This window comes from Budorcas taxicolor, chromosome 13 (genome assembly GCF_023091745.1).
Source record: "Budorcas taxicolor isolate Tak-1 chromosome 13, Takin1.1, whole genome shotgun sequence".
NCBI classification, from domain to species: Eukaryota; Metazoa; Chordata; class Mammalia; order Artiodactyla; family Bovidae; genus Budorcas; species Budorcas taxicolor.
Window position 1 is genome coordinate 58,260,174 of NC_068922.1, and position 132,930 is coordinate 58,393,103.

At 52.3% G+C, this 132,930-nt stretch overlaps 2 protein-coding genes across 2 annotated transcripts; both read left to right on the forward strand.

Moving 5' to 3' along the window:
- The first annotated feature begins 11,851 nt into the window (after positions 1–11,851).
- PMEPA1 (prostate transmembrane protein, androgen induced 1) lies at positions 11,852–65,540 on the forward strand. Its single transcript, XM_052651014.1, has 4 exons — positions 11,852–11,966; positions 61,036–61,190; positions 64,233–64,286; positions 64,770–65,540. Exons 1-4 carry the CDS (start codon positions 11,852–11,854, stop codon positions 65,316–65,318), a joined length of 873 nt encoding a protein of 290 aa, XP_052506974.1. The 3' UTR covers positions 65,319–65,540.
- A 27,048-nt stretch (positions 65,541–92,588) lies between these two features.
- Positions 92,589–99,570, forward strand: ZBP1 (Z-DNA binding protein 1). Its single transcript, XM_052651229.1, has 7 exons — positions 92,589–92,922; positions 93,673–93,738; positions 94,139–94,312; positions 95,436–95,597; positions 96,705–96,908; positions 97,919–98,131; positions 99,419–99,570. Exons 1-7 carry the CDS (start codon positions 92,589–92,591, stop codon positions 99,568–99,570), a joined length of 1,305 nt encoding a protein of 434 aa, XP_052507189.1.
- The last annotated feature ends 33,360 nt before the right edge of the window (positions 99,571–132,930 follow it).

Consider the following 132,930-nt stretch of genomic DNA (forward strand, 5'->3'; position numbering starts at 1 on the left):
TCTGGACTGGTGGGTGGTGGTTACATGAATGTGCATGCTCAATCTCTAAGTCGAGACCAACTCTTTGCGACCCCTTGGACTGGAGCCCACCAAGCTCTTTTGTCCACGGAATTTCCCAGGCAAGAATACTAGAGTGGGTTGCCGTGCCTGGGTTGCCGTGCCCTCCTCCAGGGGATCATCTCAGATCAGGGGTTGAACTCCCGTCTCCTACAGATTCTTTACCACTGGGCCACTGGGGAAGCAGTGGTTACATAGGTGTACACAACATAAAAGGTCACTCAGCTATAGACTTTGGATCTGTGCACTTTGCTCTAGATAACATGTTCTATCATAACAGACAAAAAGTCAAGAGTGGAGAGCCAGCAGATAGATGTAGGGCAGGTAGCTGGGTAGGATCTATGAACCAGAACTCCCAAGGAAGTACAGACCATGACTGTGGGTGCCTTCCCCTGGGTGCAGCTGGAAACTCTCCTTACTCTGTCCTGCAATAGGAGGCAGACCTCCTATTGCAACATGCAGATCTGCAGGACATTTCAGGACTGGGGACCACCCATGGGAGTGGGGACCACCCATGGGAGCAAGGCCCACTCCATGGGATGTGAAGGAGTACAGTTAGAAGGAGTTTTTGAATTCTGCAGTCATCCCCTTGACACTCTTACTAAGTTTTGAACCAGGGGCCCTACATTTTTAGTTTGCACTGGGCTCCACAAATTATGTAGCACATTTTGAATGGGAAGCTATGATGTGTATCTGGGTCCTTGATTTCCGAAGGGCTGTTCCATGGAAAGAGAAGCACACATTTGGTGTTAGGAGCATGAAGTTAAGGAAGTTATAGAGCAACTGAGACTTGGCTTGATGTAAGGAAGAACTTCCTGCCGAAGCCAGTGCCTCCTAAAGAAAAGATCAGCAGCTTGTTTGATGAACACCAACTAAGTGCCAAGCATCTTCCCTGCATCATCTGACTCTTCACAATAACTCTGTGATCAGGGACTATTGTTATCCCCATTTTGCAGAAGAGGAAACAGAAGCAGGTTGTTATGGCCGACTATCACTCAGCTGGTTGGCAGTGAAGCTGAGATTCAAATCCAGGGTTAACTAAGCCAGCGGTGGCATTCACTGCCAGAGTTTTCAGAAATTCCAGCTGAGGGCTGCACAACCTCAGGAGCCAGTGGAGGGCCTTTCAGCTTTGGGAGGTGCAGAACTTCAGGGCTCAAGGTGGAAATTCCCACCTGAGTGCCAGCCCAAGGAAGCTGGTCTTCAGGTGCAGGGCCTTACCTGGGCCCTGCCTTCATGGTTAAACAAGGGACTAGAGACTCAGATGCTGAGTCTAGACATGTTAATAAAGGCAGACACGTGTGATACAATAGAGAGGGGTGGACACCGTGGCAATTTAGAAAATTTTAGAAAAATTGTAACAAACATTAAGCAGCCAAAACCTAAAGCACTTCTGCAGGCTGCCCACAGGTCACCATTTAGTGGTTGCTGGTTTAGACTACCAGCCCCATGAGGGTCTGTCATGTTCATCAATGTACCCATGGCCCAGCCCAGCACAGGGCCTGACATGCCCCAAAGGCAGCCTCTCTGTTCACCCCTCTCTGACCTCTGCTACACAGCAAAGCCGGGCTATTCTGCCCATGGCAGGATGCCAGCTCACCTGGCTATGCCACGCACACCTGATTCCTACTTCCTCCCTTTTCTCTGGATTCCCAGGAGCACAGGGATGATTTATGAGAATTTTCTTAGGAAAGAAAGACAAGTACTGGATAAATATTGGGATGGTACAGTGGTTAAGATCAGGGCCTCTTGAATCTAACCCTATCACCACCTAGCTATAGGATCTTAGAAAATACCTGGCCTCCCATTGCTTTGGTTTTCCATATCTGTAGAATGGTAATAATAATAGTACTTAACCTACTTTTTTTATGACTATTAAGTTACATAAGACATGTCATTTTGTAACCATTAAATGAAATAATACACAGCTAGTGCCCAGAACGCATTTAATAGTCATTTAATCAATGCTAAAATCAATTGTTCTTTATTCCACAAATGGCTACCATTTGTCAAACCGACTACGTGGCAAGCACTGTGCTAAAAACTGGTCTTTGAAGTAATCGTTCCACAAGTACAGATTGAACATGAACGTGGGGCGGACCCTTCACAAGGCACAGGGTCTCTCCTCTTATCACTCACTGTCCCGTGAAACTCACATCTTCTTAGAGGAGCAGAGTAAGAGCTATGGACAAGAGCAGCATGGAGGTAGCGATAAACCACTTGCTGGAAGTTACACAGAAGCGTGGATTCTTTGGGTGTCTCTCGTGGGCCCTGCCTGGCAACACGGTAGATGGTAGCAAACATCAGTCCCGTGAACGAATGCCACTGGATACTCACAAGATCCTATAAGGTACCTGCTGATACAAACAGCTGCGGTGAAGCGGAGCACCAGGCCCACGACGCCGGAGGAATGAAGAGTGGCACCCATGCACACCCTCCAGGGTACAGCGCTCTCTCTCCCCTAAGGCGCAGTCTCTGCCACCACCCTTCCCTTGTGCCACCACGTGGATTTAAAACCCACGCTGCCACCCGGCTCCTGCCCCTCTTCCGCCATTGGGCAAGGCCGCCCGCACTTGTGTCCAATCGAATAGGGGCTCCCAGAATGCAAACTTGGGATTGGCTCGTCCTCTGTGTCATTTCGGGCTGCTTCTGACGTCAGCGGTGTCTGGCACCCCCGCCTCTTCCGCGTCTTAACTGGAGTTAAAGGAGCCGCAAGGGAGAAGACGTGCATGTTGCTTCAGAGGCACTTTCAAGTAACCTTTAAATGTTTTTTTAAAAAAATAACGTTAATTGTAAAAAATACAGCAAACCATATAAGAGAAATGTTAATTTCACTTAATCCATTACATAAAACTAGCTGCTGTTAACATTGTGGCTTGTATCATTTAGTCTTCTAATAATATAACTGTATTTGAACAAAACTGGGATCAGTTCTGAAGCCCATTTTAAAATATACTTTATGAAGGACTTTTTTCTATATTGTCAAATAATCTTTGAAATCATGTTTTAAACAGTTGTGTTGTATTTGACCTTCCTGATTCAACCAATCCCTTATATTTTTTTCTTAATTTCATTGAATTTTGCTTTTCCAAATGAAAATAAATAGGATCAAGTTCTCCGATTATTTCCGTAAAATATGTTGTAGAAATGGAACCAGAGGGTGAGGACATTCATCCTTTAAGGCCTGATGCATATTGCAAAATTGTCTTGCATACATTCATTCACTAGGTATGTAGTGAGCCATTATACCTGCCAGTTCCTGCTGTGGATACAGCAAAGAACAAGACATGTGTAACCCACACCTCTTTCAAAAGTACTGTGTCAGTTTCATCACCTCTGAAGCCAGCATTGTGTTCCTAAGCCATATGTCTGAGCCCAGGGCTCCCTGTGCAGAGGGGAAGAGGTTCTGTCTCCAGCTCCAGCTCAGGGTCTGCAAACAGAAGGCTTAGAGCATTTTCTGGGTGCCACATCCTTGGGTGGTATTGGGGTATCATGATGCCCCATTCCTCTGGATTCCAACGGTTCCTGTCTGGTGTTCTGGAGGTCTTGGGGACCTCTGAGCATCCCTTCCTGGGACCAAACATGGGGGACATGCAGGGACAGTCCAGCGAGAGACACGGAACAAAGCAACTCACAAATTCACTTAAAAATTAAAATTTGGGCTAACTTCTCCAAAAGGAAGGAGGGTATTCTAGGGTTCACTGGGGTTTTGTATGGAACAGGGAGTTCCTGCAGCACAGAGCATTGAAGTAATAATAACAATTAACTTTGGGGGACTTCCCTGGCAGTCCAGGGCTTAAGACTTTGCGTTCCATTGCAAGGGGTATGAGTATGATCCCTGGTTGGGGAGCTAAGATCCCACATGCCTCATGGCCAACCCTCCCACCCCCTAAATCATAAAACAGAAGCAATATTGTAAGAAATTCTCAATAAAGACAAAAAAATGGCCCACATTAAAAAAATAATAATTATTAACTTTTTTCAAGAGCCTCTTCCCAGCCAAGCCTGGGAGTTTTCATATTTAATCCTCCCAATAGTGCTATAAGTTCCTTGATGGTTTCTGTTTTAAAGTTGAGGAAACTGAAGCCTGGATTCATTAAGTAATGTTCCCAATCAAGGCCTTGCAGTTAGCAGCAGTGGCCTATACTTAATGTGACCCCAGTTTTGGGCATGCAGAGTCCAGTCCTTGGGGAACGAATCACTGAATAATTGAGCCCCCAGAGGGTAAACTCTGCCCAGGCAGAGCCTGGCTTGCCACGGGCACCTTGTGGCATGGTCTCTGTGTGCCAGGTAGGGTGCCCATCATCAGCCCAGCCCAGCCAGGCAGGCACAGTCTTCCCGGCACCCTCTGCAACTAGCCTGGCCGATACCCTCATACCTGCTTCCTTCTTCACCAGCCCCCACCCCCCAAACCCAGCAGCAGAATGCCCCCACCCAACCTGGCACAAAGGCCTTTTATGCCACCAAGCATCACAGGTTTACATTATTAATCACTCCTGACAACAGTAAAATGTATCGCTCTTGAGAACAGAGACACAGAACATTTCTGCTCCGGTATTTCTGGTCCATGAAATCAACTTGAATGACAAACAGTTCTTTCTGGAAGTGTTTCAGACATGAGTTGAACATCTGGAATCTTCCAAACCCCTCTCAGGCACAGCCTGCCACAGAGAAGTCTATATACTAAGCTATTTAAGGTGACCAAAGGTTCTGCAGGGCTGGGAGTTGGGAGCAGGATGCTGGCTTGCTGCCTTGCTCCAGCAGCTTGCCCTTAGCCAAGTCATGTCCCTGCCTGGGCCTCAGTTTATCCACCTATCAGAAGACACAGTTTAACTCAAATGTTTCCTTCTGTCATTTCCTTCAAGCCCACACCTCATCTCCTTGCCTTGGTCCCAAAGCCCTGCCTTCTCTATGGAAACTAGTTCCCTGTGGGAAATGAGAAACTGGATGGGAGAGAAAGAAGTGACTCCTCTAGTTGCATCTGTGACCAGTTTAGCAGGGCTCCTTTGGCTTGTTGCTTGAGAGCTCAATGATGTGACATCTGTCCAGGAGCTGAACTCCTGTATCAGCAGCTAAGCACACAAACCACAACCAACAAAACATACAAGACACACATCCCCGTCCCAGCACGAGTATGCACAGGGATACACCCAACACATGTGCAACAAATACAAACACACACAACACACAGACCACACAGACACACACACATGCTCCTCACATCTTTTTTTTTTAATCTTTTTTTATTTGACTGTATTTAGTCTTAATTGTGGCATGCAGGATCTTCGTTGAGACATGGGGCTTGTCTCTAGTTGTAGTGCACAGGCTCCAGAACATGCAGACTCAGTAGTTATGACATTCAGGCTTAGTTGCCTTGTGGAATGTGGAGTCTCAGTTTCCCAACCAGGGATCGAACCCGTGCCCCCTCATTGGAAGGCAGTCCTTTAACCACTGGCCCACCAAGGAAGTCCCTTCACATCTTTATGGTTACCACATCTGGCTCTGGTACCAGGCAAGCACTCTTTCTTGGTAGGTGCAGACCAGGTTTCTGGCTTCCGGATACTAAGTTAGAGGCTTGTCTGTAGGTGGGCAAAAGGAGACTGGGAGTGGAGCGGGTGAGCAAGCTGAGGAGACAGCCTGTCAGGAAGGGGGCCTCAAGTGTGACTTATCTATTTACATATGCAGGTGCCTGCATGCGAGCTAAGTCAATTCAGTCATGTCTGACTCTTTTTCTCCCTATGGACTGTGGCCCTCCAGGCTCCTCTGTCCATGGGATTCTCCAGGCAAGAATATTGGAGTGGGTTGCCATGCCTTCCTCCAGGGGATCTTCCTGACTCAGGAATCAAACCCGAGTCTAGTCTCCTGCATTGGCAGGTGGATTCTTTACCTAGTGCCACCTGGGAAGCCCCACAGGTGCAGATACTGCTCATTTACTCTGCAGAGGTTTGCCAGCTGCCCACTACATGCCAGACCCTGACCAATGGACTCACCAGAGTCACATGGGGAACAGGCCAGAATGTCCTGCCCGTGTGGCATTGCCAGTGAACAGTGAACAGTTGCCAGACGGTGAACATGCAAACACATGTCCAATGTTGCTGGTCACTGTGCTGAGACCTTGAAACACTCCCCAGACCCCTATCCTATGAAATCCTGTTCCTGCCCTGCTTAAGGGCAGATGAAACGTGGCTTCAGTGAGGAGATGTGGGCTACAAAGTTCATCCAAGTGGGATTTCGGCAGCAGGCAAAGGAAGCCTGTATGAAGCCCAGGGAGCCGTGGTGACCCAGTCCCGTGGGAAAGGCAGGGCAGACCCAGGCAGAGGTAATGAGGATGGGGCAGGGGAGCAGAAACACTACCTGCTGAGGTCAGTTCACAGGCTCTGGGGCCAAAGTCCCTGAATTCACATTCCGCTCCACCTCCCTCCTGGGTCCACGAGCCTCAATGTCCCCACCCGCTCAATGGGAATGCCATTAGCTTATGCTTCACAGGACGGCTGTGGGGATCCAGAGGACTGAGCCCTGGCTCCCTGTAGGAATCTGATGCATATTTGTCGAGTGATTAAATGGACAAATATGAAGTGGCCAGAAGAGGTCCTGGCACACAGGCAGTTTCCAATAAATGCTCTTATTAGTGTTTAAAAGGAAAACAAGACCCAAAAAATCATAAAAATACAAAGTCCCAAAATGCTAACTTGGGAACATCAACAGGCCCCTTAAACCACCAGCAGGACTAAGGGGTAGGGAGCTGGGGGAAAAAGTGACTCAGCCTGGAAGGAGTTTCCAAAGGTGGTGAGTTGGGAGTAGAAGTGGTTAAACCACTTCAGGCCATCGGAGACTGCTTCTGAAAAGGCAGCTCTGTCCCACAGGCCTGGGGGTGGCAGGCGTGAGAGGGCAGAGCTGGACCGCAGAGGCTGGGATCTGCCTTGTCCCCTCTGTCCGCTGTCAAAGCAGGCCCCAGCAGGTACAGTCAGGACACGGCCAGCCACCCTCAGCCAAAACCCACGCTGGCTTCCTTGGTCCCCCGACTGGCTGCCAACCTGGGCCTGGCACCTAAGCAGGACGTCTGCAGGATTTGCCAGGCCCTTTGTTCAAAAATGATCAGTTATGAAGAATTTCAAGATGGTGACAATAGAACATCAAACCAAGCACGGGGCCGTTCTGAGCATGAGACACTGGCACCTGGCTGGGTTGCACACCTGTGAAGCTATGTGGACGAAGCCCTGCCCTGCAGTGGGAGCGAGGCCTCTTCACTGGCCTGGACCACATGGTTTCTATCTGAAAACCTGTTTGTGGTGGATCCAGCCCCTGCTCAGGGCAGACAGCAGCATGTGCTGTTTGGAGGCCCTGAAACACCTGTGCCCAGCGGCTGTCTGGGAACACACACCCATTTCACAATCCCACCACCTGTAACTAGGTTGGGAAATGTGTTCTAAGTCCCAGATTTCCTTTAGTTTCCCTTCCACCAAGAACTTTGGCCTGGGCACTTACTGCCCCCAGGCTGGGGCTCCTTCCCTGCTGTCCCACTCTGCTGAGGGGCCGTCTGGCCCCCTGGGATCCAGCTGCATCCAGGCTGAGTCCCTTTGTTCCTTTCTAACTCTTGTCCCTCTGAAACTATCACCTGGACTTATGTTTACAAATCTGTTGTCTGTCTCACCTGCAAGCATCTGAGCCTCAGGAGGCCCCTAGGAAGACGCTCCATAAAGATGAGTTGAATGAAACTCCACCTCCTCTGAGTGGGCTACCCTGATTACTAACCCAGCCTCTATCTCATTGTTACCGTGTCTGACGTAACTTAGTTTAGCTATGGATTTGTATGCCTGTCTATAGTCTCTCTTGCCCACCCCACCCCCACAATGTCACATGAGGGTGGGGAGTTTGCTTTTCTATTTTTTAATTTATAGCCGTGCTGGGTCTTTGTAGCTGTGTGAGCTTTTCTCTAGTTGCAGCGAGTGGGGGCTACTCTTAGTTGCAGTGTGCAGGCTTCTCATTGCGGTGGCTTCTCTTGGTATGGAGCACAGCCTTAAGGGTAAGTAGGCTCAATAGTTTTGGCTCCCAGGCTTTAGAGCACAGGCTCAATGATTGTGGTGCTCGGGCTCAGTTGCTTCATGGCATGTGGGATCTTCCCAGACCAGGGATTGAACCAGAGGCCCTTGCATTGCAAGGTGGAGTCTTTACCCCCAAGCCACCTGGGAAGCCCTGGGAGTTTGTTTGGGTAGCTGCCCTCTGTCTACTAGACCCAGCACAGTGCCTGGCACTGAAGAGGGGCACAAAGGAAGGAAATTCTTTCTCCAGTTTTCAGTCTCCTTCCCACGGACTCAGGCTGGTCCTACAAAGGTGGGCCACCTCCCGCTTCCAAGAGGGCAAGTTCTCCCACCCTGCCCACATCACCTCATTCCCTGCCTGGTCCGACAGTGGGCTCTGCCCTTCCTCATCACTGAATTCCTAGCATCACATAGGGCTGTGCCTGGCACACACAGGGTTGCCAGATTTAGCAAATAAAAACACAAGCCATCCAGTTAAATTTAAATTTCAGATAAGCAACACATGTTTAGTGTAAGTATGTCCCAAATACTGCACAAGATACACTTATACAACAAGCTGTTCATGGTTTGTCTGACATTCACATTGACCTGGCAGCCCCACGCACACATGAACTTCCATGAGTGTGGGTAGTCAGGTGCTTGCTTCTTCCAGAGCACCTCTGTCCCTGCCTGTTTCCTACTCAGCCAGGGGCCCTGTCATCGTGGGAAGACTTTCCAGTTGTCAATGCCCTCATCTGTAAAAGAGAAAATAATATCATACCAGTTCCTCCCCTCCCAAGATTCTATGAAGATTAACTAGCCTAACTGCTAATATATAGATTGCTTGTGGCTCAGACAGTAAAGAATCTGCCTGCAGTGCAGGAGACCTGGGTTCAATCCATGGATTGGGAAGATCCCCTGGAGAAGGAAATGGCTACCCACTCTAGTATTCTTGCCTGGAGAATCCTATGGACAGAGGAGCCTGACGGGCTACAGTCCATGGGGTCGCAAAGAGTCAGACACGACTGAAGTTACTGAGAATGCATGCACGCTAATATATATTCAACCCTCTTCTTACCAACTTCAAAGCCACTGCCTCCTTCACCTCTTTGGATCACCCCAGGCACAGACACTATTAGCATTCCCATTTTGAAGAGAAGGAAACTGAGGTCGGAGAGATGAAGGTACTCACCGAGGTCACATGACTGTATCCCACTCATCTTTGGAGGTGCAGTTGCCACCACCACACTGACACTCTGCATTAGGCCTCCAGGCAAAACTCACTTTGGAACCAGGATGGAGACCAATAACTCATCCCTGCTGACACCATCAAAACAGTGTGATCACAGTGTAGGTGCTCATTAAATGTTCCCGTGCTGTTGTCCCAGACAGATCAACCAGAGGTTGATATTGTGGATTTGTTTTTTTTCATCCACTGAATTAACTGGTTATTTTTGCCAGCCAGTGGTTTAACCTGGATTGTATAAAATGCTGCCCCATTTCCAAGGCAATCAACCTGTGTGATTCTTGTGGCCGGACAGGCCAGATCAGCTGTAAGACTTCAGGAGGGTAGAGACAGCCACTCCTGGCCTCAGCCAATTCCTGGCACTCAGGGCTCGCTACAGCTCAGGGAATGTCTGTTGTTTGAATGACTCAAGGAATGGCTGAAAGGAGGGGAAATGCTGGTGACCCCCTGTGGCCTGACACGTGAATGGGGCTCAAGGTCATTCCCAGGCCCTGACAACATTCTCACTACCCCCCACCCCAGCCCTGCCCCCAAGGAATGCTCAAGACTCTCCTGCTTTTCCTCCAAGCTGCTGAAGTTAAACTGCAGCAAGACCTTCCCCCTCCTTCCTTAGATGTGTTGGTGAGACCTGCCTCTTCTTTAAGGGAGGGCCTGAGACTGCCATGAGTCTGTGACATGGGTCCCCTCCATGGTAAGTCCTGAGCAGGCCCTCGCTTCCGGGGCCCTGGGCTTTGAACCCTCTAGAAAAAGCTTTCGGTTTGTGCTAAGAAAGCAAGAGGCATCACTGTGCCCAGTTGCAGAAGAGACCTCACCACTTCCTGGGCTGGCTTTCTCTGAGTTCTGGGAGATACAGCTCTGGTTCCATAACTTTTAAGCCTCCCCCCACCACTGCTGCCGGCCCCCTCCCTGCCCCCCTCCCCAATGCAAAACTTTTCTCTGCCTATTAAGAAAATTCCAGGCAGTACACGGATATGTGGAGGATATTTCAAGAACTAAAAATATTTGGGGTAGGGGGGTCTGACCTGGGTTCAGCTTAGAACTCCTCCATTGTGTGACACCCCCACCCCTCCAGTTTCCGTGTCTGTAAAATGGGAATAATAATATACCTGGCCCTCAGAGTAGGTGTCAGATTGCCTTCTTGTTTGGTAAGTTTCTAGCACAAGGTAGTAAGTACTTGTTAAATAAATAGAGACTCAGGGCAGGGTCTAGGAGAGGACACACCGAATTGTTTAGAGGATGGAGATGTGCCAGGCAGGGGGGCCTCTTACATAATATTTTAATATCTTTTTAATTCCAGGAGAATGTGTTCTTGTAGCCCTTGTGTAATTAAAACTTGAAATAAAAGTACACCCCCGCACTTCCTCCCCAGTCTTTAGAACTCCGGAGCCGCTTCTTTCCTCTCGCCCACCGCAGGCCAGTGGCCCTTTGGGCAGCAGACGTAGGGTGTGGATTCGCCCCGGGCCTCGCTGGCCGGGACAGTACAAGTCCCCGACACGTATTTACATGACAAGGGTTCCCGGGCGTTTTTCGGAGCAGTCCGGGGCGTGTCTACAGGAGTTCTAGTTTTCCCCAGTCTACCTCCTCTAGGTCGAGATAAATTGCGCGGGGGGCGCAGTGGGCTTGGGGCCTCTTGGAGCTGCAGATCTGGAATCGGGGAGTTGACAGCGAAATCAGGTAACGGACGACCTGAAGGGCTCCCCTCCTTTCCCTAATTTCCCCTGCCCCGAGTCCGAGGGACCTCGTGCTCCTTTGAAGGGGGACAAGCTTCCCCCCCAAAGCCTCGGTCAAGGACCCCGAGGCCTGGGTTGGGGGGAACGCACCCACAAAGGCTGGGACCCAATCCCGCTCTCCCGGGCCTGGCCTGCGCGGGGCAGAGCTTCCAAACTGACCGCCGTTTGTGAGGGGACGCTGCACCCTTCTTTCGCCTCGCGGGTCCCGGGTCTACGCGGACCGCCTTGCTCTGGCCCTTTAAGAGCCCGCCCCCTTCCCCGTCACCCCGCCCCGCGGCCCGGGGAGGGGGTGCGGGAGAACCTCGGCGGGGATTGGCGCAGCGCGCGCCCCCTCCCCGGCCCCCGCGCGGTGGGAACCGGCAGCCCCGTCTAGCGCTGACGTCAGACCGTCTGCCTGCCTCCGACCGCGGTCTCGGAGCGAAACCCGATCTCCTTGGACTTGAATGAGGAGGAGGCGGCGGCGGCGGAGGCGCTCGGCTGGGGGAAGCTAGCAGCAGAGGCTCAGCCCCGCCGGCAGCGCGCGCCCCGGCTGCCAGCCCATTTCCCGGACGCCACCCGCGGGCACTGCGGACGCCCCCGGGGCTGCAGAGGGGCAGCCGGGGGGTGCGCAGAGGAGCGCGGCCCCGAACACTGAGTCCCACGGCGCCCCGGTAACTTGGCAGCGCCCGGAGCCCGGCGAGCCGGGGCGCGCCTTCCCCGCCGCGCGCCTCCTGCATGCGGGGACCGAGCGCCGGGCGCCGGCCGGAGCCCCCCCCGGCCGCCCCCGAGCCCCCTGCGCCCCGCGCCGCGCCGCCGCGCCGTCCATGCACCGCTTGATGGGGGTCAACAGCACCGCCGCCGCCGCCGCCGCCGCCGGGCAGCCCAATGTCTCCTGCACGTGCAACTGCAAACGCTCTTTGTTCCAGAGCATGGAGATCAGTGAGTGACCCCGCGCCCCTCTCCCCGGAGGCCCCGTCAGGTTCGGACCCCGAATCGAGATGCAGATGCGGGCAGGGGCCCGGGCCGTGCGCGCCCCCTCGGGCTGTGAGCCCTGCGCCCCGGCTGCGCCCGCCGCGCCCCGGGCGCGCCCTCCCGGCTCGCGGCAGCTGGCGGCCGGCCCGGCTTTGTCCCGCGGCGCTGAGAGCCTGGCACGGCCCCCGCTGCCCTCGCCCCGCCCGCTGGGACTCGGACCCGGGGCCTAGCGGCGCAGAGGGCGGCAGGGCACCGTGCGCGGGAGGGCTGGGGCGGGTGGATCCGTGAAGTTTCCATTTTATTTCCCTAAGGGGCAGTCGCAATGGAGCAATTAGGCCGGCTCTTTATCAACTTTGGCTTGGGGGCAGGGGGGAGTCGGGCGTGTGAGACACTGTCTGGCCTGCGCGGTGTCTGGAGCTCCGGGTGTGTGTCTGGAGTGTGCGTGGCGGTGTGGGTCTCGGTCTATGTGAGTGGGTTTCCGTGCTGTCCGTGGAGTGTGCTGTGACTGTGTGTCTCTGTTTGGGTCTCGGCTTCCCTCTCTGTGTGGCTGGCTGCCCCAGGAGTGTGTGACCGAGTCTTCTTGGTCTCTGAGTCCCTCTGTGTCCGGGTCTGGGTGCCTCTTTTGAGTGTGTGTGTCTCTCTGAGGGTCTGGGGACCATTTGTGTCCAGGTTTCCGAGTCCAGGACTCAGCGCTGGCGAGACGTGGATCCTGAGTGTGTGTCATTGTGTGAGTGTCTGTGTCCCCGACGCACCTATAAATAGCCTCTGTCTGGACAGCTTGGCTCAGTCTGGCTGGGACGGTGGTTACAAATGAGTCAAAGTTTGGGGCTGTCTGTATTTCGGACTGCCTTGCTCCGAAAGGAGGAGGTAGACTTAGGGTGGGGAGGGGAGTGTTTGAAGCTTGGTGCTGACTGGCCCTGCCCTGGGAGGAGTTGAGAGGGGAATAAGCCTGGAGTCCCAACATCTGTAGCCCACCCAGGTGGGCTTTGGTCTAGGTGGTGAATTGACTGCCACCCCCCAGGGGACTGCCTTCTAGCCTATACTCCCTTCCCCCGCCCATCCTTTTGGGGACCTCTTGCCTCTCTGAGCTTCCCAGTCTTTGCCCCCAGTCACTCCAGGCGGGGGTGGCACACAGCCCTTCTCCGCAAGGGCCAGCCTTCCAGCTGGGACCAGGAGTCCAGAGGCAGCCGCCACCAAGGCGAGGGCAGTCACTGGGTGACTCATAAGCCAGTTTCCGCAGGCGGCTGCCACAGTTTTCGGCCCCTGAGCCTGTACAGTGAAGCGCAAGAGGTAAAAATAACCCGTGACCGGCCAGGCTGGGGCAGGCTGGCTGGCTTTGGTGGTGGGTCCTTCCATCTGCTGGTCCCCCCGCCTTCCCCGCCCTCCAGTCCTGGAATTGAAAGCCTTGCTCCCCCCAACCCCACCCCACCCCTCCCAGCTGCCCCACGCCAGGCCAGCGAGATGCCAGGAGAACCTGCCCAGAGCCAGCGTTTGCGGAATTGAGTTGCACTAAACCAGATTGCTTCCAAAGGCCCTTTGTGAACTCGGGAGGCTAATGAAATGCACGAGGATATTATTAAAATATGTTCGCACACATTTGGAGAGCCTCGTTCCTCCGTGGTGCCTTATTCCTCCCCTTCCTGTAAAGCTGCCTTAGGGAGCTCCCCCTGCCCCACCAGGGGTTGGCAGTGGCAGCCAGAACTTATCCATTATGAGGGCTGGGCATAGTCAGACATTCCACTCTTCTTCCTTTGTGTTCAGGACTTTCTAAAAAATTCATTTTTATTTCTGTGCCTTCTTGGGCTAACTAGCCCTAACGTTATCTTGGCTGACACGGAGGGGCCGTTAAGTCCGTTGCCTGTTGTGACTGCTGTGCATCGGCATCCGAGAGGGACCCTTGAGGTTAGCGTGCCTGGAACCCGGGCCTGCTCCAGCTGGCCCCGAGGTGGCCCATTAGTCACCATGTTCCGTGTATTTTTTACACATGGCCCCTGCTTCCTGGAAGAAAGCCCAGGGCAGGGAGGGAAGCGTCTGTAAAGTGCAGGTATAATATAACAGTTTGTTGCAAGTGCTAATCAGGTTTCCCGGAAATGGTCTGATGAGGAAGCCTTTAAGGCCTGGAGTTTCTTTATACAAAAAGAAAGAAGGATGAAAGGAAGGAAAGAAATGGACAGTGGCCACTGTGCATTTCCTGTGGTCTGAGTTGGGGGTTCCAGTAGGTCAGAGTTGGATTTTGAGGTGGGCTGAAGGGCAATGTCCAGGTGGCTCCTCTTCTAGAGAAGAGGAGATGGCCCTTGGCAGTCCCTTAAGTCCTCTGGGCCTCAGCTCTCTCATCTGAAAAAGGAGACTGTGATGGTTGAAAAAACAAACAAACTCTACCATCTTTCAAGATGAGCCCTCTCCCCTCCAAAGTCTGGCTTGAATAGTGCTGGGCCCTGGTATGGACTTCAGTGGCACCAGATTTCACAACTGGGGTTCATACCCTCGATTTAGAGATGCAGGGAAGTGACAATGAAAAGCTTTACCCAGGCCCCCAGTCAATGCTTAGACGTAGGTACCCGTGGAATGCACACACCATCTTGATTATGGAACGGGGTCCCCAAAGTAGGGGTCCACCTTCACCTTGCGGGCTGGGTAGCATCTCCTTTGCCCCTGGGAGACTGGGAACTGGGTGGGCTCTGAGGATCATCTTGACTTTGACAAGACACTGCCCAGACTCTCCAGGGGTCCCACCTTTTCTGAGCCTTGAGGGGTGAGGGCTGCTGTCTGATGGGAATTCACTGTTCCCAGAACACACCCCTTGAAAAAATATACCCGTTTTGTAAATGAGCCAGGGGTCTTAGAATCAGACACAGCCAGCTCAAGTGACAGCCTACTGGAGATGATCGCTAAGGAGTCGGATGCGCTGACTTTTGAGGAGAGGATTCCTCCTGGCATATGTTTGCATTTTTCTTGGCATTCTTTGACCTCTTTTTAGTTCTTCTGCGCCTGTTAGAAATCACCCCCTTTCTCCTCCAACTTCTGCTTGAGACTTTTGGGGGCAGCCAGGTGCCCACTCTGCTTTCTGGACAGGCTGACTTGTGGGGCCAGACAATAACCAGCTGTTGGTTCTGGTGGCAGTATTTCGGGAGGATCCGGGGAGGTACCCCTGCCCTAACCCTGCCCTGCACCTCTGCAGCAGTGTCTAATGTGGGAGCTTTTTTTTAAAAAAAACACTGGCATCATGAGCCTCTGATTCCTCTTCTCTGACCTCTCCTCCGATCCCGAAAAATCTTCGTGGGCACTAGAGACTCAGAAGCTCACAGGACAACCCAGTTTTCTGGCAGTTTGTGTGGCACGTGTGCTGTGCATGTGTAACACTTGAATCCCGGGGAATGTCAACCCGGGCTCCAGGATGCCTGGGCCAGACAGTTCCTTGCTGGGACGAAGGGGACAGTTGTCTTGGGTGTTGGCGTTTTACCCAGCATCCTGGCCTCTATCCTTTAGAGATCAGGAATAGGATTGTCTTCCCCTGACCAAGTTGTAACAACCAAGAATGTCTCCAGACTTTGGCAGGTGCCCTCTGAGAGGCACATTGTCCCTGGCTGACAACCACTGTTTTAATCAGTTACTGGTTTTTCCAAGGGGACTGGGTAGGGGAGGAAGGCAGAGCTGGTCGTCAGTTCCCTTCCGAAATCAGTCCCCGTGAAGCCCAAGTTGGCCACTGCCACTCATCCACGTAGCCTTTATTGAGCACCTGTTGTGTGCCACACAGGGAAGATTGGGGCTCCTTCTTGATGAAATTTCCGGTTTTCGCCTTGAATTTGCTTTTACCACCAGGAAAGACGCAGGCACCCATGAAAACAGATATTTCAGGTTTCTGGTTAAACTATTGATTCAACACCAGCTTTTACACCCGTGGGCCTTCTCAGTTGGGACTTTTAACCCACATGTTTTCTGTCTGGGTTTTTGGTTGAGGTGCCGTAAGAGGCTGAGTTTTGACTGAATCTCAGGTCAGGCCCTTGGCCATGGCTTCCCAGGAGGCCTGGGTCAAGCCAGCTACACCGCCTAGTGTGACCTGAGGTCAGGGGTGAGCTTAGTGTTTGTCAAAACACAGAACAACTAGTGGCTCTTGTGCACACATGCATACACAGGCACACACGTGCGTGTCCACACACACCCCCTTGACATACAAACACACATGCACACGTATGTGTTCACATAGTCAGCCACTACCCCTTTCTGCCTTTCCTGCCAGCTTCTCTTGGGGTTCGGAATGGTTACAGCTTCTTCTGGGCATGTGAGAAAGATAAAAAGGGAAAAAGTGCACACACACTTCCTCCCTGATGAGTTGTGCAAATATATGCACTCGCCCTTCGAAAGAGAAGGGAGATGGAGCTGCGGGTGAGGCTGCAGAGGAGAGAAGGCTCGCGGCAGGGAGTTGGGGGGCACTTCTTATGTTTGGGACTGCAAGATGCAAAAGATCCATTTGCACCCCAGTGATCCCAGAGCAACCAGCTCAGGTGTGCCTAAGTACCCACCTCCATGTACCTGCCCCACCTCATCTAGCCCAGGGCTAGGGTTTTTAAACGCTTATGGTTCTGGCAATTGTCAAATCATAAGAAAGTGTTGGAGAGGAGGGTGCTGGTGGTGGACCCCCACCAAGAAGGCCTGCGTGGCGTTGTCTTCTCCGGTGTTATCAGCCGGAGAGAAGTTGGCAGGCAGCTGGGCACCTGGGATCCGGAACAAAGAGAAGGCGCTGTGACAGGTTGAGTGTTGGAGGCTATACTCCTGCCAGCAATGGGCTCTTTGGTGCGTGTGCTGAGTAGCAGATCAAGGCTGAGGACTCATTCTGTGCTTTTTAAAAGGTGTTGTACGCACGTGTGCCTGTGTGTGTGTGTGTGAGGTACCCTTGGTTGGGGTAGGGCTGGGTGCTGTGTGTGCCGCATGCCCCTTCATCTTTGTGAGCCCATGGAGCAGAAAGGATGTACCTGCTGCTTGGGGGCTTCCTGAGGCCCGAAGAGGACAGCTAAGGGTGGCAAACTTGTTTTCCTCGGGGTCGGGGGCGGGGGGGGGGGGTGGGAAGCTGCAGAGAACCAAGGGCAGAAGTGCCACCGAAAGGCACATGGGCCCCATGAGGCCAGATCTCCCAGTTTCAGGGGACTGAGCTAGATTTTGTTGTAAAACTCCTGGATTTTAAGTACAAGCAATTTCTTGTTTTCTCACCTGCTTGCAGACCCTTTCCAGCCCGAGGACCGCAGTGGCTTCAGAGCCAGAGGGATGGAAGCTCCGCCCCCATATCATGCTGGCTATGTCCCTTGTCCTTCAGTCCATCTGTCAGGCTGGGTGACAACAGTTCCCATGTGCTGGGGTGTTGTGAGGATTCTTGAGGAGTCTGGCCTGCTGTTTGCACCCTGTGCTTCTGGGGGTCAGCAGTGACAGTGGGTGGACTTGGCCCGATGACCTACTTGTCCTGTCCCCAACAGTCACACTCTGGCCCTTCACCTGTTGAGAAGACCTTCAGAAGAAGGTTTCCCCACTCGGAGCCTGGGGTGCCAGAATTGGCTGGGAATGTTGGAATGAACAGGCCCCTGCCGGACCAAGACCTTGAGAGTGGAGGTGACTGAATATTTGTGTGTGTCATTGTCCCTGGCTGGCAAACCCCCAGCACATCCTCCCTTGGTCTAGAAGCTCCAGACATCTCTTAGGGTCCCCTGCTGGCTTCCTGGAGCCCACAGCCCACTTTGGAGGCAGAAGCTGGGCTCTGGGGCTGTGTGCAGCCCTGAAGTCAGCACCACCCTGACCTCAGATACCCACCGGATCCATTCCCTAAGATGGGAGCTCACAGCCCAGAGACTCAGAATGTGGGTGTGAGGCTCTTGTTTTGAAAATTCATTTCCATTTTTAACAAGTGACTCTACAGGGGTCCAGGGGGTGGCCATCGTAAAGATACTCCAATCTTCTTTTCCGGTGCGGGGCGGGGGTTGTCTCATGTCTCAGCCTCTGAGCTACCTGCATCTGAAGTCATGTCAACTTCTCTTTCTTTTGGGTAACGCAAGGTCTCCCCAGGGCCTCCTCCAGCACCCGTGAGGTGTCTGTCAGCAAGCTGGGAAAGGGCCCGGAATGGCTTGCCAACAGGAGCTGGGGCTTCGGCACCCCAGGAGAGGCCGAGAAAGGTTTGGGGCATCCCCAGGCTTTCCCAGAGCCACAGAGCAGCTTCTGTCTTCTGTTTCCAGGGTGACTGATGGATTTTTGTTTCCACTCCCTTTCCTAGCTGGATATGGAGAGCTTATTATGTGCCAGGCACTAGTGACGCATTTTTCTCCATCTTCAAAACAACTCTGTAAGAGAGCTGTTGCTGTCACCAATTTGCAGATGCAAATAGTGGGGATCAGAGAGGGTAAGACACTTGCCCCAGGTCACACAGCCAGGAACTGATGTTCTTCTGGGAGTCACATCTCAGTGCCCTGACCCTGCAGCCCATGCTCCTGTGATTTCTTCCCCATGACACCACACCAACTCCCATTCATTAGGGAAAAGCACCAACAAATCTCAGGGCACATAGTTGTGTCCTTTTCACTCTAACAGTGTGCTGGCTGACTGTTCATTGGAAAGGTCTACGTCAAACACGTGTCTTGCATCAGGCTGTCGCTGTCTCCAGCTCCTTCCCCCACCTCCAAAACACCACCATCTGATCTGGTGTCAGGGGCCTGGAAAGTCACCCAGGACTGTCCCTGGAGGGGCCGTATCTTTACTTTTCCAGGATTTCCAGGTCATCCGGGGTCTGGGCATGCCAGCCTTCTGGCCAGAAATGATGAGTATCTAGACTTTACAGGGAACCTGTGTGGAGCAGAGCATCCCAGACTAGTCATTCCTGTTTGGGCTCTGCGAGCCCTCTGTGGATCTTTCCTTCCAGACCTGTCCGTAGTGTTGAATGTTGTGTAATGAGTTGTGTCATCTCTCTCTCTTCTGGTTACCAAGTGCCGAGAGGCTGAAGATAGTATCAGTTTTGTTCATTATATCCTGAACCTGGTTGCTACCTTGTGTATGAGGGGGGATGGAAGGGAAGGACAGGCAGACGCCTGAAAGACTCCAGGCAGGACGGGATGTGGTCAGGATGTAACCTGCAAGATCATCCTTTTGGGGTTCCGTGCTGGGCCTCCGCTTGCCCCTCTGCAGAACAGAGGGGAGGTTAACACCCACTTCAGAAATTGTCAAGACAGTCGCCCAGCAATCAAAAGCACCTCTAGCACAAAATGCCGTTTTGAATACTAGAGACATTTCCACTGTTTGGGGCAGGAAGCCGTGCCCCCTCCCATCCTCCTCCCACCATCTCTCCTGAAGACCTCAGAGCCGCACGTGGGGGCAGGTGCAGAAGCCCAGGCAGACACGCCCCTGCCACCGCCACCTTGCCCAGGGAGGTTGGAGGTCTCTCAGTGTCACTTCAGTGCCACTAGGCTCCCCAGGTGGTGCAGTGGTAAAGAATCCGCCTGCCAGTGCAGGAGACTCAGGTTCAACCCTTGGGTCAGGAAGATCCCCTGGAGAAGGAAATGGCAACCCACTCCAGTATTCTTGCCTGGAGAATCCCATGGACAGAGGAGCCTGGTGGGCTACAGTTCATGGGGTCACAAGAGTTGGACATGACACAAGAGCTTAGAAGTGACAAAGGCACACCGCCAGGACCTGCCCCACATCCCCAGGAGGAGGATTTCTAGGGGGACTCTTCTCTGCACACTCTTGCTTCGGTTGCCCTTTCCGTGTGGCGCTGGCTCCAACGTGACTGTGAGACCCGTAGATTGGAAGGGGTGAGGCAGCTACTGTGAGATTCCAGGTAGTGATTGGATCTTCCTAATTTTCCCACAGAGTCTAATAATGCATTTGTTTTTCACCGGGGTAAGGGTGGAAGGAAGAAGGGGTAAGTCTCTGGACTTATTGTCAGAGCCTCTGCAGTGCACTTGCTCCAATGTTGAAAGCATCGGGAAATGTGGAGTCTGATTTTTCTCTTCTTTCCCTTCAGATGTATTTATGGAAGAAAGAGTGAAAGTGTTTGTCACTCAGTCTGTCTGACTCTTTTGTGACCCCATGCACTGTAGCCCACCAGGCTCCTCTGCCCATGGGATTCTCCAGGCAAGAATGCTGGAGTGGGTTACCATTCCCTTCTCCAGGAGATCTTACTGACCCCGGGATCAAATCTGGGTTTCCTGCATTGCAGGCAGATTTTTTACCATCTAAGCCACCATGGACGTGAGTCTGAGTGAACTCCGGGAGATGGTGATGACAGTGAGGCCTGGCGTGCTGCGATTCATGGGGTCGCAAAGAGTCGGACACAACTGAGCGACTGAACTGAACTGAAGCCACCAGGGAAGCCCTCAGATATATTCATAACTACAGTCATGTAGTGTTGTATCAGTGGGCTTGGGAAATGGCTCTCCTGGCAGAAAAGAGAGCTTTACTTATCGGTACAGAGTGTAAAATCCGAGTGACTCTGACCTCCACAAGCCAGCTCTTAATGTCCCACTGTCCACTGCCCTCTAGAAACACCTCCTGGTGCTCCATGCATGGCACAGGGCTCGGCTCCCCAGGGCTGGACAGATACAACTGAACCATTAAGCAGTCATGTGGGTTTGAGACACCAGCTTCTCTTTGATGTTTGGAGAAGTGGTCCCATATCATTTGTCCCTGATATGGCCTTTGGTGGTGATGGGGGCTGGCAGCAGTGCCACATTCTACTTGGGATGGATACCACTTCTGCATGATATCGGCACAGAATAGATGTTCAATAAATAGTGAAACAGTGGGTGAAAGAGTGGAGTATGGTGTTCCTTCATTTCCCCCAGGGCTGCTGGGAGCCCACAGTGAGGTTCTGTAAACTCCTGGCCCTTGGCCTGCCTGCCAGCCTTGACCATACCGATGGGGAAACACGTGCAGATCACGTCAGGCTTTAGGGACAGGAGAGTCTCTTGGTCCTTAAGGTCTACAGGAGCTGGTGTTTCCATCCCTGGCTTTGCAGGTGGGGACAAAAGTGACATTCAGCCATGAATCTGTTTGGGTGTCAGTGGTTAAGGATACAGAAATATATGCTTTAATATATAAAACCATGTTCATGCATGTGTGCTCAGTTGCTTCGGTTGTTTCTGATGCTTTCTGGCCCCGTGGACAGCAACCATCCAGGCTCCTCTGTCCATGGGATTCTCCAGGCAAGAATACTGGAGTTGGTTGCCATGCCCTCTTCCAGGGAATCTTCCTGATCCAGGGATCAAACCCACATCTCCTATGTCTCTTTCATTGTAGGCAGATTCTTTACCAATGAACCACCAGGGAAGCCCATAAAACCATGTATCATTGGATATAAGAAACATACATACATATATTTATAGTATAAAACATGCAGAAAATTTTAAGGTGGGTGCATTCCGCCCAAGACTAGGAGACATCTCTGAGGTCCCTCTACTCAAGGTCGTGGGGGGACCTCCCCACCTCTGTCTGCAGGTGTGCTAGGACTGAACCTGAGGCTTTCCTTGCCTTTGTCCTGGGCTCCCTTGGAGATGAAATCAGAACTCTCAGGCTCCGTCCTCGGAAGCAATAGAAGTGGGTGCTGAGTCCGTTTTCCTGCACATGTGCGGCAAAGAAACTGCCCTTTCTCTGAAGAGGTTTTCTCAGCGCCACTCGTCTTGGGTACCCGGTTGCCAACTGCTCATCCAGAGTGGATTTGGCAGGACAGCCCCGCTGCCCCCTTGTCCTGCATTGCCCGAGATGGTCCAGGCAGCTGCTGGTAAGATGGGCTGCCGCCCAAGAGTATCAGCCAGGGGTGAGCTCAGGTTTGTTCTCACTCATGGGACTTTGCCCACCAAAGTCAGACATTGCTGAGAGGGATGCTTTCTGCTGTGCTCAAGCTGCCCCATAATGTTCAGATGCCTGACCCACAAGTGTCAAGTCATGGGTTCGATCCCTGGGTCAAGAAGACCCCCTGGAGAAGGAAATGGCCACCCACTCCAGTATTCTTGCCTGGAGAATCCCATGGACAGAGGAGCATGGCAGGGAGCCAGCAGTCCATGGGGTCGAAAAAGAGTCAGACACGACTTAGCAACTAAAGAACAACAACAACAAAAGCTGCCCCGTAAGGTTCAGGTGCCCGGTCAACAAGCAACAACCCAAGCCCTGTGGGGTGATCGGTCCCAGAGGCCACACTTCCACTGGGGAAGCTCAGAATTTGCACGTGGCCACCACAAACTGCTTCTGAATCAACCTAAATTTTATACCAGGTAGAGTAGCTGATATTCCTCCAGTAGATGTCAGTTGAGAAGTGACAGAAGAATTTGGTGACTGTAGGTCATGTGTTTCAAAACACTGATCAGGGACAGGAGAACCTGTATGGTCTGTTGTGGCTGCTACACTTAGATAAATGAAATAAATGTTAATACCAAGACATTTGTAAGATTCAGTGCATATGTGCTTACATCCAGACATTGCTCATGTGGCTATACATTATAAGGTCTGAAATAAATGTCCAAAAGAAAGTAGAAAGTGAAGCGGGGGCAAGGAGGCTCTTTCAGCCTGGGGAGCCCTGCAGGAATTTGGTAACTGCCAGGGCCCCCATTTTGCAAATTCCCAAGTCTGAGAATTCAGGCTGGTCATAGGTCTAATTGCCTTCCTGAAAACAGTTTAGTCGGTAATAATTCTGTAAACCTATGAATCAACTTTGCGCAAACACCCTGAGTAATTTCTTTGTTCTTTTCTTTCTCCTTTGTAATTGGTGTCTGTAAAAGCCAAAGGTTTGGTCCTGGGGAAGGCATGATTCATTTATTGGTGTCTGTGCCGCCCCGTTATCGTGCAGTCATTTCAGAATGCCGTCGCGGTGAGCCCAGAGTGATTCATAAGGGGCTGAACTGAGCAGCCGACGGGGGTCACAGCCATAGGGAAATGATTTTTCCTAATCTGTTTATGATATGGTAGAGGGAGGTGGCTGTATCGTAGGGATGGGAAGGGTGTCAATTACACTGGTAAGTATAACCGATTAAATAACACCAGCCAGCTCTTTGAGCATCCCTGCATTTGCCACTGTTGATGGTCCTTGAGGGACCACAGCTAAATGCACTCCTATCTCGGGTATATCTCTCCCACATTTATGGATGCCGATCTCTGAGCAGGCTGACATGTAAGGACACCCCCATCAAGCCTCGAGCAGAGTTTTCAACCCCAAAGCCACAAAGGCAGAGAATGTTGCCTTTTTTAAAAGTCTCTGCACTGGGTCCACCATGGAACAGTTTAAATATCCAGGCTTAAGGGGCTTCCTATGTGGCTCAAGTGGTAAAGAATCTGCCTGCCAACGTAAGAGAGGCAAGCTCGATCCCTGGGTCAGGAAGAGCCCCTGGAAAAGGAAATGGTAACCCATTAGAGTATTCTTGCCTGGAGAATCCCATGGACAGAGGAGCCTGACAGGCTACAATCCATGGGGTTGCAAAGAGTCAGACACGACTTAGTGACTGCATACACACAATACACATTCAAAGGCCAAGGGCCACTCCTATCCCCTCTCCATTACTCTAACAAGGATAGTTACTAGATGTTTGTGGTTGTCAAGACTTTGCATTAACCTTAAGTATTTGGAGACTTACACGTGGAGCCACTATTTTGTCTAGTTTTATTAGTTACTTCTGGCCCTAAATAAAAATGTCACTGTCCTCCCTTCCGGAGAGTGATTAGAGTCACCTGCTACTTGGCCTAGAGGTACAATTATGATTCCAACCGCCAATAGTCCACATAAATCTAGGCCCTGCCCGCTAGTGCATAATCCAGAAGTTGGTCTGTTGAGATAAGGAGTATTTCTTCCTGCAGCTCTTTCTCCTGATGTCCTCTTGTCCGGTTTATTCTGTCTGTGTAATTTGCTCCATTGTTTTCTGTCCTCTGCATCAGCTCAGGTATCTGTGGACTCCTAGCTCCTTCATGTCTTTAACATAGTTAGAAGAGAATCTAGCTGGTACTTACTGAGCTGCTTTGTGACTTTCACAGTGTGGATCAAGAGTGAGTACATGGCATTTGAGCCAGCACTCCCCTTGTTGCCCATGACAGACATTGCTAATCAATCCCAGCACGGGGAAGCATCAAGGGCTGCGGAAATCCTGAAAGAGGAGGAATCACTCCTGCATGTAGCCACCGAGACTCGCCATCTGCTCAGCATGTTTCATGGAGGCCCTTGGGCTGCCTGACAAGTCAGGAACCGTCCCTACTGTCAGATCTAAGGCTGAGCCGCCACCTCGATGTGACCCAAATCCCAGCTTCAGCTGTCAGGCCTGGGTTCCTCACAGTTCTCTAGACTTATTCCTGATGAGATCTGGAATAAGACCCCTACCCATGTTACTCTCGCCCCCACAGACAGTACTTCAGTTGTCTTTCTTTACAGTTGGGGTCACCAACTCAAACGTCACAGAAACCTTTGTTTTCACCTTGAATGTGCGTTGTGGCGTTCTTTTACACTGTAGTGAGAATGAGCTCTGGACCTTTCCCTGGAATAGACTCAGGAGATGGGGATGGGATTCAAAAAAAAAAGAGCAGGAGAGGAGAGAAGCTGGGCAGTCAGTATCTGGGGACTGAGCCCCCAATGACTTTGTTTTATTTTCTTGGCTATCTCTTTAGTGGCTTTGTGGCTCTTCGAACCCCAGCTAGTCCTGCTGATGGTCTCAGATGCTCACCAAGCATCGTGCATGCTCTTGTGGCAGCCTCGTTGGCATGGAGGAGGCGGAGCAAGGGCACGTGCCAGGGTACAGAGATCGCCAGCCAGGAGCAGAGCAGGACTTGATCTTGGGCCGCGGGGCTCCAGAGTCTCTCCCCACAGCTTCATAACCACCTGTCACCCATGTGCTAGCGTGGCCGACTCCAGGCCTCCTGTCTTTGCCCTCTGGCTTTTGCAGCTGGCCTGGCGTCCTGTTCCTCTCTCCTCCGCGCACTCTCCTTCTTGGAATGGTCATGGGCAGTCATCCTGGGGCTCGGGGCCAGCAGGAGCAGAGCTCTGTCCTGGGTTGGATTGCCGCTGACGGGAGAAAGGGGTCATCATGACCTGTGGGGTGCTGGGCTTCCGGCGAGGTTGCCTTGGCAGAGGGGTGAGAAGGGGGTCCAGAGGCCATTCCCACTGAGGACCCCCTCCAGTCCCCTTCTCAACCCTGCCCTTCTCCATTCTGCTGACCGTGGAAGCCACAGCCTCAGTGCCTCTGCAACTCTGACCCTCAGACGTACCCCAGGGTGGGAGTGGGGCTTCTTAAAACTTCCCAGGGAATTCCAGGGTGCAGCTGGGGTTAAGCCCCGCTAGACTGGCCCCCACCCGGCAGTGCTTGCAGATAGAGAAACTGAGATCCAGTTGAGGAAGTACAGGAAACCTGGGCATGAAACCCTTCTGTGGCTTATGGGAGCACTGCTACTAATAGTGTCATCACCGTGAGGACAGCGGGCTGGCGGGACTCCGCGCGAGCCCGGCTGCAGCAACGCTTGCAAGCTGCACCGAGTCGGGCAGCCGGGCCCATGGGGCCTGGGCCTCACCTTCCAGCACCCGTCTGGTGTTCTGGGCCAGGTGCTTGAACAGCCGAGCAACACCTGAGGCCTCTGCCCGCCATGGTGCAAGGGGATGGTCTGGGGCCTGGTGGCTGGAGTGGCAGCCAGGGGCTGTATGTTACTGTCTGTTGGGTAACGGTGGGGCGCCTGGTTTTGCCAGGATGAGGATGAGCACCCGGTGTCCTGGCTTCCTCTTCTGCTCCCTGTGGCTGGCAGCCACGGCCTGAAACCTGGCCTTCGACTGGATCTGCCCCCTCCTTTTGCCTCCCGCATTCTTGGTTTACCTGTGTGGCTTTCTGCTTCACTGGGGGTGGCACCTTGCTTCTTGAAGGGGCATCACACAGGGCACTGGTGGGCTTGTAGCCAAAGGCAGAATGTTCCAGACTTAAGGTTTTCCCATCACTGAAGCCCCCGATGAGCCCTGCTCATACCTCTGTCCCCTACCATCTCTCCTCATCTCCTCCCTTCTTAATTTTGTTCTCTGTAAAACAGGCTTAATTGAAACCCGGGGTTCTTGTGAGAAGGAAGATACTGCAAAGGCCCAGTCAGATCTCACCAGCTGCCCCTTCTCTTCCCTTCAGTTGTTAAACTTCCTTTCGGAATCTGTGTTTTCCCCTGCTGTGATGTGTTTATTGAGGTATAATTTAGAAGCACAAAGTGCACAGACGTAAGTGCACACTGTGATGAGTTTTGGCAAGTGTCTGTGTCTGTGACAACCATCCAGGTCGAGAGGAAGGTCCTTCCAGCTCCCCACAAGCCCCTCTGCCCCTTGCCCCTCTACACCTGCCCCGCCCCGAGGCAGTCACTGCAGATTCCATCACCAGAGATTAAATGTTCCGAGTGGAGAGCTTTGCATAAATGGAGTCACACTGTATGTTCTTTTTGTTTGCTTTCTTTCAGTCAGCCTCCTGACTTTGAGATCCATCCGTGTTGTGTGTCTCAGTTGTGGTTCCTTTTATTTCTGAGCAGCCCTCTATTGTATGGATGAACCATGAGGCTGCTGTTCACACAGGGGAAAGCCTTGTCAAAGGGGTATATGAACCCAAAGGAATGACTGTTTAACGGTGGAATTCCAGGAGCCTCCATGGGGAAGAGGTTTTATAACCTGAATCTGAGCCCCATAAACAGGCATCGAGGACCTGGGCATCTGTCCAGCTCCAGCACGGGGGGCTCAGGATGGTGGCAGAGGCGTTGGAAACACAGCAGGCCATACCTCTGCCGCCGCCTGGCATGATTGCACCAGCCGCAGAGGCCAGTCCTCCAGCCTGCTTCACCTGGCCCGCATTCCTCTGCAAGGAATGAGGATGTGGGTGACCCCAGACAGGTGTGAATCATGTCTGGGGAGGTGGTTACTCAGAGGCAGAGAGCACTGAGGCTGAGTTCCTGCTGGCTGATGCCCACGGACAGCTCGGACCTTGGGATGGAGCTGTATGTCCTGGGGGTTGGGCATGCCTCATTGGAGAGTGTGGGGCTGGCAGAAGGGGTCCTTGACACTTGGAATCGAGTGTTGCCTGAAGAAGGAAAGGACCCTCACAGAGTGGCTTTAGAGACGGAATGCCGGTTTAGAATCACAGCTCTGTCACTCCCCAGGCCTCAGTTCTTCATCTGTAAAACGGGGATGCTAGTAAGTGTGCTGACTCTCTGGGCTGCATGTGACAACACACAGCTCACTTACAGGTATTTACTGAATGCCAGGCACCATGCTACATGCAGCTTTGCAGGAGCTGCTGTTACTAGACCTGTTTTTCAGATGGGCAGACAGACTGAGGCTCAGAGGACAGGAGTCACTTCCCAAGGGCACATGAGGATAATTGGCTGAGTTAGATCTGGGACCCTTTGACACCACTTGAGTCATAACCTCCTGACTTTGTAAGTTCAGAGAAGTTGACAGACCCAAAGCCGACTGGCAGCCCGTAAGAAAACCTTAGATAGCATGTGGACAGGCATTTTAGATTTAATAGTTATGTCCTTGGGTTAAAAGATGTTGAATGTAAATTAGGAAGGATGGGACAAGCAAAGTACATCATTGATTTCATGAGTGTTGCTTAAAACAAGGCCTCGTAGTCAAAGGGATTGAATATTTACTTTTTTTAAATATCAAGAAATTTAAATTCCTGTAACAGGGTATTTGGAAATGGCAAAGCTCAGGAAGGCCGGTTGAAGTGATGTTTAAGGTGCACTTCCCAGGGAGTCCTCTGGGGTCTTTAATAAGCAATTATAGGCTCACAGCACTTTGCTCTTTGCCCTCCTAGGGTCAGCCGGCTGTTTGAAGGTCGGGGTCAACTCAGTTCTAATGAGATCAAGGTCGCAAGGTCGTGTCAGAGGCGGGAAGCCAAGGGGATAGTTCATGGGCAGGGAGTTATGGATGGAGGGGGAAGCCCCCATCCTTCCCCTAGACACACAGCTCCAAGCAACTTCCTGCAGGTGACAGGCTCTGGCTTTATGCTCAGGAAGGTGGGGAGAAGCCAGCCCATTGCCCTGGCGTCCATAACCTGCTCCACACAGCTGTGTGTCCTCCGATCTCTGTATGTGTTGGAATCAAGATTTCTGTGTTCTTTCTCTGTAAAAGAAAAAAAAATTCTCCCTAGCTTAATTGCCCTCCAGTGCCTGGAATGATGTGATATTTTGCAGAATAGACCTGGTTTATTGTGCAGGGGCCTAATGCACCTTTTTGGCTTTGGGGAGAGGCAGGCATAAGGGAAGTACAGAGTCGCATGGGTCCCAGCTCCGTCCTGGGCCTCACAGTGGGGCATGGGCTCCTGACTGGCCATCTGCTGCACTGCCCCCACCATCCCCTGATTATGTCTGGGACACGGCCCTGCGTTGGGGGAAGTCCTGCTGCCTTTCTGACTTGGGGGTTGGCAGAGCTGTGTTTATTTCGACTATTTTCAAAACAGTCAAAGCATGTGACAGATGGTGGAGGGAGCTGTTTGAAGACCCCTTGTGAGGCTGGCATTGAGTGTCTCAGCGGTGTCACAGCTTCCTGGTGGGCCCCACTGGAGAGGCTGTTTGGATGGGGAGAACCAAGCTTCCTTCCAAAGAGCCTCAGACTCAGGGACCTTCCTGCCCCTGCACTCCCAGTCTCAGATCCCAGGCCTGGGTCCAGCCCGAAAGATCTGAGAGGAAAGGGCAAAGAGGCAGCTCTTTCAACCCACTGGCCTTACTTGTGGGAGCACACAGCCCCGGCTCCCCTGCCCTCTGCTCATCCAGGCCTGCCGCCTCCCTGACTACCTGTCTAGGAATTTTTATTGCATCCCACAGAGGCATTGCAGCTTGGCTGGAATGTGGAAGATCCTGGGCGTGTGGCAGGCGTCAGACCCATGGGTCCTGGCCCCTGGGTGGGAATGCAGGCTCAGCAGCCCCTGGCCTGCTCACCAGTGAGCTGGGCCAATGCAGTTCCACTGCCCGGGGGCCCGTCTGGCCTTTGCACCCCCTGGTCCCACCTCCTTGATTCTGGGTAGATTTTGGTCTGACTACTTCCCCCAAGACCTTAACCCATGCCAGGGGCTAAATCAGGAGCTGATTGTGATCAGGTGTGAGAGCCAGGAAACTAGTCCTAAGAGTAAGAGCTTTTAGGCAGCCGCACTGTGTCCCAGAGAACGAGGGCCAGGACTCTCGCTGTAATGTGGAGTCCTCCCGGCGCCCCCGGCAGGACTGTGATCACTAGGTCCCTTGTATAGACACGCACACGCTGAGGCTGGGAGGGCGCTGCCTGAGGGCTTATGGCTGGTGAGTGGTGGGCCGGGCCCTGAACCCTAGCAGTCTGGCTCCCACACTTATCTGTGTGGGCTACGGGCTTGGCCAGGGAATGGTTATGGTCCTTGTGGATCTGATCAGCCTTGCCATTCAGCACCAGGAGGGACTGGCCTGGCCAGTCCAGGGTGGCCTGGGGTCGCAGAGCTCTGCCCTTTCTCTCGACTCTGAAGAGTGTCCAGGTGAGGTGGCAGTGGACAGAGGGGCCCCAGATTCCAGGCTGACTGATTCCAGCTTCCATGGGTCACCCCGTTAGTGGGTTTCAAGCCAGCGGTGCCAGCCGGCGTGGGAGAGCCGTCCTGCCTCTTCTCCATCTGGCAGCCTTGGCCCTCGAGGAATTCTTCTGTGACCAGGAGTGGCTGTGTCCATCCCTTGCCGGCCTCAGCTTCCCTGAAGGAGCAGAGGAGGAGGGCTTCTGGGGGAGGGACCAGGCCCTTGCTCCTGGCTGCCCCGTGGGTATCAGCCCCACCCTGTGGGTCCAGGGGCACATCTGCTGTGCATTGAAGGGGAGCAGCCTTCAGAGTCCTTGTTGAGGCCAGGCCTGGCATGCAGGGAGTGAGCGGGCAGAGGACCCAGATCCAAGGAGAAGAAATCCAGGCTCCGACCTCTGAAGCTTAGGAGAATGTCTTTGGGGCGGCTGCCTCTGCTCTCTGAGCTTGTTTCCTCCTCTGCAAAATGGGGGTGGTAAGAGCCACCCACGTTATGGGGTCATAGTGAGGACTGCGGGAGAGAAGACCTGCTCAATTGAGCGACGGGTGCCTCGTAGATGCTCCACCAATGCGGCCTCTCCTGTGGTTAAGACATGGCCGGTATTGAGGGAGAGATGGCTTTGGGAACCCTAGGACCTGCCCCTGAGAAGGGAGGAAAGAGTGGCGTGGAAGCCCTTGGCTCTAGTGGGGAAAGTTAGACAAGGCTCTGAGGCATGAGTGGGCGTTCTACCCAGGGAAAATTTTCTCCCATGAGGTTAGAGGTACCGGCCCCTCCCAGGCACATTCAGGGTTCTCTTCACCTCGTTGTCCACAGGAAGTAGAGGCACAGTGGGGGCTGGCACCAGTACTGAGGCTGGGTACCGGCGAGGTGGTCTGAGCCACCTGCTGTGGGTGTGTCATGGACAAGACCTAGACCGGGAGCTGTGCACCTGGCCTCAGCCTGCTCTCTAGCCTCAGGCCAGTGTCTTCCCTGCTCAGGGAGGGATGAGGGTACTGGCATCTACCAGTCTGCACTCTGACCCATTTCATTTTCTACCGCAGAGGAGTGCTTTCTTTGGGGGAAAGTTCCTTCTGCCCTCCCCACAGGGGCCAGGAGAAGTGTTCTGAGGAATGGGAGCTGCTGCCTAACGGGGGGGCCCTGCAGACCCTGCCCGTGGGCTTGCTTACCTGGGCTCCCCGGGCGCCTCCTTCACCCTTGTCTCATCCTTCCCAAGAGACCCTGGTGACCCAGCCCTGCGGCACAGCAGGGGACCTTGACCCCCGTGAATCTGCCCCTACCCCTTCAGAGCCTGCCCCTGCCCACCCCCCAACTCAGAGCCCTTCTGTGGGTGCAGGAAAGGAGCCCTCAGCCCATCCTAACTAACAGGTGTGCTGAAGGCTGGGGTGGCTGTGTCATCTACTATCTTGTGCTCATGTAGGAGCCTCACTAATGGGTAGTTTGCCTTAGTATTTCATTCGTGAATTCAACACATTTACTGAGCACATTTACTTCCCACGTGGCTCAGCTGGTAAAGAAAGTGCCTGCTAATGCAGGAGACCTGGGTTCGATCCCTGGGTCAGGAAGATCCCCTGGAGAGGGGAACAGCTACCCACTCCAGTATGCCTGCCTGAAAAATCCCATGGACAGAGGAGCCTGGCGGGCTACAGTCTGTGGGGTCGCAAAGAGTCAGATGTGACTGAGCACGCACACACAAGGCACCACACTGAGCACCTACTGTGTGCTGGGCCGAATGCTCTGGAAGTTCACAGCCACGAGAAAGGCAGCCCGACTTGAGTGGGGCAGACAGGAAGTAAGGAAACAAGTGAACGTGAAACAGCTTTCCCCAAGTCCCACAGGAAGAGACCGGAGAGAGGCGGGCCTGGAGGCCGGGGCTGGCTTTCTCTGTTTCCTCTGCTTTTCCATCAGCCTTGTAAATGGGGGTGTCCTGTGGGACCAGTGCAGCCCGTTTTATCAGATGCATGCGTTCTTAACTCAGACATGGAACTGAAAAAGAGAAACTTCTGGACTTGCCCACTGGGGTGCTGATCTGGAAACTGGGGGTATGCCAGGAGTCAGCATTTTTATGTTTTCTTGTAGGAGATATAGATTCGAGACCCCACGGTCCTGAATTCTGATGAGCAGGGTCCCCAGCAATGCCGGCGTCCAGGGCCCACCCCCAGGGGTTGCAGTAGGTCAGGACTGACCTTGAAGCCCTTGTGTCCTCTCTGAGCATTTCCTAGGACAGAGGCCCAGCAGAGGAGTTACCGGCTAGCCCAGCTGTATGCTTGCTTTTTAGGCTTCTGCCTTTTCCATGAAGACCTCTTGGAATGCCCATAGCAATGTTTACCCGCCCTAAAGAGATAATGATAATTTCACAGTGAAAATAGCCTGATTCTTCTGATAGAAAAAAGTGATACACGCTCCTTATTTAAGAAAAATTCAAAGAATTTGATAAATGACAGAGACAGACGTCTAAACGCTCACAGCCTCGTCACATGGAGATTAGTTTGTTCCACAGGCCTGTCTCCAGGCACCTGCAGTGCAGGCTGATAAAGGGGGGATAGCAGTGGTTGGAGATGGGTGCAGGGCCTCCACCATGCCCCAGCAGCTTTGGGGAGGGGGAGGGAGACGTCCCCTCTGGGTGGCCTGTGCCCTGTCTCCTCCCTGAGACGTGGGGTCTGAGGATGCCGTGGGGACCTCCTGCTCATCCCGGCTGCCTGGGTAGCAGCCTGTGCCTTTACGTCCCAAACAGGCTGATGCCCATTGGAGAGGCTGGGCCAGTGCCCAGAACGAAGAGGGTGTCTGGTGGACCCCAGCTGCTAAGGGGGGTAGTTGTAAAGTCTCTTACCTCCAAGCCTCACATTGGCCAAGCAGTGCTGCTTCTGTATCCATTTGATAGATCAACGCTCCTGAGTCAGACTTCCATTAAAGCAGAGGTCTTCCTAGTAAAACATAGTCTGAGAAACCACAGATCTTACTCTAGCCTCTTTTCACAAAGGGGTCCTAGAGGCCCAGAGAGTGTGAGTAGGAAGGTGGAGTCACACAGCCAGTGTTTGCTGCCCAGATGTCCCTTCCGCTACTCGAAGCAAGGCCTTCCAGATGCAAGAAGACACTCCTCACCTCCTGGGTCCCTGCTAGGGACTCCCCAGCCTGGTCATCTCAGCCCAGAACGCACCTGAAGCTTCTCAACTGGTCATGATAAACAGCTGACTTCTATGTGCGTGGGTGTGCATGTTCAGTCACTTTGGTCATGTCTGACTCTTTGCATCCCTACAGGCTGTAGCCCACCAGGCTCCTCTGTCCATGGGATTTTCCAGGTGAGAATACTGCAGTGGGTGCCATGCCTTCCTCCAGAGGATCTTCCTGACCCAGGGATCGAACTTGTGTCTGCTTGTGTCTCCTGCACTGGCAGGCGGATTCTTTACGCACTGAACCACCTGGGAAGCCCCTGACATTTCTGTACGTGCCTGTGTTCAGGCGCTGCTCTTAGGGCTTGTGAATTAGTTCCTCGAGTGAATTAGTTTTTTAGTGACGGGCCGAGGGATTCCCTGCATTTCATTTGGAGATGGCACATCCAGCCTTGGCAGCCACCCAAGCCGGATCCTCGGGGCTGAGCTCTGGCCACATCCCTGTCCCCCAGGAGGGCAGTCAGGGGCACCCCAGAGGTGTCGGGCCCTCACACACCCCTCCCGGCCCCTGCTGTGCCCCGACCTCTCCGCTGGGGAGGCAGGCCTCTGTCCCGCTCGTACAATGCCCTCTTCTCACGTTCAGACTGGCGGTCTAGACGCTCACGCTACCTTTTGTTCTGGAGGGTCAGGGGTTGGAGAGAGGCCCCAGAGAAAGGGACTTGGGCCGAGGCAGGAAGAGATCTTCCCCCAGAGAAGAAAGGGGAGGGGAAGGGTGAAGGGACACCCATTTCAAAGGAGGCAGCCCATTGTCTGCCCTCCTCGGCCAGTGACCAGCCTCCCAGCAAAACACGCACTGATTTGTAATGCTGGAGGCCGCTCCCAGCGGAGACACGCCGTGAAACCCGATGGAGCTACGCCCACTTGAGCCTGTGTGCCCAGAGCTGCCCGGTGGACACCATCTAAATAAAACCCCGCAGCCCGTGCCAGGAGATCTGGGCCAGGCTGCCAGCCGGATCCCAAGGGTAGCGCTTGGCCCAGCCCGAGCCCAAGAAACCCCGTGGGAAGAGACGTGTCTGTACCACATCCCCCAGCCTCCAGGCTCTGTCTGCCCCGTATTCTCCCCATGTCTGGGTGCTTCATCCGGGGTGGGGTAGACCAAAATGTCCCTAAGACACCTTGTCTGTGACCGTTGGTGACAGGAAGCTCAGGGCGTCTCTGCCTGGGAGCTAGCGCTGACCAAGGAGAGAGACAGTTGGAAGCTCTAATTCTAGGCCTGGTTCTTAACTGGGAGGTCTGTAGGCACTAAGAGCCTCAGCTGCCTCATCTGTATATTGGGGCAAACATGAGCTAACCCACAATCCCTGAGTGCCATCCCTCTTGACATTGGTAATTGTGACATTGTTCCTCTTGGGATAGAGCCCCCCACCCCCCTGGTAAATTCAGAGCCAGTAGACAACCTGGGCAGAGGCCATGGCAGTCAGGAAGAGAAGCATCTTAGGGTGCAGGATGGCATTGGGAGGTGGGGGCGGCTGGGGAAGCCAGGAGCTGGGTTGGGGGTGATGTGCCCAGGATGGGAATCAGCCCAGTGGGGCTGGGCCCTGCCAAGGACTTGCTGTGTGTTGCAGCCAGTCGCTTGCTCTGAATGACCCCTCCCAGCTTTGCTGTGCTGGGGAGAAGCTCCTAGAATGGGCATGCCACATGGTACCCATCACCTGTTCAGGCCACAATACCTGTTGGTGCAGCCTTGCAGAAGGAGAAGCAAGATTTCAGCCCAGGGATGAAGAGTTCCCACAGAGGTCAGTGAACCTGTGCGTTGCCTTTGGGACCTTCAAAGCCACCAGGATGGCTGGAGCTGAGGTGTCAAGTGGGGGCTCTTAGAGCTCGGAGGATGGGATCTGATCTCACCAGGTTTCAGTTTGGAGTTGATGCTGGGGTACCGAGGAGCCCTCCAAGGGTTTAGAGCTGGAGAGGGAGGGGTAACAAGGTCCGTGGACACCCATCTCCAATTGCAGCGTGGAGAATGGGCTTGAGACAGGGCATAGGTGGTCCTGCCATGTTCCAGGGTACCAGGGACAGCAGTTGGACCTGGTGTAGGGGGAGGGAGGGCAGGGTTAAGGTTATGATGAAGGCCCTGGACCACCTCAATGTGGTCACAGCTGAGGGCAACACAGAGGGATAGAGGACCTGGGATAGTCAGGGTCAGAGGCTGTGGTGAGGGGAACTGGGCTTCTGTCCCTTGGACACTTTCCTCCACTCATGGGAAGAGCTGCTCCCACTTCTCAGGAGCCATCTGGAAGGCCCTGGGGGTCTGAGATGTGTCTGGGAAAGCGGAACAGGATGGAGAGGCAGGCACAGCAGGAGCCTGTGTGGGCGAAGGTGCGGAAAGATGTGTCTGTGGGTGTTTATGATAATCCCTGGGGTCAGTCCGTCAGTGGTCCTCCCAGCTGCCCTAGACCTTGTCCTTCAGGACTTCTCCTAGTTACTCCCCATATTTTATAATTTCCTTTCAAAGACTCCTCACATCTATGTTTGGAGAAGTGTTTGCAGAAAAATGTTTCACTTAACTTCCTGGGACTCTAGGGACAGGAATCTCCCTGAGGCCTGAGATGGGCGCGGGTGGGGCGGCAGTGGGGGGAGGGGGAAAGTGCAGTCATTGATTAGTAATGTCTGCTGTAGTTGCCTGATGAGACTGACATCAGGTGTGTGCTGGAGGAAGTCACAAGTGCAGGAAGCGTCTGAGTTCTCTCTAGTCCTGGATAGGTCACCCGGCCAAGTCGCATCGCCAGTAGCCTTGGAGTCCACCTGTTAGACAGCAGTGCTGACCAAGCGCTGGCCCTGCCCCGGGCATAAGAAGACCATGGACTCCCATTTCCCATTGCTCCGGTTGAACCCTTGACCAGAGAGTACACTGTTCTAAACCCTGGCGTTGTATCCCCCACAGCAGTGGGTGTCTTCCAGAACCTTCACATCCGTGTGTCTGGGTAAAACCAGGGGTTCTGCCCACAGACGTCGGAGCCCGTGGGTTGTTCGCTGTGGGAGGAGCAGAGATTAGAAGCAGCCTCTTAAAAGCAGTTATTAAAGATGAGTCTGGAAACCAAAAACAGAACAGGGGGAAGTGCTTGTCATGAGTCCTCTGACATGTAGCCCACAATCAACCCCCCCCTTTATTTGAGTGGATTGGGGTCCCTGTAAGGACCAGCAGGGGAGGCCACCTGAGGCTTTGTCATCCGCACACTGTCCTCCCCAGTGGATAGGGTAGACTGTGGGACCCCCGATCCTGGTGGTGTTCTGTGTATTCCCACTTCCTCCCCCTCTCTGCCTACGAGCAAGGCTGTACCCACTTCCCAGGTGAGGGCAGTGAGACCCAGACCAGGGAGTGGGCCTGCAGGATGTGGGGCCGGTGGTGGGGGCATTTAATACTCAGGACGGCCCTTTGGGTCAGGTGGCCAGGACACTCTTCCAGAGGTGGGGAGACTGAGGCTCAAAGAGACCAGAACCCCAGCACCCTGGCAGAGAAGGCAGTGAGGTTGATGTAAAGAATGATTCTTTGTTGGGCACCCAGTGGGCGCCAGGCCTTCCTCTAGAAGTTGGAAAATCTGAATGGAAGAGACCAGAGACTCCATGTCCTGGGATTCCCCCCCGCCCCGGCCCCACATCTGGCCCCCCAGTTCCTGCCCACACCCTGGGCTGGGGTTCAAGACCTCAGGTGCAGTGTCTCCTCCCTCTGACACGCCTGGCCGAGTAAAAACACGTCCCCTGGTTTCTGGAGGTATTTGGAGTACCCTGTGTGCCAGGCATGTGCCCTTGTGGCTAGCCCACCCCCATCCCCGTCCCAGCATGGGAAGGGGGGACGTTTCGTGCGGACTCTGCAGTGGGGCAAGGGCGCACCTGCACAGCGCAGTCAGAAGTACCCCAGATCCCCCTCCCCCTACTTCTTCTCAGTGCCCCCCAGAGGCGGGTGGAGACAGGTTCTCATCCCACCGCCCCCGGTCCCCCAACCCCACACAGGCATTTCCACGTTACCCTTTCTGCCACCTTTCCTGCGCACAGAATCTGCCCAGCCTGGGTGTTAGAGACACATTTTAGCAGCCGGCTCCTTCAAACAAGATCGAGAATCGTTTGCCAGTGGGCCGCGGACTGTCAAACAGTCCTCTTTTCTGCGCAACTGGAGGACGGCCCAATCAGACAGGATGCGTTTTCTATTTCTCCTAGGGCAGCCTGACCCCGCTCTCCGCCCCGTCCACCCGCAGACCCCGAACCAGACCGTTAACTTAGCATCTCCATTGAAGTCCATCTGACAAATGGTTTCGACGGAGAAAGCAACACTGCATCTTTAAATGGCGACTTTGTCAGCGCGTCTCTGGGCGCCGTAAAAAGTCCTTTGTTATCTGTGTCTAGACAGCACGCCAGCGGGATATTTGGTCTGCGTGAGGGAGAGAGATCTGACAAGGTTGAATTCATTTACCGGCTTATTTAAAGCAGAATTTCAAAACACTTGCTCATAAACTGTTTTCGGCCCAGACTCCCCCCTCCCCCCCCTCACTCGCCCTGGGCTCCCCCTCGCCCACGCTGGCTTTTCTTGTTTTTATAATTTTTCGCCTGTTTGGGCAGTGAGCGGGCTGCAGTCGGGTGCCCTGGAGAGGAGGCGGCGAGGGGTGACTGGGGCTTGCAGCTTTTTTCTTTCTTTAATTGTCCTCTTTATGACCGTCTAGACGCCCTGCAGATGTGCGCTCCCGGGCGGGGGTGGGGGGGGGGATGGCTTTTCCCTCTGGTTACGGGACGCTGAGTAGGAAGGTTGTAGACGCCACCCCTTCTCTCTCCTACCACCCCCCCTCGCCCCCCCTGCCCAGAACCTTCTTCTTCCGCCATCTTCCCTCTCTTAAATTAAGGCACTTCGCCTTCTGGCAGCGTCTTTGTGTTTATAACACATTTACTTGACTGTGCTAATTTTATACCATCACCAAAAAAAGAGAGAAAGTGACATCCAGGTTTTCTCCTCTCTGAAGAGTGAGCGGAGACCCCTCCCACCCCCTCCCTACAACTTCCCCGCTTCTTATCACTCTTTTGCATTCTTTTTTTTGGTGGCACATATAGACTAATGAAACACCAGAGGATAGCTTTTTGAGGATGAAAACATTAGTATCAGGGCAACTTGAATGGGGTCCTGGGTTTTATTCGAAATAGATGCATGCATTAACCTCGTTGCCATAGTGACTAGGTGATTGTTGCCTCAGTGAAGTGGGGGCAGCCTGTGAGGCTGGAGGGTCTTCGGCCCCCAGATGCCAATCGCCAGCCCTGTAGGACCTGAACTTGCAAATAAACATTGTCCTGCCAGTGGTTTGCAAGTGGCCGCTCTGCTGTCCTAACCCTGCAGTGCGAGTTGGGGTGTGTTTTGGGGCGTCTCTTCAAACGCTCCTCCCCTTTGGGGCAGCCACAAGGCCCAGGAGGTAGGAAATGGAGTGGGACTGCCATCCAGCTGAAAGTTAGGCTGGGAGGGAGGCATACTCCAGGGCTCCCCTCTAGAGTGGGAGCTGCAGGATGGAGAGCCCGCTGCCCTGGCTTCCGCCCCTCCCCCATCCAAACCCAACTCCCCCCACCTCCAGAACTATTGTCATCGCTGTTGACCTGGCTGCCAAGCTGTAAATTTTCACCCTCCACCTCGCACTCATCAATCTGCCCTCTGGGTTTTACATGTAGGGGGGCACAAAGGAGGGGGCTGGGGGCGGCCAGCCGACCAGATGTCTCCTGGGATCCCTAAACTGCATCTCATTTTTGCCAGGCCAAGCAGGTCCAGTACATCAATCTACTTCTTTGGGCAGGTTGGGGAGGGGGGCAGTGGGTGGGCCTGGACATTTCATCTGCAAGAGATGGGAGATCTGGGTTCTTGGCCCAATCCTTTTATTTCTTCCCCAAAACAGACAAAACCCACAGGCAGGAGTGGCCCGTGACATGGCATCTCCCTCTGTGCCTGGCACTGGTTTATTACCGGCTTTGTGGGGGCAGGTGAACAGAGTGCCAAAGGTGAACAAGAGGGCGGTCTGTCCTGTTTGTCACCTCAGCCTGCAAGTCTCCGAGTCCTGATCTGTAAGTTCTGATTTGTGACTGAACTGTAATATTTTTAGTTATACAGTCACTGGGGTCTCTACCTGCTCCCACATTACTATAACATCCGTCTTGAAGGAGAAAGATCCAAAAGGAAGGTCAGGGGCCTCTTTTAAAAATAGGAGAGAGAGCCCAGAGCAGTATCACTAAGTCTGTACTGCCCGCAAGCACACTGCTGGCCCCACTTCCCTTACCAAGCTCTTGAGCAGGGATGGTCCTTAAAGAAGGATGGGCTATTAAATATCGGATCCTTGGGCTGGCAGACATGTCTGCACTTAATTGGGTCTGTCTTGGAGTAATTAAAGGAAAATGATGATATTAACCCAGTCACCAAGCCAGCGTGGCATAGAGAAACGAGTGCCACCGCTATTGATGTGTGCTCCAAAAATTGGCCTTTTTCAGCACATCAAAAATGCACTCTTGGCTTGAGTTTGGGGGGACTTTTTTGTTGCATTTTTATACTTGATCATATGTCTCCTGGTCTTCTTTTTCCTTTTAAAGAACAGCGGGAACCCCATTCCCTCTAATATAAGCAGCTTCTGTTCACACTGGGAGATGTGAGCTTTGAAAGCCGAGTTTAAGGATGTGCGCGTGGCTCAGACGCCCCAAGAGCCTGCAGCTTGAGAGACGAGATTGAAAAAAGTCTCGTGTCGGAGTCTCAAATATGGGAGGCCTGGCCTTTTTTTTTTTTCTTTTTCTTTTTCTTGGGAAAGCTGGAGTTTCAAGACTGCCTTGGTGCGTGGCTTTATTTAGGACGCGAATCGCTGCTCATTTGTCAGGCAAAACAGATGTGGCTGGGAGACAACATCTATTTTCATAATTCGAAACAAATCTGGTGGGCCGCCTTCCTTTTCAATGGGGCCTGCTCAGCCAGAGAGCCCAGCTCCCCAGCAGAATCGAACAGAAATATTTATAGCTCGTCAATTGAACTTTTCTTCCTCCAGAAGTTGGTTTCTCCTGGTGACTGGCAACACTGACTCTTGCAGGCAGTGGGTACTTTGTAGGGAATTTTTTTTTTTTTAATGCAGGATGGGGAGTGCCAGCATGGCAGAGCAGCTGTGCTTCACCCCATCATTGGGTCTTCTCAAAGTGGGCTGTTTGCTAAGGAGACCCACTTTCCTGTTGCTGTTTGCATCTCTTTGTCAGAAGGGGCAGTTGGAGGCTGGTCTTGGGGGACGCATCTGGGCAAGCAACTGGCATTAATATGAAGACCTTGGATCTGGACCTCGTACCAGTGGGGAGTTCGTGCTTAGGTTTGCAAGGGAACATGGGTGTCCATTCTGCATTTTATGGATGAGAACACTGAGGCTCAGAGAGATGCAGCCTCCCCAAGGTCAGGTGGTAAATTGATGGTGGAGCTGGTCCCCTGGCTCTGGGGCTGGTTCCAGAAATGACCCAGACTGTTCAGACTCTACTCAAGCATTCATTCCCAACTTCAGCCTTCCACATACCATTACTCCCAGCCAAACATAGCCTGGTGCCTGTGTCCATGCAGCTTGTGGAGGGAGGTAGGGGACAACCCCAGTGTCTGGGGAACTGAATGCTGTGTGTTCATCCATCAGATGGTTGAGCTCCTACTGTGTGTGCCCCTGAGGCAGCTATAGATGGACAGTGGTGACTGAAAAGCGTCTGTGCCGATCCTCAGCGGAGCTCAGGCTCTAGGGGGAGAGCAGAAAGTAGTTATTTCAGACAGTGGTGATGCCAGGAAGGAACTAAAACAGGGTCACATGACCATGCCAGAGGTTGTGCCGGACAAGAGTTGAGAGGCCTCTCAGAGAGGCTGACACGTGTGCTGGGACTTGAAGGGTGGGACCCAGCCAGCAATGGAAAGACGTGGTGCAGAGAATCTCAGGGAAAGGGTGATGGTGAGGGCGTGGGGGTCTTCTGGCTGTGAAACCTGGATTGGGGAGGAATCAGGTTTTAGTCCTTGCTCTGTAAAACAAGGATTGACTAAAAGGTAGGGAAGTTTCTGAGTCACCTGGGAAAGCCACAAATGATGCAGTTTTATAGGATGCTACGAAAAGGCAAAAAGATATGGCACCAGAAGATGAATTCCCCCAGGTCAGAAGGTGTCCAGTATGCTACTGGGAAAGAGTGGAGGGCAGTTACTAATAGTTCCAGAAAGAATGAAGCGGCTGGGCCAAAGCGGAAACGACGCTGTGTTGTGGATGTGTCTGGTGGTGAAAGTAAAGTCCGATGCTGTAAAGAACGATATTGCATAGGAACCTGGCAAACTTGGGAGATAGTGGAGGACAGAGGAGCCTTGGGTGCCTTGGGTGCTGCAGTCCATGGGGTTGCAAAGAGTTGGGCATGACTTAGCGACTGAACAACAACAACGACCACTGAGGACACCTGAAATCTGCACTTTTCTCAGAAGAAAAATTTTGTCCTAAAAAGTGAAAGGCCTGGGAGGACCCCTTCCCTTCTCATTGCTGGGATCACCCTGGTGCAGGTTCCTTAGTGTCCTTATCACTGTGGCTCAAGAAGAAGAAAAAAAAAAAAAACTTCTCTTATGTTTACCTGCTAACTGTAGAGTCTAGAAGTAGAGGTTCAGGGCAGCTTGCCTACTGCCCCTTACTGCCCTGGCAGGAAGGAGACACATGCCAGGGTCAGGGTGCCCTTTGGGTCTCAGGTAGACAGCAGGTTTGGAAGGCATAGTAGATCCCAGTGAGGCAGGGCTTCTTGTAACCACCAGAAGTTGGAACCATACACGTCTCTTGTGTGTCCTGCCAGCACCTGGGGCAGACATCACTAGTCGATCAGGGCACACTTTGTTGTAGGCCTGGACACAGCCTCACCCCATTGGTGGTAGAACCTGGGGTGGATGAGTAGGAGCTCAAGGCTCAGGAGGACTGGCCAGGAAGATGGCCATGCCAAGTTCCCCAGCCATCAGGGGGCCCTGCTTTACATCTGAAGGCTATACCCTGAGCTACCCGAGGCATTGCAGCTCTCTGTCAAGACTGAATGAAGACATTGGGTTTCTTAGAGGCACCGGGGCTTACAGTCTCTCTGTGTTTGCATAAAAGCGCTCTCAGATAGTGACTGCTGGTTGCGTAAAAGGCAGAAGCCAAACGTTGTCAGACACCCTGGTTTTCCTACAGGTTGACGTCTCATCTAGAGATCCTTTTTATCACTGATACGGGCCCCACACATAGTCGGTTCATTCTGTATCCTCCAGAGAAGAGCCTGGAAACAACACAGGCTGCTTTCTCTCATTCTCACCCATGTACTGTTTCACAGGGCTTCCCAGGTGGCTCAGCGGTAAAGAATCTGCTGCCCATTCAGGTGATGTGGGTTCGATCCCTGGAGGAGAACATGGCAACCCACTCCAGTATTCTTACCTGGAGAACCCCATGGGATCGCAAAGAGTCGGTCACAACTGAGCACACGTGCATCTTTCACAAGCATTTATGAAGCACCTACTGTGTGCCTAGGACAAGAGGGAGTTGCTCCATCTCTAACCCTCAGAAACGTATAATCCGGCTGTTCGTTGCGCAAGGGCTTTTCCATCATTTGTCTATTTTCACATCAGATTTACAGACTGAGCTGTTGTTAGTCCTTAAACCAGCCATGTGTAACTCGCATCCTTGCCACTGTCTCCGTGTTGAGCCTAAACGAGGACTCTCGTGCTGCCTGAATGCTGTTTAGGGAGCAGGTTTTATGTTCTAGGCACTGTGACTCCAGAGTCTCTGGACCTCGGCAATAACAGCATTGGGCAGGATAATCCCTCTCTGAGGAGCTGTCCTATGTGCTGTGGGGTACTCAGCAGCATCCCCGGCCCCTTTCCCCCTTGATGCTAGCAGTACCCTTCCAGGTGGGATGACCAGAGTGTCTACAGGCATCGCCAGAGGTCCCTTGGTGGCAGAATCGTCCCCAGTGAGAACCACTGCCTTTACCCTCAGAGCCTGCCCTCAAGGTAGTGCGTGAGTGTGGGCAGCCTGGTGGTCTCTGCATCTGTCCAGGTAGGTGAAGACAGAGGACATGTGGCTGGTTGGGAGCCTTGATTGGCAGATAGACAGACAGATAGATGATAGATGAATAATAGAGAGAGATAGATGATAGATGAATGAAAGGCATAGATATGATAGCTAGATGAATGATAGATACATATAGACAATTAATTGATAGGTAGGTAGGTAGATGAATGATAGATAGCTTGCTTTTAAAGCTTATAGCACAGCACAGCCAAGTCATAGAAGCTAAAATGCTCACCACTGGTGTGTCTGATGGGCAGAAGTCATGCCTACCATTTATTCATCACACCAGGCTTCCTTGGGGCTTTCAGTGAGTATGAGGCAGGCTCATGGAAGGACAGGCAGGATCATGTCCCTTATTCTCTAGAGTGGTGCATCGTGCTGACCCTGGCCAGGTATGCCAGTGTGGGCAGCTGGTATCCAAGGGACTGGGAAGCCTATTCTGGCCCCACCCCCAGCTTTGCCCAGGTAGCTATGTGACTCTGAGTAACCCTCCTCCCTCTGTGGTCCATCGTTTCTGTGTCTGACCATATTGGGGGTTTCCAAGCTGCTGCCTCCCCCAGAGGCCCAGCATCTCGTAGGCTTGTTTTCAGGCAGCCTCATTCATGACCCCCATTGCTGCAAGGTTCTCTGAACCACTTAGGCGTCCACCCCTTCCTCTCCCTGTCATCATAATTAGTTTAAATATTGTGTACTCAGACCCATGGGCTATAGCCTGCCAGAATCCTCTGTCCATGGAAATTTCCAGGTGAGAATACTGGAGTGTTCTAGCTTCTCCAGAACTACCACAGGGCTGGACTGAACGCCAGGTGAAGAGGGACCAGCGCTCATGACAGGTCAACTCCAGATCCAGTCAAGTTTCCAGAGAAGACAGGTGAACAGTATTTGAGAGGACACTCAGATGTCTCCCAAGATGCCCGTGTTGTTCACAGACCCCTGTAGTTCCTGACTCCTCTGTGCCAGAGGTGGTGACTGGCAGCAGAGCTTGCAGGTACTTCGTCATTGGCGACACATTGACACTTAGCGGTGCTGCTTTACTTTGGGGACATGTGACAGTTTGACCTTCAGAATTGGGGTCTTGGGTTGTATTGGGGATGTGGTGATACTTTGGGGGAACTCTAGCTGCTCTCCCTCCCTTTGGGAAAGAAGTAGGAGGTGCTGTGCTCTTTGCTGGGGGGAAGACAGGGCTTAGAGGTTACTTAAAATCTTCCTTCTTCGTTTCTAAATTTTAAATGGCATGTTTAGAATTTAATCTTCAAACCTGGGAGCCAGACCTGCAAGTTGAAAGATGACAGCCGAGAGATGGTTTCGTTTGGCTGGCTGCAACAGCCAGATGGCAGATGCTGTGAGCGGGAGACGGAGGGAGGCTGGCGGGGTGCGGGGAGCGGCTTCTGTTTCGGCTCCTACCCCCCATCCACAAGTAAACCACTCACCCAACACCAGGCCTGGGCTGTGCACACCCCAGGGGTCGCTTGAAGTAGCTGGTATTGCCCTCTACCGGACAGGGCCCCAGTACGGCCTCACTTTTCTTTATAAACTTTTTATTTTGAGATAACTGTAGATTTGCATGCAGTTGTGAGTAATGATACAGGGAGAACTCTTATATGTATCCTCCGGCTTCTCCCGGTGCTGACGTCTTCCATAGTGATAGTTCAGTATCCCAACCAGGAATTGACATGCACTGACCTTGTTCCAGTTCCCCCCGTTTACATGCATTCATCCGAATGAGTGAGCATGTGTGTGCGTGCATTTGTGTGCGCCTGTGTGCATGCTTAGTTCTATGCAATTTTATCAGATGAACCACTGGCAACCAGTAATCTGTTCATCTCTATAATTTTTTCATTTTGTGACTGTTATATAAATGAAATCATACCGTATGTAACCTTTTGAGATGGATTTTTTTTTCCCACTTGGCATGACTCTAAAGATCTACCCAGGTCATTTGATGCATCAATAGTTTATTCCTTTCTGTTGTTTCTGTGCCACGGAGATACCTAGGGTAAGTTTGACCATTCACCTGCCCAGGAGCATCTGGGCTGCTTCCAGGCTGGGGCTGAGACAAATAAAGACCCCATGAACATTCACGCACAGGTTTTTGTGTGAACATAAGTTTCCGTTTCTCTGGGCTAAAAGCCCAGGAGCGTAATTGCTGGGTCATATGGTAGTTGCAGATTTCGTTTTGTGAAAAGGCCTTCCACGTTTCATCAACACCCATCTATCCCCTGGCCTCTGGGAGAGAGATGTGAGTCCTGGAGAGTGGACCTTGGACGTGAATTCCTTCCTCCTTCAATTATTAATTGACAGCAGCATATTGTGCCAAGCATGGTGTTGCCCTCCAGGGATTCATTGAGAAAGAGATAAACAAGGGTCTTTGCGTGGAGCTTTCCTGCTGCTGAGGTGAGATCAGCAGCCAGCAGGCAGGTGCGTCAATAAAGACAGTTACTCTTATCAGACGCTGGCCTACGCGCTGGGCACTCTGCAGGTACATTACTGTCCTCGAGAAGACCAGGGAGGGACTGTCCTTTGCCCCTAGAGCCATGGTGCATGCGTGTGTGCCCAGTCATATCTGACTCTGCAATCCCATGGACAGGGGAGTATTGCGGGGTACAGTCCATGGGGTTGCAGAGTTGGATGGACTGTAGCCCACCACACTACCCTGTCCGTGGGATTCTCCAGGCAAGAATACTGGGGTGGGTTTCCATTCCCTTCTTCAGGGGATCCTCCTGACCCAGGGATCGAACACGCGTCTCCTGCCTTGGCAGGCAGATTTTTTACCACTGAGCCACCTGGGAAGCCCTGTGGGAAAAAGCAGAAAATCCAGGCTCCTAACATACACTGCATTGCCCCTCGTGGCCAAGACTGGCCATCGGGAGATGCAGAGTGAGGTGAGAGGTGAGGATGTTTGGGATGGGGCCACTGGGTGGTGGTGGTGTTCAGTCGCTAAGTCGTGTCTGTCTCTTTGCGACCCCATGGATTGCAGCACACCAGACTTCCCTGTCCTTCACCATCTCCTGGAGTTTGCTCAAAATGTCAGAATTTGCTGACAAAACATGGTCCACTGGAGAAGGGAATGGCAAACTGCTTCAGTATGCTTGCCTTGAGAACCCCATGAACACTGGCTCAGGTAATCCTCAGTCATCCTGGCAGGTGATGCTGTTACTGATCCACGCTTTACGGTAAGGAAGCAGAGCAGGGGGCCAAGGTCACACATACAGGAAGTGGGACGTCTGGACTCAAGTCTGAAACCAGGCTGCTTGCCTCCCACTGCCCTGCTGGTCCACATCTCAGTCCTACCATGAGCCTCTGTGTTCCTCAGAGAACCTTGTTCTTTCCATTGTTTGGGATTTCTCTGCTGCTGGAAGATGTTCAAGAGGAAATGATACAAGGGCTGGAGTAGCCTCACCCGTCGGGTGGAGACCATGGAGCGGCAAACCGCTTTCGGGGAGGTGTCTGGCGTCTGGGAGGCTTTCCACTGCCCTCTGGGGATTTGTTTTGTTCATCATCCAAAAAAGAAAGAGGAAGGGACTCATGAGCACCACAGGGAAAGACTGGACAGATTTAGACGCCAGACAATCTCAAACACACACACAAACACACGTGCACACGTGCACCCACAGGAGACCCTCAGAAAGACAGACAGCTCAAAGAGAAGGATGTATGGACACAGGAAGTCAACAGGAGGAGACAGATGCACAGACACCCTCAGATAAAGCCTGACCTGCGGGCCCTTGGAGAGAGGCAGAGACAGACACTGATGCTCCCACCTGCTGGGGTGTGGTAGCCATGGTTCTGCAGGAGTGTGGTCACTCCCCCACCTGAGCTCCTCCCAGCCAGGGGGTCCATGCAGTGGCCAACTGTCAGGATATCCCTCCTTGGTTTCTAGAGCCCCCACCCAGCCCCCCAAGCCTGTAAATTAACTCTCAGTCAGGAATTCCTCCCCCCGGTTCCGGACTCTTTCTTGGACCTGCATCCCACATCCAGGCGATAAGCCGTCCTACCTCCCTGGCCAGCATGCAGTGTCTGTGTCACCTTGTGGTCCAGTCTGGCTCCTAGTGGATCGGCCTTTGCTGGCTGCTGCTCTTGCTACGAGACAAGAGGAGGTAAGCCAGAGTGAGGGACCACTTCAGCTGGGGCCGCCAGGAGGCGGTGGTTTGTGCTGCGGCTTTGTGTTGAGTTTCTGGTCCAGAGGACAGCAGTTAGGATACCAGGCCCCACGTAGAGATCTGTGTGAGTTCCAAATTTCAGGTTCCCTGTCCGTGTAACAAGGGTGCCACAGGACTAAACCCCCCAATCCTGGAGCTGCTGGGAAAGGTCCGTGAGATGACAGCTCAGGCCTGGGAAGCCCTGGGAGCTGGGGCCATGTCTGTTGTAGGTGTGTTGTTAGAATGAATGGCCTTGGGAGAGTCCAGACCATCAGTCGTCTGGCCCAGAAATAAATTTAGCCAGGTTTCTGGCAGCACAGGTTTGAACCCTTTTGCTGTGGAGAGCAGGATTTATTTATCACCCTGGGAAACTTCAGCTCCCAGGATCTGGGCCCAGCACATAGCAGATGCTTGGTGAATGCGCTCCTGGAATGATCGTGTGGGACAGCAGAGTCCCTGAGGTTGGAAGTAGACCACAGAAGAGAACATCCCTCGTGGAAAATAAGATCACAGAGGCCCTGGCGTCATGTATGGGGTTGTGGGCAGGCTGCTGGTGTCCCCACAGGTACATTTGTGTCTCCATAGACCCCCCCCACCGCCAGCCATCTACCCCCCACGCAGGGCAGGTTTGCCACTTCCACAGTTTGCAGCCAGCCAGTCTCCCTACATCAGCTCCTACTATTCAAGATGTGTTAGTGAGCTCATGTCTAAGTTCAGGGTGCCAGTGAGGGCTCTTCCTCAGGCATACACGGCTGCATTCTTGCTATGTCCTCAGATGAGCCTTCCTTGGCATGTGTGCAGAGAAAGTGAGCTCTGAGGTCTCTCTTCCTTTTTGTTTTTTCTGTTGGCCACATTGTGCAACTTGCAGGATCTTAGTTCCCCAGTGCAGTTCACAGTTCAGTCTCTCAGTCACATCTGATTCTTTGCTACCCCATGGACTGCAGTACACCAGGCTTCCTTGTTCATCACTAATACCCAGAGCTTCCTCAAACTCAGGGATTAAACCCAGGCCCCAGCAGTGAAAGCTCTGAGTCCTAACCACTGAACCACTGGTGAATTCCCTTTGATGTCTCTTTTCATAAGGACACTAATCCTATAGGACCAGGGCTCCACCCTTGTGAACCCAGGTATCCTTAATCACTTACCTGGAGGCCCCATCTCCAAATACAGCCACATTTGGGAGTTGTGGCTTCAATGTATTGTTTTAGGGGGGACACAGATTCAGTGTGTAATACAAGGTACTCTTCTGCTCCAAGCAGAGGATTTGGGAAGGCACGTGAGAACTGCCACTCCTTGTTGGCTGATCTTAGCACCAGCTCCCCACTGTAGGTCTGCATCTCGAGCCCCTGCACTGCTCTGGAGGTTCCAGGCTCCTGGCTGCTTGCCTGACTGTGTGTTGACCAATGCAAGTTTCTTTGCTGCCTGAGCACCAGGATAGGCCAGATACCAGGGAGAGACCAGTAAAGGGGATGCCTTCTTCCTTGGAGCTGGGAGTCCCACATGGTGATGGCCAGAGTTTGGCACTGTAATAGGATGTAAAAGTTGCTCTGGAGCAACCATAGCTGGGCTTTGAGGGTTGAAGAGGAGTCCTTCAAAGACTGGGCAGAAAGTCTCCTGCTTCCCAGTCTCATGCTGGCTGTGGGGAAGCTGCAGGACAAGGAGACCGCATACTGATGGGCAGACGGACAGTGACAGTTAAGACACAGACCAAGGGATGGCTAAGTCATGACATGCATTTTCTAGGAAGTTATAGCAGATAACCAGGGTGCTGTTTACAAAAGAAACTTCCAGTTACATGGGAGAGCTTACAACTGCCAGAGAAAGCCAGAGAAGGAAGTGGCCGCAGGGGCAGTTGGACCTGGGGTCAGAAGCTGGATAAGGAGGAACAGGAGGCGAGAGGGTGTCCCGGGCAGGGCAGGTGGATTAGCCTGGGCAAAGGCCCCGCCAGAGGGAAGCAGAGGTTCTGCTCAGAGGGCAGGTGAGATGCTGCCGGGCCAAGAGGACTGTGCAGGCTGTCAGGAGGCAATTGGCATGAAAAGTAGGAGGCCAGGGTCCTAGGAGAGTCACGCAAGTCCTTGTGGATAACAGCTGATGCTTATGGGCCACTTGACATGTACTGGGCGCTTGATAAGGAATTTAGCCTTGTCCTTAGGTCACACATCTGGCCACAGGTAGATCTGGGGTTTGGGCCCAGGCAGCCTGCTCCAGGGCTTCTGCTCACCCTGCTCCTGGTGTTTGCTGAATCCGATTCGGTTCCAGAGAGCCCAGGGGTGCAGGAGAACCCATTCTGCCCTCACAGTTTCTTTGGCCTCTCCTGCCATGTGACCTTGACCATCACTGCATCTCCTGCCTCTGCTCTGGATGAGACCTAGAATAGCTGAGCTGTTCATGGTCCTAATAGAAAGGGGCACCCCCCAGCTGGTGCTGAGACTCCTCCTGACCAAACCGGTCCCGCCGACCCTGAAGGCCCCCAGCACGCGGCCGCGGTTTTAGCGGAGGAGCTATTGAAAAGTGGCTCAATCCCGGCCGCATTGTGGGCCAATTCAGAGCTGAGTTCTTTGTCAGAGCGGCTTGGAGACCGAGCCCCCTTCACATCCCCTCTCCTGGCGCTGCCCCCAAGCCCCTCTGAGCTCATGTTGGGAAACACCAGGCTCTTGAAAATCAGTAATTGAGAGAAACACTGCTGGTTTCCAAGGAGCACACGGTGACTCCCGAGTGTCGAGGGCAAGCCAGAGTCACGTTGTCACCATGTTCAGAAACTCACACACACACAAGCGCACGCGCCCTGATCTCTTTGGTATGTAAATTAGTATTGGTGAAACTAAAGCTGTCCATGTTTGTTATAAAAAATGCAAACAATATAGAAATACAAAAAGAATAAAGGATAGATGGCTTCTTTCAGTAGTAGTCATCATGAACAATTTGATTTTTATCCTCGTTTTTGCTATAAAAATGGGTGCATATTATAGATACTGTTCCAGTTTCATTATTTCTGCTTGGCAATAATTGCAAAAATAGCCATCCATCCTTAAACCTATATAGGTCAGCTGTTCTCAGCCAGGCATGGTTCTGTGCTCCCCAGGAGACACTGGGCAATGTTGGCAGACACTTTTGGTTGTCACAACTTGACCGTGATGGTGCTACTGATTTCTAGTGGGCAGAGGCCAGGCATGTTGCTAAACATTCTGCAGTGCATGGGCCCCATCGCAGAGAATTATCCAGCCCCAAAATCTCAGTAGCACCAAGGCTGGGAAACCCCACTGTAGGATTTACCTGTCTTTTGGTGTGTGTGTAATTTTTATTGGCGTTTAGTTGCTTTACAATGCTGTTAGTTCCTATTATACAGTAAAGGGAATCAGTTATACTGATACATATATCCACTCTTTTTTAGATTTCCTTCCCATGGAGGTCACCACAGATCATTGAGTAGAGTTCCCTAAACCGTAGGTTCTCATTAGTTACCTGGTTTCTACATAGTGTGTATATGTCCATCTGAATCTCCCAATTCATCCCGCTCCTCTTCCCACAGTGGTACACATAAGTTTGTTCTCTACAGCTGTGACTGTGTTTCTGCTTTGCCAGTATGTTCATCTGTACCATTTTTCTGTATTCGCCATATAAGTGATATGGGCTTCCTAGGTGGCAGCATGGCAAAGAATCCACCTGCCAATGCAGGAGACGCAAGAGACAGGGTTTGATCCTTGGGTTGGGAAGATACCCTGGAGGAGGAAATCACAATCCACTCCAGTATTCTTGCCTGGAAATTGCTTGGACAGAGGAGCCTGGCAGGCTACAGTCCATGGGTTCACAAAAATCAGACATGATTGAGCATGCATGCATGCATAAATGATATTTCTTTTTCTCTTCTGACTTACTTCACTTTGTATGACAGTCTTTAGTTTCATCCAAGTCTCTGCAAATGGCACTGTACTGTTCCTTTTGATGGCCGAGTAATATTCCATGGTATGTATGTATCATGTCTTCTTTATCTGTTTCTCTGTACGTGGACATGCTTCTCTGTCCTGGCTGTTTGTCAAAAGTGCTGCTGTGAACACTGGGGTGCATGCATCCTTTTGAATTATGGCTTTCTCTGGATACATGCCCAGGAATGGGATTTTGGGGTCATATAACGGCGAGACAGTGAGATACATATATACGACAGTTAGGTTAGTGGAATTTAGACGGTCTCTGGTTGTTCACAGTCACAAAAAACCCTGCAGAAGTGTCCTTATACGTGTATGCTCTCAGGTCCTTCTGCGGATTTTTCTGTTGGATACAATCTTGGAAGTTAAAATTGCAAGCTGGAGAGGTAGCATGCCTTTTAGATTTTGATAGGTCCTGCCACGACGCCCTCCAAGCTGATTACGGTCATCGACGCTGCCACTGCAGACAGCTCACTCACCCACGCCTCCTCTCCTCAATTAACAAAGCACATTTGATTTATTTTAAATAACTTTCCATTGCACCTCCGTGTCCATTGACAGAAACTGCTCTCTCTCGCCGCAAATTCACTCCGTTCTGCCAATAACTCTGAAACGGTGATTGATATTTTGCTGACAGTGGGTGTTTAAAGATGTTCGATGTTGGTGACAATAAGAAAAAAAATCCCATTAGTTCTTTCCATTTGGGTAATAGCAAGAAAGATAAAAGGCACGGCTTTGTCTTTCCTTATTGAAGGAGCGTTTAATCACGAGGCTCTAAAATGATTACACAGGCCCTCTGCTCGCCCTGGAGTTGATTTTACCTCCCCATTGCCACACACACACTTTGAGACTCAGGGCTCACCCATCACCCAGCTGCAGCCCTCTCTCAGGTGACCTCCTGCAAGGTGACCTCGGGATGTGTGGGCTGAAGCCCCAAAATGAGGGAAGCGCTGCACACGTTGCCACTTGGGTTCAAGAAGGCAGTTCGCCTACATGCAGGACTAGGTGTCTTACTAGTTAAAGGAGATGAACAACACAGAAGGGTATGTGGGACTGATGATTTATCATTCACATCCTTTAAACCTGGCTCTGTATTTGTTGGCTAATTAGTGCACCTTGACTGTATGGTCCCCTGGGCTTCGGAATGCTTCCACTGACACTGGGACAGACCAGTGTGGAGCCTTCTCTGTTAGGCTCCGCTGGACAGGCTGCAGAGCTGAGATCTGGTGCTCCCATCCTGAGATGCTCTTGAGCCGAGTAGGGTAGACATGAGTTGAGAGAGTGATGCCCGCATGCTAGGGAGCTCAGGGAGGGATCAGGGGGAAGCCCAGAAGAAAAGTGTGTGTGTGTTCATGCATACTTGTGCACACAGGTGCAGTCCAGCGGGGGAAGAGGGAAGGGAGGGAAGGAGTCAGCCAGGCGAGGAAAGGCTGGAGGTGGCTCAGGTGGATGGAAGGAGTGGTGTCAGTGTGGCCCATCTTCTGTCGTCCCATTTGCTCTATCTACAATACAACACTTTCATCCCCAGAGTGGCCGTCAGTTCAGCCGGTGTTGGAGAGAGTAGGGAGACACAGTCTCACAGGGCAGCTTTGGGTTCAGCCACACGTGTCTCCCCTCTCCAGGTGAGGGGACTAGACGACCACCTGGCACCTGGGTATCACCTTGGGCTCCTCAGCCAGGGCACCATGGAGGGGCGGTCAGGCCCTCGCCTGCCCCATGAAGAGCAACCCCAGCTCAGCACCTAAACTCCCAGGGCCCATCAGAGGCACCCAAAGCCAGGGCTCCACTGCCCTCTATCCCAGGCTGAGGGGCTTGACCCAGCCTCCCCCCAGCCCCAAGAAGTGCTGCTAGACCCAAGATGACAGCGTCTTTGCCAGGAGACCTCTGGGAACCCCCATTCCAGGGATCAGCTACCTGGTTTGGAGACTGGCAGATGCTTTGTCTCTTTTCCTGTGAATGTAATTGCACGTGCTCAAGGGTGAGTGTGCAGGAGTGTGTATTACAAGGAAGGAGCCATCCCCTCTCGGGCACCCCCATGCCTGGCCCTTGGGCCGTGTAGATGCATGTAGTCACTCACAGAAGTTCGTATGCATCACCTGAATCACTTTTATTTTAAAATACACGTCTGTGCTTTTTTAAACAAGGATGGTACCATCTCATTGGATAGCTTCTCTTGCTCAGGAAGAAGCACAAATCGGTGTATAATTTATCATTGTACACAAATCTGCTAGCAGTGGCTTCCTAGGTTGTGTCAGCCCCTTGGGCGGAGGGGACATTTAAGTGGTTCCCAGGGATTTTGCCTTTTCACCTGCAGCGGGCCTTCCTGTGCTCTACTTTATACTTGAGAACACTGTAATCCTTTATGCCATGCATTTCTTGTGTGCCTGCCCTGGGGAATGTGCTGGGGACACAGAGAATGAGCGATGGACACTGGCGTTCTGGGAGGGAGAGGCGCAAGCCCCTGATGAGAGCTACAGAGAACCGTGAAGCAGGCTTGGGACATGGGTCCCAGGGACCAGGGCAGACACTGATGCAGACAGGATGCTCAGCATGCTTTCTGTGTATGTGACACTGGAATGGAGATCAGGAAGGAGGTGAGGGTAGCAAGCACAGGCTCGTGGGTAAGATCATTCCAGACAGAAGGAGGGTCTCATTCAAAGGCCCTGGAGTGGGCTGTGTTTGGTCCTCTTAGAGCACAGGGGCTTCCCTGCCTGGTGGCTCAGACGGTGAAGAATCTGCCTGCAATGCAGGAGATGCTCGTTCTATCCCTGGTTGGGAAGATCCTCTGGGGAAGGGAATGGCAACCCACTCCAGTACTCTTGCCTGGAGAATCCCATGGACAGAGGAGCCTGGTGGGCAACAGTCCATGGGGTCGCAAAGAGTCGGACATGACTGAGCGACTCACACTTCCACTTTTTTTTCACAGAGCACAGAACAAAATCCTCACTAGAACAGAGAGCTAAAGGCAGAGAATCCCAGGAAACCTGCGTGTGGAGATAAATACCCAGGAGGTGATTTGTCTGGTCAGGAGTTCTCGCTTGAAAGTTTTGAGAGATTGTTACTTTGCTTTTCAGAGATGCTCCCAGCGTGCACCGTCTGTCAGCTACGGTGCTGGCAGAGGGACCGCCTTGCTGGGCCTTCTCCAGCCACTGTGATTCCACCACCCAGCTCAGGTCTGTGTGGGGCAGAGGATAGGTGTGGCCCAGGGCCTGGGGTTCTGGATTCCACGTAATGAGGCTTCTCGGGTGTTCTTGCAGAGGCGCTGCCAACCTGAGTCTGTGGCTGCAAACTGACCGGTACAGTTCTCACCACAGCCACATGGGATGGGAACTGGGTCAGCCCTCCGTGTTTTCTCCCCCAAATGAGGACACTAAGTAATGTGCCTGAGGTCACAGTTAAAGTGGCAAAGTTGGGATTCGAACCCAGGAATCTTGGGGGCATACTTCGTGTTCTGAATCAGTGCTCCGAACTCTGCCATGAGCAGCAATGCGGGGAGCCCTGGGCCCCAGTGCAAGGCTTTCCCTCGCCTCCCTGCACCCAACACTGGACAGCGTCGTGGACAGTATCTCATGGTTATGTGCTCTGCTATCAGGCGCCTGGCGCCCAGCTGCATGCTTGGCACAGAGTAGGGGCTGGGTAAGCATACAGTCTGTCTTTAAAAATGAGAAAACTGGCCTAGATTTCTGCCCACCTCCCGAACCTTAAGAGAAAGATCCGTTCTTTTACTTACAAACGGTCTTACCCTAAGAAATCAATGTGCCGTCAGGGGTGTTTGAAATGGCACCAGGAGTGATCAGAAAGTTATTCCTTTGACGTCTGGCTCAATTTTATTTGAAATTCCAGGGGGGGAAAGGAGCTGGGTTCTTATTCAAATGCGATGGTGGGGGAGGGGCAGTAAATGAAGTGGCAGGAACCCCAGGCTGGCTGGGGCTCCTCAGAATGACAATGAGGCCTGCCCCGGCCAGTCTCATCCAGGCAGGCCTAACGAGATTAGATTTTCATAAATTTCAGACAGTGCCAATTCCTAATTCCTCAGTGTGCGGCCAGGAGGCCAGACAGGGCCGCCTGCACGGACTGCTTGTTAACCAGGGAGCACGCCGGCTGCCCCTCCGCCCGGAGCAGACACAGGGCGGGGGGCGGTAGGGGGGGGGGTCGTCTGGTCTGGAAACCTCCTGTGGGCTGGCAGGAGCTGGGTGGACTCTGGCCCAGCTCTCCAGCCAAGGAAAGAGAAAAGATCTCCAGTATCCGGCTGCTTCTCCGATGATTAACTGAAAACCCAGTGATGGTTGTGCCCACACGTTGCATGGCAAATTTTGCACCAGCCCTCTCCCTATTTACAGCCAGGAACCAGCCGGACAGGGGTTTGAACTGAGGCTCCTGCGTTTGGTTTGGGTCTGGCTCTTTCACTCAGAACAGAGGGCCATAAACTTGGTTGCAAAAGAATTGCATCTTCACCTTAACCACCCCTAACAGGAACATGGGTACCAAACCACAGGGCATCAGCAGCTACTTGCAATCCGGTCACCAGTAGAAACCACAGGCTTCCTATCCATGGAAACCTGCTGGGTCGTATTTAACGTGATAGTATCCCACGTCGCTTGTGTGATCCTGTATGTTCTTCCTATATCGAAAGTCTGATTGAGAGTTTGAGAACTATATTTTGGTAGATTTGGGTTCCTTTTAAAGCCTCACATGAATTTTTATTCAGTTTAATTTTATTTTAAAATAAGCATTCTGAGACCTCATCCTGGCTCCCCCAGCTGCAGGGAAGGAAGCCATGGGGTCAGGACTGTTCTCTGACTCCTGGCCTGACGGGACTGACACTGCCCCTCGGTTTGTGGGAACTAAGTGGGGAGGGATGTCCTGTCCTGGGCAGGTGCTTGGCACTCAGATAGAGACAGAGGAGAAGGCAGCTGTGTCTTTATGCAGTTTCGTGGGAGGTGCCCAGAGCTCTCCCAAATGCATGGCGCAAGGCCTTTCTAACAACCATCCTGTGACTTTCCTCTGTGCTGGTGGGGAGGTGGGACCACTGGCCAAGATACTGGCTTCACGGACCACATGGCAAGTGATGCTCTAGGCAGTCTTGATCTACCCTGGCGAACAGTCCCATTCCATGCGAGTGCCTGACTTAAACCAACACTGTTCCTGACATTCTGGGACCATGGTACCCAGGACCATTGGGTGTGGGGCTGTTGGCCTAACCCATCCCTGAAAGCACAGGCTTGAGGGTTTGGGGTCTTGAACTGGCCAGTCATCTCCCTTCTCGCAGCCTCAGTTTCCTCATCTGTAAAGTTGGCGGCGGGGGTCATATTAGTGTCTATTTCACAGAATGCAGCTGAGGATTCAATAAGATGATACCCAAAGAGATTCGGGCCACACCTGGCCCTGAGGGGGCTCCAAGACACTACCCCTCATTAGTGTGAGGCAAGCTGGGAAAGGACCAGAGACGCCCGTATGCACACCTCAAAGTGACTGCATCCGTCCCTAGAGGAGGAGACACAAAAGCAGAGTCAGGCTGCTCCAGTGAGGTGGACGGAGCTATTAATTTGAAGTTATTCCACGAGGAAAGAAGACGCTCAATTAAAAAAGAGTGACCTTACTTTGCATGTGGAAGATGGGCTTGGCCACCCCCAGAGACCCTGCTGCATCCGTCACCCACCCCAAGGGGGAAATTACCAAGAAAAATGACAGGACCGCTGCCCCATGGTAAGCGGACCTGACACCCAGATCAGAATGAGGGAAGTGTGATGTTTCCTCCCCAAAGACTCCTGTTCTCTGCGCAGGTCCTCTAAGCAGGGACCGGTGCCCGTAAGTCCAGCCACCACCCTGGGTGACCTTTTCTGACTGACCCTGGGACAGAGGCCCATGAAAGCATGCTCAGTGTTTCCAGGGCATCAGCCTGGATGAAGGGTGCCTGCTGTCCCAAAGGCATGGGGTTGTGATGGTGGTGACAGCGGATCACCCACTGTCTCCCGCCCTGTTCTGAGCCCTTGACATGTACTTCTTCATCTTTCCTGGAGCTCTCAGGGGTGCATATGCCCAGGGTCACACGGCCAGCAGCTGGCAGATGCAGGGCTAGGCATATTCTGAGGTGTTCCCACGTAGGCGGGGGAACTGACAGATACTTCAGGAAAGCTGGGAGCATTTAGCAGGAGATAAAGGCCCTTTCTCCTCTTATTCCTTCAAGGAGGCTCTGGATTTGGGACTGGCCCTGCCCTTTGATCTGGAGGAACTGTCTGTGCCTTGGTTGGCTCGTCTACACGATAGAATGGTGATGGCTCTCATAAACCTGGGGGAGGTGGTCTCAGCGCAGGGCGGTGCACATGTTGTACATGTTAGCATCCTGACTGTAGTCCCAGTGAGTGGTTGCTATGACAACAGGGAGTTTGGGCTGGGGACCAGCCCGCCACCCCCTCCTGCTCTGATTCCCCTTTGTTTGTGACCAGGCTTTGCTGTGAGCCCTGTGGTCACAGGAGAGTTGAACTGAGTGGAGGGCAGCGGTTGGACCTATCCCTTCCGCCAGTGTGCTGGGCACCTGGTCCCACGTCCACGTGAAGGGAAGCCCGTGAGACTGAGGACGCTGAGGCAGGATCGGTGTGGCTCTGCATCTTGGGGGCTCCTCTCTTGGCTGGAAGTCTAGAAGCCACCCATCCTGCAGACTTCGGCCTCTCGTTGCTTTTAAAACTCTTTGAATATGCTGCTGGCGTTAAAGGCCAGGCAGCTTCACCAGCTGTTCCTGGGTTCTGGAGAGATGGGGAGTTGGGGCTGCACTGACCCAGCCTGCCTGGGGGCTGTCTGGCCTGCTGGGGTTTCAGCTAGCAGTGCCTGTCTGGAGCACCCTGTTGACCTGATGAGGAGGAGCTCTTGCTCGATTAGTGATGCCTGCAGTGGGAGCAGGAGTGAGGAGCTGAGCACGAAGATCCAGAGAGGCCAGGCAGATGAGGTCAAGCAGAACTGGGGCCCCGGTGGAGCTTGGGGCAAGTGGACAGCACAGCCTGTGTTAAGAGGGTGGCCACCCACAGCTCTGTTTGTTGCTTGGGTGGGGACAGGACTGTGGATGCAAATGCCCTCAGGCCCCCCATTTGCCCCATATTCCAGCAGATGCTTTCTGATGCATGTCCCAAAGAGGTGAGTTCATGTCCCCTGAAGGCAGAGTCTCCAGGAAGGAGCACCCTGAGTGTGAAAGTTCACTGTGCTATCCAGGGGACCAGAGCCTCCTCACCCCATGGCCAAGGTCAAGACACCCAGCCTAGGCTTATTTTTGCCTTGCGGGTTGGGATGAATCACCTGTTGGTTGGGGGGCCTTTCCTGACCCCCTCAGTCCCCCTGTTCCCGTGTCTCCATGTCTTTGCACATGCTCAGTTGCTCAGTTGTGTCCGACTCTGCGTGACCCCATTGACTGTAGCCTGCCAGGCTCCTCTGTCCATGGGATTCTCCAGGCAAGAATATTGGAGTGTGTTGCCATGCCTTCCTCCAGGGGATCTTCCTGATCCAGGGATCGAACCCATCACTTACGTCTCCTACATGGGCAGGTGGAGTCTTTACCACTAATACCACCTAGGAAGACCTCGTGTCTGTGCACACCCTGGAATATCCAGCTGGGTCCTGCTTGGCCCTCTCTCTTCAGACATATGGGTTTGGACTGTCCTCGTTTGCTTTGGCTGGTATGCTGGGGAGCCTCTGCTAACCATGGTCACATTGAGGGAGTGTTCCCTGAGTGCTGGCCATGTGGGCCCCCACACAGCCTCTCCCTTCCACTTGGGGAAATTGGGATGGACTCAGAGTGAGTGAGGGTCACAGAGCCAGCCTGGGCATCCCCATGGAGTGCTATGCCACCCCGGAGCTGCCTCAGGGACTCTGCAACCCTTAGGCGTCTCCTTTCCCTTCTGGCCATGACCCCAGGCCTCTGGCTTCCAGAATAGAGCCTGGAAGCACTTCGTGGTCCCCTGAGAATTTCGCCCCGTCGTCCCCCATATGGATTTGTGTGGGGTTGTGGCCCGGGAACCAGTGCGGTCATGTTAGTGCCTTCAGCACCCTGGGCTCCTTTCTGGGGGTGATTCTCTCACTCTGACACTGCACCCCAGAAATCAGGTCCTCCCGCCCTTTGGGGGTCGGGAGAGCTGTGGGCTTTGTTCACGCCCACTCGGCCCGTGGGGCCTCATCTGTTGACCCAATAGGACACCTCCAGCCCTGTTGCCTCGCCACTGGATGTTGCCTAGAGGAGGGCAGCGGCCTGGCCAGGAGCCTGCAGGCCGCCAGGCCTGGGACGGAGACACAGACACCTCCCTTGCTTCAGGCCAGGCGTGGGCAGGGCCCCTGGAGACGGGCGGAGGAGGGCAAGGGTGCCTACCCCCAAGTCCAGGCTGGGGTGAAGAGTGCACGGTGTTGGGGGAGGGGTTGCAGGCCCCTCTGAGGAGGGGGCGTGGGTGTTGCACAAAGCCAGCCTGTGTGTCCCCTGAATGGGCAGCTTTATCCCAGGCCCTAGCACACAGGCCCCAGACCAGCCTGTCTGGGGAGGCAGGAGGCGTGGCCACAGCCACTGGGTTCCAGGCCAACATCCTGGCCTTTGCCAGCTCAGGCCCCGCACCCTCCTGGCGGGAAAGGGAACGAGTCCCTCTGAGGGTTTGAGGCTTGTCCGATTTCCCGCCAGGCGGGGCCCAGCCTTCTCAGGCATCAGGAAGGACTCACTGAAATCCCTGGCTACTTCATCATCCCTCCTGTCCCTCCCAGGGCGAGATAAGGTTGTGAATCCCATCCCCACCCCCCAGGCTGGAGCCAGGACCCAGGCTCCAGATGGAATTCTGGGTGCAGCAGTGGACATCCAATGAGGGAGTCACCAGCGGGCAGTCCCCCAGGCTGGAGCCAGGACCCAGGCTCCAGATGGAATTCTGGGTGCAGCAGTGGACATCCAATGAGGGAGTCACCAGTGGGCAGTCTGTCACATGACCTGAACCTGGGTCCCCTCACCTGTGAGGCAGGATGATGAAAAAGCACCCATATATAGGCTCAGCCCTGCACAGAGATGCTCAGCCCTGGCACATTCTTTGTCCCTGTGGTCTTATGGACTGTAGGCTGTTAAGCAACACCTTGGCTCTCACCCTCTAGATTCTGGGAGCGCCTTCGGTTGTGTCACTAGTGACACCAGTCTGAGCGACTAGTGTCCTCAGACATTGCCACGTATCCCCCAGGGGGCAGACCCACTCAACTAACAGCATCACGCAGACTTTGGCACGTCTGGGCAAAAAGGCTTAACATGGTGGGAGAAGGTGGGTGTCCCGCAGAGCCTGGGTAGGAAGAAGGGGTGGCCAGGGCTCCAAAGAGGGCTGTGGGCGGGCTGCGTGCAGAGGGGTCCTGCTGAACCAGCAGGAACGTCCACCCGGGACAAGTCGATCTCCCGCTGGAAGCAGAGGCTGTTGGCAGGAGGGGCTGCCCTCACAGGCTCTGGCCAGGCCCCAGGTGAGTGGCACATGGCACACGGTGACACAGTGCACCTCACTGCCTGCTTTCGAGGCCCCACCTTCGCCCGCCCCCACTCCTCCAGCTTCCGTATGTCTGTCTGAGAAGAGGAAGCGCTGAGTCAGTGGCCCTGAGCTTGAACCTGTACCCCTGGGGAGACCTCGGCTAATTGCTTGTCAGTGCCAGGGGGCGGGGGGTGGGGGGAGGGTCTTCCTGCCTGCCCTCTGGGATCTGGGGAGACACATTTCCTGGCTTGTCCATGGGCAGCCTTGGACCAGGGGAGGCTGGCTGTGCCCCCCCCCCCCACCTCCCCGCAGCCAGGTCACTGCCCCGGCCCCCAGCCTCTCACCTGCCACTGCTGGGGGCTCTGCTGGCATTGTGCATGGCCACCTGCCGATCGGCCCGACACAGACCCGCTCGAGTCAGCAGAAACTGCCCCGACTCTGGCAGGATCAAAATAACCTCTTTCCTTTTCCAGCACTTGAGGGTTTTTCCGCTTTCTGGGGGAAAAAAACAAAACAACCCGAAAAAAAGAAATGAGAGTTGCAGTGTTTGCAGCCTCCCGGAATGTGGTTTTTCTGAGGCCTCTTCCTTGAGGTGGGGGTGGCCCTCATACCCTCCCGTCCTGTCGAGGGTGGTGTCTCTGTGCGTCTTGTGTGTGTGATAAATATGTCTGTGCGTGGGTGTGTTATCTGTGTTTGTGTATGGGTGTGGCAGAGTGTTGGGGGTGTACAGGGATGTTGGGGTGTGTTTGTGTGTTGGGGTGTATGGGTGCTCAGGAAAGCTGGCACCGAGCCCCTGCCTGCTCTGGGAACCCCAGTGTCTCACGTGTCCCCTTGGTCTTGCAGCGGAGCTGGAGTTCGTTGAGATCACCATTATCGTGGTGGTGGTCATGGTGATGGTGGTGGTGATCACGTGTCTGCTGAGCCACTACAAGCTGTCCGCTCGCTCCTTCATCAGCCGGCACAGCCAGAGCAGGAGGAGGGAAGACGCCTTGTCCTCGGTGAGTGCCTGAGCTTCCAGGGGCCTGGACACCCCCATCAAGTGCATGTGGTGTTGGGGTTGAGTGCTCACAATTGGGGCAGACGGAGCGGCTCCCAGCAGGAAGGGACCTCACCCTCCCCCAGATCTCAGCACCCACGTTCCCCCTCATTCGCCTGCGCCTTCAGGCCGCCCCTGCCCGCCAGTGGGTGTTCCTCAGCAGATGGACCGGGAGGCGGTGCAGAGTCCATTGCTAAACAGTTTCCACCTCCACACCTGTGAGGTGGAGTGTAACAACCTGGACAGGAGCGGCTGTGTAACCAGCAGGCTGCGGATCACAGAGAGGGCAGCCCCGGGGCTCTGCAGGGAGCACGTCCCTGAGCCTGTGTTGGCCGGGAATCGGGGGGGCAGTGACAGAAACAGGCCGGAGCGGCCACTGTGGCCTCTCAGCTTTGAGGGACGTTTCACTGGGCCACGTCGGGCTGGCGGGTTCGGGCATCTCTGCTTGTGTACATCGCCAGGCTGCCAAGGCAAGGAGCATGTCCGCTCAGGTCCCTCGACTGTGAACACGGGGCGCCCCAACCCTGAGGCCCGGTGTGCCCGGAGGGCGCTGCACCACTGCTCAGAAGCATCTGAGGCTCACCCGTGTGTTCATGTGCTGTTGCCCAAGGGGCAGAGCCAGCAGCTGCACTGCCACCTCTGCAGTCGGTGATCTGCCCATCTTAGGAGAAACCGGGCTCAGAGAGGCGGGAACATTTGCCTGAGGCCATACAGCTTCTGTGGAGAAGGAAGTGGCAGCCCACTCCAGTGTTCTTGCCTGGAGAATCCCAGAGATGGGGGAGCCTGGTGGGCTGCCGTCTATGGGGTCTCACAGAGTCAGACACGACTGAAGCGACTTAGCAGCAGCAGCCCCAGCACACAGCTTCTAAGCGACAGCTTGAGGCCTATTTTACCCCTCTCAGATCCTGGTGCAAAAGAGAGTACTTTGGACAAACGGGAAGACTGCAGCCCGGTAGCTATGCCCCAGGGCAGGACATCTCACCCCTTCTGAGCCTCAGTGTGCACATCTGTAAAATGGGAGGGGCTCGCCTCTCTCCTGCCCACCCCCCCACAGGGTCACAGGAAGAGTGATGTTAGTGGTAAGAGCTGGGAAGATGGCAGAGGTTTCCATGTGAGGGATCCTGGTCACCATGGAAAGGGGACAGCCATGTGGGCAGCACTGGGTCTTCATGCCCAGATGGAGGCCAGGATCCAGGTTCTGGTTCCTGAACATCTGAGGCTAAAAGAAAGTACCCCTCGACATCTACCAGCCACCTGCATGGGCCCCTGGGGATGCCCGGCTGGGTAAACGCAGAGGCTTGTTAGACCTGAAATACATGTAGCGGCTCCCCTGGGGCTCCTGCTAGACAGGGCACATCTGCAGAGTCTTGGGGCCCCATGACCTCCTGGAGAGACCCAGAGACAGCCATTGTCTGCTTGGCGCAGAGACCACCCCTGCCATAGCTGTCCTGCTGTGGCCTCTTTTCAGGGTGACCCCTGGGAGTTCATTTCCTCATCTGTCAGAGGGTGGGGTTCATGTTCAGGTAAGCCCTGTGCCCTGAGACCGCACATCCCAGCTGGCGCTGCACCAGAGAAGCCAGAAAATACTGCATGATGATGACAACAGAGATGCCAGCCGCTGCAGTGACAGATCGCAGCTCGAAGTCTGCAGCTGAGGGCAGGTCGGGGGCCACCTGGGTATAGACAGACCTGGGCCAGCTGCCCGCTCTATCAGGTTCTCCTGGCTCATTCCCTTGGACTCTTAATGTGGCTGTGCTCACCCGGCAGCAGCTGTGTTAGTGGCGTGACAGACCCCCTGGCCCTTGATGGAGTCAGCTTTCGGACCCCTGATCTAGATGGAGAAGCCATGAGCAGGCTGGACAGGCTTTCCAGGGATGCTTTTAGGAAGAGAAGGAAGTGTTGGGGAGTGGAGGGGGCGAGAGAAGGAGCTGCCAGAAGCAGCGCGTGGGTCTGGCACTGGGACCTGGAAAGGTATCAGGGCCATTCACTGAGTCAGGGAACAGGGTAAGTTAAGACTCAGCCCGTGGGCAGGTGCAGAGCGGCAAGCTGATGCCAGGTTACTCACAGTGGGGCTGGGCTGGCACAGGAGCAGAGATGCTGTGGGAGCCTGGGGAGGGGCCTCTGGTGGGTGGGTGGTCCTTGGAGGCCTCCCTGGAGGAGGAGGTGACCTCCAGGCACACAAGTTGGGGTTAGTCAGGTGACAAGGATGGCGGCGATTCTGGGGTCTGCAGTGGGGCCTCCCAGCATTGACTGGTATATTCCTAAGCTCCCTCGTGGAGACTCCCTGGGCTAGTGGGTGGGCAGAGATGGTTTGAACCTTGGACAGAGGGCCTCACAGAGGGGTTTTAGGCAAGTTCATGTTGATCCAAGCTGACCCTGGCTGCTTGAACCCCTTTCCGGGGCTCCCAACTTGAATGGGGAGCAGGTGGGTGTGCCCTCATGTTTTCCTGATGCCCATGTGCGCTGTGCCAGGGGCCCACCCCGGGGCCACAGAGCCTGCTAGGGCCGGCTTGAGTCCAGATGAGTCTGGCAGCAGCAGAAAAGGTGTGGATGCCAGCCCTGCCTCTTACCAGCTGGGTGGATGCTGTTCAGCTACATGCTGTTTTTTCGGGAGAACTGAGTTAGTGCTTTAAAGAGCTGAGCACAGTGCCTGGTACCAAGGCATTCCTAACATCAGTACCGAAAGGGCCCTGCGTGACCGTATTAACAGTAACCGTATGTATCTGCTCTCTGTATCCACACGCCGGGAATAAGCTAGACCCCAGTGAGTCTGTGTAGGGTAACTGCTTTCCTAATGGGACGGTTTTGAGACTCACAGAGCCCCCTAGCGGCCTGTTGGAAATTACAATCTTCCAGGCGAAGCCCCCCGCCCCCCGCCCCCAACTCCCCAAGACTGTAGGTGATAACCGCCTTACCTGGGGATCCTCAAGAAAACAAGTCCCCAAGGAAACTCTGGGTTGATGAATATGTTCATTATCTTGATTGTGGCCTTCCACCCATACAGGAAGGATGCCTCTGGCCCTCAGAGAGCACGGTGTCAGGCAATGGAATTCCAGAGGTGAGTCTTAGCGCTGCCTACCCTCCATCACTCCCCCAAGTGATGGAGGGGGACTCCCTCAGTCCCCTGCTCCCGAGGCCGCTGTCGTGGACGCCCCTCTGCCCAGTAGCTTCCCTTCCCCAGGCCGGAGGCACCTCCCCTGTTAGTAGAGTGGCTGCTCGAGGCCCACTCCTACTCTTCTCTGAAGAACCCTCTGGGCAGCCGGGATGGTCCCCGCCGGGACATTGTGCGCTCCCCACCCCCAGCAAGCAGCCCTTAATCTCTGCGACACCGAAGGACTCGGACTGCCCCTCTTTCCACCGTGTGACGCCACTGTGTGACACTCCAGGGCTCTCCAGGCATCGGGCGCTGGACTCCGGGCTCTGCTCCCTACGCCCACCCTCACTCCCCAGAGAGCAGAGTCATAAGCAGCAGCCCCCCCCAACACCCCCACCCCCACCCCCCCCGCTGGGCCCTGACCCTAACTTGGCTCTTGCCCTCCAGCCGCAGGTGTATGCCCCACCCCGGGCCACCGACCGCCTGGCTGTGCCCGCCTTCGCCCAGCGGGACCGCTTCCACCGCTTCCAGCCCACCTACCCGTACCTGCAGCACGAGATCGATCTACCACCCACCATCTCGCTGTCGGACGGGGAGGAGCCCCCGCCCTACCAGGGCCCCTGCACGCTCCAGCTGCGGGACCCCGAGCAGCAGCTGGAGCTGAACCGGGAGTCGGTGCGTGCACCCCCGAACAGAACCATCTTCGACAGCGACCTGATGGAAAGTGCCATGCTGGGCGGCCCCTGCCCCCCCAGCAGTAACTCGGGCATCAGCGCCACGTGCTACGGGGGCGGCGGGCGCATGGAGGGGCCGCCCCCCACCTACAGCGAGGTCATCGGTCACTACCCCGGCACCTCCACTTTCCAGCACCAGCAGAGCAGTGGGCCGGCCTCCTTGCTGGAGGGCACCCGGCTGCACCCCGCACACATCGCCCCCCTGGAGAGCACAGCGGCCTGGAGCAAAGAGAAGGATAAACAGAAGGGACACCCCCTCTAGGAGTCCCGAGGGCGGGCCGGGGCCGCAGTAGGTAAAACCGCAAATCACTCCGCACTTCTTAAAAGAAAAGAGAGGAGGCCGGGGCGACACACAGAAAATGCGACGCGTAACCATCCTCCTCCCCCCCTCCCCCACCTCTCTGTGTATAAATATTTACGTGTTCTGTCTGGTCTGAATGCACAAGCTAAGAAAGCTTGCAAAAAAAAAAAAAGCAAAAAAAAAAAAAAATCCCACGTTTCTTTGTTGAGCTGTGTCTTGAAGGCAAAAGAGAAAAAAAATATTCTACACTAGTCTTTTCTGTTTCTAGTTGAGCTGCGTGCGTGAATGCTTACTTTCTTTTGTTTGTTTATGATGATTTCACTTAACTTTAAAGACATATTTGCACAAAACCTTTGTTTAAAGATCTGCAATATTATATATATAAATATATATAAAATAAGAGAAACTGTATGTGCGAGGGCAGGAGTATTTTTGTATTAGAAGAGGCCTATTACAAAAAAAGTTGTTTTCTGAACTAGAAGAGAAAAAAAAATGGCAATTTTTGAGTGCCAGCTGAGAAAGTGTGTATTACCTTGTAAAGAAAAAAACTACAAAGCAGGGGTTTAGAGTTATTTATATAAATGTTGAGCTTTTGCACTATTTTTTAATATAAATATGTCAGTGCTTGTTTGATGGAAACTTCTATCCACGTGTGTCAAGACTTTTAAGGGAGAAATGTCGGAATTTCCCGGTCAACTTCAGGCAGAGCGTGGGTTCCACGCTGGGGCTGGAGAGAGGCTCCCCAGGGCTGACCTCCTGCAGAGTAGAAGCTTTCATCTAGTGATAGGTTATTACCTCGATCTACATTCCCTCCTGAAGGAGACGTGTTTAGCCCTCCTCTGGGCCAGGACAGCCTTTGGATCGCAAATGAAATAGGAAAAGTTAACTCCAGGCCCCAAGTTCCAGGAAGGTGGGCTTTGCTCTTCCCGAAATGAAGATTAACTGTTACTGAAGGAATCTTAGTTGTTTTTTTTTTTCTCTTCTTTTTTGAACCATGAAGGTCCCCATAGGAAGGGGCTCGCCAAGGTGCTCCCTGCCTGCATCGCCAGGGCCCCGTCAGAGGCAGTTAGGTGGTTCAGATGTGCAGGGTGCTTCGGCAGTTCAGCCGGCTCCACACTGCGCCAGCTGAGGTGGGTGCAGCCTGCTGGCGTGTAGGAAAGGCCCAAAGGACTAGCTGCGTGACCTCACCCCTGTCTTTATATCGGTTCTCACGTAACAGGCCCATAGCCAGAAGACCAGAGAGGAAAGAGCGGTATGCCCAGGTTTCTCCCAGGACACTGCGAAAGGGTGAAAATGAGAAAAACCGTCAAACCAACACAAACTCAAGCTTTAGGACGTAGAAGCAGAATTCTTCCCCTTCTCTCTTTTCGCATTTTCATTCCCTTCCCCGTGGAAACCATCATTTTTAGTGTCTTTGTGTGTCTGTTTTCACAAGCGTCTTTGTCAGACACAACTCTTGTTTACCAGGATTTTACTGCTTAGATATTGGTGGGACCCCTCGCTGGTGGCATGTGTGTGTGTAGATGGAGATGACCGGGAGAGAGTTGAGCAAATGAGAGTCCTTCCTGCCACCAAGGACGGGCTCATATTCCATGGGGTGACACCCCTGGCAAGAGAGTAGCACCCCCCCCCCCCCTCCACCGCCCTACCCATCCCGCAGAAGTGTCTCTTCATTTTCGACAGAATCCCGACTAGCCGGTTAACAGAAAGGAAAAGGAAAAGAGGCAATAACTATGTTTTAAACAACCTTTTTTATTGCTTGAAAAACTTGAGAAGAGTTTTGAAGTTCTGACCATTTGAACTATTTCTATTATATACCTTTTAAGAATATGGTGACCAATAGGTGACCGAGGTGTCTGAGTGCCCGCTTACCAGCCTGGCAGAAAGTTCTGGTCCCTTGACAATAAAACCTGCCTCTCTGTGGGGTCTTCAGCCTAACCTCTGCCTCTCTCTTGAAGATTCTTTGTAAAGGTCATTCATGCAGAGACATCCCTAGAGTTTGTCCTGAAAGGTACAGGGACACATTTTTAAAGTTTTTTTAAAAAAACGTATCTTTCCTTTCTGTGAAGCGTCTCCCTAGTGCCTTACTGAGGAAGCGGTTGACCCCTTCTGTCCCCAGGCAGCAGCGTTCCTGGACAGCGCCCTTACTCACCCGGGCCTGCCTTTCTCACTCGTGGGTGACAGAGGTGACTGCTTTAAAAACGCCCCCATCACCCTCGTGCCGTGCCCCACCCATCCTCCTTCCTCCCTGGCTGTGCCTCCCTTGGTCAGGCCACCCCTCCAGCCTCCTGTCAGTACTTAACTCCTATCCGGGTCAAAAGCCTAGATGCGGACCTTGTTTCTAGAGTTAGATGAAGGCCAGACCGAGGGGTCCCTGAGGTCCCCCTGGGGTCCTTCCTCTTGAGCCAAAACTTGCATCTTGTTGCTGGGGTTGTGAGGGGGAATGTGTGGTCTGCATTTGCCAGATGGGCAACAAATTAGAAAAGGAAGCCGGGGCGGGGGTTACTGACCTCAGCTGGCTTGAGGGCAGAGCATCCCTCTCCTTGTGCCCCAGTATTGTAGTCCAGTCCTCGGTGCCAGAGTATCATGCCTGGGCTCCAGGCCCAGCAGACGACAGTTGCAGAAGTTCATGGTAGAGCAACTTGTCAGGGCCAGGGCACCTCCCAAGAAGACTATGGGTGTGTTTCTGCAGAGCTCTTGGTTTCCCTGCCGAACCCAGAGCCCTAAGGATACAGCCTTCCTCTCGGTGTTGGCTGTCATGCTCTTACTCTTGAAAAGCCTTTGAGCATCCCTTAGGAGGGCCCCCTTTTCCAGGAGAAGGTTGAAGGGGAGGGGTCCTCAGCAGTGGCTGGTTGGAGGGGGACCAGGCTGGGCTCAGAGAAGGTGGCAGAGCTCAGCTTTTTCTACTCATGTTATTTCCCTGTTTTTCCATCATCATATTTCCTGTGGAGGAAAAGTTTCCCCCGCAAAGCCCAGGTCTACACAGACGGCCTTATCAGAGTGCACTCAGAGCCGTTCGCTCCCTCACGTTTTTGCCAGGAGCTGAAAGCGACTCCCCTCCACGTCTAGCGAACACCGGGGCAGGCCAAGGACCGAACCCATTCCCCTCCTTGTCTGTCTGCTCTGTGAATTGTACATTTCAGAGAATTTTTTTTTTCTACATGCAACACCAAGCTTCCAGATCCATAAAACATCCTGGTGATAAAGGAGAGAAAAATGTTCAGTTTGGTTTTCCGGAAACTGCGCTTCAAGTTTTGCTGTACTATAGAGCTCAGAAGGACCCGCTGCGCTCTCATTTGCCTGCCTGATTCCACGGTGGTTGTGCTGATGGCGACGCTTTTACGTTGCTCCCTTGGTGTTGGAACCGCTCTCTTTTGCAGCCCCGTTTCCCAAGTTCTGTTCAAGTTACATGTGTGTAAACTCCGTGGCACGCTGGGTGCAGTGCCCACGTTGCTGCTGCGTAAGACTCTGTATTTGGATGCCAATCCACAGGCCTGATGAAATCGCTTGTTGTGTATCAGTAATCATTAGTGGCAATGATGACATTCTGAAAAGCTGCAATACTTATACAATAAATTTTACAATTCTTTGGAGCCAGGCTCTTCCGCTTTCTTGAGCTGCGTTGCTTTCCCCTGTCCCTTCTGCCGCCCTCAGCCCCAAACCCTGGATGCCTTTCGAGGGCAGGAAGCAAATTCTGCAGGGCTGCTGTGTGGCCTTAAGCAATTCCATCGACCTCTCTGTTTTAGTTCAGGCAGCTTTCAGGGCGCTCAGTGAAAGCACTTGCACAGGCAGGGAGTACATTGGGCCTCATGGGGTAAAGAGTTTGCAAAACATTGTATATTTCCTCTTGGGATATCATCTGCCAGGACATGATGAAAGCTCGGATAAGGGCTGCAAGAAACTGTCTCAGGTGGGGCTCTTCCCAGAGGCATGTGCTTGTGTGAAGGCACGTATCCAGGTTGTGCTCCCAAGGGAGACAATGAAGGGAGTCAGGAAAAGGGCAGAGGGAAAAGTTGTGCAAGGGGGACTGTTTTAGGCAAAGCCCCAGCCTCAGGCTGATGATCTCCAGGGGATCTGTGGCAAGCTCTGAGATGCAGATCCACCCCCCCCCCCCCCGCCCAACCCCCAGGAGAAGCAGGCTCTCAGATGCTCCCGGTTCTTCCTGCCTAAGAGTGGGGCAGAGAGGGGTCCCCCAGGTCCCAGGGTGGCCCCCTGAAGACGTTCCCAGGTGCAAGCCCTTAGCAGCCACTCACATGGAAGCAGGGACAAGATGCCAGAGGGTGTGGGTGAGGCAGTGCCCACTACAAATGTGATTACTTCCCTGGTGGCGCAGATGGTAAAGAATCTGCCCACAGTGTGGGTAAACCCAGGTTCAATCCCCTGGAGAAGGGAATGGCAACCCGCTCCAGTATTCTTGCCTGGAAAATTCCATGGACAGAGGAGCCTGGCGAGCTATAGCCCATGGGGTCACAAAGAGTCAGACACAACTGAGCGACTAACACTTTTCATGTCTGGTCAAAGTTTTTTTTTTTTTTTTTTAAATCTGCCAAAACTGAGTCAATCTCCAGGGATGAACACTTTGGCCTCATTCCAGGGTTTTGTAATCTTCTGGGCCATAGAGCCCTATGATCAAGCCAGAACACACCTCTGCCTTACCTGTTCCCCTTATCTAGTGAAGATAAGCTTCAGATTATGAAGAACTGGGGAGACACCAAGAGAGCTCATTACTCTCAGCTGGTGAGAGCAGGGCATGGTGCTGTGCTCAGCCCAGCTCTGGAACCCAAGTGCCTCTCACTGGTGGCCACTTCCCTTGCTGACCCCTCATCACCTGGTCTGCAGAATGGGTTAACAGCAGTGAAGATAAGCTTCAGATTATGAAGAACTGGGGAGACACCAAGAGAGCTCATTACTCTCGGCTGGTGAGAGCAGGGCATGGTGCTGTGCCCAGCCCAGCTCTGGAACCCAAGTGTCTCTCACTGGTGGCCACTCCCCTTGCTGACCCCTCATCACCTGGTCTGCAGAATGGGTTAACAGCAGTGCTTGTGAGGTGGGGTCTGATTGAATAATGCCAAAGGGTGCCTGGAAGAGGTAAATATTAGCCATTTATTAATAACAGGCTCTCTGGGACAGTTTTCATATCACTGAATATCCCTCCAAGCTTCTGGATTAGTTTTCAGTTCCCAAGCACACAGACAACACCACCTCCCCAAGCCATAGTGTCAGAGTAGAGCTTGTCCCCCACCTGAGAGGGGAGTCACGAGTTCTAACCAAAAAGATGACACTCCTCTCCACTTTGAGTTTAGCTAGAGCAGACATTGTTGTATTGGCCCAATAATGGCTGAAACCACTATAGCTATTACTTATTGAAGGGCTTCCCAGGTGGCTCAGTGGTAAAGAATCTGCCTGCAATGCAGGAGACCCAGATTCTATCCCTGGGTCAGGAAGATCTCCTAGAGAAAGAAATGGCAACCCGCTCCAGTATTCTTGCCTAGAGAGACCCATGGACAGCCCATGATGTCACAAAAGAATCAGACACAACTTAGTGACTAAACAACAAAAACCATACTAAACAAAACCAACAAGAACAGCATCTACAAGCTGCCAAGCATGATGCTAAGATCTGAGTGAAGGGGGCAGCTTCACCTTGTACCCACTGCCCTTCGGCTCCTGAAAAAAAAAAAAAAGAAAAAAAAAGCATTTTCTGAACCCTGCTGGGGGCTGCTGGTGCATCAGACCCAATCCTGAAGTCAATGAGCTCACCTTCTGGTTCTAGAGACAGAGTCACAGCCCGGGATCATGGCCCAGTACAGTGAGGGCAAGAAGACTGGACTGTCTGGAGCCAGGAGAGTTTTACGAAGGCTGGATTTGGAGCTTAGGGAACATGAGAAAGGAAGACCAGGATGGTACAGACCAAACCAGGTGACTGCATGCGCAGAGGCAGCAAGGGGATTCACCAGGCACTGTGATGCCTTGGAAGGGGGGAGGCTGAGCACCAGACAGGGTGGAAGTCGGGGCACAGAGAAATCCAGCAGGATTAGGAACACCAGGTAGACCACGTGACCAAGAGAGGAGTGAAAGTTTCATTTAGAGACAATCTGATAAGCAGGTACTTCACACCTTCCGTGTGCCAGGGACACAGGGTGACAAGATACATTCTGCCCTCTTGCAGCCCCAAGGCTGGTGTGTGCTGCAGGAAACAGGAAGAGACCCTCCCTGGCCTCCAGCAGGTCTCACATTGACTTGAGATGGGGTGGGGGAAGGCAATGGGCCCTCCTGGAGACTGGAGCCTCAGCAGTTACCTAAAAATCAAGTCAACTGGTTGCCTCATCACCCACCATCCTCATGACCCAAAGCCAGTGCCTTCTACCCTACTATGATTCATGGATCAAATCTCCAGCTACCTGTTTTTGAAATAAAGTTTTATTGGCACACAGCCACATCAGTCTAGTTACACATCATCTATGACGGCTTTTGTGCAATTGAAAAAATTGACCAGTTGCTAAACGGTCCACAGTGCCTAAAATATTTACTATTTGGCCCATTACAGGAAAGTTTTCAGTCTCTGCTTTAGAACATCACACCACTGCAGCTCCAGGCATCACACTCAAAGGTAAAAAAGAATCCCATTCTTCTTTGCATCTTATTAAAAAACATAAAGCTAAATATAAGCCTTATTTTTATAACACTTTTATGTTTATGGAAAAACTGATAAAATAGTAGAGTTTCCATACATCCAGCTTCACATATTATTAACATCTTGTACCAACGTGGTGTATTTGCTACAATTAATTAATGAATGTTGATATACTATCATTAACTAAAGCCTAAACTTTATTCAGATTTCCTTAGCTTTTCCATACCATCCTTTTCCTGGTCCAGGATTCCACCCAGGACACCACATGACTTTTATTCATTACGTCTCCTCAGGCTCCTTGTGGCTGTGACAGTTCCTCAGACTGTCCTTGTTTTTGATGATCTTGACAGTTTGGAGTGCTAGTCAGGTATTTTGTAGGATGTCTGATGTATCAGAATTTGCCTGATGTTTTTCTCATGGTTTAGACCGGGGTGATGGTTTTTGGGGAGGAAGACTCCAAAGGTAAAGTGCCCTTCTCATCACAACTTATCAAGGGTCACGTATTTCCAAAGAAACGGTACTTAGGTCAGCACCATTTCCCCCAACCCCTTGGTCACACATTTCCAAAGATACTCAGGTCAGCACCAATTCCCCCAACCCGTTTCCCTGAGGCTGTGACACACATTTGTCAGATAGTTCCACTGTCTTGCTGCATTCTGCCATCCTGGGATCCTCTGACCTCCTAAATGATTTTTTACATACCTCAAGATTCATTCTTTATATTGTCAAGCCTTGACACATGCATGGTGTCATGTATCCACCGGTACAGTATCATACACAAGAGATCCACCGTATTGAGAAACTCCCCTGGGCTTCTTTCACCTGTTCCACCACCCACCCCCCAAGGTCCTGCAGACGTGGGTCGTTTTATGAATCTGAATCTTAGTTTCCTCCCGGAAACAGGCCCGGGCAGTGAGTCAGTGAGTCCTGTCCCCTCCCTGAGAGCTCCCCTGAGATCAGCAGGAGGTTGTCCCTTATCATCTGTCACAGGCGAAGTTATAGTTCTATTAAATTGTGTATATTGTACATTTTTAATCAAAGTAAAACAAGTCCAAAGCAATGGCCCATGCTCCATCTTCCCTAAACTCACAGCCCAGTTCTTGGAGGTGACGACAGTCCTTAGACCTCTTCCTTCTGAGAGTGACCACTTCATCATCAAAACAATAATCTTCTGCCTCTAAGTCTGTGGTTTTCCAAAGTCTAGACATTACCTACTGGCTTCTTGCTTTGACAAACGCGGATCTAACGCATGGACACATCTCCCTACTTCCCAATAAAGATGTTCTTATTTGGGGTTCCTTTTATGATTGTCTTTGTGACTTCAGCTACTGTTATCTACACTATTTGGTGCTCCCTCTAAGGGGACAGGATCTCTGGACTCCCCACCTGGCAAGTTGAGACTGTGCGGCCGCTGGCCTGGTCGTTAGCTCGCCCCCTCCTCCCAATCTTCTTTCACCTCCTTTCTACCTGCCTTCTCTCCATTTTTACTTCCAACTTATCAAGACAAGTGACATTCCTATTCTGCCCTGTATCATAATTCAGTCCGCTGTGCTTTATCTGTGAGTTGATCCTAAAACTGAAACTCAGTAAATGCGCTTCACATTGTTGTGACTATGCATATGTTGTTCATTGTGTTGCAAAGTCTCATTCAGTAAAAAGAACTGTTTTGTTATTTTTTATTACAAAGAGCTATGGACTAAATTTTGTCCCCTACCTCCAAATTCAAATATTGAGCCCCTAACCCACATAAAGAAGGCAGAGTGCTGAAGAATGATGCTTTCGAACTGTGGTACTAGAGAAGACTCTTGAGAGTCTCTTGGACAGCCAGGAGATCAAACCAGTCAATCCTAAAGAAAATTAACCCTGAAAACTTGGAAAGACTGATGCTGAAGCTGAAGCTCCAATACTTTGTCCACCTGGTGCGAAGAGCCGACCCATTGGAAAAGACCCTGATGTTGGGACAGCCTGAGGCAGGAGGAGAAGGGGATGACAGAGGATGAGAAGGTTGGATGGCGTCACCAACTCAATGGACATGAACTTGAACAAACTCCAGGAGATGGTGCGGGACCGGGAAGCCTGATGTGCTGCAGTCCATGCGGTCACAAAGAATAGGACACGACTGAGCAACTGAACAACAACAACCCCTGAGATGAGGCCTTTGAGATGCAATTAGGTTTAGGTGAGATAGTGATCGTGGAGCCCCCAGGATGAGATTAGTGTCCTTATAAAGAGAGACACCAGAGAACTCCCCCAAACTCCCACCTCGTGTTCTCTCTACCTCTTTCTCTTTCACTCAATCTTCCGAGGACACAGTTGGAAAGCAGCCATGTGTCAGCCAAGAAGAGAGTTTTCGCCAGAACACAACCAGGTCGGCACACTAATCTCAGACTTTTAGCCTCCAGCACTGTGAGAAAACAAATTTCAGTTTTTTACGCACCGCCTCCCCACTCACCATTCTTTTGTATATTTTGTTACGGCAGCCACAGAGGACAAGACATACAAGCAATCCACATGTATTGTAGAAAAATATTAGAAAATATGGAATACAAATCACCTATGTTTTGCTAAAAGATAATCCATACTCTCTCTAGGCACTTTTCTGTGTTATATGTAATCACATGTATTTAAAAATGGAATCATACTCTAGTTTTATAAACATCTTTCTTTAATATAATATGAACACTTTTCTCCATAAATCAGTTTTATATATCACATTTTTTTCCTACGTCCAGAACATTCTATTGTACAGATTTCCAAATTAACTGGTCTCCTTTGGTTGGACATCTAGGTTTATAATTCCTTCACCTTTGTGTATATATAAAGATATATATATGTATATATATCTGCAAGAAGATCAAATATTCAGGGTTGATTTCCTTTAGGGTAAATCAACCCTGAATATTTATTACAAGGACTGAAGATGAAGCTCCAATACTTCGGCCGCCTGATGTAGAGAGCCAGGTCATTAGAAAAGACCCTGATGCTGGGAAAGATGAGGGCAGGAAGAGAAGGGAGCAACAGAGGATGAGATGGTTGGATGGCATCACTAACTCGATGGACATGAGTGTGAGCAAGCTCTGTGAGATAGTGAAGGACAGGGAAGCCTTGGGTGCTGCAGTCCATAGGGTTGCAAAGAGTCAGACACTCAGACCCTGAGCGACTGAACAACAATACCTTTATAAGCTAAATTGTGATGAATAGTTCATGCATACAATAGGGAATATTATCTCATCAGGATAAAAGAAAGAAGTACCTAATAATAATGTTGTTACAGAACAGAGTGTTCCAAACTGAGAGTGAAAAAGCTGAGGCCACATACCAAGCATGTGGCAAAAGGGTTCTTGTCCTCTCTCTCCTCCTTCAAAAATGCTTTCCATCCCTAGATGCCCACCAAGTGGCCTTGAATCAGGTCCTCCAGTATTTTAGTTTTCTGTCTGATAATAATGTATGCTCTCATTAGTTCTTTATATAATAAGTGACCCAGGGACTTCCCTCGTGAGTCAGTGGTTAAAACTCTGCCCTTCCACACAGGGTAGAGAGATTCAGTCCCTGGTTGTGAACTGAGATCCTGCATGCCGTGCAGATGGCCAGAAACAAGTGACCCAAACCAGCTGCCACTGTGTGGCAGAGGACGGAACTTGTAACTGGCTGGGAGCAGGGCTAGACCAGGTCCAGATGTACACACCATGATGTTAGGAAGGTGTCTGTCTCCATCAAACTGGTCATCATCTCTCTCGATTTCTCTTTCAGGCAGATTATTCTCTCTCTGCCTTTTCTCCAGATTCATTTCCTGACAGCTCTAAGTCAAGTGAGAAGAAATTTGTTCCCAATCTTCCATCATAAGTCCCAGAATAGAATCCTATTGGCTGGTGCAGGTCATGCACTGATCTCTCAGCCAATCACTGCAGTCACAAGAAGAGCGTGCTCTGATTGCCCTGGTTTGAGTTGTATGCCCTGCTGTGGACCTGGAGCTGAGGTCACTTACTCCCATCTATTGTGGATGAGATGGGAGTGAGGGAGTTCACCAAAGGAAAACTGGAGTGATTGTGTCAGAAGAAGGGGGCTGGGTGCTAGATAGTGGAAACCAGTAGGTGCTATTACACTGGACAAGTAAATGCATCAATAATGAAAAAAGAAAACTTTTTATGAACACGGCAACATTCTTGCCTTGTGTGGTCCATGCTGTCTCCACCAACTGGAGAAGGCAGCAGTGCCTGAACCAGCCCTGCCATTTTGACTGCTTGAAGTTGGTTTAGAGTTGATATTTGTTGAAATTATTTCAGCATGTGTGTCTGGCTTCCTGTCTCAGTCGCAGGCATAGACGGAACGTTCAGAGTGAGGAAGAATGTGTGAGCCAGCGGGAGAGACAGAACACACAAGAAGTCTGTGCCAAACCAGCATCGCATTTTCTTTAACACTTTGTTCAGTTGTCCCGAAGTAAAAGAACTTTTTCTACAAATAAAACAAAATATTATAAAAGCTATATGATCAAATGATTTAGAACAAATTATGGGTTTAAATGTGCAAATAAAAATTTAAAATAAATATCTATCCATGTGTGTATGTGTGAATGGTGTGTGTGCGTGTGTGTGTGTTCATGCCCATGTGTGTGATTTGCCCCTCTCCCTCTCCATGTCCCTCCACCACCTCTCTCCCTCCCCTTCGTGCCCCCTCCTTGCCATGACTGATAACCCTGAAAGCAGAAGGCTGAAACTATGATGTTCAGCTTATTAAAAGGCTTTTATTGAGCTCAAAATAATTAAATTTGTCTTTAAAAGCATCTAACTTGATCGAGTGAGCAAATGCAAAAATGAATTTTTAAAATTCATGGAGTTAGACTCCTGCCTGCTCTTTTCAGGCGTGAGCAAAGTCAGGGGAAGCTGCAAAGGATGGAGTCAGGGTCTGGCTCTATAATCATCTGATCTGCCCTTTGTCCCTTTCCAGCTAGTTAACCCCTTGAGGCTTGAGTCCCAAGAAAAGTGACTTGTCCAGAGAACTGTATGCCAGATGCCACTGGTTTCCCCATCGTATGGAAACCTGCTTCACCAGTTCCATGTCTGTCCACATGGGTCCAGCTTCCAGCCAACACTCCTCGGCCCTGGTGCCTGAGGCTTTCTCTGGTCCAGAAGCTTCTCTGCCCACCATGCTGCAGGCCAGAAAGCCTGGGGGACTGACACAGGTGTGAGCAGCCTCCTCCAGGGATGGGAGTGGAGGGTAAGCACGTCAGCTTCCCCGCCCTCTGTGGGGAACCCCAAGAAGATGCTCCCCATGTGCCCAGCATTCCTAATGCCTTTAAGTGTACCCAGGTGGCTTGCTTGCTAGCAACTGGTCCATTGTTCCCCTGCCCCAGGTTCCCACTGCCCTCCCAGGGTTTCTTGGCATCACCTCCCAAACAATTACTTGCATTCAACTCTGTGCCTCAGGGTGTGCTTCTGGGGCTCCCAGGCTCAGACAACAAATTGTAAAGGGCTGGCAAAAGACACCAAACTATAATGTGAAGTCAGAGCACCTTGGAGAGACGGGTCCCCTGTGAGGAAGGCATGGATGGACCTGTGTGTGTGTGTGTGTCTGTGTTCAGGGCTGTGTGTGTCTGCTCAGGTGTGGACACACAGTCACCAAGATTTGTTTTCAACCAGATATATCCAAAATACCATTTCAACATGGAAAAAATGTAAAAATTGTCAATGAGAACAGCAGTCTTAAATATCGGACTCTTTCCTACTAACGTGTCAGGGTTCTGCCCCTCTGAGGACTTAGGACAGTGCTCTGCTCACATGGACACTATACAATGGAAGTGAGAAATAGATTTAAGGGACTAGATCTGATAGATAGAGTGCCTGATGAACTATGGACGGAGGTTCGTGGCATTGTACAGAAGACAGGGATCAAGACCATCCCCATGGAAAAGAAATGCAAAAAAGCAAAATGGATGTCTGAGGAGGCCTTACAAATAGCTGTGAAAAGAAGAGAAGCGAAAAGCAAGGAGAAAAGGAAAGATATAAGCATCTGAATGCAGAGTTCCAAAGAATAGCAAGGAGAGATAAGAAAGCCTTCCTCAGAGATCAATGCAAAGAAATAGGGGAAAACAACAGAATGGGAAAGACTAGAGATCTCTTCAAGATAATTGGAGATACCAAGGGAACATTTCATTTAAAGATGGGCTCGATAAAGGGCAGAAATGGTGTGGACGTAACAGAAGCAGAAGATATTAATAAGAGGTAGCAAGAATACACAGAAGAACTATACAAAAAAGATCTTCATGACCCAGATAATCACGATGGTGTGATCACTCACCTAGAGCCAGACATCCTGGGATGTGAAGTCAAGTGGGCCTTAGAAAGCATCACTATGAACAAAGCTAGTGGAGGTGATGGAATTCCAGTCAAGCTATTTCAAATCCTGAAAAAATGATGCTGTGAAAGTGCTGCACTCAATATGCCAGCAAATTTGGAAAACTCAGCAGTGGCCACAGGACTGGAAAAGGTGAGTTTTCATTCCAATCCCAAAGAAAGGCAATGCCAAAGAATGCTCAAACTACCTCACAACTGCACTCATCACACACGCTAGTAAAGTCATGCTTAAAATTCTCAAGCCAGGCTTCAGCAGTATGCGAACCGTGAACTTCCAGATGTTCAAGCTGGTTTTAGAAAAGGCAGAGGAACCAGAGATAAAATGGCCAACATCCGCTGGATCATGGAAAAAAGCAAGAGAGTTCCAGAAAAACATCTATTTCTGCTTTATTGCTATGCCAAAGCCTTTGACTGTGTGGATCACAATAAACTGTGGAAAATTCTGAAAGAGATGGAAATACCAGACCACCTGATCTGCCTCTTGAGAAATCTGTATGCAGGTCAGGAAGCAACAGTTAGAACTGGACATGGACCAACAGACTGGTTCCAAATAGGAAAAGGAGTACGTCAAGGCTGTATATTGTCACCCTGCTTATTTAAATTCTATGCAGAGTACATCTTGAGAAACGTAGGGATGGAAGAATCACAAGTTGGAATCAAGATTGCTGGGAGAAATATCAATAACCTCAGATATGCAGATGACACCACCCTTATGGCAGAAAATGAAGAGGAACTAAAAACCCTCCTGATGAAAGTGAAAGAGGAGAGTGAAAAAGTTGGCTTAAAGCTCAACATTCAGAAAACGAAGATCATGGCATCTGGTCCCATCACTTCATGGGAAATAGATGGGGAAACAGTGGAAAGTGTCAGACCTTACTATGAGGGGCTCCAAAATCGCTGCAGATGGTGACTGCAGCCATGAAATTAAAAGGCGCTTCCACCTTGGAAGAAAAGTTATGACCAACCTAGATAGCATATTCAAAAGCAGAGACATTAATTTGCCAACAAAGGTCCATCTAGTCAAGGCTATGATTTTTCCTATGGTCATGTATGGATGTGAGAGTTGGACTTTGAAGAAAGCTGAGCGCCGAAGAATTGATTCTTTTGAACTGTGGTATTGGAGAAGACTCTTGAGAGTCCCTTGGACTGCAAGGAGATCCAACCAGTCCGTCCTAAAGGAGATCAGTCCTGGGTGTTCTTTGGAAGGACTGATGCTAAAGCTGAAACTCCAATACTTTGGCCACCTTATGCGAAGAGTTGACTCATTGGAAAACACCCTGATGCTGGGAGGGATTGGGGGCAGGAAGAGAAGGGGATGACAGAGGATAAGATGGCTGGATGGCATCACTGACTCGGACATGAGTCTGAGTGAACTCCGGGAGTTGGTGATGGACAGGGAGGCCTGGCGTGCTGTGATTCATGGGGTCACAAAGAGTCGGACATGACTGAGCCACTGAACTGAACTGAACTGGGAACTGAAATGTTTGCTGCTGCTGCTACTGCTGCTAAGTCGCTTCAGTGGTGTCCAACTCTGTGTGACCCCATAGACAGCAGCCCACCAGGCTCCCCCATCCCTGGGATTTTCCAGGCAAGACCACTGGAGTGGGTTGCCATTTCCTTCTCCAATGCATGAAAATCAAAAGCGAAAGTGAAGTCATTCAGTCGAGTTCAACTCTTCGAGACCCCGTGGACTGTAGCCTACCAGGCTCCTCCATCCATGGGATTTTCCAGGCAAGAGTACTGGAGTGGGGTGCCATTTGGGTCCCCTCAATAAATTCATTTGTTGGAGCCCTACCCCACAATGTGATGGTGTTAGCAGGTGGGGACTTTGAGAGGTAATTAGGATTAAATGAGGTCATGAGGGGGTAGCCCCCATGATAAGATTAATGTCTTTAAAACAAAGCTATTCATTTCATTTATTTTTTTGACCTCTCTGTGTGGCATGCCGGATCTTACCTCCTCACAAGGGATCAAATCCATGCCCCGCCCTCTGCAGTGCAAGGCAGCATCTTAACTACTGGACCACCAGGGAAATCCTGAGACTAGTGCCTTTATAAAAGAATCACAAGAGAGCTTGCTCCACCTCACCCCCACCTGCTGAAGGCACATTGAGAAGACAGCATCTAAGAACCAGGCTTCCCTGGTGGCTCAGATGGTAAAGAATCTGCCTGAAATTCAGGAGACTCAGGTTCAATCCCTGGTTCGGGAAGATACCCTGGAGGAGACAATGATAACCCACTCCAGTATTCTTGTCTGGAGAATCCCACGGACAGAGGAGCCTGGTGGGCTACAGTCATGGGCTTGCAAAGAGTCAGACATGACTGAGTGACTAACACTTCACTTCACTTTTTCGTGGGATGCTGGGAAAGATTAAAGGTAGGAGGAGAAGGAGGCGACAGAAGATGAGATGATTGGATGGCATCACTGATTCAATGGCCATGAATTTAAGCAAACTCGGAGACAGTGAAGGACAGGGAAGCCTGGCATGCTGCAGACCACGGGGCCACAGTGTTGGACACGGCTTAGTGCCTGAACAAATACAACAATAAGATTGCTAGAAGAATTGAAAAAAATAATGTGAAACACTGGAAATAAGGCCCATAATAAGCATTAAGTAAATCAGTTGCTATCCGGTTGCTCAGTCTTTCAAGAAACGTCTTCAGGTCACATTGTAGGGTGTGGTTTAGTCACTAAGTCCTGTTGACTCATGACCCTGTGGACTATAATCTGTTAAGAATTCTTTGTCTATGGGATTTTCCAGGCAAGAATACTGGAGCAGCTTGCCATTTCCTCCTCCAGGGGATCTTCCCAACCCATGGATGGAACATGCTGCTCCTGAATTGGCAGGTGGATTCTTTACCGCAGGGCGGATTCTTGAGCCACCTGGAAATTTCAACTAAGCCCGCCTTTAAAACAACACATTTTTAATTACTCATTCTTTCAAAAACAAAATTCTACCTGCATATTTTCCACATATTCCCCCCATTTTTTTTAATGAAAAGAAGTCACGAATTAACATGTAAAAGATTCTGCTGTTGCCCCATCTTCCATCTTATACTTGACAACACCCCACAGTACAACTCACTTGGGGCCACGATCCCCCAAAGACCAGGAACCCTGGCCCTCATGGTCTGTCTCTCTGAATTTCTTCACTTTATTTTATTTTTTAAAGGTGAAGGCCTTTAAATATATATATATATATATATATATATATTTATTTATTTATTTATTTGGCTGTGCCAGGTCTTACTTATGGCATGTGGGAACTTAGCTGCCCCAACAGGGACTGAACCCAGGTCCACCTACATTGGGAGCATGGAGTCTTAGCCCCTGGACCACCAGGGAAGTTCTTGCATTTCCCCATTTTATGTTGTAGGTATAGAAGTCTTAGCACCTCAGGCCTATGGATGCCTCAAGAGTCCATGAAAATGTTTGAGCTCCAAAATATGGGGGGGAAACCTTGCAAAATCAGACTCAGTAAATGTTTAATTAAACATCTAGAAGACATAGCATTATGTCAGGTTCACTAATTGCTTCATTTAATCACCATAAAAATTTCAGGCTACTTCATTATGTCTGAAATAAATTTATAGATGAGATCTCTTCATTGTGCAAGAATGCCCAAGAATACTGACCCTTTGGTGGAGGAGTTGTGGCCAATTATAATTAAATGAATTTCTTATAGGCAAAGCATTTTAGAAGCAGCATTATCAAAAAATCTTTTGATTATAAACAAGTTAGATGATCATATACGAGTTCGATGTGAATTCATTTCAATCTATTTTGGGGGGATGTGGGGAAGGACTTTCTAAAAAGAGTCAGGGCAGGGGGAGGAAGGGGAGAACAGCCTGATGCTGGCTAAGCCCCCTCCCCTGGACTCACACAGCCTTCTCAAGGTGGCAGCCCCCTCCCCTGCTGACTTCCTGCCAACACTCTCCAGCACCTAGGCGACCTCTCCAAATCCCCAGCTCACCTTGGATGAACACCTTCCAGTGGGGCTTCTTCTGCCCTCAGGGAAAATCACAACTTGCAAATCACAGCCTTCAATGCCCTGATCCCTGCCCACACCATGACTTGTGTCCTCCTGCTCAAGAGTCTGAAATGCAGTACTTGGATTCAGTCTCAAAAATGACAGAATGATTTCTGTTCGTTTCCAAGACAAACCATTCAATATCACGGTAATCCAAGTCTATGCCCCAGGCAATAATGCTGAAGAAGCTGAAGTTGAATGGTTCTATGAAGATCTACAAGACTTTCTGGAACTAACACCCAAAAAAGATGTTCTTTTCATTAGAGGGGACTGGAATGCAAAAGTAGGAAGTCAAGAAATACTTGGAGTAATGGGCAAATTTGGCCTTGGAGTACAGAATGAAGTGGGGCAAAGGTTAACAGAGTTTTGACAAGAGAATGCACTGGTCATAGCAAACACCCTCTTCCAACAAAACAAGAGACGACTCTACACATGGACATCACCAGATGGTCAACACTGAAATCAGATTGATTATATTCTTTGCAGCAAATGATGGAGAAGCTCTATACAGTCAGCAAAAACAAGACCAGGAGCTGACTGTGGCTCAGATCATGAACTCCTTATTGCCAAATTCAGACTAAAATTGAAGGAAGTAGGGAAAACCACTAGACCATTCAGGTATTCAGTTCAGTTCAGTTCTTAGTCATGTCCGACTCTTTGCGACCCCATGAATCGCAGCACACCAGGCCTCCCTGTCCATCACCAATTCCCGAAGTTCACTCAGACTCATGTCCATCGAGTTGGTGATGCCATCCAGTCATCTCATCCCCTGTCATCCCCTTCTCCTCCTGCCCCCAATCCCTCCCAGCATCACAGTCTTTTCCAATGAGTCAGCTGTTCGTATCAGGTGGCCAAAGTATTGGAGTTTCAGCTTTAGCATCAGTCCTTCCAATGAACATCCAGGACTGATCTCCTTTAGGATGGACTGGTTGGATCTCCTTGCAGTCCAACGGACTCTCAAGAGTCTTCTCCAACACTGCTACTTCCACCGTATAGTTGTAAATCCTTTACGACTATACAGTGGAAGTAGCAAATAGATTCAAGGGATTAGATCTGATAGATTGCCTGAAGAACTATGGATGAAGGTTCATGACATTGTACAGTAGGCAGTGATCAAGACCATCCCCAAGAAAAAGAAAGCAAAAAGGCAAAATGGTTGTCTGAGGAGGCCTTACAACAGCTATGTAAAGAAGAGAAGTGAACGGCAAAGGAGAAAAGGAAAGATATAAGCATCTGAATGTAGAGTTCCAAAGAATAGCAAGGAGAGATAAGAAAGCCTTCCTCAGTGATCAGTGCAAAGAAATAGAGGAAAACAACAGAATGGGAAAGACTAGAGATCTCTTCAAGAAAATTGGAGATACCAAGGGAACATTTCATTTAAAGATAGGCTCGATAAAGGACAGAAATGGTACAGACCTAACAGAAGCAGAAGATATTAATAAGAGGTAGCAAGAATACACAGAAAAACTATACAAAAAAGATCTTCATGACCCAGATAATCATGATAGATCACTCACCTAGAGCCAGACATCCTGGTATACGAAGTCAAGTGTGCCTTAGGCAACATCACTATGAACAAAGCTAGTGGAGGTGATGGAATTCCAGTCAAGCTATTTCAAATCCTGAAAAAATGATGCTGTGAAAGTGCTGCACTCAATATGCCAGCAAATTTGGAAAACTCAGCAGTGGCCACAGGACTGGAAAAGGTGAGTTTTCATTCCAATCCCAAAGAAAGGCAATGCCAAAGAATGCTCAAACTACCTCACAATTGCACTCATCTCACATGCTAGCAAAGTAATGCTCAAAATTCTCCAAGTCAGGCTTCAACAGTATGCCAATTGTGAACTTCCAGATGTTGAAGCTGGTTTTAGAAAAGGCAGAGGAACCAGAGATCAAATTCCCAACAGCCATTGGATCATCGAAAAAGCAAGAGAGCTCCAGAAAAACATCTACTTCTGCTTTATTGATTATGCCAAAACGTTTGACTATGTGGATCACAACAAACCATGGAAAATTCTGAAAGAGATGGGAATACCAGACCACCTGACCTGCCTCCTGAGAAATCTGTATGCAGGTCAAGAAGCAACAGTAAGAACTGGACATGGAACAACAGACTGATTCCAAATCGGGAAAGGAGTACATCAAGGCTGTATATTGTCACCCTGCATATTTAACTTATATCCAGAGTACATCAAGCAAAATGTTGGACTGGATGAAGCCCAAGCTGGAATTAAGATTGCCGGGAGAAATATCAAGTGAAGAAGAACTAAAGAGCCTCTTGATGAAAGTGAAAGAGGAGAGTGAAAAAGTTGGCTTAAAACTCAACATTCAGAAAACTGAGATCATGGCATCCGGTCCCATCACTTCATGGCAAATAGACGAGGAAAGAGTGGAAACAATGACAAATTTTATTTTGGGGGGCTCCAAAATCACTGCAGATGGTGACTGCAGCCATGAAATTAAAAGACGCTTGCTCCTTGGAAGAAAAATTATGATCAACCTAGACAACTTCTTAAAAAGCAGAGACATTACTTTGCCAACAAAGGTCCATCTAGTCGAAGCCATGGTTTTTCCAGTAGTCATGAATGGATGTGAGAGTTGACCTGTAAAGAAAGCTGAGTGCTGAAGAATTGATGCTTTTGAACTGTGGTGTTAGAAGAACTCTTGAGAGTTCCCTGGACAGCAAGGAGATCCAACCAGTCCATCCTAAAGGAAATCAGTCCGGAATATTCATTGGAAGGACTGGTGCTGTAGCTGAAACTCCAATACTTTGGCCACTTGATGCGAAAAACTGACTCACTTGCACAGATCCTGATGCAGGGAAAGATTAAAGGCCAGAGGAGACGGGGACGACAGAGGATGAGATGGTTGGACGGTATTGCCGACTCAATGGACATGAGTTTGAGTAAATTCTAGGACAGGAGTGGACAGGGAGACCTGGCATGCTGCAGTCCACAGGGTCGCAAAGAGTCAGACACAACTGAGCAACTGAACTGAACTGAACTGGTCAACTCCTCTTACCAGCCACCACGTCCAGGAGCGGTGGGGGACTCAGGACTTGGCCTTAGTCACCCATCAATACCTTGATTGAGCAGATTGGCTTTTTCTGCAGTTGAAATGAGAAATGGAACCAGGAACTAGCAAGAGGAGGGCTCACTTTCACCCCCCACTCCCTCCCGGCTCTAGCACCTAGCACATAGTCTGGGATAAAGGAGGCACAAGGAAGTACTTGATGCAAAACCAGATGAGTGAATGGGACTGCTTTGTCACTCAGGGAGGGACAGATGGGGGTCAGAGTACCAAGACACAACAGTGCCTGCTGACGGAGCACACACTTTGCTCTGCTGGGATCTTCTGGGGGACGATCTCAGGGTAGCTTGCAAAGAAAGATCTCCAGCAGAGCTGCTTGATCCCCTTTCTCCAAGGGAAAAATCGAAACTCAGAAAAAGTAGTGAGGGGTTCAGGGCATAGAGCCATGAGATCAGAACCCCGGATCAGAATCCCAAGTCTGTCCAACTCCAGGAGACAGCGATGGCCCAAGGAGCCTCCCTGACCTGTTCCTTGAAGGGCAGTGAATGTAGCCTGGGGAAGATGGCTTTGGGGCAGAACCTTGGGGAGCTGCACAGAGAACCTGCTGCCTCCCGTAGCCCCTGGTCGGATCTTTGCTCCTCACCCTCTACCATAGCTCTTGAGATCTTGTGTAATCTCTGTCTCCCTCTGGCCACCTCTGGTCCTCTGACCTTTGCCCCTGGACAAAGGCAGTAATTATTGTCCCCACTTGGTGCCTTCAGACCTTTCCACTTCCTCCCCCTGAGGTTGAATTCACAGAGAAACCATGATCATAACATTCAGGCTGCCTGGTAGAAAGGAGACTACGTTTTGCCAACACAATGTGCAGCAAAAATATCTCTCTTTTAAAAGGGAGAAAGAGAGAGAAATTTAAAGACTCAAGATCAGTAACATGTAATTATCATCTGGTTGGGGCGGAGAATTCTAATAGTTTCCAGAAAAACACAAGCAATGAAAAAGGAGTGTGCTTTTCAAGGCAAAAAGGGACCTGGGCTCCAGCAGGCAGTGGCACCATTTTGAAACTCCTGCGGCCTTTGAGGTCCTGCCCAAGCAGAGTAGGGAGCCCCTAGCATCCTCTCCCCCCTTTTGTCTTCCACACTGGACAGGAGTCTCTGAGAGTGTAGGAACTACCTGTGAACTCAGCCTCAGACCTGCTCAATACAGAAGCTCCGCTGAACAGATATACTTCAAAGCATAGAGGAGCTTCTTGCTCTTTTCTTGGGGTGAAAACAGCTTCAAAATGGCAGGGACAGCTAAGTATCTTCTAATATCTTATCCCCTATTTGGAAGTTAATCAATCCCCCAGTTTTAGCTAGGTAGCATGGTAGCCCAGAATAAAGACCTTCTTTCCCAGCCTCCCTCCTGGGCTCTGAGACTGAGGGATGTCAGGGGAATGTCTGTGCAATTCATGAGTGTTCTTAAAGGAGAGACACTTATTCTTCTTCCCTTGCTTCCTTCCTCCTGTAAGGAATGGAGTTGTGATGGCTGGAGCTTGAGCAGCCATCTTAGAACATAAAGCCCACAAATGGCAGAGCAACAAAATAGAAGGGGCCTGGGCCTCAACACTATGGTGTTGGGCTACCCACCAGACTGTTACAAGAGAAAGAAAGAAGTTTCTGTATAGTGTAAGTCACTGATATTTCAGTGAAAGACCATCCTTATAGTCAAAATTACCTTGAAATTCTCTTAAGTAGAGAAGAGGAAATGCAAGTTAATTAAAACTTTAAAAGTAAGAATCCCATTCAGTGTGGTAAGATGTTCACAGCAGGTTCACGGTTTCCATTCCAGGTGTGCCATGGAACGCTAAGGAGGGAGGAACCCATCCACATTACATTGTTTTTTTTACTTCCTCTTTCTCACTTGCTTTTTTTTTTTTTTTGCCTAGTGTCTAATCTTGGGCTCTCCTGGCATCTCAGCTCATAAAGAATCTGCCTACAATGCAAGAGACCCTGGTTCAATTCCTGGGTCAGAAAGATCCTGTGGAGAAGGGATAAGTCACCCACTCCAGTATTCTTGGGCTTCCCTGGTAGCTCAGACAGTGAAGAATCTGCCTGCAATTCAGGATACCTGGGTTTGATCCCTGGGTTGGGAAGATCCCCTGAAGGAGGGCATGGCAACTCACTCCAGGATTCTTGCCTGGAGAATTCCACGGACAGAGGAGCCTGGCAGCCTACAGTCCTTTGGGTCGCAAAGAGTCAAACACGATTGAGCAACTAAGCATAGCACAATGTCTAAAGTTATGTTATGGAGTCTATCAGTCACATGGCATTTTCTAAATGAAGCAAATTTTGTAAACACCTACTAAGTGACAGATAAACATGCTTTTTCTTATCTGTTATTTCTGTTTCATAATTAAAACAAGGCTCAGAGAGGAAGTGACACACTGTTAGGGAGAAGAAGGGTTGCAGCTCAGAGGTGGGTGATGGGGAACAGAGCCCTCCGAACGTGTGCATACAGACACAAACCAGAAGCAGCTGACCCTCAGATTGGACTCTAGTGTGACCTGCAAATCCACGAGGTAACCAGGTCTAGGCCCAAGTCGGAGTGTCCACACTAAGGTCAACATGGCTGAGAAGCCAGAATATGGTCAGATGGAGTTGGGGTTATCCTAGGATGGAGGACAAGTGAGAGCCACCCCCGCTAAATCAGAGGAACTGGGCAAGGGGAGCCGGGACTCAGGTTGGTGAGCGGGCGCCACCTAGTGGTAGGTCCCGGCGTGGTGCCTCCCAGCCGCCCACAGTGACTCAGCCTGAGCCTGAGCTCAGAAGACACCTGACAATCTCTCCCAATACACCCAATTAATCCTCATTTAAAATTAACGTTGTCAATGCACATAGAGACACACGTTTCTTCTGTTTTACATTAAAAAGGAGCACAAATATCGTTGCGGCTTCCTATTTTTATTGAGTTGTCCAACACTTCACCTCTGGTTCAAGTGAAGTCCTCTAGGACTTCCAGCCCTGCCTCCCAAGATGGGGACTTGCTTGGTCTGAGAGTGGACAGGGCATCGGGATTTTTCTTGCTTGCTCTGCAAATGTTGCAGGGATAAACCAAGTCTGGCTCCATGTTGGAATGGTTTCTAATTTGCTCTCTGTTGCTTTTGTTATTATAATCACCCATAATGGCCTGCCTCAGAATCCTGCCCCCTTTGCCTGACTGCTAAACTAGAGTGCCTTTGTTCAGAACCCTGCCCACCTGTAGATGGCAGGAAGGAAGAAATGAACACATCCCCTGCCTGAGGCTCGCCATTCGAGATGTTCGCAAGATTAATGGCCTTTTTACTTTGTTTCCTCATCTCCCTCCACCTCTGATCTGTGAAAGAACCTGGCATCCAGACCCCATAAGATGGTTATTTTAAGACAATAGTATGCCATCTTCTCGGTCAGCTGGCTCTCCAAATAAAGTTGTATTTCTTGCCTCAACACCTCGTCTCTGATTTGTTGGCCTGTTGTGCAGTGAGCTGGGAGAACTTGGACTCGGGAACACAAAGATAACTTTGAGATAAGCCTTCCGGGCCCTTTCCATGGCTGTACTTATTCCCAAGTGCCTCCCTTTGCAGAAATGCTGCGGATGGTGTTCCCCTGGGAGCCCGGGACTGGCACCTACTCCTTGGCGTCAGCTGAGACCCTGAGCCCTTGACCCTCTGGGCTGCCTCGCACAAAGCCCTTCACCTCTGCTGGCCTCAGTTTCCCCTTCCGTCACCTGGACTGAGCAGGGTCTCTGAACTGTTTGGGGAGGTCAATGACCCCTGTAAGAAATTTCAGAAGCGATGGGTCTTTTTTTCCAGAACCAGGTCAGTGGGTGCCCAGCTATGCTCATGGCTGTAGAGGTGCCTGAATTAACCCTTTTAGTCCTCGCCACCACCTCTTGAGGTCACTCCTTTTATTAGCTCATTTCATAGATGGGAAAACTAAGACATAAATAGGTAAAATAACCTGTCCAAGGTCCCACAGCCAGTAAATGGTGGGGCTGAGTTAGAACCTGAGCATCTCTGTGATCTTGGACAAGTGGCCTCATTGACCTGAGCCTCAGTTTCCTGAGAAAAGAGACCCTAACTAGATCCTAACCTGTAGATGAGTCAGGGGCACATGAGGTTGGAAAGTACATAGTAAGTACTCATTAAAGAATCCTCCTTTTTTTTTAAATTAGAGGATAATTGCTTTTTAATGTTGTGGTCTCTGCCGTACATCAACACTGTCGTTGGTTTGATATGCACACACATATGTGGTTTTGATGATCACAAGCGCTCAGCCACTCACCCACCCAGGTATCTTGGCCTGTGGCTGGGGGAGTCAAGGTGGACAGTGGTGGGAAATCCCCCCAGCCCCAGAAGAAGCTCTGGTCTCCTCCATCTCAGTAGCTCCCTACCAATATCTAGTAGAAGGCCTAACTGTGTCTTGCTCAATTCAGCTTTCGATTTTGTTTCTCTCAAAAACCACACATAAGAGTTTCATTTTCATTTTCTCCAGAGACTGATCAGGTTGGCTGCCTAGGGCCTCATTTCCGGGGTGTGAACAGCTGACAGCTGACAGCTGTCCGGATGAAGCTGGAGTGTCTTCACAGCTGCTAGAAGCACCAGCCTGGCCCACAAGAGTACACACAGCCTTGACCGGACCCACCTTATGCAGGCCCCAGGGTCAGAGCCTGCTGCTGACTCCAAGTCTCCCAGGCTCCCTGCAGCTGCTGCCAGCATGGCCGAGGTCCCTGCTGACCCAGGAGACACAGGTACTTTTTTCCTTCTAAGGACCCGCAGGAGTGCCCGGGCGGGACTTAACTTTTCTTCTGGTTCCTTTTCTTGGTTCAGATGACAACCACGATAGGCTAATACCTGAAGGCACCACCGTAACAAGAGAGGGAGAGAGCATTGCATCGGGTTCAATCCGTGTGCGTTTTGCAGGAACCCTCAGGGGAAGCCCACTGAGGTTCCCACCTCACTCCCGAGATCTCAGGCAGCACAGGTGAAATGACTCAGGGGACCACGGCTGAGCGTGGGGCCTGAACACCCGCCTTCACTTTCGTTTTGAGGAAGGAGAGAAGTTGCTTTGCTTGTACGTGGCTTTCCTCCTGCTGCTGTTCTTTTATTGAATGGCGCACACAAAACTTAACTGGCACTGAACAGAGCTGATTCCTAGGGTCCCCACAGAAAGGGTGTGGGCTGGGGGCTGAGGTGCTTTTTGTCTGTCTTTGTTCTGTGATCAGTAACTATCTGAACCTCACCATGATCTGAAGTAGTCATGAATCTCACCATTTCAAAGATGGGGAAATGGAGGTCACACAGCTGGTAGGTGGCAGAGTTTTGGCTCAAACCCAGGAAAATATGCTGTGTCAGGGAGGGGGGTTAACTGGGAGTGGCCCAGAATCCCAGGGTGGGTTCCCAGCTTCCTGTTGTATTTTCCCAAGGAGACTTGTCAGGGGCACTGGGTAACTGAATTTAACTTGTTCCCCAGCAGGTTTTCCTTTTAACTGATGTATCGTTTACACCTCATCCCATTTTGCAATTTCTGGTTCAGCAGCCAGAAGACTCAGTGGGGGAGGCAAGCCCAGGCTTCACTGCATGGACCCCATTTCCTCTTTGGGGTCAGGGGACTGCAGGAGGAGGAAGAGAGAGAGGCTCACCCAGGAGCAGGTTTTTCAGGAATCAAAACTCTTTTCAAGGCTAGGCAAAGCATCAGTGGGCGGGACGGGTATGACAGTCTCGGGGGTAGTGTTTAGTGAGTGAAGTTCAGGCTGGGTGACCCCAGGGGTTGTAATGCACATCACCTGCCCCCAGAAGAAAGCAAACGTTCCACCCACAAGAGCAAGCCACAGTGCCCAGCGCAGAGCTGGCAAACAGGTCATCCCCTAGTGCTGCCCACTCAGAATCCAGCAAGAACCCAGAAGTCAAAGGGTTGGGCTGCTGCCCTGGGAGGGTAACTTGGCCTTCCCAAGAAAGGCCCTGCTTTGCATTCCCATGGTGTTCTCAGGGGCAGACACTTTCTCTCCCAGCGCCATGCACTGTTGGCTCTGCACCCACCAGTTCTCTCACTCCCCACAGGGCAGCCGGCTTGGGTTTACGGAAGCCTGCCTGGGAGGAGTAGGGGCTATTTGGGAAGTTCCTCTTTGAGCCTAGAGGCATCCTGCTTAGGACCATTAACTCTGGCAGAGGGGAGGAGGAAACAGAGGCCTTGGAGGAGCGCCCATCCCCTGCCCGGGCCATCTGAGCACACATCTACCCAGTAGTGGACACTCACTGTTTCATCCCGTCCCTCCTCCATTCAAATGCTGTTAATAGTTCGTGAGACCCTACCGCATGCCTGGCCCATGGCTAGACACAGAACCACTACAGTGAACCTGGCAGTCACAGCAGCGGATCCCTGGGGACACTCTGCAGGGGACCCACACAGGACCAGCATCCCACCTGCTCAGGGCACTCAGGACAGCCTTCCAGCATTGGAGTCTGAGTGAGAACTCACACTGGACAGGTGGAAAGGTGGGGGAAGAGCACGCCTGGCAAAGGGAATGGCATGTGCAAAGGCCCAGGGTTGAGTACGGCTGAAAGGAATTCAAACAGGTTGGCACTTGAAGGGCAGGAGAGGGTGGGTAAAGATGAGGCTGGCAGAACGGGTTCTGCCAGCCAAGAGTTCTGCCAGCCAAGAGGAGGGTGGACTGGAGGGAACCTGGACTTGGTGGAACTGCTGTCATCGAAGGGATGCTGACAAGGAGTGGGGAGTGGAGGCAGAGGAAAGGAGAAGGGGTTGAGAGAGTCTGGAGCGGCACCACCAGGACTCCATGGTTGGGCAGCAGGGTGAAAGCTCTGTTTCTGAACGCCTGCTGGGTTTCTGGGGGGGATGAACAGTGACATCGCCCCTGTGGATGGTGAGCCCGAGGAGCAGATTCCACAGGACAGGGTGGATGGGGGATGGAGGGCACCAGGGACAGGCCTCACTTCCCTGGCTCCTCTGCTCCGCCCTTACCCTCCTGCATCCTGCCGCCTCCACTCTCCTCTGCTCTGAGGACACCTGAGGGCTGACTGTTCTCATCTGTCCTCCAGTGCTCACACAGGCAGGGGACACTCAGAAGGCCTGGCAGCTCCTCTGGCCACCAGACTGTCCGGCCCAGGTCATTTCTGAGCAGCCCACGCGCCCCTCCCTGAAGACAAGGAGACACTGATGGGTGTCTACTTCAACCTCTGTTCCTCCGTCTGCCCTCGATCCCTCTCTGGGGGGCGCCTGACGGCCCAGGCTGGGTCGTGGGGACCTCAGTTCTGTCTCTGCCCCTGTCTCCCTCTCCCAGACCTTGAGCAGAGGATTCTGGAGGTGTTGAGGGATGCTGGCTCCCCTGTGAAGACCACCCAACTGTTAAAGAAATTGCGAGTGCCCAAGAAGAAGCTCAACCAGCTCCTCCACAAGATGAAGCAGGAGTCGAAAGGAGTCATGCTCGCAGGCCCTGCGATGTGGTGCTTGGGCGACAGCGGGACCAAAGAAATGGTTCCCACAGAGCGGGGTAACCTGTCACGGCGGGTGGGAGAGGTGGGGGTGCGGGACCCAGCACGAGCGGTCCTGGTGGCGACCAAGCCCGGATTTGGACCCGGGCTCGAGTACGGGCTCTGCCCTTGAGGCTGCATGCCGTCTTCTCACTGCATCCCAATTTCTTTCTCTGGCCAATGGAGGCGAGAGGATTTGATGCAGATGGCTAAGCACATGCCAGCACATAGTAGATGCTCCGCAAAACTTTAATAATGATGACTATGACATGACCAATGACACAATAATAATTAAGCATCACATGAGATCCGCTTCTCTGGTTCTGCAGCCCATGGACCTAAACAGCTGACATGTGTCAGGTACTTACAAAAAGCCGTTGCAGGACCAGGGTTGGGGGAGGGGGGCTGAAAGTGAAAGTGTTAGTCGCTCAGTCATGTCCAACTCTTTGCGACACCATGGACTATAGCCCACCAGGCTCCTCTGTCCATGGAATTCTCCAGGCAAGAATATTGGAGTGGGTAGCTGTTCCCTTCTTGAGGGAATCTCCCCAACCTAGGGATTGGACCCAGGTCTCCCATATTTACAGTCTGAGCCACCAGGGAAGCCCAGAAGTGGGTGGGGCAGGATTTGAAGCTAAGTTCCTTTAACTCTAGAATCTGGGTTTGGAGATCCATATGCTGGGTCCTCTACAGAGCAGCCCGCCTTTGTCTGGCAGAATCCACGTCCCCTCTCCCATTCCTTCACCTCCTGACCATCTTTCTTTCTCCAGTGGAGAGGCCCCAGCAAGATGCAGTTGCAGTTCCAAAGAAGCCGGGCCCAGAGCTCAGTGAACAGCGTAAGCATCCTGGTTTCATTCAGTGCCGGGTCCCTCTGCCCCCAGACTCTCACGGTCACTCAGGAAGCTACACGTGTCCAGCGACAACCACCCCACCCACTGAAAGGTCCCCACACTGCACACAGTGTTCAGAGGCAAGGCTCTGCCCCTTGGGGAAAGAGGCTAAGTGACTGAGAAATCATTTGTCTGATGAATGGTTAGCATTTGCTGTGCACCTAGTGTGGGCAGGCACTGTCTGGAGCCCCTGGAGAGAATTCCCAACCCCCAGAGCGACCTCTGCGGTGCAGTATTATTATTGTGTCCATTTCACAGATGAGGAAAATGGGCACAGGGGCTGGTAAGCCGGGGAGTAGATCCAGCCTCCAGGGTCCTCTTTAACCACCTGCCTCCCACCTCCCAGAGAAAGAGATCTACCAGTTTCTGGAAGCCCATGGGCCCCATAAAGCCCTGATGATCGCCAAGGCCCTGGGGATGAAGACAGCAAAGGAAGTCAACCCAGACTTGTATGCAATGAGGGACAAGCACCTCCTGGACTTTGACCAGAAATCAAACTCTTGGACAATTTATCAATCAGGTAGGCCCTTACCCTGGACAGGGCAGAGGGCAGAGCTGTGAAGAGAAATTGTAACACACAAGCCCTGGTCCTTGCCGGGTTCCTGCTAGGAGCTTCCCCACCTTGTCAGAAGCTGGAGTCTTGCTGACCTGTCCCTGGCAGGGGATTCCAGGAGGGAGGGGAATGCTGGTGGAAGTAACCAGGGAGGGCTTCCTGGAGGTGGGGTCCACCCCTGACTGTATCAACCCTGGGACACAGGTCTCAGTCTGAATTTGCTAACAGTTTTCTGTAAGCATTTTGCCCAACTTGGAGTTTTAAAGGTGCTGAAGGAGTTGGCTAGGCTGGGCTTACATACCCACAGGTGGAGTCCCAGAACTGACTTAGGCATTACAAACAGCAGGCCTAAGGCCTAGAGCCTCCAGTACTTTTAGGGGGTCACCAAATGCTCCAATTTCTCTTTAAATTAGAAGAAAAAAAATGGATATCATAGTAAGAATGAATAGCTAATAATTCCAGCTGAGTTATATTTGCCTTTATCCCAATACAGTCATTAAATGCAATTTTAAATGCTCACAAAGACACAAGAGCCAAGGGCCCACAAAGGTGGGAATGTGGCCCTTTGTGTGGAGCCCACGTGGAGCTGACACCCCTGCTTAAGGCACCCAAGGAGGGCCTCAGCTTCTTAAATGCTAGATGTTAAACAGTGGTGACTACTCCAAATTCTTAAAAATGCCTTGTGAACCAAACAAAGCTTTTCCCATGGTTAGAAGCAGCCCGTGGGCAGCTCCCTAAAGGGAGAGAGGAAAGTTCCCTAAAGGAAAGCGGAGGTTAGGGCTGTGGTTTCCTCGCAGTGGGAGAGGGCAGAGGGTGCAAGCAGCGAGGCACCTGCTGCCCTCCCGCGGTGGCAGAGGACACATGGGTAGGGTGGCCTGTGGGACAAAGTACAAGCTTACCTGCAGTGTTTGGTAAACACTCTGGCTCCTGGGGCCCACCTGGGCCCACTGACTCGGAACCCCAGGGTGGGCCCCTGGGAATTCGTGTTTTAACCAGCCCCCTCCAGGAGATTCTGGTGCTGTGGACTAGTATTTGGAACTTCTGACCCCTTACGAGGCACAAAGGGATTGAGTGGAATATTATTTTGCAGAAGGTTCTAGAAATCAGTCCACCCCAGTTATTTACCAGCAAAATCCAATCAACATGATCTGTCAGAAGGGACCAAACAGCCACATTTCCATCCAGAACTGTGAAGATATCCAGATTGGACACGGGAATCTCCTAGTGAGACAAATGGGATCTGGGGAAAACGGTGAGTCCTCTGAGATGCCTAGGAGAGGGGCCCTGTCCATCTGGGTGGGGTGAGGAGCAGGGGGTACATGTCTCCAGGGAGAAAGGGCAGCTATCAGATTTCCAAGGTCCTTTCTGGGTTTTCCCAAAATCAGGCTGTCTCTCCTTGTGCCTGGATCAAACCCTTCCTGCATTCCCTTTACTCTGCCATCTTTAGCCACATTTTCCACAAGAAACAACTTCCTTCACTCTCTCTTACTAAGATGTCACAAGGTATCGTTGTAACATGTGTTTGTTCCAAGACACTGTTTCTTCCCTCATGTTAACATTTCATAAACTGGGATCCCTCTTACTGGGTGCATCGTAGCTTTGATGGAATAACAGTAAGCAAGTGAGTACCTACTCCATGCCAGGCACTGTGGGAAGAGGGGACAGGGCCATCTCTCAGTTCAGCTACGGGACATGAGTGAAAGCATTGACCCCAAACTTGGGATACCCCCTTGACCTCGAGAGAGCCCTTCCCCGCTCTGGGCCACAGTTTGCCTAACTGTGAAATGAGGAACTTTGTTCTAGAATCTAAATCAACCTTTTCCCACCTTTAGTCCTCTGAGCTCCACCTTCCATAATTTTGGCTGAGTCCCTGGCTAACTGTTTACTCAGTGTTGCTAAATGGTTTACCTTTTATTCTACTCAAATTCACTTTAAAGTAAACTTTTACAGCATTACCTTGAAAACCACAAAGGTCACCATGAAAATAAATGCTGAGAAAATAAAACAATGTCAGAGTCCCTGAGGGCTCTGGGTCAACACCAAGTTCACCCCCAAGGAGACTTTTTCCCAATAGGCCCAGAGGGGTAAGAATGGCTAGGAACAGAGGGCATGCTCAGTATTTGGGTTTTCAATGCCCCATTGATACCCCAGGCATCCCAGTTATAAAACCCTGGAAACCCACGCTAACTGTTCTGCTGATCCACCTGCGCTTCAATTCAGAGCCTAAAGTAATCACTCCCAGTCTGCTGGTGTCTGCTCTGTCTGGCTAGGATTTATCTGTGTGCATAGTGGGGAGGGGGTGGGAAGAGCGGTAGCAGAGGGTGGGGGTTAAGGGTCATGTTTCCATGTCCTCTACCAGGCTCCACAGCTCCCTGCTACCTCCCTCCAATGGCTTCTGCTGATCCCTCAACTCTGGATTCCCTGGCTGGATCCAGGGGGCCCCAGGACATCCGGATGGAGAAGTCTGTGCTCAGGCGAGTTCAGATGGGACATGGCAATGAGATGCGACTTCACAGCAACCCAGCCAAGATCTCTGCCTGCGGCGCCTTTGACAGCCCCACAGGTAATGAGACAATGGGCTGCCATCCTGCCCCCACCCCACCCCATCTGGCCTCCTCAATACATGGGACTTGAGCCAGTCCTTGTGGTGAGAGAGGCATGATGGGAAATTCTTTCCATCCCACCAAGAGGCTGTCCACAGAGTAGAGCAAGGGGGTCTGGCAGAGTTAACACAAGGATTCCCATTCCTGCTATTCACCTAGGAAACCTCGATGTCCTCATCTCTACAATGGGCAGGGATCATTTCCTGGGCCAGATGAAGCAGAGACAAAGGAGATGGCTGGGCTGGAAAGGCATCTAAGGAGCCACCTAGGTGCTGTTGACCAGAGGGCCGAGGCGATGTCCTCGCTGGCACTGGGCATCCAGAGACAGGCTGGGGGAGATGCAGCAGAGAGGCCTGGGAGAGGAGGAGCCCCAGGGATGCCAGGGCACAAGTTTCCAGAAGAGAAGAGGCTATAAGATCAAGGGAGGGTCACGGGGTCTGGCAGCAAGGGGTCTGCGGTGAGCTGAGGGGCCAGAAGGAGCGAGGGCAGTGGAAGAAGGTGAGACAGAGCGTGTCCAGCTCTCTTTTGAAGTTTGGCAGGGGAGGCAGGAGCAAGATGGCAGGGGCTGGGGACTGGGCCGGGGGCCACGTGAAGGTTCTAGCTGAAGATGGAGATGGTGTTCCAGAGCTGCCAGCAGGCAGGCAGCAGAGGGGCAGGGACAGGGGTCCGGGGGGCAGTGGTTGAGTGCCTGGGGAGGCACAGAGGACCAGGTCAGTGGGGACGGGCAGCAGGAGGGGAGCTCAAGCTGGCAGACCCAGGGGCCGAGAGAGCTGGCAGCCCAGGCACGTACATACAGAGTCACCACGTGAGGCCACGTGTCTGCCAATGACAGAGCATGGCATGGACCACGGCAGGGAGGCTCCAGGAGGACGGTCAGCTGTGGAGGATCTGGGAGCCATGTTGGAGGTCAGGCCTGCTGTCCAGCGGCTCACACCTCCTCCCCGAATCCCTTTCTATGACCAACCTGCAGCCTCTGTCCTGGGTACCAGCCCAGAAGCTTCCATCGAAATTCAAATCCCTGAACCAGGACCTCAGTCCGAAGGGGTCACGTCCCAGAGAGTCCACATTCGCTCCTGCTTCCTCGAGGACACCACCGTCGGCAACAGCAACAGGATGACGGTCCACCCGGGGGCAGCTGATGTCAAGGGAGTCCAAAAGCCTAGGGAAACAGGAGGGGATGCAGGTGAGCCTGGGGCAGGGTGGGGCCCCCATGCTCTCTCTCTCATTCACTCAACAGTCCTGAATCTCCCGTTTCCTGGAGTCGGGGAGGCAGGAGAGTCGTGGCAGAAGTGGAGAACACCTAACCCATCACTCAGCTGGGAGCCTCTGCTTCCCCATCCATCAGTTGAGGATTAGAGGAGCCCATGGCTCCTGGGCTGTGGGGAGGATTGGATGCCCTCCACTCACTGCTGCCGCACCTGGACCAGACCAGTGACACGTTTGTGGGGCCTGGTGCGGCAAGAAAAAGCAAGGCTCCTTGTTCAAAATTTAGGAAGAATTTCAAGACAAAGACAGGAAAGCAGTAAGCCGAACACAGGCCCGTCTGAAGGGCCTGTGTGACCACCCAAGCCACATGCCATGAGGCTGGGCTGCCTTGGAACCTTCTGGAACATGATCGTTCCTCTACTCTTAGTCACCCAGCTCACTAATTCTTCCCCACGAATAATGCTGTAGCCACCTTACGCTTCTCCCACGTCTTCAGTTGTTAGGAAGAAGTCATTCATTCATTCATTCATTCACCCACTTTGGCCCCACTCCTGCACGCAAACCCTCCCCATCTTTGGAGATACAGCTAAGAGCACAAAGAGACAAATACACCCCACTCATGAGATAAGAGTCCAGTAGCAAGTAGAGACTAGCCTTTTGAGACCAGCACTAAAAAGAACTCTAAAACGGGAGGCGGCAGGTAGGCAGCAGTGTGACCTAGTAGATGTGCCTTAGCCAGGCCGACAGAGACCCTCAGGATGAGGTGGCATCTGTGCCCGGGCCTGTAGGAAGGGAGGAACCAGACAAGCATAGATGTGGGAAGAGCACTGCAGGCAGAGGGAACAGCAAGTGCAAAGGCCCCGAGATGGGAACAAGGTCCAGAACCACACACATGAGCCCAGGGAGCAGAGGGATGTGATCCAGTGGGCAAGGCTGGGTCTCTCCCTGATGGGAAGCCCAGGAAAAAGGCCTGGGTCTTATCTGAAGTGAGCTGGGGAGGCCTGGGGGGCTGGAGCAGGAGGACAGCATGCTGTGGGGCACAATTTAAGAGTCTGACCAAAGATAATCTGAATCAAAGGCAGGGAGGAAGTGGGAGCACTGGTCTGGGAGAGAAAGGATGGGCTTCGTAGATGGGGACGTGAGGCCATCCACCCGTGAAGCCTGCACCCCAGGGTGCAGCAACCATGAACCAAGTCACCTCGGTTGTTCAGTTGTTCGTGGGGAGATGGCTGACGTGTTCCTGGGGTCCCTTTCTCTTCCCCAGAGCCTCCCCACCGAGATGCACCATCCAGAAGCGAGGTCCCTCCTGTTGGCAGTCGGGCCGACCCCGTCAGCGCTGAGACGCTCATCTCAGAAAACCTGGCAGCTACGACCCTTGAGAGGCATGACTCCGAAAACACAGAAGACACCTGCTGAGTGATGGACCCGAAGAGCCGGTGTCCCCAGAGGGGTGGGACTCAGGGCAAACAGCCTGCAGGCAGACACACAGAAAGAGCCTGGGGGCGGGTGAGCTCTCTGCTGCCATGTTATTTTTTACCTTCTCGCCTCCGGACACGTGACCAGTGTGGATCAGCATTTGGGTTGGACCCGACATGGTGTGAGGGCTGTGTTGAGGCAGTCTGAGTGCGGCTTGGAATAGAGTTTCCAGAAAGGAGTGAGTTTATTAAGAACAAAGGCCAGAAGTAAAGTGGGCACTGCAATCACGGTGGGCCGTCAGGTCCCGACAGGCCTGAGCAGCTGCTGTCCGAGTGCTGTCCCCTCCCTATGTTGTGGCCAGGTTTGTCCTGCTCTGTCCGGGTCTGGTCTCTTGATGGCTGCTCTGCTTCCTGTCACCAGGCTCAGTTCCTCTGGCCACCCCTGCCCCTACCATCTATCCCCGCTGTGCAACCCCTCAGCCTGATGGGCAGAGACTGCTCTGGTTGGGGCCACGGGGTGGGGGGAGGGGTCAGAGGGCAAAGCTGGCACCCACAGCATGTGGACAGGAACAGAAGCCAGGGGGCAGACACTGGGGTCTGGAAGCTAGACTTGGCCTGAACGGTGCTGGCTCCGCACCCTGTGGGGCCTCCTCTGGCTGCTGAGATGTCTGCGAGCCATGCTAGAGGGGGCATCTGGGTGGGCCCAAGCTGGATCTCCAGCCGGGGAGGGCAGGGATAGGGCCTGATCATGCCTGAAGACCTAGGGTGGGGTGGGGCTGGGCTGGAGGCACCCTGTGACATATTGTGCTTTTCCTGTGTGCTCTGCGTGTGTCTGGGCTGTGCCTGGGGTTTCACAAATGAAGTCTTGTGGCAGCAGTGGGGAAAAATAAAAAAGACTTGCCTGGCTGGTGCTGGCTTCCCACCCTTTGGCTTCTGAGAAGTGTAGCCATTCCCTTCTCCAGGGGATCTTCCCAATCCAGGGATTGAATCCAGGTCTCCCACATTGCAGGCGGATTCTTTACCAGCTGAGCCACAAAGGAAGCCAAAGAATATTGCAGTGGGTAGCGTATCCTTTCTCCAGCGGATCTTCCAGAACCCAGGAATTGAACTGGAGTCTCCTGCATTTCTGCTGCTGCTACTGCTAAGTTGCTTCAGCCATGTCCGACTCTGTGTGACCCCAGAGAAGGCAGCCCACCAGGCTCCACCATCCCTGGGATTCTCCAGGCAAGAACACTGGAGTGGGTTGCCATTTCCTTCTCCAATGCATGAAAGTGAAAAGTGAAAGTGAAGTTGCTCAGTCATGTCCAACTCCTAGTGACCCCATGGACTACAGCCTACCAGGCTCCTCCGTCCATGGGATTTTCCAGGCAAGAGTACTGGAGTGGGGGGCCATCGCCTTCTCCATTGAGAACAAACAGCAGAGATAAAGTGACCGCTGCGAGTGCAGCGGGCCGACAGCTCCCGACAGGCCAGGGAGAGCTGACAGTTTTTGCGGGTTAATAACCGATTTTTACAGCCTCAAGACAAAGAAAATTCCTGCTGGATGGTTTTCACCAGGTAATTGCTTGGGATGCTATATGGTATTTACTGGAGTGGGCATCTTTGCCTAGCTGGGAGTCAGGAAACTTGTTAATGATGATCGGGGGCTTCTCGCAAAGTTACGGAAGGGCTCAGTCAGCTTCGGAGGTGACCTTGGTTCTGGGCTCTGCTTCTGTGGCCTTGGGGATAGGACTCAACAGACAGGGCCTCTGGCAGCCAGGAGCAGCCTGCCAGGGGGCGCCTTCCTGGGTCTACCATACATTAGGACCACCCACTCTTTGCTCTCCATGTAAGACTTGACTTCCTCAATGCCCATCGTGGCCCCCTGATAGTTTTACCAACTGACCTTTCTAGAAGCCTTGAAGGCTAGGGATGGGTCACTCCCTAATGTTACCAGAAAAGGGTAAACTCCCAAATCATCAACTCAATGGGTATGTGTTTGGGTAAACTCCGGGAGAGAGTGAAGGACAGGGAAACCATGGGGCTGCAAAGAGTCAGACATGACTGAGCGGCTGAACAACAAGACAGATGAGAACCTCAGAAGCCAGCTACATCTTCTCCGGCACTAGCCGGTGAACTCACTAGGCACAGAGGCCCTGTCTTTTCGCTCTTGAACCTCCAGTAGATGGAGGCCCCCCGCCTCCCACCACTCTGACCACCTCCTGAGTACCACGCCCTCGGGCTGCAGAGATAGGAAGACCCAGCCCCTGCCCTCGGGGAGCAGCTCACAGTCAGCAGAAGAGGCAGTCCAGGCCTGGGCAGTGAGTCCTGAGCAGGAATGACCACGTGGAATAAAGGGGGGCAGAACAGGGTCCCAGACACCATCTGCAGGGCCAGGAGGCTTTGAAGGAGATAGCTCTGGAACTCATTCTTCAGCACCTGGCAGAAGGAGGGGGTTGGGAAGGGAATGATGCTCTAGGCGAGGGCTCAGCCTGAGCAAAGGCATGATGCTCAGAACAAGATGACTTACTCGGAGCAGCACAGCAGTGTGGGTGTCGCTGAAAAACCCAGTGCAAAGAGAAAACACCTGGAAGATCGGCTGGAGAGGAATCTGGACTTGATGCTGAGCTCTGAACAAGCACCGCTCCACCTGCACAAATATTCAGGGAGAACAAGGAAGCTGGCTTCATTACAAGGAAGTCAGGGTTTTGCCTGGTGAACTGGAATGGCCCTGTCTACAAGGGGACAAATTTATCTCGACCACCCCTGTGACCTAGGGCCCCCAAATCATTCCTGCCTGGGATAACCAGTTTGCAAACATGCCACCAGGATGTCAGGGGCATGAAATCAGGTTTGACTCCTTGCTCTGGCATTGTCTTCCCTCTGCGGTGAGCTGAAAACTAAGTGCTTGCCTCAAAGTTTGCCCGGCATCTGTGGTTAACCAGGCCTGTATCGGCGGGTGATCAAAATCATCTCAGAGCTCAACTTCAGCTCCCACCTGCAGCCCAAGCCAGAGCACTCAATTTTCCTACGAGATTTCACCTCTCTGTGTGATTCATTTGGGGTAAACACGCTGACAAAGCATTGTCGGCAGTTAATTGGGGCTGGAGGTGAAGGTCAAAGCTGGTCTCTTCAGGAATGAAATTAACTAGCTACCATTAATACAAAGAATGATTAAGTCCATCTGTCCCCCAGCCTTTTGCTCTCACTAGGTCATCCATCGCCCCAGCTTCTTCAGTGATTCACGTGCACACAGAACTTGAAGCCTCCGGAGTGGGATAGGGTGAGGGTTGGGATGGGGATGGAAGAATTTCCTACTTGAGTTAAAAGTGATTTTCCAAAATCACCATGACCTGCTCACAAACACAATTCTATTTTCCTTCTTTTTAAAAAAATTTTATTAGAGTATAGTTGATTTTCAATGTTGTATCAGTTTCTGCTGTACAGCAAAGTGAATCAGTTATCCATAAACACATATCCACTCTTTTTTAGAATATTTTCCCATATAGGTCATTAAAATATATTGGGTAGAGTTCCCTGTGCTATACAGTAGGTTCTTTTTAGTTATCTATTTTATGTATGAAGTGAAGTGAAGTGAAGTCACTCAGTCGTGTCCGACTCTTTGCGACCCCATGGACTGTAGCCTACTGGGCTCCTCCTTCCATGGGATTCTCCAGGCAAGAGTACTGGAGTGGGTTGCCATTTCCTTCTCCACAGGATCTTCCCTACCCAGGGATTGAACCCGGGTCTCCAGCATTCCAGGCAGATGCTTTAACCTCTGAGCCACCAGGCACTTGTAAATCTCAGCCTCCCAATTCATTTCTTCCCCACCCTCCTTACTCCCTGGTAACCATTAGCCTGTTCTCTACATTTGTAACTCTATTTCTGTTTTGTGGATAAGTTCATTTGTTCCCTTCTTTTAGAGTGCACGTATAAACGGTGTTATATATTTGTCTTTTTCTGTCTTTCTTATTTCACTCAGTATGACAAACTCGTCCATCCATGTTATTGCAAATGGCATTATTTTGCTGAGTAATATTCCACTGTACATATGTACCACACCTTCTGTATCCATTCCCGTATCAGTGGACATTTACGTTGCATCTAACTCTTGGCTACTGTAAACAGTGCTGCAATGAACCTTAGGGTGCGTGTATCCTTTCGGATCTTGTTTTTCTCCAGATACCTGCCCAGGAGTGGGATCCTGGGGTCAAACAGTAGCTCTAGTTTTAGTTTTGAAAGGAAACAGTGGTATGTGCCGTGGTCGGTGCAGGGGTGGCTACCCCACCTGGATACTTTGTTGTCTCAGGGCAGGGGGAGCAGGTTCCCGTTGCTGCTGTAACAAACTGCCGCATGTGAGGGGTTTAAAACAACACAAACTCAGCATCTGGTCCTGGAGGCAGACTGAGTGAAAGTCACGGCATGAGCAAAGCCGGTTCCTCTGGAGATTCGGCAGAGAACTGTTCTCTTGCCTTTCCCAGCTTCCAGGGGCACCTGCTCTCCTGGCTCACGGCCCCTCCCTCTATCCCCAAATTGAGCAGCATCACATGTTCGATTCTCTCCCCTCCCTCCTCTTTCCGCCTCTTCTAAGAACCCTTGTGATTACTGTCTGCCCATCCAGGATAATGTCCCCTCAAGGTCCTTTATCCCCTCCACACACTGGGTATCATGCACAGTGCTTCTCAGCTCTCAGAGCATCTAACAAATGCTGAGTCCCACTCCACCCCACATCGACTGATGACAGTCTCTGGGAGAGAGGCCTGGGCTGGGGTGTGTTTTTTAAAGCTCCTCTGTGATCCCAAAGAGCCCCCTGGGGGCTGAGATATCCCTGCCAGTTGGACATACCCAGGACACCAACAGACCACAGCTGTTAGGACCCTAGAAATCCCTCACCCAGCATCACCTTCTAGCTGGTGGCAGGAGAGCATCTAGAGGGAGAAGAACCCCAAGCCACGTCCCAGCCAGGTTCAGGGTCCCAGGTCCCAGGTGGCCTCAGCCTGGGCTGTGGAGGATTCGGGTTCAGCCTTTCACTGCTTTGGTTTGAGCGCCACCTGCTGGCGACGAACAACTTGGCCACTGGCCCGCTGCAGCCCCCACCAGGCTGGGCTTGTGAACTTCCAGGGTCCCAGTCTGGGGAGGGGGTGGGCTGGGACCGTTCCCTCCCATTAAAATGGCCAGACTTACATCTGGGGCTCTGCCTCACAACCTAAACTTGTCCACAGACCCCAGGTTAAGTCCCTGCACTGCCCTCCCTTCCCCTAGTTGCCAGCACTCCAAAATCAACAACACAGTGCCCACAAAAGCTGATTCTCTTTCTTCAAGAAGAATACCCCTATAAGCTTTGGGACCGACCCCCATCCCCCGGAAGACTCAAGCCCACCTTCTGCAGGAATCCCAGGGACCTGATCCACAGCGTCACAGCCCTGAGTCCTGACATTTGTGGAACTCCTACTTGTACTAACTGACTTCATCCTTCCATCCAGCCCATGAAGAAAGGGATTCTCATCCCATTTCACATGGTGGGAATACTGAGTCACAGAGAGGTTAAGCTACTTGCCCATGGTCACACAGCCAGCATCCAACCCAGGGGACAAAGTGGGTGAAAAAAGCCCCTCGGGGTGTAAAAGAAAACCTCTGTACATGGAAGGCCCACATGCTTGGGCAATGCCTTGGTCTGGGAGGTGGGGGTGGCTCCCACCTTCCCCCACCTGAGTGCAGTCAGCCACCTGTCCTCAGGCAGGCCCACCACGCAGGTGAATGCCCCCCTGTCTCTGCAACAGTATAGGGCTGAAGGGAACAAGCTCAGGGCCACTCTGTTTCTAAGTTCAGCCACTCCCTTTCCTGCTGGGTGATTTGGGGCAGATGTCTGTCTGTGCCTCAGATTCCATATGTGTGAAATGGGCTAATCATAGCTCTTCCTTCATGAGATGGTTTGCAGCATGAAATCAGTGTCTGGTTCTTAGGAACCAGGAGCCCCTGTATCAGTGCTGTTGATAAGTGTGGCCCCCTAAGCGACCCACATCTCAGAGGCCGCCCCTTTCCATGTTGCCCCCGCCAGGCCCGCATCCTCCCCCGAATCCTGTATAGCCCCTGGTTTTACTCCAACATCAGTGTGGATAGGATGGTCAGAAGCTGCACCACCCCTAGCAAGCCCTGTCAGGCCCAGCAGGCAGAAGCTTCACCCTCTGGGCTGTGACTCACCCTGAGTGGTCTACCACCTAGGGCCTCAGCATCTCAACTCCACAGTGCACACACAGCTCAGTGCCCAGGACAGAAGGGATGCCCCTCCCAGCAGGGAAGCCCCCTCCCACAGGCATGCACACACACCCACACCCACACCCACACACCTCTGGGCAACATCACCGCCTCCTGCCTACCCAGGGGCAGCCAGGCCTGGGACCATCAGGGCTCATATTCTTAGCAGAGGCTTGGCCCTGGAAACGCTGTACAGTCTTTCTGAGCTTCGGGTTCCCCATCTGCAAAGCAGAGGGTTAACACATGCTCCGTGGCAGCGTCCAGTGTGCAGTGAGCATTCCATGGACATCTGTGGATGTGGCTGCTGTGATCCCGTGCTCACACCTTCCCACACAGCCATGGCCACAGTGACAACAAACGGTGAGCCTAAGCTGCTGTGACTTAATGCCATCTGCTGCTCAGGCCCCTCCTAGGAGGTATCCCAACCCCGTCTGCAGAGGACAAGAGCAAGCCAGGCCTCATCCCATAGCCTGTGACTCTGCGTTTGAATGCTGAGCTGTCCCTCCACACAGACATCACCTGTTCATCACTCACACCAGCCCTAAGAAGTGCACAAAGAGATTTTGCCCATTTCACAGATAAGCAAACTGAGGCCCAGGGAAGCAAAATCAAATCTTGGTCTGACCAGCCCCCATGGTGGGTCAGGACCTTCCAACTATAGGCAGAGCCTGGGGCAGGTCATGGGGTGACTCATAGCTGACGCTAGGAGGCTGGGTGGGCCTGGTCCCCAGAGCCAGGAGGTGTGTGTCCAAATGTGGATTTGTCAAAACTCCCTTCTTATCACAGAGCCGAGGGCTTTGAAGTTTCAATTTTCCTCAAGGGATGAGAAACTCTGGAAAACTCACTTTGCTCTAATAAATCCAACCTACAGTGCTCAGCCAGTCTGAATCACCCCCGGCCACACCCTGAGGGCATATGCAGCTGCTCAGATTACGTTGTGAAAGAACCTTCAGTGACACGGAAGGAGACCCAGCATCTCAAGGTGTGTGGGAACAGTCCCGGCAGGTCCCGGAGCTCCGTGTCGGGGTGATGCACTTTTTGGGTAAGAAGTATCTGGGTGCGTGGGAAAGAGACAGAAGAGTCAGCGTGTGTGCACGTGAAGAAAGGCTCTCCTTGGCTGAAGCTCCGGGTGCTTGGCTTCTTTCTGCTTTACCTGGGTCTTTGGCGTTACCTGCAGGGCGAGTGCGATAATTGGGTAACTATAAACATGGGCTTCCCAAGTGGCGCTAGAGGTTGAGAATCTGCCTGCAGTGCAGAAGACGCAGGAAACACAGGTTCAGTTCCTGAGTTGGAAAGATCCCCTGGAGGAGGGCATGGCAACCCACTCCATTACTCTTGCCTGGAGAATCCCATGGAGAAAGGAGCCTGGCCATAGGTCGCAGAGAGCTGGACACGACTGAGGGTCTTACAGGATAGGAAACATTTGTCATAGGGCCTCCTGGGCCCCCCCACCCTGTGGGCCCTGACGAGGGCCGTGGCCAGGGCTCTGACCACCAGGTGGCGCCCCTGATCATCTTTTGCAAATCGAGCCCAAGTTTGGAATTAATGAGGCAGTGGGGCAAGTGCTCATGGGATCCAATTTTCTGCCTCTAGTGAGCCCAGGACACCCAGGGTCAGGACTGGGTCCTGAGATCAGGAGCTTCAGACTCTAAGACGTGGGTAGGGGGTCTCTGTGGACTCGCCACACCCAAGTCAGCAGTTCTTCCGTAGAGCGAGGCGACCACCCTGCCCATCTCTTCCCTCTGCCCAGAGGTGTGTGTGTCCTCAAAGGGACCTTCAGGTGGCCTTGTGTTCAGTCCCTGCAGGGACCCCACCTGTCCTGGCCCCTTCCCGGCCCTCACTGACCCCCTCATTCTGGTCGGGGTCACACCCCATGCACGCCTGAAGCCCCACCAGCTCTTGTCTTCAGCTGCCTGTCTCTCTCTGCATCTCTATCTGATTTCCCCTCTCTTCCTCTGTCTGCCTCTCAGCATCTGCTCCTACCACATGAAATCTTACTGTCCAGCAAAGTCCAGGTGTCTGCACAGGCAGACTACCAGACCCCACTCCTGAGAATTCAGGTGAGTAGGTCCGGGTGGACTCTGAAATCAGCATTTCATGCAAATCTCATCAGCTGAGAACACTCCGTGGTGAGCTCACTGCTCAAGATCCCTGCCAGCCTGGGCTGCGGATCTGACCTGGCACTGCCGGCCCCGCACCTTCCTCTCCTGACATCCCTCTGTCTCCCTCCCTGGCCTCAAATTGCATAGCCTTTAATTTACGCCAGGCCTCCTGCCCCAGGGCCTTTGCACACACACTCCCTCCAGCAGCCTGACTCTGTGTCCTCCTGGCTCGCCTTCCCGGTCTCAGTTCAAATGTCTCCTCCTTAGAGAGTCTCCCCCCAGCCCCAGGCCCTCCTTGCCACATTCGCTGAGCTATTTCCATCTAAGCATCCAGAGTGATCTGCCATACTTTATGTGCCTGCTTCTTTCATTACTGTCCCTTCCTGAACCACATTCTCCGCTCCACCAGGGTAGAGATCTTGTCTATCAGTTTGTCTGCGATCCTCTCAGTGTCAAGAACTATATCTGGCTCTCAAATAGGGACACAGTATGTTTGTGATTCATAAATGAATGAGTGAACACCCCCAGGTGACTGATGCCCTGTGAGGGCTGGAACCTGGTCAATTAGCCCACCCTTCTGGGCCTTTGAAGGTCAGGGCTTCACTCCCTGCATTTTCCCCCAGGTGCTCCCCAGACCTGATCACTCCAGTCCAGGGTCACCCTTTCCAGCCCCTGAGCCTTGGCTTAGGCAGTGCCCTCCACCTGGGTGCTCTCTCAACTCTGCCATGGAACTCACTGTTAAGGCCCCACCCAACTTTGGACTCCACCAAGAAGCCTTCCTGGACTGTTCCTTGAGTCAATATTTATCATTCTGTCCCATAAACCCCACCCCATGCTTTATGGGTTTCTCAGGGCATTTGCTGTTTTCTCCAGGAGCAGCACCCCCAGGCACCTGGCCTGTATTGACCATCCTCAGACCCCAGTGTGGGTTCCATAGAAATGCTGGCTCCAGGGCCCCTGACGAAGAGGGGCAGGATGAGTGTAGCCTGGGAATCAGCATCAGCAGCCTGCTTTCCGGGACCTTATATGGGCTGGTGGTTGGCTGAGCTCAGTGACTCATGTCTTACCAAGCCAGGAGCCCAAACCCAGAAGGAGCAGCTCTTGCCCTCTGCTCTCTGCCCTTTGCCCTCTGCAGGACCCAGGGCAAGCAGGGGAAATAGAGGCCTCCTTGCCCACCTTGTCCCAAGGGCAGGCTCTTTGTCCCAGAGCCACCTCGGCAGTTCAAACCCTCTCCCAGGCTGTGCAGCCAGGCAAATGCACACCCTATCTCTGCCCGGCTTCCCGCCTGCACCGAGCTCACAGGCTGCTGTGGTGGTTCAGGAAGCCCAGACACCGGATGTGCTTGAACCAGCCCGACACAGAGAAGCGAGAACTGTTTGCTGAAGAAGAAACAGTCAGTCCAAAGAGTGGGCAGCTCTTCCAGTCCCCATATGACACACAAGGCAGAGGGGCGGGTGTGCTGGTGACCCTCCAAGGGCATAACAGGGACCCTCATCCATCCACCTTCCACATGGATGGCAGGGATGGGCTTAGCTCAGCGCCTGTTCCCTCCACTGGACAGTGAGATCTGAGGACAGCAATTGTGCCATCATTTGGGGACCCTGTCCCTATGTGCAGTCCCAGACGATCCTGTCCCCTCACCCTATAAGGGGAGTCTGTCCCAGCAGGACTGCACCTTAGATTCCCCAGGGGACCACGGTCACACCGCAGGAAGGTCAGCTGCCCCGGGAACCCCACAGTCTCTGCACCCACTACTCTTTGGGCCCTGGCTGCTAAACACCCCACAGAGTCGAGCAGGTGGACTTGAACCCCACTGGCGGGCCAGGACTTTGGGCTGGGACTTCGCTCTGGCCTGGGGTGTTTACAGAGACCCCGGGCCTGGTCCAAGTGCTGACACCGTGGCCGATGTCCCCGCTGGATTAAGCATTGATGGTCCTGGCTGATTCCGGCTTTGGACAGGGGACGCCTAAGGGAACTGCTGGGGCCAGACATAACAGAAGCGGTTCAGAGGCTTTCCACCAGAGGTGGGGGCTTCCCTCCCACCCCAGACCCAGCTTCTCATTTTCTGGCTTTCAAAGCCCAGATCAAACCTCCTCTCTGCCCTTGGTGCCAAGCTGCCCTCCCTCTTGCCCCTAGTCCTTTGACCCTGTCTTCCTTCTCCAGGCTGACCCCCCACCCCCTCTTCCAGCCTGCCCTTCCTCTGTGAGGGATGGGGGGGTGGGCTGAGCCAGTCTTCCCTGCCCCTTCTGCTGCTCTGAGGTGGTCCCAGCTCCTCCTGGGTGAGACAGAAGTCCCTGGAGGGTGAGGCCTGGCACTCTGGGTCTCTGCCCTCCCAGTGCCCTGGGAGTAGGGGAGGGCCTGACCAGGTGGCTCCCAACCGCTGCCAGCAGGCAGGCATCCCCGTCCCCTGCTCATCATATTCTTCCCAGGACCCCACAGATCTCTCTTGAGCAGTCTCCCCAGGGAGAGAGACAACATTCACCCAGTAGAGCCCTCAAACCCACCAGATACCCCTGCTTCCAAAGCCACCTGGCCCCGACGCTGCCATCTTTCTACAGACACTGCAGGAGCCTCCCCGCTGACCGCCCCTCTCTCACCTCTCTGCCCCTTCTCCACCCGGCATCTAAGAGACTTGGAAAACGCCACTCCAGTTCTGCTGCTCCTCCACCGCAGCCCTCAGTGGCTCCCCGTTGCCCCCTCGAACTTGGCCCTCAGGCCAGCCAGTACCAGCCCTCCAACCCCTCTGCCTCTTCCCCCCACTGCTTACCCCCCAGCTCAGCCCATCACCCCCAACTACCGCTTCTCTTCCCTACATCCTTGGCCTCACCCTGGCCTCCAAGGCTTTGCACAAGGCTATTCCCTCTCATGGGACGCCCTTCCCACTTCTTCCTGTGGCTCAGCTCAGATGTCTCTTTGCAGGCAGGAGGCTCCTGTTGCTCTCCCCACAGAAGTGCTGGCTTGGCGCTGCGTGTGGCCCTGGGACTGGCACTTGGCCTCCACTGGAGGCAGCTGTGTTGCACCAAGTGGGCCTGGGGTGACCAGAGGCTGTGGGTGTCCCCAGGACAGAGCAAAGTGGGTGGATCCAGTTCCTGCCAGGCACTCGTGGGGAGATGTTCCATCTGCTGCTCAGGTCCCCTCCCAGTGAAGAGCCCCCCCGGGCCCGCCCAGCTCTTCACTCCAGCTGATGGTAGTGGGTCTCAGCCCTGCCCCGGGTGGCCCCTCTGGGTCTGCGAGTCAGCGAGTCCCCAGCCGCCCCCACATCACCTCCTGGGAAGCTGACTATTGGCCAAGGGAACATGTCTGTGTCCATATCCATCCCAGGCCTTCCCACAACTGGCTCACAGGTGACAAGCGGCTCAGAGCTTACCTGCTCTGCCTTTTCCCGGCAAGGGGCTGACCCCTCTGAGCTTCAGGCTGCCCTGGAGTGGAGCTGATGGTGATCTCCCCACCCAGGGGGCCAGGGTGAGCTGGGCAGTTGTTGAGAGCCCGGAAATAAGCCTGATATGTAGTAAAAGCTCAATAAATGTGAGCATTTCCGTGTTAGTTTCAACATCTTTTTACCAAGATTTCATTTTCACATTCATGTCTGCATCTGGTGTCTCAGACCACTAGGTCCTCTGCAGGTGTTTAGTGAGTAAACAATGGTCCCCAGGGCTCCAAGGAGACCCTGGCCCTCTTTATAGGCTGTGGCAGGAAGTGGGGGGGGGGGGGGGGTCCATGGGGCTGTCCAGCTCCTGTGCCCCAGCCCCTGTTTCTCATCTAATCTCATCCCACCACCTCTTGGCTCTGGAAGGAATGTGAGGCTGTGTGACCCCAGCCACAGGAACTCAGGCCTTCCCCACAGACCCCAAAGTTCCCCCTTCCTCGGGCAGGTCACAAAACACCCCACGGGACTGATCACAGCCAGGCATGATGCTGGGGCCTGGGCTAGCTGGAGCCTGGAAAGTTCTTCCAGGCATGACTCCAATGGACAGGGAATGATTAATGGAGCTGGCTGGGGCTGGATCTCTGGCTGGAAACGTCCGAGCTCTTGGAGACAGTGGTTTGGATTAGCTGTGGCAGCCCGCCCCGACCCCAGCAGGTCTGCCCCCCACTGCCCAGGACTTTGGTAAAGCAAAATCAGGCATGCAAAGCCCTGTCCTAGCAGGGCAGGGGCCAGTGCAGGGGACACCGGGGTGGGGACCTCCCCCCACCTGCCAGGAAAGCAGAACTCCCCAGAACTGGTGGCATCCAAGGGGCAGTGGGGCAGGGAGACTGCGTCCTCAAGTCCTTCGTCCTGACTGTGCTCCTTGCGTGGCTTTGAACCTGGAGCCATTCCTGGGGAGGGGGTAGCTCGTTTGTAGACTGGGGCCCTTGGCTCCCCAAGCTCAGCCCTCTGCACTGGGAAGCCCACCTCCGAGCTCTCCCCTGGGGCCACAGTCCTGATTCAGAGTGCAGGCCCTTAGGGTCGGGTTGGGCCAGGCCTGCTCTGTGCCCAGCTGGGATCTGCCCCAATTCTTCCTCCCTACAGCCCCAGGGGTAGAGTAAGGTGGTAGGGAGGAGCCAAAGCAGACTGGGAGCCTTTCCTGGCTGGGTCCAACCCCAGCTGTGCCATAATGTTCTCTGAAAAATGGGCAACAATCCATCTCAGGGAGCTGCACTCAGAGCGGGGAGAGCTGCACTGGCCACAGATCACACAGCTGGGGAACAGCCCTGCAGGAATGCTGTCCATACCTCTGTCCGTGACTCCCCCGGCCATCACCAGAAGCTCTGCCCTCCTGCAGATGCTGTCTGCACTACAGCCACCTCCAGGCATACCCTGGGTGTCAGTGTAAAGGATGCTGGCTCAGAGTGGAGCCTGCTTTTTCTGTCCTTGAGGAGGAAGTAGTAAGGATAGCAGTCTGTGGTTGTTAATTACAGGGGCTCTGCTACTTGGGAGTGCATGCTTGTGCTAAGCCGCTTCAATCCTGTCTGACTGTTTGAGGCCCTATGGACTATACCCGAAAGGCTCCCCTGTCCATGGGATTCTCTAGGTAAGAATACTGGAATGGCTTGCCGTGCCCTCCTCCAGGGGATCTTCCCAGCCCAGTGATTGAAGTCATGTCTCTTATGTCTCCTGCATTGGCAAGCAGGATCTTTATCACTAGCACCTCCTGGAACCTGAGTTCAAATCCTGTCTCCCTGTGTGGCCTCAAACAGGTCTAGTCTCCCTTGCCATAGTGTCCCCCATGCCATAGTGTCCCCCATGCCATAGTGTCCCCCATGCCATAGTGTCATGAGGACAATGACAGCTCCTCTTATGCAAGCTGATCTGAAAGCAACTCTGGGGCCAGTCCCCAGAAGCATCTTCATTTTCACCATTCATGTGCTTGACTTGATTCCTTGGAAGGTCTAGGTTAGTGTCCAGGGTTAATATCCAGGGTTAATATCCAGGGTTCAGCCCAGGGCTCAGGAATATTAATCATAAACCACTTGTGCTTTCTGGCCTTGGTTTCCTCTTCTGTTAGACAGAAATAGTAACAGTCTGCACTCCTCAAGTGCTTAGAAGTTACCAGGCCACTCAGTCATGTCCAACTCCTTTCCAACCCATGGACTGTAACATGCCAGGCCTCCCTGTCTCTCACTATCTCCCAGAGTTTGCCCTAGTTCATGTCCATTGAGTCGGTGATGCCATCTTACCATCTCTTTCTCTGCCGTCCCCTTCTTCTGCCCTCAATCTTTCCCAGCATCATGGTCTTTTCCAATGAGTTGGCTCTTAGCATCAGGTGGTCAAAGTGTTGGAGCTTCAGCATCAGTCCTTCCAATGAATATTCAAGGTGATTTCCTTTAGGGTTGACTAGTTTGATCTCCTTGAAGTCCAAGGGACTCTCAAGAGTGTATTATCTCTTTTAATTCTCACCACAGCCTAGTCTGTGCAGGTGTGGGGAGGGAGGGCCAACCTCCTCAGGCTGCTAAGAAGAGAATGTGGTTTAGTCCTTCTAAGAAGCTAAAACACTCCTGGCAACAGAGAGTACCTTGCATGGGTGCCTGTGTTACTATTCCCAAGGTGGGGCCATAGGCTTTACTTATCTCCTCTCCCCACCCCAGGACATACATACCAGTGTCCGCAGAGTCAGCCTGAGGGTCCAAGCTCACTGTCATGGATGCCTTTCTTCCCCTCTTGCCTCTTCCTACTCCCTCACTGATGTGAAACACCATGGGGATGCTGCAGGCTAAACCCTAGAAGCCTCCTTGGAAGACCAGGTCTGTTTCAGGCATTGTGTTAGGTAAACAAGGGAGGGGCCACCCACACCAGGGTAGCAGGATCTAAGGAGAAACTGCAGGGCTCATTAATGGTTGTTTTTATCACCAGGAGTGTTTTCTGGGACATAGACACCAAGCCCTTGAGGACACAGAGAAGCTTCTGGCTGTTGACCCCATTGGATATAGCCATTCTGCAGCTACTTGGGAAAGAGGGGGGGAGCTTCCCGTCGCGGGATGAAATCAAGCAAGGAATGTACACTCCATTGTCTATGGTCCCGCAGTGGCTTGCCCTGGGTAAGAAGGTGAACTGATGGTTCCCTCAGGTGGCAGTTTGACAGTGGGAGTGAGTGGGTGAATAAGTTAGTCCAGGTCACGTGTCTACCATAGCATCAAGCTTACAGCACCCTGGAGGTGCTGGTTGTTCCTTAAATGTCCCTTCCTGGTCTGAATTGCATGAGTCTGTGACTTTGCATTGATGTGTGCTGGGTTTTAAGTAGCTTCCGTCGTGTCCAACTCTGCAACTCTATGGACTGTAGCCCACCAGGCTCCTCTGTCCATGGGGTTCTCCAAGCAAGAATACTGGAGTGGGTTGCCATGCCCTCCTCCAGGGGATCTTCCCAACCCAGGGATCAAACCCGTGTCTCTTATGTCTCCTGTATTGGCAGGTGGGTTCTTTACTACTGAGTCACCTAGGAAGCCCTTTGTATTGATACATATGACCAATTGCATAGCATGGCGAAGAGACACCAGGTGAGAAAATGCCGAAGGATTTAGGTTTAAGTTAAAAACCAATTAAGGAGTGAGTTGAGACACATCTCTGAGCCCCAACTCCCCAGGTGCTAGAACCTTGGTGGGAATATGACAAATTGGAGAAATTGTATTTATTAGGGCTCCTCTCAGGAGGAGTGTGTTTGTGATTGCAAGACATCTCAGGACAGACTGACTGGTCTGAAGATGAGACTCTCTTCCAAAGATGTGTTTGGATGATAAAAGCACCCCCTACAGCTGCTTCTAAAGAGGTGCAGCCGTGGCTCCAAAGGACTGGTTTAACAGAGCAGGGCTTCCATGGTGGCTCAGAAGGTAAAGAATCTGCCTGCAATGCAGGACACCCAGGTTCAATCCCTGGGTCAGAAAAATCCCCTGGAGAAGGGAATGGCAACCCTTTCCAATATTCTTCCCCAGAAAATTCTATGGACAGAGGAGCCTGGTGGGCTACAGTCCTATGTAAACAATCCTATGTATGGGCTATGGGGTCATAAAGAGTCAGACATAACTGAGTGGCTAACACTTTCACTTGCACTTTGGAGCTGAAGCAGAATAGCTCCAATGAAAACAGAAGGTTAAATCCTATCCATCACCTTCCCAATCTTAACATAGGAAACAGGCACAGGGGATACCCAAGGAGGAGGAGTTCTGTGGGCCCGCTGTCCTCTGTCTCTTCAAGAGTCAGTCCCAAATTGAGAAACCTCCTTTCTGGATGGAGAAACAGGCAGGGAGACAGATAGGTCCCTTATGGCAGCAAAAATGTGTCTCTCCTTCTTCTGGAAGAGTCCACAGGGTGTAACGTTCAGTCCTCTTTGCTTGAGATACCTCTCAGCTATCCCAGCAGACACTGGAGGTCCCTGGGGTGCCCTCAACCTGCTTCCAGGGAGTAATTTCTCAAGGATAACTCCATATGATGACCCCTAGCTAGGCCACTCCACTGGACCTTGTGCTCCATGGGGACAGAGCTGTGTCTGTCTGCTCCCCCACTGTATCTACACGTGTGTAAAGTTGGTGGGTGCTCAGTTAATATGTACTGGATCAAGTTACACACAATCAAAGCCATGTCCAGAGATGAGCATCTGTTTTCATCCTCTATCTGACATATCTGAGCTCCTATGTTCACTGAACCTGAGCTTCCCTTCCCAGCCTGATGGGTTACTCCACAGCTCATCCCCAGGCATCTTCTGAGCTCAGGGTGCCACCAGGCCAGTCAGTCACCAAATGTGGTCCTTCCCACGTTGCTCCTTCCTGCGCATCTGCCTGTTGTCACCGCTCTCCACTTAATCCAGATTTCTGCAAGTCCCAAATACGTTCATTTCTCCCCTCCTCTCCATTCTGCATGAACATCCTTGGGCAGCATCAGACATTGTTTTCCTGAGCATGTAGATAATGGAATTATTTTTCAGCGCTTATTAAAAGTTATCATCTGGTTTTTAAGTTGGCTTTGGCATCAGGATAACTCTGTTCTCTGATGTGGACACCCATGGTGACCCACTGGTGTCTCAGACAAAGCCTTCTTTGTACCTCAGTACTGCCAGGATGTGGTCATCCTTGGAGGCTCCACGTTTGGGTGAACAACCATCACTTTAAAGCTTGGAATGCAACTGTGGGACATAGCTGTTGAGTTTTTTTCCTGAGCAGGGGTGCAGCCACCCTCACCTGCAGTGTTCTCCACTCTAGAACTTACACCACAGCCTGGCTGAAGCCAAAAATCTAGGGGGCATCCTTGGTCCTTCTTGGTGTCCCACCATCATCCTATCCATCTCCAGGCTGGTGGCCCAACCCTACATGTAGCCTGAATCTAACACATTCTTTCTACCCTCCTCTCTCTGCTGAAGCCCCTCCTCCATAGGATGGAGACCCTTTCTGTCCCCCTCACCCAGCTCCCACATGACAGCCAGAAGGAACATTTTAAAACTGTCTACACTGGAGATCAGCCCTGGAACTTCTTTGGAAGGAATGACGCTAAAGCTGAAACTCCAGTACTTTGGCCACCTCATGCGAAGAGTTGACTCATTGGAAAAGACTCTGATGCTGGGAGGGATTCAGGGCAGGAGGAGAAGGGGATGACAGAGGATAAGATGGCTGGATGGCATCACCGACTCGATGGACGTGAGTCTGAGTGAACTCCAGGAGCTGGTGATGGACAGGGAGGCCTGGCGTGCTGCGATTCATGGAGTCACAAAGAGTCAGACATGACTGAGCAAATGACCTGAACTGAACTGAACACTACTATCTGCACTGTGTGTGCTAAGTCGCTTCAGTCGTGTCTGACTCTTTATGACCCTATGGGCTATAGCCCACCAGGCTCCTCTGTCCATGGAATTCTCCAGGTGAGAATACTGGAGTAGGTTGCCCAGTATTCCCGTCTTCAGCCATCCTCCTGACCCAAGGATCAAACCCGGGTCTGCTGCATTGCAGACAGATTCTTTACCTTCTGAGCCACCAGGGAAGCCCTGCTCTGTTAAACCAGAGTCCTTTGGGTTGGCATTGGCAGGCGAGTTCTTTACCAGTAGCGCCACCTGGGAGTGGTTCTCAAACCTGAGTGTGGGCCAGAGTCTGAATTGGGGGAGTGGTCCTGGGCCCCACCCCTAGTCTCTGATTCAGCATGTCAGGAGTGGGGCCCCTAAAACCGCCTTGGTAATGAGTCCCCAAGTGCTGCTGCTGCTGCTGCATGGAGCCCTCTGCTGACTTCAAACCAAAATCAGAACCACACGTCCAGTGCCCCACTGGGCAGGGGTTAGCGCACAGACTCAGCTACCAGACTGTCTGGATTCAAGCCCTGGCTCTGCCACTTTCTGTGTGTCCTTAATCAAATGACTTAACATCTCTGTGCTTCAGCTGGGTTTCCTTCTCTGCAATAATGGGAGCAATAATAGCATTTCCTTCCCAGGGTTTTGTGAGGATTGAATGAGCTAGCACTATGTCTGGGTCAGGTTCTCCCGAGAGCAGACTGGAGACAAGGATGGGAGTGACTCTGGAAGCCCCGGGGGAAGAGTAGGGAAGGGAGACCGGAAGCAGGAGGCAGGCAGTGCAGGGGCTTGGACGGGGTAGGTCATCCTCACAGGCAGCTTGGACTTGGCCCTATGGTGGGGGGTAGGGCTCCAGGACCCCGTGCAGGATACACTGTTGGTAACTGTGAGATGGAGTTTATTCCCAGCAGGAGGTGAGGGAGACGGGATTAACCCAACAACAGGAGGAGCTGTGCGTTGATGGCTGCCCCCAGTGGGATGTGGGGCAATGTAATCAGCCTGCCCCACAGTGGGAACAGCAGCTCCAGTGGCCTCAGAAAGCCCCCAGCACTCAGAGTCACAGCTGCCACTGGGAGAGAGCTGGGGGCACATGAGGACATCCTGAAAATACCAGCCTCGGCAGACAGAGCATGGGGAAGAGCTCATGGAGTTCCAGCTCCCCTCATAACCCACCCTGAACTGAGCCCTAATCAAATCGCCTTCCAGGCTTGCTGCCCCCATGCCAGCCCCCCCGGCCAGCTTCCTGCTCCCCCAACATGTCCAGCCTGAGAGCCCTTGCCCTGGTTGTACCCTCTGCCCAGAGCATCATTCCCAGCTCCCACGGCCTCTCTCCCCCTCCTCCCTGCATCTCAACACCATCCCCTGAGCAGGGAGTGCCTCTCTACTTCTGTAAAGACCACCACCACCAACACAGCCCTCTCAATTCCCATTCCCCTTTCACTCCCAGCCTAGCCCATCTACTCCAGAACCTCCACATCCATTTCCTTGTTTATTGGTTCATAGTCTGTCTCCCACTGGAGACAACTGTCTATCTCACCCTGAATTCCAGAAACAGCAGTGTTTACCATTCTGTCCTCAGACTCTAGCAAGCACAGAATGGCCTTTACTAGATGAATAAATGACTAGAAGTACGTGCCTGAGAGGCAGAGAATCAGCAGTGTCATCTAAGGAAACTGGCTTCCTGAGCTGGCATCGTAAGGCTTGAATCTCAGCCCGTTTCTCACTCCCGTGTCCTCCCTCTGACCTTCAGTGTGTTGCTTTTCTCATGGGATCACTAATACCCCTCTCGCTGTGGGACCTGGGGGCATTGACCATGACTCTGAGGGGGGGACTCTTCCTGCAAGGGTGAGACCCATAGATCTGAGGACAACCTGGACAGGGCCAAAAACATGTGCTTCCTCCTCTATCCTGGGCACTCCCAAAACCCTAGTTGAGTATGAGTTAGAATTCAGAGCAGAGAAACCAAGGTAAAAGCAGCATAAAGAGTAGCAACAGATTATTTACCCTCCTGTAGGAGAAGCTCAGAGGAAGGATGTCTGGGGTGAGTAAGGCACCTTGCAGAAGTCAACAAAGCCTGGTGCTTTCTGCCTTGTTGCCCTTCTATCCTCAACACAGAGCTTCTACCTCATAGTCCAATATGATGGCTTGTGCTCCAGCCATCATGTCTGCATTCCAACCATCAGTTAAAAGAAAGAGATGAAGAAAAGCTTGCTCTCTCCCAATATGGACACTTCCCAGAATGCCACACATAAGACTTCTGCTTATAAGTCATTGGCCAGCATGTGATTGCACATTTATCAGACACTGATAAAACAGCAGGGGGCAAGATGAAGAAAGCCCTGCTGGCTGACTGATGGGACCCACACTCCAGAGAATGGGACAGACAAGAATCAGGTCAACACACACATGAGCTGGTGGCTCTGAAGCCCTATGAAGAGAACAACAGTGATGAGAAGGAGCAGTGGGGAGTGAGTGGGCCTTTCTGAAGAGGAGACATTTGGATGGAGCTACTGACCATTCCAAGAAGCAGGAGATGGCTTGCATGCCTCCACTGGGCCATGTGCCTGCTGTGCACCCCTGGGCAAGTCTCAATATCTCTCTGAGCCTATCTTTTCTCCTCTATGAAGTGAAGAGTAGCCACTCTCTCAGTGGGTTGTGGGGTGGAATCTTGTTCACAGAACTGGACCTCCATGAAGAAATGAAGCTTACAGAGACCAAAGAACCTGGTTCTAGGCCAGTAATTCTCAACTGGAGTGGGGCTGTACCCTAGGGGACATGTGTCAATGTCTGGAGCCATTCCTGGTGGTTACAGAGAGAATCAGGAACCCCAAAAGTCAGCAGTGCTGAGTCTGAGAAACCCCGCTCTCTGCAGTCACCTGGCCAGAAGGAGCAGAGTCAGGGTCTAAATGCAGGGACAGTTCATTCAAAGTCCACTCTGTCTTCAGGGTGGGTTTCAGAATCCCCGTCCCAGACCCCTTCTGTGTCCTCCAGACAATGGGGTTTAGGTGTCTGCTTTCTCAACAAACAACCATTTCAGTGATGACTCAGACATTTACTGTAGTTTAAGGAGAACCAAACTTTGTGCTTATAAAGTGCCAGGCACGTATTTGCCTCTTCCCCCACTACCCTCCCCTCCCCCACCACCCTTCCCCCCCCACACCAAAATCCATTACGAGTTTAAAGTACAGCTATTATTTTTACAGCATTGCTTAGAAATGGCTTGCAATCTCTAATTTGCTAAATTGATGTGTATATTGACTAAATAAATATTCGGCACGAAGCCCGAGTCCCCCCTTCCACACTTATTAATCCTCAGGAAATGGAAACACAAGACATGAAATGAGCTTTTGCTCCGAGCTACAGACAGGAATACATTATGTTGTTTTTCAAGTGCTTGAGGACTTGACGCGCAGCAGAAGTGGGCCAATCAGCTGCCTCTACGGTTTCCATAACACACCTGTCTGCCGGCAGACGTGATTGTGTTGCTAAGGCTCTTCCTCTGACTTTGAGAGTCTAAGACAGAAGACTCTTATCTCAGTGGGGGGACATCTGGAGTGACTGCCTTTAGGGGAGTTGATTTGAGGGGCTGATGTCTGGCACCAATATTCATTAATAGAAATCAAAACTGCTATAGGACTCCCAAGAGATAACCTGGGGACAGTTTTCTTTCTTTAAGGACTGGGGTTGTTTTAGTTCTCTCAGCTATGGGGAGATAAGAGAGCTACCTGGGGCAGAGGAGGCAGGGGAATGTGTCCTCTGTCAACAGCCCCTCCCCCTGCAGCAGGGAATAAGGAGAAAGAGGCGTGCAGTTCCCAGGGGCAAAGTTTGCTCTGAGTTTCTGGAGGCTCTGACCTGGCATGGTGATGAGTCCTGGGGCTGACATCATACCAGGATGGCCAAGGGGAACACTAGACAGGTAGGGGTGACCCTACCATCTAAAGGTTCTTAATCCACAGAACACTCACCTACCATGCTGGCTGGCAGCAGCGAAGAAACAGAGCCTGGAGTTAGCAGACAAGTTTGTCTCATGAGAATCGGGAGATGCGAAATGCTCTCTGGAGAGAAAAGGCGAGAACTTTGCTTTTGCCCTACTGGGAGGACGTGAATCCCAAGAGGGAGGCATTTCATCAAGTGTAGTCTCTGCCCAAAGCCAGCCCAGACTGCTCAGGGTCTCCTCCCCAAGGGAAGCCAGATTCCACGGGCTAGAGATGGAGGGGGTTATGGACATGATGGAGACTTCAGTGTCCTGGTCTGTCTGGTGGGCTTGTTCACAGTGGGACCACTGGCAGTGACCTCGCCTGGCACCTAATCCTTCAAGCAAGCCCCTCGCTGCAGAAGACAGTGGTGACTCCCCCCGGACGTGCATCCACTGACAGATGGAGCTGACGGATGGGAAGGTGGCAGGGGCTTCTCTGCAGACTGCACTTAACCCGCAGTGAGCCTGTGGGACCCCAGGATGGAGCAGCTGCACGGGACACAGGAGTGAGGGAGGAGAAATCACAGACATCTCCATGGGAGGCCCCTCACTAGGGGCAGAAGGAGCAGCCAGTGCAAAGGCCCTGGCTTAGGACCAGACCTGGTTAACAGGTGGGACAGTGGCCCGAGATGCGGGCAGAGGGAGCCCAGAAAGCCAACCCTCCTGCAGACCAGCGGAGGCTTTGTGGATTAAATAAAGGGGAACCCTATGGCAGATGCCACCATCACACATCTGCTAGGGGAGGAGGCAGGCATAGTAGACCACGCTGAGTGCTGGCCAGGGTGCCAGCTTCTTGTCCACTTGGAAGTGTGCCTGACAGTTCCTTAGAAAGTTAACTCTGTATGTGCCTTACCCAAGAGTAATGCCCGGAAGGAAAGACCAGGACAGGCGTTCACAGCAGCCTTATCCTAAACAGGCAGCACTGGAAAGAGACAAGGCAGCCGTGGAGAGGGGAATGGCTCAATCAACTGTGCTCATTGCTTCCAGCGGAGAACCACACAGCCAGCTCCCAGCAGTCTCTGCAGTGACGTTGCCTCTCCTGGGACCGAGCACCAGGGTGGGCTTCTGGAAGTGCACTCTGGTGAGGACTCAGGGAAGAACAGGCAGAAAACAAAACTGCACGTGGAGGGTGAACCCAGGTCGACCTGGGACTTTGCCTGCCATGGATAAGGAGAACCTTGTTTCTAGTGACAGAAGGATCAGTGGTTCCCTGGGGCTTGGGGAGGTGGGGGTTAATAGAGGAGGGCACTAGGGGACTTTCAGGGGTGAAGATGGAATGTTCTGGATCTTGATCCGGGTGGTGGGTACACACAGGTGTCCAAACTTCTCCCACTTCCAACTTAACACCTGTGAGTTTTGCTGTAGGTAAAATATGCTTGAGTAAACAGTATCCGTGAAACGGGGTCTGCAGGTGGGTTTGGGATCCACACCTCCTCTCTCTCTTTCAAGCTGCCCAAGTTTCCCAGACAGAAGGCGGAAGTTCTGAGCGGGTGGAAAGTGCCTCACTCCAGGGCCGAGGGCTCCTGAGGCCACCGTGCCTGCCTGCCTGCGCCACATCCATCGTGTTATTGCCGGAGCCTGAGAACTGCTCCCCAGGCAGAATCTTGAATATTCATCTGATTTACGGCCCGATGCCGACAGCTTTATGAATCCGCCCACCAGTACCTGCAGCCGGTCATCAATCTTCCCCCGAGACTGTGCTGCTGCCAGTAACTCATGAATTAAAGAGGCCCCTGGCGGCCCCCACACCTCCCTCCCCCACGCGGCGCGTCGTGATGGAGAAGGACCTGACCAGAAGTCAAAACACTGCTGCCGCCTCACCTCGCAGCTCGGGCGACCTCGGATGACTCCCTCAGCCTGTCTGCAGTCAGGAAGAGAAACTCAGGGGCCCTCAGAGCAGCCCCTTCCCAGCTCCCAACCCCAGTTTCCCTGCCTGCAGAAACGCAGGGGGTGCTCAGCATCACCTCCGTCTGCTCACCTGGGCGAGGGGCTGAGGCAGTTGGGTGGGCAAGCCCAGGCAAACGCAGGATGCTTGCTATGATTTGACTTGGAGATGCTCTCTGAACGAGAGAGGTTGTGGTCCTCGCAGCAAGCTCCCCTAGGCGTTCTTATCAACAGAGTGGAAACCAAGGGAGCATCTCCCTCCAGGAGTCCGGGGGTCTCCAGGTGGGCCCCCTGGCCCCTGTCCATAGGGAGTAAATGTGATGATGTTTGTCCAGGAGGGAACAAATCTCACAGACTTAGCTCTGGGCTTCAGGAAGCAGTCCCAAGGGTTGCAGGGCTGACTCCTGGGCAGGAACCCCTGGTCCTGAAGCTGCTACCCATGCCTTAGCCAGTCTGGCTCACCCAGGACCCCCAGCACCTGCCATGGGGACAACATTCGGCAAGTGGTCCCAGGGCTGAGCGAACCTTCACTAACAAGCAAGATGTTGACGACACACGCAAAAGCTTCGGCATCAGCCCCTGACTGGCTCCACCCCGGTCCGCAGGTGGCTAGGAGGCAGAGGGGTACATGAGCCCCTCTGAACCCAGACATACCAGGTTCAAAGCTGCTCTGTCCCTCAGCATCCAGCGACCTTGGCGAGTGGTCTGGCACTGCCTGACCCCCATCCCAGCCTCGAAAGCCAGCCACTGGGGTCACAGTTTCCTCAGAGAGCTCGTGGGGGGCTCGGAGAGGCAGCCTGTTGTCAGTGCCCCCACCGCCCCCACGAGCCCTCGGGAATGTCTGCTCACTGTTTTCCTGACACCAGGCTGTGCTGGGTGCCAAGGTGGGGGCCCTGTTCCTCTGCGGGTCACTCAACAAATACTCATGCGTCCCTCTGGATCACAAAACTCATAATATCTGTGCCCGAGGACAGGCTGAGGGGGGCCCCCCTCCCCAAGTGTTGGCTCCCAGCAGTCTCTGCAATGAGGCTGCCTCTCCTGTCACCCAACTGAGGACCTCCAGCCCTGCCAGTGCCCTGCCAGTGCCCTGCCAAGGCCTCTCGGAGGCACGGGCTTTCTGGGCCGCTTCAGGCCAGCCGCATGTCAGGGTGTTGACAGGTTAACCAAGAGGCAGTGGGAGCCCCCAGCAGCCCTGGGTTGCGGGGGACACGCACCAGCATGGCCGTCCCTGCCCCTTCCTCTGCTGTGGACCAGAATCCCCTTCCCCGTGTGTCAGGAGTCAGGAGGTCGAGGAGTCCACCAACCACCAAACTGGTTCCAAGGATGGGGTATCGTGGAGGGAGGGGAGGGAGAGGCAGAGGCCAGAGCCAAGGGCACCAGTTTCTCTACTGGGCATCCTCTGAAATAGGGCAGAGCTCATGGGGAGAAAGGTCTCCGCTTCTGGGAACACTTCCCAGGGGGCTTGGCCTCAGCCTCTAAGGTTTCTGACCCGTGGACTTTTCACCTTGGCACCAGCTCCCTGACCACGCTGGCAGTATTTACCTTGTGGGAAAGGCCAGATACGGGGGGCGTGTGTATGTGTGTGTGTGTGTGTGTGTGTGTGTGTGTGTGCATGCACACCCACTGGGGCAGGAGATCAGAGCTAGGGCAGCCAGACTCGGACCCCTGAGAGTCTCTGGGCCCTGGAACTTTGGCTGTGGCTTTTCTCCTGACGCTTCATCCTCTCTGGCCCCCTCCTCCTTCACATCTTGCACTTAGGGCTGAAATGCTGGTGAACGGATGACGCCAAACTCACTGCCCTCCTCTCTGGGGACTTGCCCCCAGGGTGGGGGGAAGAGTTAAAATCCAAGTCCCATCCTGGCTAGCCATTCTAGTGCCTCATCTATATAATGGGGACAATGTTAACTCCCTAGTCTCAGCACTGAGCAAAGGAACCAAAGAGGCAGTGCTTGGCAAGTGTTTGGCCTACTGTAAGCACTCTATAGATGCTACTGTTGTTGGACCATGAATGCTCAGTAAATGTTTACTAACTAGATGGGTGGGTGGATGAGAGGATGAATGGATGGATGGGTGGAGGATGGATGGATGAATTTATAAGCAAGTAGACCTCTAGATAAGTAAGTGGAGGTAGATGGATGGGAGGGTGGATATGCACCCATTTGCTACCCATCCCTGCATCCATCCATCCATGCGTTCTTCCATCCAGCTCTCGGTTGTGGGGGCAGAAAGTGGATGGACAGGTAGACAGATAGATGGATGGGTAGATGAATAAATGCGTGGGTGGATATCTGGTTTGGTGGGTGGGTAGAGGAAGGGTAGATGGACATTCCAATGGACAATTAGATGAATGAACAGATGGAGAGGGAGATGAATGGGCAGATAACTTGCTGGATGACTGGGACCACAAGCGAACACCTAAATTGCCTCCCCCTGGAAGGTGGAGATAACAATTGCTTCAGCTAATGCCTGGCAGCACAGCCATGAACAAGGCCACAGGGGCTGGAACACCACAGCCTGCACAATCTGCTCATTAACTGGCTCACAAAGCTTTTCACCTATTCCAAGCCAACGGGGTAGCAGCGTGACATTTAGTGTTTCCTTTCAGCAATCACTTGTGTGCCTTTCACAGAATGCTGTGTGCAGCTGTTCTCTGGCTTGCCTTCTCCTCCAAAGGTGCCTTCAAGCCCCCCGGGCGCTAACAGGTCCAGCTTCCCCAGGGCCAAGGTGGGGGGTCTCCTGAAATGTTGGGGCCCCCCTTGCCATCTCCTCTGTCTGGAGCTGTGCCACCAATCACCTTAATTACCCTTCAGTTAGGGGGATTAATTTATAATGCAGTGCCAAGGAAGTATCAGAGAAAGAGTTTCCTTGGCAACCAAGTTTTTAAACCCAAGATCCTCTGGGTTTTAAAAGCCGCTTGGCATCTAATTTCCCCCCTCAAAATTAGCTTGAAACTTTTCAGATGCTGAGATTTTTAGCATAACAGCAGGCTAGCACTTATGTCAGAAACCATAAAAGATAGATTTCTCTCCTGCCAGAGGCAAGACCCTGGCAAGTTGTTCGGTTTCCTCTGCCACTTTGTTCTTGGTGGAAAACCAGGCCATTATGAAATGACCACAGAGATGTCGTTTTCTGAACTGCAGGCAACCAAGCTCCCAACAGCAACTTGTTTTCTGGCTCAAGTTGCTTCAAATCCTGTTGAGTTCTTCTGTGAGGGCTGAATGGAGAGATCCTCGCCCCCGGCCTCTCCTTAGGCATGGCCGAATGGTCTCGGGCTGTACTCCCTGACAACCTGGGCCCATCTTCCCAGGATGAGAAGGCTAATGCCAGCGGTACCCCCCAGCCACAGGGGATAGTGCACAATTTCAGAGCCTACTCTTGGTCCAGGTTCCTCTCACTGGATGTTCCCCATCACCAGCAGGCTTCCTACCTCCCTGTGCCAACAAATGAACCCCAGCCAACTCCATGGCCTGGCTTTCTATATTCTGCACCAGCCTGGGACCCACTCTGCCTTTCCCTCCTTCCACCATCCATACCCTTCACTCCGCCCAGGCCACATTCCACCTTTCACCATCCACACAGTGTCTACCTTCTCTTCACCCTCCACCCATCGGCAAACATATTCCACCCTTGACCCACCCTGCCCCTCGCTGACACCCCTCGCTCCACCTGGATTTCCTCTACTTTGCCCTTTAGATCTTGGTTTTTCAAATCTGACAAGAGTCTAGGAAAAGCTTCAGTCGCTCAGTCATATCCTACTCTTTGCGACCCACGAACTGCAGCACAACAGGCTTCCCTCTGCTTCACCACCTCCTAGAGTTTTTTCAAACTCATGTGCATTGAGTCGATGATGCCATCCAACCAACTCATCCTCTGTTGTCCCCTTCTCCTCCTGCCCTCAATCTATCCCAGCATCAGGATCTTTTCTAATGAATCAACTCTTTGCTTCAGGTGGCCAAAGTTTCGGAGCTTCAGCTTCAGCATCAGTCCTTCCAATGAATATTCAGGGTTGATTTCATTTAGGGTTCATTGGTTTGATCTAGGAACACTGCTCAAACGCTGCTTCCTCTAGACCTTCACACCTCCCCTTTCTCTGAACCTTTATAGCAGCCTGTCTTTACCCCGGAGGGCACCCGGCTCTTTTTCTCCATCCAGCTGAGCAGCTATTCTGGCCTGGAGGCATGTCATCTAGAGAAAAATCAGGCTGAGTTGATTCAAATCCTGGCTCTCATAGCATCATAGCTGTATGGCCTTGGTGAGAAGATGGAAGGGTGGCTCAGGGATGGATGCTGAGTTTACGGCTGATTGACCCTGAGATTAGGTGAGCCCCTGAGTGGAGGTTGGATGGTCTATTGGATGGGTGTCCAGATGGAAGGTCTATGGGTTCACAGATGGAGGACACAAGAGTGGGTGATTAAGCGGAAGCGTAGGGCTGAACTGGTGAAAGGAAGGAAGGGAGGGAGGGAAGGAGGGCTGAAGATGAACCCAGCTTCCAGGAAGATTTACAAAGTCTGAGGGACAGCCCAGGAGGCTGACTACCCAGAAATTCTGAACGGAGAAGAAAACAAACCTGTGGATTCTTTTTCACAGAAAATAATGTTCCTGATAACTTGAGGCTTGAAGTTTTTCGGTGACCCTGGGGAAAGGACAAGGCCTCCCTTGGGACCAATTCATTAGGAAGGACAGTCCTGATCAGCTCCTCTAAGCGCTTGGGTTGACTCTAAGTGGCAGGCAGTCAAAGGGCATTCAATAACCGTTCATTGGAAAGTGACGAATTGATCTTGGAGACCAGCCATGAGGGGGGCGGCCAGCTGGAAACAGCCCATCGGAGCTTGTTTCCTCACTGAGTAGCAGGAAAGTCTTGTCCTACAGCAACCAGCCCAGACCCCAGTCTTCAGTTATTGCCCCCATGTTTGTGCGGTGACTGTAACCAATGCAGAGGGGCTCTGGGGTACATGCCTCCCAAAGAGAACCAACACCCACGGTTCCAAGAGGTTGAACCTCTGACCATCTGGGTTCAGACATGAAGGACCTGAGGTTGGGCCAAGTCAATTCAAGGCAACTTGAGTTATCAACTGTTCTCAGGAGTCAATCCGCCTGTGAAGCCTGGAAGACCCCATAGAAAAAGGGCCACCCTATGGAGTGATCATGGCATTGAGTGACAACAGGCCTCTTCCGCACAAAGTGAGGATCTCCTTTCTGGGAGGATAAACCAACATAGATGCTGATCAGAGATGGGCTCAGAGGTCCCAGAAAGGTACAGATCCCTCAGCTTGCCCGCCGAGGTCTGTTCTGACTTGGACAGTCTTACAGACTCTTCAGGGCACGTGAGAGAAGGTTACACTGCACAACCCCAGGGGGCACCCTTCACAGTCACTCAGGGGGAGGAGGGTGGGTTTCAGTGCACTTCATTGTGGGAGAGGGTCTGTGGGCCTCTGTTCTCCCAGTGATCCATCTAAAAAAACAAAGAAAACTTCCTAACATAAGTCATTGAGCCTTGTGTTGTTAATAAAACTGTCTCTTTTCTTCTTCCTTCAGACTCCCTCCCTGCCAGGAAATAAAGAAAGGGTTGCGGGGAGGGGAAAGATACAAATTCACTTCTGCCTTATCTCTAAAGTGTTTAGCTAACTGCCGGGCACATAATAAGAACTCAATAAATAACCATTATTAGAGGAGGAAGAGATGGAGGAAATCAGACAGATCAGAATTTAATTCTGCCATGCGGATTTATTACGCTTCTGCCCAAGGAAGAAGAGAGAAAGACTATCTCAGCTTTCCATCTTCTCTCTCCTGAGCTGACTCTGCGGAAGGCAGTGTCCTCTCGTCCCCTTTCGCCTGCAGCCTGTTGAAAAAAAAAATAAAAAGAAGCACCGATCTAGCACGCTTGGCTGAGCCCCTGCGCCTAGCCCACAGCTCCCTCTGACTTTATGTTTAATTTCCCCAGGTCGAGAGGAAGCACTCTGATGATCCGAGTTAATTCAAATGTAAATTCATCTCCTATCGCCTAATGGCTGTGACTCAGCTCTACAGGACGGGAGCAGCTGCCATATGAGTCACCCGGAGCCCCGGCTCCGGGGACCCTGCTCCTAATGGTGATGAAGCCCTCAGCCAGGCTTTGGACAGACAGCACTGCCTCTGTGCCCACTGAGGCCAGACCACAGTTCACTTCGAAAGGCAGAGTGTTCTACTACCAGGGGGTGGGGGGTGTGGTGGAGTGGCGAATGGGGGTGGAGGGAAAACCACAGCATAGGGGTCAGCGCAGGAGACCCCATATGAGCCAAACTAGTCTCCCAAGAAACCCACTAACCCAGAATCAGGATCCTCAGCCCGGGCAGAGTTCACTACAAGCTGGGGTTCCCCACTGGGTACAGAGGACTATCTTCACCCAGATCCCCAAAAGTAGCTGTGAACCCTCCAGGAATCTTCACTTGAGTGACAGCCAAGGTCTTCCAGATGCTGGCTGGATGGTCCCAGAGCTGCCACAGAGCGGGTCCCCTCCCTCCCTGGGAGATGCAAAGGCCCCACTGTTTAAGCTTCGTGCCAAAGACAAAATCAGCAGCAGGCTGTGAGTTTCCGTGGGGGAGCCAGGCTTTGGGTCAGGATGGGGCTGGAGGCGAGGGGATCTTGGGGGTGTGCTCATGAGTTTGCTGTGCCTACTGTCCTTCCCTGGGTCTTGGCATTGGAAGATCTCAGCAGTACAGGAGGGGCAATGGAACAGACAGGGAGCAAGGGGGCATCCCAGGGGTGGCAGGTTGGAGTGGGAGAGACTTTCTGGGGGTAAGACTTGTACAACTGGGGAAACCCAGGCTCGGAGAGGAAGTATTTACACTGCACCCGGCGCCTACGGTTAGTCCATTCTACAGGCTTCTGCTCCCAGGGAGGGCTGAGAGCTCTCTTGCCGGGGCTGGAGCCTCTGGGTCCGGGGCACCAGAGTCTCGCCCTCCCCTGTGGGGTGACATGAGCCCCTCTTCCACTGTGAGAGCTTCTGTTCCACTGTCAGAGAGGGTGGGACCGGTGACCCCCAGACTCAGGGATCCTTCCCTCTGCTGAGGACCCCTCCACACCTGGAATCTGAGGTCTCAGCTCTGCCACCTGCTGGCCGCCATGAGTTCTGCAGGCTTCTGGTATGTTTCTCCTCTGCCCGCTGCTATGATGACTTCTAGGGTGCCCATGACCATCTGAAACCAGGCCAGGCATTAAATGGCACCGAATCCCATAATGAATCAGCCCATCCCATTTCCATTTCTCTGAATCCTCTGATGCTCTCCAGGAGAGAAACCCAAGAGGCTGCCTCCGCCCTGGCCACATTCTCCTTCCCCACCGCCGTTCTCTCTCTTTGTGACATGGCAAACCAGGCCTTCATCTCAGAGCCTCAGCAGATAATTGGTTTCTAACACAAGACCAGACTTTTGTTTTTATTGTATTTATGTTTTGTTTTGATCACTTTATGGAGCTTTAATTCACATGCCATCAAATTTACCCACTTACAATGTACAATTTAATGGTTTTTAGTATAATATATTCACAGGATTGTGCAACCTTCACCACAATCCAATTTTAGAACAGTTTCATCAGCCCCCAAAGAAACCCTGCACCCATTAGTGATTTCTCCCCAATCTCTCTCCCTGACCCCCGAACCATGGAAACCACAAATGTACTTCCTATCTCTGCGGATCTGCCTATTCTGGGCATTTCGTATCAATGGAACCACACAATGGATGCATCTTTTGTGGCTAACTCCTTCTACTCAGGCTTTATGTTTATATGCTTACTTTAGTGAGGAATGCTGGGTTTAATTAATCATTGGGGTGTAATGTTTTCTTCACCATTCAGTCTAATGTATTGATCCTTTGCTTAAGTTACCAGTTACCCAAGGAAGGTAAGATGTGCTTAGAACATTTGGAATACACAGTGCAAATCCTGTCTGAGAAGTGGGGTCCCATTGCTCTTGCTTCTCTGATTTGGGGAAATTTTCCCCTTTCTCCTCTTTCCAGAAGCCACTAAGCCCCTTCCTCCATCCTCTCTGACTTTTCTCCAAACCCTCACTGCACAGAGGAAAGACGGGGACCAGAGCAATATCTCCACAAACAAGCCGTTTGCTCTTCTATTCAACAAACGCAGAGGGACAGATGTGGCCTCGGCTTCTCCCAGCCATCCTGTCTGGAATCAGCATATACATCGAGTTTAATTATGCAATTAAAGTCATTTTCCTGAGCTGAACAAATATTTACAGCATATTTTGCTGAAAATGGCTTCGCCTGGAGAAAGGTTCTGCCGTTGGGCTGGCAGGTCTGGTGTGGGAATATTCACACATTTACATACCCTGTTACCAGGGGGCCACATGGTGATGAGCAGGTGGCAGACAACCAGGTCCCCAGGAACAAATATGTCAGTGAGAAATGTGGCAGGTGTCAGCCAGGCCTGTGTGTTCTGGGCCCCACCATGGTGTCACTGTGGGCCAGTGACATCTGCAGTTCCTCCATGGCAGCCCTGAATCCCAGTTCTGCAGCATCAAAGAAACCTCTGGGCGGGGCAGAGAGAATTCAGTGCCTGAGAGCAGCTGTGTGATAATCAGAACCACAGCCATCCTGCCCTGTGCTGTGATCCTGGGAGGTGATACTTAACAAGAACCTATGTAGAGCGTCTCCCAGGGGTCCCACTATGTTCAGCTTCCCATGCAAGAAAATGCAAGGCAAAATTTCCAAAAGGCAGAAAAACCCACTTTGTAAAGTTTACTCTCTCTGAACCTTGTCTCCTTCTCAAGCCCCCAGTTTTCCCCTTGATGGAAACTGGATCTCATTGCACTGCAATGAAGTCAGTGGACTCAAGGTTTTCTCAAGGGCTTCTTCTCCTCCTGCCGAGTTTTACAGTTTTCATCAGAATTCTGAGCTGGGGGGTGGTTGTGTAGCATCAGAACATTGGGGTGGGGCTAGGACAGGAGTTATGTTCAAAATACTTAAAAGCCAGTGGATGTAATGACCACCCAGAGATAATCCAGAGGTCAGATTTGGGAGCCCCCCAGCTGTGTGGGAAGGTCTTGGGGTCCTGGGGGAGGACCTGGGATGGGTGATTTGGGGCCAGTCCGGGAGCTAGGGAGGGAGCTCCCCATCAGCCCATATGGGGGTGGGGGGTGGGTTTCAGCTTCTCACTTCCAGTCCCATTGTATTGAATGTCAGCCCAGAGTGGAGTGGAGCCCATTATACAGCTGAGGAAACTGAGGTTTCCAGAGTTGTGTGTCATCAGCTGAGGATATCCTGCTACAGGAAGGGGAGTAGTGACTCACACCCAGACCCTCCGAATCCCAGAACCTGTGCAGAGCTGGCCTGTTCACTTCATGCTCCTTGGACTCTAGCAGGGGCATTATTATTATTATGCTACGCTGCAGGTCCGGGTGTCACTTCAGGTGACACTGCTGGCCAAAGGCAGAGCTGGGAGGTGTCCAAGGTCACCAGTATTTACTACCTTCAAGGAAGGAAGGGGGCAGGAGGCTGGGGGCAGGCAGCCGGCCCTTTCCCATACATGACGGAACCCAGTCCCTCTTGCTGCAATTGCTGACAGTGAGGACAAAGCAGAGGTCACTGCCCTGGTGGGGCACAGCCCCAGGAGCCTCCAGAGCCCATGCCTGTGGCCTTAGAACCCTAGAAGCTACATGTTGTGTGGCCCAAGGTGGGGGGCAGCAGACCAGAGGCTCTGGGTTAGGGCAGGCCAAAGGAGAGAAGGGAGAAGGCCCCCAAGAGCCCCTCCTCGCCACCACCCCCGACTCCACTGGATTCCCCTCAGAGGCCCAGGTGAACATAGGGACAAGTTTATTGCCCTGGTTCAATATGTGCTGTGTACCCACCGCATTCTGGTCTTTAACCCAGACCCCAGCAGGGCTCCGGGAACCCATGGAGGTCAGGGGGCAGCTGCTACACTGGATTCCAGTAGAG

Excerpts from the sequence above, each read along its gene's own strand:
- PMEPA1 (XM_052651014.1), top strand. The coding sequence starts at position 11,852 with ATGCACCGCTTGATGGGGGTCAACAGCACCGCCGCCGCCGCCGCCGCC. Across the intron at positions 11,967-61,035 it reads GTTCCAGAGCATGGAGATCA|CGGAGCTGGAGTTCGTTGAG; the intron begins GTGAGTGACCCC and ends TTGGTCTTGCAG. Across the intron at positions 61,191-64,232 it reads GGGAAGACGCCTTGTCCTCG|GAAGGATGCCTCTGGCCCTC; the intron begins GTGAGTGCCTGA and ends CCACCCATACAG.
- ZBP1 (XM_052651229.1), top strand. The coding sequence starts at position 92,589 with ATGGGTGTCTACTTCAACCTCTGTTCCTCCGTCTGCCCTCGATCCCTC. Across the intron at positions 92,923-93,672 it reads AATGGTTCCCACAGAGCGGG|TGGAGAGGCCCCAGCAAGAT; the intron begins GTAACCTGTCAC and ends TTCTTTCTCCAG. Across the intron at positions 96,909-97,918 it reads CGCCTTTGACAGCCCCACAG|CCTCTGTCCTGGGTACCAGC; the intron begins GTAATGAGACAA and ends ACCAACCTGCAG.